This window comes from Bos indicus, chromosome 13 (genome assembly GCF_029378745.1).
Source record: "Bos indicus isolate NIAB-ARS_2022 breed Sahiwal x Tharparkar chromosome 13, NIAB-ARS_B.indTharparkar_mat_pri_1.0, whole genome shotgun sequence".
Classification (NCBI taxonomy): Eukaryota; Metazoa; Chordata; class Mammalia; order Artiodactyla; family Bovidae; genus Bos; species Bos indicus.
In genome coordinates, this window is record NC_091772.1 from 72,763,263 (window position 1) to 72,870,707 (window position 107,445).

A 107,445-nucleotide genomic window follows, 5' to 3' on the forward strand; every position below is an offset into this window, starting at 1 on the left:
CCCAGCACAACCAAAAAAGAGAAAGTGTGGGACCTTCCTGGTGGTACAGTGGTTAAGACTCCATACTCCCAACGCAGGGGGCCCAGGTTCACTCTCTGGTCAGGGAACTAGATCCCACGTGCCGCAACTAAGCAGAAAAGGCAATGGCACCCCACTCCAGCACTCTTGTCTGGGAAATCCCATGGATGGAGGAGCCTGGTAGGTTGCAGTCCATGGGGTCGCTACAAGTCAGACATGACTGAGCGACTTCACTTTCACTTTTCACTTTCACACATTGGAGAAGGACATGGCAACCCACTCCAGTGTTCTTGCCTGGAGAATCCCAGGGACGGGGGAGCCTGGTGGGCTGCCGTCTATGGGGTCGCACAGAGTCGGACACGACTGTAGTGATTCAGCAGCAGCAGCAGCAGCCGCAACTAAGAGTTCATGGGCAGCAATGAAAGACCTGCATGCCGTAACCAAGATCTGGCATGGCCAAATAAATAAATAAATGTAAGCTTTGATTGCCTTCCTCTACAGAATTTTTCTTCTTTATAACCATATTACATTATAATGCCACAGACTCATAAAGTTAAATTCTACTGGGGTAGAATAACAACAAAAAGTGAGTGTTTCCACTGGAAAAGAGACTTTATTTTGACAATGATCTTGGTCAGTTTTAAAAGTAAATTGTCCTGTATCACTGGATTTAATGCAAAAAGCAGGAGGTTTTTATGGATTAGGAGCATCATCAAAGAGTCTTTTTAAAATGTACTTTATAAAAAATGTATTTTATAATTTACTTAATTATTTTCTGTCTTTTCTACTTGCTTATCAGCCCTAGAAGGTAGGGAGCATTGCTTATTTTGTTCACTAATGCATCCCAAGCATTAAAACCATATCTGGCACTTACTAAGCACTCAAAAAATTTATTTTGTTACACAAATTAAAGAATAATTATTAATATGTGGATGTAAAGGAAATTATTTTAAAATTTAAGTTGTTTCCTTATAAACAGAAGAGAAACAGCAGAAAGTAATAATTATGAATTTTTAATTTTTTTTTTTTTTACTAATAAGAGTTCCCAAGTTGATAAATTGCTGTGAGAGAGGTTTCTGGTCCATTAAGGCTTGAAAGATGTAGTGAAAAAATGAGAAGGGGTTAAGTAGAGGATGCTCGGGGGCATGAGGAGAAGACCCTGTAGAGTCAGGGAAGGGTCAGGAAAGAATTCTTAGAAGAGAGGATTTCTGTCCAAGCTGGGGTTGGAAGGACTGGCCAGAGGGTGGCCAGAGGAACAGTGGGAAGCAGTCATTCCAGGAAGAGCAACCAGCAGGTGCTTTTTTGCTGGCTGGTGTGCCGGAAATAATTCATTCCTGGTGTGGCAGGGAGGGCAGTAGACAGCCCAATAATTCTCCCAGCGGGCAGCCCTCTGTCCACAGCTCCTGGCCAGAGGGCAGAAGTATTCCTCCCCAGCAGCCAGCCCTTTCCTTCTCTGCAATGCCTCCCTCATTCTGAACCTCTGGCCACCTCTCTTTCTGGCTGGAGGGGACGGCTAGCTGCTCCCTTGGATGAGGCAGCTGAGCAAAGCCAGCAGCTGCCAGAGGCCAGGCTGCCTGACTGCCAAACCGGGAGGGGTTGGATCCACTGGCTGCGCCCTCAGCCCACACATGCCCAGCCTCTGGGACTGCTTGGGAACAGGGTCAGGAGAGCTGGCACCACAGGGCAGGGATCTGGCTTTGCTCATCTTCCGGCCAAAGCGAGAGAGGCAGGAGGGCCGGCCAGCAGCCCCAGCAGCCTTGAGTATGTGCCTGCTTTCTCTCTGGCCACTGCATCCTGCAGACCCCAGGACCCTCCTCTCTGAAACAGTCACGGGGCTGAGGCTTGGAAAGTGTTAGTCGCTCAGTCATGTCCAACTCTTTGCAACCCCATGGATGGTAGCCCACCAGGCTCCTCTGTCCATGGGATTCTCCAGGCAAGAACACTGGAGTGGTTGCCATTTCCTTCTCCAGGGGATCAACCCAGGGATTGAACCTGAGTCTCCTGCATTGGCAGGAGGATTCGTTCCTATCTGAACCACCAGGGAATCCCAGGTTTTGGAAGGAGGGTTTTTTGATTGGTTTGATTTAGTTTGGTTTTTTATTTGTTTTTGCCTGAAAGAGCATTGGTAAAATAAGGGGAGGGGGGAAAGGCAAGGAAATGACTATGTCAGTGTCAGTATAGCAGTTACCTGTAGGACCGAGGGAGGCCACTGGGATCAGAGGGTTTTGGGGGTGTAGACAGAGTTCTGGTTCCTTACCTTGGGAGAGTCCCAGAGATATTTGCTTTAAAAATATTCATTTAACTATATGTTTATATTTTTATAAATCTTACATATTTGTTATATTTCACACTTTAAGAAATGGTATTAAAAAAAAAAAAAAGGGAACACCACACTGGGAATAAAATGCCTAGGTTCTGAGAAGAATGAGTTTTTTGACATTTTTTTTCCTCCAGTCGTCCCATCCAAAGTACAGCATAGAATTCAGATGTACCTACGTCATATTTTAATGCCTCAATTCTTAAAGTTGAGTTAAACATGAATTAAATTGTCTCCTTTACTAGTTTAAACATTTAGCTAGTTGTTTTATTTTTGTTTTTTATGGAAGTGACATTGATTTATAACATACTGAGCCTTAACCAGGTGCCAGGCACGGTGCTAAGTGCTTTACTGTTCTTAACGCTCTTCCTTCACATGACAGGTAGGTACTGTGATCACTCCAGGCTACAGACGGAAGCACCAAGGCCCAGAGAGGCTAAGTAACTTAGCCAAGGTCACACAGCTAGCAGTGCTGAAGAGCTGGGATTCAAACTAGGGTCAGTGTGCTCAAGGGGCAGAGCTTAACCTCTGGCCCGTACTGCCTCCCAGATCTGACCTTACCTGACTGCTAAAATGACAGCCACATAGTCACTTACAGTTGGTAGAGTTTAGAGGTCATGGTGGTCCAGTGGCTGAGACTCCCTGCTTCCAATACAGGGGACCTGGGTTCGTCCCTGTTCAGAGAACTAGATCCCACCCACCTCAAGGAAGACCAGGTGCAGCCAAATAAAGAAATATTTTTTTTTTAAGAATACAGTCAGACAGACATGGGTTCAAATCTAAACTCACATGAAAAATGAGGACGGTATTCAGCCAACTTTGTTGCCAGGACAAGTAAATGAAAACCTATTTGCCAGGTACGAGGTACACAGTAGGCACACAATAGATGATCACCTCTAAAATTAAGATGCTCACCGCGTAGGAAATAGACAAGGCCAAGTGTCGCTGTCCGCATTTATCAGATGGGAGATCCGGCTCAGTTCCGGTACCACCGAGGGGTGAGGAGTCCCAGAGGGTCCACTGGTCCCTTACCGGCCCCGCCCAGTAGAACTCTCCGGGTCTGGCGTCTGATGTGGCCGCCTGGCCCCCGCCCCGCTCCGCAGGAATGTGGGGCGCGAGTGCTGGTGGCGAGGAGGGGGCGCTGACGCTGAGGCTTTTCCGCTCCAGCTGCGCGGACGGGCGACACAGCAAATTCCGCGGCCACACCTGGCCGTGCAGCTGTCCAGGCTGGGCCGGGAGGAGGATTCCCCAGTCCTCCGGCCGCAGGCCCCCGAGGGCACGGCCTTGACCCCTGGCGATCATGGACGGGAGGGGTTGGGGGGCGGGGGGAACGCCGAACACTCCCGCTGGGTTAAACGCGCTGGACCAGCCCCATTCTCCAGCTACTCCTCTTCACCTGGCCTTTATGGAAGGAGGCTAGTCCTCTCTGACACCGGGGAAGATGAGGGGCTCCCCGGTCGAGCCCCTGAAAACACCCTGCTCAGAATGCTGACTCGGAGGAGGAGGATAGAGGACCCCTCAGGGGCACCCCTCTGGTTTCAGGATTCTGGGTTTCCCTGGGAAGTCAGATCCTAAGAGATCATAGTGGGATGACGTGCTCCCGTTTCCCCGAAACCTAAGCCATCCTCTCCTCTCCCTGTGTCCCCCCAACCCCTGTCCCCAGTGGGGCACCAGGACTGGGCACAGGGCAAAGCCAAGGTGAAACTGAGGTCCTCAGTTCTGCAGCCGGGGTGGCATTCAAGGCCTCCCAACAGCACAAGTAGTCTCTGTTCACCTCTGCCCCCATCTCTGGGCCACCTCGTACCCTTCTGTCCCCTCTGTGTGCATGCCTGCTAAGTCGCTTCAGTCATGTGCAACTCTTTGCGACCCCATGGACTATAGCCCGCCAGGCTCCTCTGTCCATGGAATTCTCCAGGCAAGAATACTGGAGTGGGTTGCTACGCCCTCCAGAGGATTTTCCCAGCCCAGGGACCGAACCTGTGTCTCTTCTGTCTCCTGCATTAGCAGGCAGGTTCTTTACCACTAGTGCCCCCTCTAATCCTCCCTAACCCGCCTTTTCTCAGTTCCTCAAATGCACCAAACGCCCTCCAGCCTCACAGCCTTTGCCCATGCTGTCCTCCTGGGTGTACCCCTATGTCCCAGGCTCACCCTCGCCTCATTTTTCATTTTTCTATTGTCTGCTCAATCACCACATATTACTAAGATTATGACTAAGGGAGTGTCTTTGAGAATTCCTGGGCCACGGCTCTCCTACACGAAGTTCAGAATCCACTTGCCAATTTCCTCCAATAACTTTGTTGGAATTTCCATTAGGATTGTAGCAAATTTAATCTGGTGAGAACTGACAACACCTATGAGTCTACTATAATGACGTGTTGTGAGTCATCAAGGATACAGAGACAAACCATGCAACTCCTTCCCTCAATAAGCTTTTTTTACTCCTGGTCTTCCTTTCTATTTTATTTCATCTCATGAGAGAAGATCTTACTGGGCCCATTTTGCAGATCAGAAAACTGAGGCTCAGAGAAATTGCATGACCTGCCCTAGGTCCTGCGGGGAGGAAGTGGTGGAGCCAAGACCCCCACCCAGTCTGTCTGACTCACAAATCTGCCCAAGCCAATTTGGTCTATGGGTTTGGTTCGTGTGTGTCTCTGTGTGTATAAAAGTAAGGTGTGTTTTCACACACACCCAAAGTTGAAAACCATCTATTTAAAGATGGATGTGCTGTGAGGTTGAGTGGGAGTGCAGGTATGTCTGCTCTGTTGGGCTGTGACTTCTCTTTGTGTGGATGGTGGGGTCTTTGGCTATGTGTATAAAGTGTTGGGGGTTTTGGTGGGTGTACTGGGAAGGATATGTCTGTGTATTGGGTAGGAATTGTGCTTTGGGAAGACAAAATTGGGTTACTTCTGTTGGTATGTGGGTGTGTTTTCTTATATTAGATTTTAATTTGATACTTGTTGAAAGAACTCTTTGAAATTAAACAAAGGTTTTTCAAACCGTCTATAACTCAGTTTTTATTTAAGGTGTAACTTGTGTGTATGCTCAGTTGCTCAGTCCTGTCTGACTCTTCGCAACCCCATGGACTGTAGCCCGCCAGGCTCCTCTGTCCATGGAATTTTCCAGGCAAGAATACTGGAGTGGGTTACCATTTCCTTCTCCAGGGCTTCTTCCCGACCCAGGGATCAAACCTGTGTCTCCTGCATTGGCAGGTGGATTCTTTATGACCGCGCCATCTGGGAAGACTAAGGTATAATTTACGGTATTCAGATCTTAAGTGTACAGCTGGATGAATTTTTATATACATGCCATCAAGCTTCCTGGGGCTGGGGAAAGAGAGTGAGCTGGGGCTGCTCTCTTTCTGCGGTTTCTCTTGCTGCAGAGCAAGACTCTAAAATGTGCAGGCTTCAGCAGCTGCATCTCAGGGTAGAGGACAGGCTGAGTTGCTCTGTGGCAAGTGGGATCTTCCAAGACCAGGGACTGAACCCATGTCCCCCTGCACTGGCAGGCAGATTCTTAACCACTGGACCACCAGGGAAGTCTTCTAGTTTTGCCCATTCTTAAGCATCTTGTCAATGGAGTCACGTGGTGTTTGCTTGGGCAGGTTAATAGCTAACACTGAACAAACTTGCTTTGTGTGTTGACAATTCCTGTATCTCACTGAATTTATCATAATAGCCAAATAATGTAGTGCCTGTTTATTGTTCCCATTATACAGATGAGGAAGCTGAAACTCAGAGACTTGCCTCGGGTCACCCAGACCAAGGTCACTCATCTGTGGTCACAGCTCTGGTCCTTGCAACTCCTAAACCATCCTGCCTCCCTCTGGGTAACTCACCGAAGAGGTGACATGACTTATGAGAGAGCAGAAGACCTGGGAGCCCAGAGGTGCTTCTGGGTGTGCTTTATTTCTTTTCCGAGAAGTCAGTGTTTCTGAATCTGTCGTCAGATCTCCCCAACACCCCCTACTGCTGTGTCGGGTACCACCTGCCACTGGCAGCCCAGCCACAGCAGGGCTGCAGAGACACACCAACCACAAGGGTTGAGTTCTGGCTCCCAGAGTTACTTGCTGTATGACTATGAGGAAGCTACCTCCTTTTTTGAACCTCACATCCTCAACTGCTGAAACAAGGCTAAAATCCTCATGCAGGGTTAGGACAGTAACAGACGGAAGATGTCATTGTATAAATTACCACTGCTGTTATTTTTTTTTAAAGATTTTGTACTGAAAAATAAAACATAAGTACAGAAAGTCACATAAAACCAATGTGGGACCCAATAGAGTGAACCTCTTGTAACCACCAGTCAGATCAAGAAATAAGAGCCTCTTAAATGTCCCACCTCAATTACAGCTTGACTTCTATAATATTTCTTTGTCCGCACTCAAGTTCACATCCCTCAACAGTGGAGTCCATAAAAAATTTGCCCATATAAAATAATGTAGGGACTTCCCTGGTGGTCCGGTTGCTTAGACTCCATGCTCCCAATGCAGGAGGTCCGGGTTTGATCCCTGGTCAGGGAATTAGATCCCATAGGCTGCAACCAAGAGTTCCCATGCCACAAGGAACTTCGAAGATCCCACATGCAGGCAAATAAATCAATAAGAATAAATATTTAAAAAAATGTGTATCTTTTGAGTCTCTATTGATTTCCACCTCCATCTCTTTCATTTTCTCAGTTGTCTTTTAGAAGAACTTGGAACATTTGACCAAAGAGTTTTGAAGAGTGTGGATCACCATTCCTATTTTTCACATGTGTTTTCCTCCCTCCCAGCTCCCTCTTTCCCTTGTTTGGATTTGGAGTGACACAAATCTGGGTTGAAGTTTTGAGTCTGCCAATTGCTGTGTGTCCTTGGACAAGTCACTCACCCACTCTGAACCTATTTCCTCAACTGGCAAATGAAGGGGTGATCTGGAGGATCTCTAAGGACATTCCAACTTTCTTAGTCTCCTCTCTCAAGCACCAGGCTCCTGTTCCACAGTCTCTTCTTCTTTTTCATCTCTCTTTTAAAATTAAAGTACCGTTGATGTACAATATTATATAAATTCATGGACAATATAGTGATTCACAATTTTTAAAGGTTATACTCCATTTATAGTTTTATATTCCTTGTGTTGTACTACACAGGCTTTTTTCCATTGTGCCCCTGCAATGGGAGTGTGGAGTCTTAACCACTGGACCACCGGGGGAGTCCCTACACAGACTCTTCTTAAAAGCAACTTTATTGTCTGAAAAGAACCCTGGGGTAAGAAACAGAGACCTGGCTCTGGAATCCAGTTTCCACTGGGACTAGCTGTGTGACCTTGGACCAGGTACTTAACCTCTCTGAGTTTCCACTTCTTCGTCTGTTGAATGGAGATTCTGAACCCTAATCCATAAAACTGGAGCAAAACTTGAATGATATCGGACTCTTATAGCACTTAGTGCTTGGCACCTGAAAAAAAAGTGAAAGTGTTAGTCACTCAGTTGTGTCCAACTCTTTGTGACTCCACAGACTGTGGGGCTCCTCTGTCCATAGGATTCTCCAGGCAAAAATATTGGAGTGGGTAGCCATTCCTTTCTCCAGGGGATCTTCCCAACCCAGTGATCGAACCCTGGTCTTCTGCATTGCAGGCAGATTCTTTACCGTCTGAGCCACCAGAGAAGCCCATCTAGTATGTGCTAAATAAATGTTGACTGTTATTGTTGTTATTATTATCATCAGTTATAGCTAACATTTCTTGACTGCTTACTCAGGCCTTGTGTCACGTGTCTCAGTTCATTTAATCCTCACAACAATTCCACAAGGCAGCCTTATTTTATAGGTGAGACATCAAGGCACAAAAGGTTAAGTAACTTGCCCATGGACACACGGCTAGTAAGCCATGAACCCAGGCTGTCTGGATCCAGAGTCAGCAGTGTTAGTCACTGAGATGTACTGCCTCAAATACTACTGCTATCTAGAAGAATCTCCCCTTCACTTGCCCAAGAGAATTCCAGTAGGGGTGAAGATGAAGCAATAGCTGAATCCAGTGTGACAAAATCCAGGGGTGAGTAAAGCTCTTATCCTGAAGTGAGATCCCAGCCCAGGACATTCATCTGGGCCATCTCTGATTATTTCCTGCCTTCACCCCTAACATTTTTATCCACTGGCAACCTGTGTATTCATGTACAGATGGGCAAGTTGGATCATAAAGAAGGCTGAGTGCCAAAGAATCGATGCTTTTGCGTTCTGGTGCTACAGAAGACTCGAAGAGTCCCTTGGCAGAAAGGAGATCAAACCAGTCGATCCTACAGGAAATCAACCCTAAATATTCATCAGAAGGACAGTTGCTGAACAGAAGCTCCAATACTTTGGCCACCTGAAGCAAACAGCCGACTTGTCAGAAAAAAACACCCTGATGCTGAGAAGGATTGAAGGCAAAAGGAGAAAAGGGTGGCAGAGGATGAGATGTTTCAGTGGCGTTACTGACTCATTGAACATGAATTTGAGCAAACTCTGGGAGACGGTGAAGGAAAGAGGAGCCTAGCATGCTGCAGTCCATGAGGTCACAAAGAGTTAGACATGACTTGGCAATTAAACAACACCAACCTGTCAAAGTGAACCTCGGGACAGGCTTAGTCAACAAGGACAGCAGGCAAGGTCCTACCTGGTGGACTGGCCGCGGGTGTTTTTGTATGTTTGCTACCAGTGTGATTTTCTGGGTTGTTCTGGATGTGTGAACATGTCGGGTAGGAGACAGTGATTTTTTTTTTTCTTTTTGCCACACTGCAAGGCACGTGGAATCTTAGTTCCCAGACCAGGGATTGAACCTACATCCCCTGCATTGGAAGCACAGTCTTAAGTACTGGACCATCAGGGAAGTCCCAGGAGATGGTGATTTTGTACACATGGTTGGACTTCGAGGCCGTGCCTTCCTCATATGTCTGTCTGTCTGTCTCTCTGGAGAGGCAGTGGGACTAGCCTGGCCCATCCCACCTCTGCCCCCCACCTGCTGTGAGACCCCAGGCCAACGACTCACTTCTGTGTGCCTGTTCCCTCACGTATAGAAAAATGGTTACGATGACAGTAATAATACCAACCTGATAGGGTGGGTCTGAAGACTGGATGGTCTCATCCAGGTCAAGTGCTTGAAATGGCTCTGAGCACTGAGGAAAGAACAAATACCTGCCGCTTCTGTGTGTTCACATGATCAAGTGTGTAAAGGGTGGGCTTCTGTGTATTTATGGAAAAGCACCTGAGGGCATCTGACAGCAAGAATTTAAGGGACTGGGGGAACCAGCTGTCTCATATTTTGTGGGAGGAGGGTATCTGTGTGTGTATACATGCATGTGTGTGTGGTGTGTGCACAGTGGATGCGTGTGCATTCTGTAAAATGGGCAAGAATGTTCACTGCCAGGACCCAGTTAGCAAACAAACAGGCCCTAGGACAAGTCACTGAAGCTCTGTGTCCCCATCTGTCTGTGGGCGGGGTTGCTGCCTCAAAGGCAGCTGCAAGGACCAAGTGAGTCATGGATCTAATGCTCTGGACCGTTGCAAGTGGCCAGGACATGGGAGAGGTTGGTATTTAGCGCTCAGGGAGAGTGGGGCACACACTCCTGGGTCATCAGTGCCAAAGCTGTTTGTGTTTGCCTCCTCTGCCGCCTGGTATGTCATGGTTCTCAGCTCACTGTAGACAGAAAAGCCCTAAGTCCAGTTGCTCCAATGGCCCGGAGAAGGATAGAGACTTGCCCCAGGACACCCAGCCTACTGGAGGCAGAGAATGGAGCTAGATCGGAGCCAGTGCCTCTTGTCTTTCTGGTGTGATGGGAAAGCCATGTAGAGGTCAGAGTCAGCAGCCCCCAGCCCCCACTGCCTCTGTGTGCCCCGCCTCCCCCAGCATCCAGCAGTCAGCCTGGGCTGGGGGAAGCTGCTCCAGGGGAAAAGGTGTGTGCTTTGGCAGCCGGCACTGTCTGGGCCGCCGAGGCTGAGGCTGGGCAGCTGCCTGGGGCGGGAATTCCATGCGTCTGGGGAGGACCGCACTTGGGTAGCCCCGTCCCAATTCCCAGCCCTGCATCGTCACCTGGGCCAGGGCTCAGCTCGGCACCGGAGACTGGGTTCTGCCTGGAACTTCTCAGAAAGGTCTCTGGAAGTGGAGACTGAAGATTACAAGTGCTTCAACTTTGGTTTTTTTAATGGAACACCTTTCTTGTAAATCTGTCCCTTCCCGTTGCAAAGGCATCGCTTTTTATTTGTGAAGAATACAAGGAATCAGAGAAGAGAAAATGAAATTCTTTGTCAACAACAAAGTACAGCAACTCAGAGATCAAAGGAGTTCTGTCAACACACACACACACACACACACACACACACATCCTTGAATATTTATGCATTAACACATGCATATGATACAGAAATCATCAGAAGGACGTGCTTGTATGTGTGTGCTTGCGCATTCATCACATACAAGCACATGCATACTCATGCAAGTACACACGCAGGTACAGACATCTGCTTGATCATGTACGCATCCATACACCTATATGTGACACACAAGCCCTCACATGTGTGTCTGTGTGTGCTTATACACCTATAACAAACACACATACTCTCATAAGCACATGCACACACACCTAAAGAGCTCCACTCAGTGCTCCACCAGTTCAATTAGTTGTGAATTCATTTAATCCTGGCATCAGTGTTGTAAGGAAAGAACCTTTATTTCTCCCATTTTCCAGATAAAGCACAAATGGTTAAGTAATCTGCCCAAGGACACCAGTTAGTGAGCATAAAAAGGCTTTTTTTTTTTAAAGAAAGAACAACCAAAAAAAAAAAAAAAACACCCTCAAACACAAAATAATGGGGATTTGAATCCGGATCCACTGGCTTAATTAATTAGGCTGCATGGTCCTATGTTTGAGGGGCCTCGCAGCAAATATTCTAATATTCTCATCGGGCTTTCCCCCCCATGCATCTATACTTGGTTTGGTTACAGAAATGACATCCTTGTTACATACTAGCAGGGCCCTCCCTGGGGTCAGACTTGGATGTGAATCCTGGCCCCACAGCAGACAGGCTGGCTTGACTTTGGACTGTTTCTTCACCTCTTCGGAGACTGGTTTTTCATCTAAAATGGGGAGGGATCGTATCTGCTTCTGAGAGCTTGGCTGAGCTTGTATACTCGAGCTCAGCATCCAAGTTCAGCCAGGCTCATTAGATGGGAACCATATGAAAGCTGCCAACTCTGGGGCTGGAGGACTTTGTGGAGAAAAGAGAAAAACACTTTCTGGATGCGAGATGGCCGTAATAGGTGGGGTCTGGAAGGCAGAGAAAAGGCTCGGGATCTGAGGTCTCCTGAGGAGAGGTGGTGTTTCGTCCGGGAATCCCTGCCTTGACCGCACCCCTATCCTGACCGGCAGCTCAGCCCCGGCCCCCTTGCACTTCAGGTGGAACGGCAGAGAGAGGGAGGAGAGAGAAGCCCACGGACTGGCAGGCGGAGCTTCGAGCCTGGCCCGGCTGGAAGGGGAGGGGGCTGGGGGGCTGGGACGTCAGATGCCATCAGCTCTTGGCGGAACGTTTAAGTCGCTGTGCGGCAGGCGGGCTGGGCGTCTGCAGAGGTCCCCTGCCTCCTGGGCCGCCTCCCGCCGCCAGCCTGGGCTACCCATCCTGGGTACGCGCCCCTGGGGAGCCTGCCGCCTTGTCTCCCGGACCCCTCTCTGTGGTTCTCTTCTCAGTATTTCTTTCTCTATCTTGTCTGTTCTTTTCCCCCCTCTTTCTCTCTCTCTGTCTCTCCCATGTTCCTTCTCTTTTTGCCCCAACGTCGTCTCTCTTTCTCTCTGTATCTTTCTACCTTTTTTGTCTCATAGCTCTTTTCTGGATCTTTTTATGTCAGTGATCTTTTTGTCTCCCTCATTTTCTTTTTCTCTGTTTCTCGCTTTTCTTTTTGTCTGCCTCTTTCAGTCTCTTCCTTCTTTCTGTGTCTTGCAAGAGTTTGGGCAAGCTCCGGGAGCTGGTGACGGACAGGGAAGCCTGGCATGCTGCAGTCCGTGGGGTCGCAAAAAGTCGGACACGACTGAGCGACTGAACTGAACTGAACTCCACCCTGAAATTGCAGCAACTTGGGGACGAGAGCGCCCTGGCCGATGCCTCAGGGGAGGTGGGCGCTGCCCCTCTGAGGGCACCGACAGAGCCCGTGTGGAGTGAGATTGGTGCAGAGGGTATCCAGTCTGGGGAGGAGTGGGGTCTGCTTCCTGGGCTGGTGGGATGGAACTCCGGCTTTGAAGTGTTGTCTCACTCCAGGGCCTGGTCCGAATTCAGCCACTCTCTGGGCATTTCTTTATTTTTTCTTTCTATCTTTTTAAAAAAATATTTATTTGGCTGCACCAGATCTTAGTTGAGGCACACAGGGTCTTTAGTTGTGACTCGCAAACTCTTAGTTGTGGCATGTGGGATCTAGTTCCCTGACCAGGGATTGAACCTGGGCCCCCTGCATTGGGATCGTGGCGTCTTAGCTGTTGGACCCCCAGGAAAGTCCCTGTCTGGGCAATTCTTCCCACTGCACCATCCACTCAGTCCATGGGGTGGGAAGGATGGAGTGTTGCTCCCCGCCACCAGAGCTGTGTTGGGAGGTCTGTGTCAAGCTCCCAGCAGTTAGCATCCTCTAGGGTGGGAATGCTGGGGAGCACTCAGGGTTTGGTGCCCTCATGACCGCCCCCTCCAGGCAGCCAGCTCTGACTGCACGAGGCCAGACGTGGGACCCCTTCCAGCCAGCTATGCCCCCGCTGCCCGGCACCGTGGGCCTGGCAGGCCTGCTCTTCTGGGCAGGCCAGACAATGAACGCCTTGATGCCCAACACCACCCTGGCACTGACCCAGACCAAGGGCACAGCTGTGAGGCCCCTGAGTGGCCTGGGGGTGCCTCGGTACCAGCGGAAGCGCCACATCTCTGCCCGGGACATGAGTGCCTTATTGGATTATCACAACCACATCCGGGCCAGCGTGCACCCACCTGCTGCCAACATGGAGTATATGGTGAGTCCTCATGCTCTGCCAGTGCCCTCTCTGGCAAATGCCAGTTGACTCGGTGTTCCCTGGAAGGGCTGAACCACTCACGAGTCTAGCCTTTCTAGCCAGTATCTGGGCCCTGTGAAGTCTGCCCATTTTACAGATGAGAAAACTAAGGCTTTATATAGGTCCTTTCTGCAGGCAGGAGCAGAGGACTGCGATTTATGGCGCATCCTCTGTGCCCCAGGCACTTACACAGAACCCTCTTCCTTCAAGGTGGGATTTATCTGCATTTTCCAAATAAAGAAATCGAGAAGCAGAGAATTAATTCGTTGAAGGTCACCCACTTGGGATTACACCCCAGCTCTGCCAGCTGCTAAAGCTGTTGTCTTAACTAACACAATGCCTTTTCCAAGAATTCTGGCTTCCTGCTGGGGATCCGCAGTGGGTGGGTGGCTGGAGATTTCCCTGCCATTGTCTCTTTGCCCCAGGGGTTTGATGACACTCCCAGTCTGTCCACAAGTCTCTGGGGGTAGAATTGGGAGAGATAGGGATTAGTTTCTGGGGTGGGGGTGGAGGGCACAGGCTGGGGGAGAAACAGCAGCTGACCAGCAAAGGACGCTGGGATGTCTTCCTTCAAAGAGGCAGAATGGGGGATCAGGGGAGAAGGGGGTGTCTCACCCCAGCCCCCTACCAGCCTGACTCCGGAGGGGAGGAGGGAACCTTTTTCATTATCGCAGCCCCTCCCCCAGGACCATTGTCCCAAACTAGCCTGTAGAGATAGGCCTCCAGCTCACCTACAGATTTCTTTAGGGAAAAGGATTGTCAGCCGCCCCCTGTAAGACAGATACCTGCTCCCTTAACTGCCTGCAAACACTTGTACTTTTGCCATGCGTTCATTCACTTATGTAGCATCTCCTGCTTGGAGCTAGGCACCACTGCTAAGCCCTGTGGACACTGCCAAGAACAGGATGGACAAGGTCTTGTCCTTCACAGAGCTTCCATTTCAGTGGGCATGATAAAAAACAAAGATCAACCACAACATTTATGTAGAATACGACATCAGGTACAATAAGGTGTTGGGAGGGGTGGGGATGGGAGCCCAAATGGCAGGCAGCTAAAGGTGGGGGAGCCGTTTATTTGTTCATTAACTGACTCATCCATTAATTAACACAATGGCTGGCACGTAGAAGGCCCTCCAGTTTTCAAACAATGACACATTTACTGAGCACCAGCCCTGTGTGCAAAGCCCTCCCCGCAACAGGTGTTTGATTGTTGCATGTATTGTGGAAGAGAGAGAGCTAGACAGTTCCACCAGGAGGGGCCCTGGGGAGGGTCAGTGAGCGTGGGTTAGAGGTTTGCATGCCCCTACCTCAGCTCACCCCTTTGAAGCATGAAGAAAACATTCCTCTGCTTTCTTTAAGAATGGATGAGTCTCACAACCCCGGGGAGATGTCTGGACCCTTCTTTGGGTGTCCCCATTGCTTCACTAGCTGGCTTCAGCCCACAGGACAGGTATCTGGCTAAATATCCCTTGCTCAAGGATCACTTTCTCTCTATGGCTCCAAAAAAGACCAGGTTCCGTTTCACATTCTCACACCAGCCAACTGTAATGATTGCTTAACGTCTCATTTCCTTGCTAGACTGTGAGTCCTTGTTCAATATTTGCTAAATGACAGATGAAATGAAGGAACAAATAATATCTCAGAATCTCAGGAAGTCAGAGTGGAAGGGAACTAGTATTTTTTTTTAAGTAAGTGATCCTTTTTTGAGATATAAAACTTGGGGCATTCATAGATGGGAAAATTAAGAAGCCATTACTGAGGAGGAGGAGGGTATTCTCTATGTGCTGATGTAGAATCATCGCTAAGACAAACCTGTCTGGTTAAATGAAAACAGCAAGGTGCCAAATAGAATGTCTGGCATCCTGCCATCTGTCAAAAAAATTCACATATATATATATATATATATATATATATACACACACATATATATGTATATGTTGTTATTCCCTGGTGGCTCAGTTGATAAAAGAGTCTGTCAGCAATTCAGGAGACCCAGGTTCAATCCCTGGGTTGGGAAGATCCCCTGGAGAAGGAAATCGCAACCCACTCCAGTATTCTTGCCTGGAGAATTCCATGGACAGAGGAGCCTGGCGGGCTGCAGTCCATGGGGTCACAAAGAGTCGGACATGACTGAGTGACTAACACTTTAGTTGCTAAGTCATGTCTGACTTTCTTGCGACCCCATGGACTGTAGACCACCAGGCTCTGCAGTCCATGGGATTTTCTAGGCAAGAATATTGGAGTGGGTTGCTATTTCCTTCTCCGGGAAGGATTATATGTGTATATATATATAATTATTATCTTTACATAATATATATTTTATTTATATATTAACACAATATGATATGTAATTACATATATTACATACATTATATTATATATAATTACATTTTTTACATATAATCATATATACATTTTATATATATATTATATGCTTATGGGTGTGGAATATTTCTGCAACTGGACACAAGAAACTCACGATGATGGTTACCTCCAGAGTCTGGGTGGCTAGTATAAGATGAGGGACTAGTATAAGATGAAGATGAAAGACTCTCCACTTCTCCTTTCAACAGCTTACATAGTAAATGTGTGCATGTTTTCACTATTAAAAACAAACACATTTTGAATTTTAAAAATTTAATGTTAAACACATTTTCAAATTTTAATAAAAAAAATCCATTCTCTTCCTATTATCCTGGGCTCAGTCTCTTCTAGGGATAGCTGGGAACTCCCAGGCCAATCCCTGGGACCCCCTCAGAGCAGGGAACCCCAAGCTTGAAGTCCAGCGAAGGAAAAAGGGTATCGGGCTAAGAGTCAGAAGGCTAGGTGTGGATCTCAGCTCTCGTGTGGACTTGCTATTGACCTTGAAGTCACAGGCCTTCTCTAAGGCTCAGTTTTCTTATTAATTAAGTGGATTTATTGCAGGGTTCCCAGGAGATGGAGGAGTCATGATACCACGTATATTTGCATTTCTAGATGCTACTGAGATGGTGGTGGTTTTCCTCCCACTGGGAACTTCATGACCTTTCTGCTTCCCCAGGTCTGGGACGAGCGGCTGGCCAGGTCGGCTGAGGCCTGGGCCTCCCAGTGCATTTGGGCCCACGGGCCCTCACAGCTGATGAGATACGTGGGCCAGAACCTGTCTGTCCATTCCGGCCGGTGAGTGAGCCCTCCCTTCACCCCGTCACTACACTGCCCTTCTTTCACTCAGCAAGTTCACCGAGCACACGGTCTGAGTTTCTTCCATCGCCTCCACCTTCCCAGGTACCGCTCAGTGGTGGATCTTGTGAAGTCTTGGTCAGAGGAGAAGCGGCATTACTTGTTTCCTGCCCCAAAGGACTGTACCCCGCGCTGCCCCTGGCGCTGCAGTGGCCCTGTCTGCTCCCACTACACCCAGGTACCCTTTGTAGGGATGAAGGGCTGGTGGGAGAAGTAGAATGTGGTGGACAGCAGCTCGAAATAAAACACAGGCCTCTACGGACTTGCTCTTACATAATGAGCCTTTTCCTGTATATACATTGAATTGAACTGAACTGGGTCTTATTTTGAGTGTCTTAGGTCAGTGGGCCATATTGTTTGACCCCAAAATGGAGATGTGTGGTCTGACAAGTTCAAGAGTGCCTTGCTATCAATAGGTCCAAATGTTTCCCAGTATTTTCTAGTTTCCAAGGCTGTGCTGTCTTAAAAAAGAAATGCCAAATATTACCCAAAAATCGTAGTGTATTCAGAGTGCTCATATTGAGATGGTACCACTTATTGTACATAAAAATACAATGCAGTATAGTGTTATAAGAAATAGGACCAATGGTAGGACAAAGGTCTTCTTTTGGAGACCTGCCAATTTCTCTGTGACTCATTTGCAGTAAATGTCAAACACTGAAGAAAATTCTCCTAGGAAATGTGAGGCTTAAGCCAAATGTCCCTCCTGACATCCATGAGATATTATTACCCCCATTTTACCAAAGGAGAAACAAGGCACAAAGCAGTTAAGTGACTGGTCAAAGTCACACAGCTTCTGATATTGAGAAACTGACCCAAGGCTGTTTATCTTCAAAGTTTATGTTCTGGGTTCAGGATGGGAACACGTGTACACCTGTGGCAGATTCATATGGATGTATGGCAAAACCGATACAATATCGTAAAGTAATTAACCTCCAATTAAAATAAATAAATTTATAAAAAAAGAAATAATAAGGTATTTGAATGCTATAGAAACGTGCACTGTAGATAGTAAGCTCTTCTCTCAATTCTATTTCCCAAAGGTAACAGGGTAGTACATTTGCTTCTGGATTTTTTTCCCCATGAATAATATGAAAGGAAAACTGACACTTTCTCCTGGTTTCTTTATGACTAAGCATATCATGGGAGAAGGCAATGGCATCCCACTCCAGTACTCTTGCCTGGAAAATCCTATGGATGGAGGAGCCTGGAAGGCTGCAGTCCATGGGGTCGCTGAGGGTCAGACAGGACTGAGCGACTTCACTTTCACTTTTCACTTTCATGCATTGGAGAAGGAAATGGCAACCCACTCCAGTGTTCTTGCCTGCAGAATCCCAGGGACGGAGGAGCCTGGTGGGCTGCCGTCTATGGGATCACACAGAGTCGGACACGACTGAAGTGACTTAGCAGCAGCAGCAAGCATATCATGTACCACAGTTCATGAGAAATAGCAATTTGTATACTGAGATAAACCAGGAACAACAGGTTAGTCTGTTTAGCCTGCATCCTTCCAATATTGAAACCTTGAGTATTTCCCATAAGGCTTTGCAAAAACAATTTCATCTTCGCCTTTTGTGACATGGATACCTAAACACAGGTCCCTTCCTTTGTGGATATGTAATCTTTTGAGAAAGATACTGTTTCGCTTTGTTTTTTTTTTTTTTTTTAATCAGGAACAGATTAATGGAAAACCTGGTAATCTTAGAAATTTTGTATTCATTTCCTTTAAATACTGTGGTTTGTATTTGGCTGGCTGGTCATTTTGAGGCTGGACTTCCTTGTATTTCTTTTCAAGTAAAATTTTTTTCTTTTCTAAAAAAAAAAAAGTTTGTGTTCTAATCTCCAACACAACAATGATTTTCAAGCATTGTTCATAAGGGGGGAAAGAAAGAAATCTAATTGAACACTATAGAAAACATTAGCATATATCCTTCTATATGATAAGATTAAATATTAGTTCGTAAAACTTTTGTGCAAGAGGAGTAGGTGTGTGTGTGTGTGTGTGTGTGTGTGTGTGTGTGTGTGTGTTGGTGCGCTGGGTAACAGTATAAAACTGTTTTCCCTACTGTTGATTGCAGTAAAAAATAAAGTTTGGGAAACATTATATTAATAGTACCGTATGCCTCCATCCTCTCACTTTTGAGACAGTTGCCTCCCCCAGGAAAACCTCAGCTAATGCATCCACCCTGAACTGAGCAAGTGCAGGAAACGTCCAGGCCCAAGTCCTTCTCACAGCCTCCCTTTCCTTTGTCCTCCCTTCTCAGATGGTGTGGGCATCTTCCAATCGGCTGGGCTGTGCCATCCACACCTGTGGCAGCATCCGCGTCTGGGGCAGCACCTGGCGCCAGGCTGTGTACCTGGTCTGCAACTATGCCATTAAGTGAGTGCAGCTTTGAGATCGAGGGGACTCTGGGGCAGGAGGGTGGCTCACAAGGTGGGCAGGATTCTCATAAAAGGAAGACACACAGGACACCTTGCCCTCCTCTGTTCTAAATACACCATACAGTTTGGTACTTTTAGAATTGATCGAGAATCCTTTTTCTTTACCCAAGCTTCACAGTCAATTGGGTGATAGACAGAGGACCAAGGCAGGTGGATAGTAGATAGGCAGTCTCCCTGATGAAGCCAGTAGTGGAGAATGTGTTTTAGCTCTGCCAGCCAAGTGGGCTTGCAAATAGCTCGCTGTTGAATTAAACCTTCACATCCATTAACAAGCAACACTGGACAACCAGAGGCCTCTTCTAAGTATAGTGCTGGCCCCTTTAAGCTTCCCACGAGAAACAGAGCCACCAAGGACATATGCTGCCTGCAGGGAGGCAGATCCCACAGGAAAGAAAGGAAGGATGCAGTGAGCATGCTCAGCTGCTTCTTCCAGACTCCAGTCAGCTAGGTGGGAGAGAGGTCAAGAGAAGTCTTTGAGAGCAGAAAATAGACCTGATTCATTTTTATATCCTTTTACTACAGTGATTTCAAACTGTTGGTTTTTCTTAAAGCAGAACTTTCCCTCAAGTGGTTAAATTAAACAAAAAAAGGATGACTTTTATTCCATCATCCCCTGGTGTCTCCACCACCCACATTCCCTGCCCCTAAACTTCCGGGAGCACCTTTTGAAAACTGTGGACTCACAGCATCTGACACAAATCCTGATGCCCACTAGAAGTCTTGGTTGAATGAATGAATGAACGAACCCATATGAAACCAGAAATCCACACTTTTCTAAGCACTTTGGCTGACTTTACTTATTGTTATTCAGCCATCACTTTTGGAGGAAAAAGATTACATTTCTGCCTACAAAGAGTGTTTGATGTTTGAGACAATAAGGCACTGGAGCTTGAGAGATCACTAACAGCACCAGCTAGAGGTGAGATTATTAGGCCGCCCCGAGCAAGATCCTGGGGGACTGATTTTAGGCCTTGAGGTGGATGAAGAGGGAGAAAAGAGAACTCTTTGGGTTGGATGGAGAAAAGAGCTGTGGGAAGATCTGGTGTGTAAGCTGGATCTATGTGCCACTAGAGCAGTCTGGAAAGTGAAAGTCGCTCAGTCGTGTCCAACTCTTTGCCACCCCATGGACTATGCAGTCCATGGAATTCTCCATACTGGAGTGGGTAGCCTTTCCCTTCTCCAGGGGATCTTCCCAACCCAGGGATCGAACCCAGGTCCCTTGCACTGCAGGCGGATTTTTTTTTTACCAGCTGAGCTATCAGGGAAGCCAGAGCAGTCTGGAAAGCCTGACCAAAACCGTAGTTGTGATTCATAAGCTAGAGGCCAGCAAACTACAGCCCACAGCCAAAATCCGACCTGCTGCCTATTTCTATAAATAAACTTTTATTGAAACATGACCACGACATTTGTTCACATATCCTCTAGGGCTGCTTTCGTGCAATAAAGACGTTTGGCCCCCAAAGCCTAAAATATTTACTATCTGGCCCTTTACATAAAAAGCTTGCAAACTCCTGCACAGGCAATGGGAAACCACTAAAAGTTCTTGAGCAGGAGAATGATGGGATGAAGGTTTGTTTTGTTTGTTTGGCCACGCCTCGGGGCTTGTGGGATTTTAGTTCCCTGACCAGGAATCAAACACGGCCCCTGGAAATGAAAGCACCAAATCTTAACCACTGGATGGCCAGGGAATCCCTGGTTTGTTCTTTTTTAAAAAACTGCTTAGTTGAGATATAATTCACATACCATACAATTTATCCATTTGAAGTGTACAACTCAATGGGTTTTTGGTGTATCACAGTATTCATTTTTTTCAATCCTGGTAAAAAATATATATATAACATAAATTTGCCATTTTAGCCATTTTTAAGTACTGTGTACTATTTCGTGGCATTAATTGTATTCATAGTGTTGTACAACCATCACCTCTATTTCCAAAATGTTTTCATCATCCCAAAGAGAAAAAACTGTTACCTTTAAGCAATGGCTCCCTATCCGCGCCCCTCCCCAAATCTATTGAGAAGATTAACTTCATAGCAGGTAGGATGGTTTTGGATGACTGTCCATGAAAAATAAATGTACAGCAGAGGCCACAAAGAGGTTTCACGGGCACATCTCCCATGGTTGAATTACACCCAGTATCTAATTATTATAGTTCTTATTTGCATATTACCTTATAAGTTACAGGGGCTTCCCGCATAGCTCAGTTGGTAAAGAATCTGCCTGCAATGTGGGAGACCTGGGTTCAATTCCTGGATCGGGAAGTTCCCCTGGAGAAGGAAATGGCAAACTACTCCAATATTCTTGCCTGGAGAATCCTATGGACAGAGGAGCCTGGCAGGCTACAGTTCATGGGATCCCAAGAGTCGGACACGACTTAGTGCTATCTTTCTTTCTTTGTAAGTTACAAAGTGTTTTTGCATAATTTTTATGGACACCATTTCATTAACTTATTCAGAGGATAAAATCAAGGCTCAAGAAATGAGGTAGTTTAGGGACTAAACTACCCTGGTGGTCCCTGGGTAAGTGGTTAAGTGGTCCAGTGGTTAAGACTTCATCTTCCAATGCAGTGGGTGTGGGTTTGATCCCTGGTCAGGGCCAAAATACCAAAACATAAAACAGAAGCAATACTGTAATAAGTTCAATAAAGACTTTAAAAATGGCCCACATCAAAAAAAAAAAAAAAATCTTTAAAAAAAAAAAGAAAGAAATGAGATGGTTTATTCTGTCACCAGCTGGCAGAACCAGGATCAGAACTCAGATCTGCTTGTTAGAGAGGGGAGGGAGGGATTTCTTTGGGGAGGTGGCTGGGGTGGGGTGGTTGTGTGGAAGGAATCAAAAAAATTGCACTTCCTGGGGAACTGCTTATCTGCCAAGCCAGGTGCTTGGATATGCTCATTTCTGTGTGGGAAGAATGTCTTCTCTTGGTTTTAGAGATGAAGAAACTGAGGCTTGCAGTTGTGACCTGGTTACAGGGCCAGTCAGCGGCCCTGCTGATATTTGAAAACCTGTGTGAAGGTGGCTCATGTATCTGTCCCCCCAACCCGCCTCCCTGGGCCCTCTTCTCTTCCAGGGGTAACTGGATCGGAGAGGCACCATACAAGACGGGGAGGCCGTGTTCCGCCTGCCCCCCCATCTACCAAGGCAGCTGCAGCAGCAACATGTGCTTCTCGAGACGCAAGTCAAACAAGCTCCTGTGGTTCTGAATTTTCCATGGGCTCTGGCAGGTCTCCGGCTGGGCCTGACGCTCCAAGAGTCCCTTCCCCAAGACAGGGTCAAGGAATACTTTTTTAAGGATGTGAGTTGGGCTCACTTCACCTACCTGAATCTTCCCTCCTGTTTCCATTTCCTAAACGTCCAGCATGTACCCGGAGAAAACAGCCTCCTTGCTTTCCTTCTTACCTGTTACATCTTTTTCTCCTCCGGCCTCCAGGAAAGAGGCCTGCATCCTCAACTGACTCAGTTCTCAGAGAGCCAGGGCCGGAAGAAGCAGTGGCAGCAGCTTTTGGACTCTCAGGCCTCCAACCCCCAAGTCTTTGTGTATCCAATAAACTACCTTCATTCATTCAATAACAGCCAACCAGCTCCTGGGCCGTCTTTGTGGACCAATGGTCTCCCTCTCTGATTTGGGACCATTTCAGTTGCAAGCTTTTACAAAATAACTGTAGTTAGCTTGTGGACACCCCACCCCCAGTGTACGTTACTGAAGCCATGCAGGGTCCAGGCATCTTTTTCACAGGTGGGCACACTGAGGCTTGGCAAAAGGGCATGACTTACTGAGAGCTGCATGGCTTGTCTGGGAAGGCACCCAGGTTGAAGCCCAGGCTCTGAAAGCTCCTTCAGGCTGTTCTAGACACCTCTTTGAATGCTCAGAACTGACAGCCTAAAAGCAAAGCTCGGCTGAGGGAATTCTGTCTTTTAAGGCTTTTTTTTTTCCTTTGGCTCTCTCTGTCTCTCTCTCCTTTCTTTATTTCTCCCAGGGAATCTCATTCTCGTTCCCAGAAACCTTTTCCCCTCTCCCCACCCCACCCAGTTATCAAAACACACAAAAGACCTTTTGTCTTTAGAGATAGTAAAATCTCTCCCTCAGACCTTGCACTCCAGCTGGGGCCCACTCCCTGCCTGGCTGGAGAGAGCTTCATTCAAAGACCCAGATGGAAAACAAGCCCCTTTTCACAGAGTCCCTACATGATTCTGGATGGAATGAGTATTCTTCCCTCTTGGACATTCCCATCTACGCTACAACCTGTACCTGTGTCTCCAATATCGCCTTCCTCCACCCTCAATAAAATTCTTTGAGATCTTGTGCACTGGCTCTTTCTGGTCCCCATCTCGGTCCTCAGGAGGGTCAAAGAGGAGAGAAGGAACCGGAGCAGAGGAGATGGGCTGAGGGGAAACCAGCTCAGGAGGAAGGCCGAAAGGGCTTCGTTGATGGTCCAGCGGCTAAGATTCCGAGCTCCCAAGGCAGGGAATCCTGGTTCGATCCCTGGTCAGGGAACTAGATCCTGCATGCTGCAGTGAAGAGCCTGCATACTGCAACCAACACCTGGCACAGCCAAATAAATAAAGAAGACCAGGTGCTAACAGTCCCTCGGCTCCTGCTTTGCACCAAGTACATCAGCGGATCACAGGTGCAGGTGTCTGACTTCTCACTCCACTTTACAACTAAGAAAAATGAGACTTATCAGAAGTGCCCATTTCCAAATGCTAGAGATGCATGAAATAAGAAAAACAAGGACGCGGTTCTGAGTTCATTATTCTCAGATTATATTCTTCCTAATTTTTTTGGAAGGGGGTATATTAAAATGTCCTTTCATGTATCACACAATGGTGATAATGAATGTTAGATTTCCTTAAAAATTATTAATATCCTTATGTGGCAGGTGGGGGAAGGACTTGCCAACCTTTTGTCAAATTCCCAACTGTTCTGGAACTTTTTTTTTAGATTTAAAAAAGTGTATTTATTTATTTAGCTGCACCAGCTCTTAGCTGTGGCATGTGAGCTCTTTTTTTTTTTTTTCTTGTTTTGCATGTGAGCTCTTTAGTTGAGTCATGTGGGATCTAGTTCCCTGACCACGAGTCAAACAGAGGCTCCCGGCATTGGAAGTGTAGAATCTTAGCCATTGCACTACCAGGGAAAACCTTGTTTTGGAAATTTAAGTGGCATGTAACCCTCTGGATTCCATGGCATGTATAAGGTCACAGAGCTAGTAAGGAGCAGATACGGGATTTTAATTCAGCTCCCTCCGATCCCATGGCTATGCTCTTCTGAGGTCCCCGATTTGCCTTCCTATGTCCTGAGTTAACAGGATAACCAGGGTAATCACCATTGGCATTTATGAGATGCTGAGGACACTCTTAATCTCATTGAATTATCCTGCTATGTATTGATCTTACTCGCATTTTATAGACATAAAAACTAAGGCCATAGAAGTTGGGTCTGAATATGCTCTGTATGACTCCAACGTCCAGTGTCACTCCCCTGCCTCTCAGCTAAGAAGGGAGAAACCAGGGACTGGACAAAGGTAGAAATGATGAGGGGTTTCCCTGGTGACTCAGTAGGTAAGGAATCCACCTGCAATGCCAGAGACCCAGGTTCGATCCCTGGATCGGGAAGATCCCTCGGAGAAGGAAATGGCTACCCACTCTAGTATTCTTGCCTGGGAAAGCCCACGGATAGAGGAGCCTGGTGGGCTATAGTCCATGTGGTAGCAAAAAGTCAGATATGACTTAGTGACTGAACAATAACAGAGATAATGAAGCATAAAGTCCATTGGGAATTCCAGAAGACCTCCTGGATCCCCCATTTCTGAAACTGTCTCTGAGAAGACCCCAGGTCAAAGAAGGAATGAACCCAGTGGGCACGCTTGTGTTTATCAAGCCTTGGCCCCTACAGATGTGGCAGTGAGAACTCCAGTAATGCCCTAGCTTGGCTAAGCCGCTGTTCCAACTGAAGTTGGGAACTTTTTTTTATTGAAGGATAATTGTTTTATAGAATTTTGTTGTTTTCTGTCAAACCTCAACATGAATCAGCCAGAGGTATACATATATCCCTTCCCTTTTAAAACCTCTCTCCCATCTCCCACCCCATCCCACCCCTCTAGATTGATACAGAGCCCCTGTTTGAGTTTCCTGAGCCATACAGCAAATTCCCATTGGCTATCTATTTTACATATGGTAATGTAAGTTTCCGGAGAAGGCAATGGCACCCCACTCCAGTACTCTTGCCTGGAAAATCCCATGGGCCGAGGAGCCTGGTAGGCTGCAGTCCGTGGGGTCGCTAAGAGTCAGACACGACCGAACGACTTCACTTTCACTGTTCACTTTCATGCATTGGAGAAGGAAATGGCAACCCACTCCAGTGTCCTTGTCTGGAGAATCCCAGGGACGGAGGAGCCTAGTGGGCTGCCGTCTACGGGGTCGCACAGAGTCTGACACGACTGAAGCGACTTAGCAGCAGCAGCAGCAGCAATGTAAGTTTCCATGTTACTTTTTCCATACATCTCACCCTCTCCTCCCCTCTTGAAGTTGGGAACTTTTGCTGCAAGAAATCTGAAACAGTTCTTAAACCCCCCTAATATTTTATGCTCTTTGAAGATCATTCCCCAGTCTCATCTGATTGCTCATTTGCTCATACATTCACCAGCCAAGAGAGTTAAGAGCCTGGACTCTGAAGCCAGAATGCCTCAGTACAAATTTAACACAAAGTGGCCAAGTGTGCTTGGGTAAGTCAAGATCTTAACGCCTCAGTCTCACCTGTAAATGGGGACATAAATTGTATCTGCCTCATGAGGTCCTTCAAAACATGAAATGAATGAGTACATAGAAAGCATCTGGGAAAGTACCTGGCACTAGTGTAGACAGTTGCTTTAAAAGTTCAATGTCAAGGGACTTCCTTGGTGGTTCAATGCCTAAGATTCCCTGGTCATAATGCAGGGGGCCCCAGTTCGATCCCTGGTCAGGGAACTAGATCCCACATGCCGCAACTAAAGATCAAAGATCCTGCATGCCACAATTAAGACCTGACACAGCCAAATAAATAAATTTATTTAAATAAATAAATTAAATACGTAATTTATGTAATAAATAAATAAAATAAATAAATTAATTTAAAAGTTCAATGTCAAAAGGAAGGAGATGTTGTCACTGAGATGGGAAAGTAAACTACGGAGGGAGGTTGTCTTGTTTTTAATAAAAGACATATCATAGCATATTTACAAATTGATAGGATTCTGCCTCTAGAAATTTGACCTACAGATAAATTCCCACATCTGATGCAGGAGACTTGAAGTTTATGAAGACATTCACTGTAGTGACAAAAGCCTGGAGACAACCTAAGTGTCCAGCAATAGAAGACTAGAAAAATCATTTATGGGACATCCACACAGTACATAGCCACTCAAAGAATGAGGTGGGTATGCTGGTGTGGAGACAGCCCTTAGAGACTGAGGAGGTGACAGGAGGGTGTGTTTCACATGTTCCCATGTATTTATGTGCATCTACATGTGTGTTTATCCAAATCGGCTTGGGTTGCCATAACAAAATACCATGGACTGGGTGACTCAACCAAGAGAAAAAAGTTTCCCCAGTTCTAGAGGCTGGAAGTGTGAATTCAGGATGCCAGTATAGTTGGATTCCGGTGAGATTTCCCTTCTTGACTTGCAGATAACTACCTTCTCACTGTATCTGCATAGGTAGGAGAGGGGTACACTCTCATGTCTCTCCTTTTTTAAAAAAAAAATTTTTTTTTGCCAAGCTGCACAGTGTGTGGGATCTTAGTTCCCCGACCAGGGATCACACCTGCACCCCCTGCTTTGGAAGCACAGAGTCTTGACTACTGGACTGCCAGGGAAGTCCTCTCATATCTCTTCTTATAAGGACATTAACTCTATTGAATCAGGACCCCACTAGTTTAACCTTAATTACATTCATGAATATTCATTGGAAGGACTGATGCTGAAGCTGAAACTCCAATACTTTGGCCACCTGATGTGAAGAACTGACTCATTGGAAAAGACCCTGATGCTGGGAAAGATTGAAGGTGGGAGGAGAAGGGGCCGACAGAGGATGAGATGGTTGGATCTCATCACCTACTCGATGGACATGAGTTTGAGTAAGCTCCGGGAGTTGGTGATGGACAGGGAAGCCTGGCGTACTGCAGTCCATGGGGTCATAAAGAGTCAGACACAACTGAGCGACTGAACTGAACTGAACTGAACATCCATAAAGGCTTCAGATACAATCACATTGGGGGTTAGATCTTCAACATATGAATTTGGGGGAACACTTTTCTGTGCAGATCAGTGTCTATGTGTATAATTTCTGGATATATATACAATAATTTGTTTAAAAGTTCAATAGAGGGACTTCCCTGGTGGTCCAGTGGTTATGATTCCACGCTTCCAATGCCGAGGGCCTGGGGTTCAATCCCTGGTCAGGGAACTAGATCCCACATGCCTCACCTAAGACCTAACCCAAATCCAGTGCAGCCAAATACATAATAAAGTGAAAGTCGATTAGTTGTGTCTGACTCTTAAAAAAAAAAGTTCAATAGAGTGAGATGTGGGAAGTAAGGTTAGAGAAAAGCTTTTATTTTTCATTATATGCTGTTCATAAAATTTTCATTTTTAACACATGAATGTACTAATGGCTTCACTTATAAAACTAGTGTAAAGCAAACAAAAGGCAAAAGAAAGCTCATATCACCTGCTTAAATTAAAAAAGAGTGACAACAGCTGGGACTTCCCTGGTGGTTCAGTGGTTAAGACTCTGAGCTTCCAGTGCAGGAGCATGGGTTCAATCCCTGGTCAGGGAACTAAGATCCCACATACCATTTGGGGTGCGGCCAAAAAAATAAATAAATAAAGATTGACCGCGACAAATGGTAATAAGGATATGGAGTAAAAAGGGAGCTCACTTACCCTGCTGGTGGTAATGAAAAATGGTATGACCACTATAGACAATAGGTTTGGAATTTCTTATAAATTAAACATATATATATATATATATATATATACATATATATAAAACAACCGGCAATTCTTCTCCTAGAAATTTAACCAAGAGGAATGAAAACATATGTGTAAAAGAAGACTTGTCCATGAATGTACATCACTGCTTAATTCACAGTTGTCTCAAACAGGAGGTAACCCCAAAGCCCATTACTAAGTGACAAATTTCAATATGTCTACTCAATGGAATACTACTTAGCAAGAGAAAAGTACCAGGACACAGGTGAAACTCACAAATATACTGAGCAAAAAAGCCAGATACAAGAGTAAATGCCCTTCTGCTGCTGCTGCTAATGTAATGTGACAAAGCAGATCAGCAGTTGCCTGGAGTGGGAGGTGCTGGGGGGATTAATTGCAGAGGAAAAAAAGGGAACTTTAGGGGGTGATGGAAATGTTCTGTGTCTTGATTAAGGTTATAGTTACATAAGAATATACGTTTGTCAAAATCATAAAAGTGTACACCTAAAATTTTATTATATATAGATTATACCTCAATGAAGTTGATTTTTAAAGCCTAAAGAGGGAGAGGTTGAATATAGAAGAGAACTTACATGGTCATGTGGGGCTCCTGGGCAGTGGGAAGCGGGAGGGTGTGGACCCATGTGGATCAGGAGGGAGAGAGGTGAGCAAAGTGCAAATGCAGGTGAATTTTTGCGGGGACTTGAGGCTGGTCTGGGTTGAAGGCTCCTGTTCTCTCTGTGAAGAAGGGAAAGCCTCAGCCTCCTGAGAATGAGATGGACAATTTCCGAGGCGAGAAAAGATCTGAAGTAGAGGTAGAAAATGGAAAAGCCAGGAGAAGAGAAACAGGGTAGAGGTTCCGGGCAGTGTGGAGGGACCCATCGAAGCTTGTGATTATGAATCTCCGGCGGCCCCCAGCTGTCCATCTACGTGATTTTTTATTTTTTCAACAGTGATCAGCGGCTGGTGTGTAAGCATAAAGAAAGCAATATACATGGGCTCATCCAGGGTTGGGTTTTTGTCAGATGGTTAGAAGAAAAGGGCCTGAGACAGAAGTAAGAGAGAAACTAAGATGGACTGTGGGCTACAAACTTGACAGGGGGAAATGAAGACGGAAGGTGCCGCAGGGAGGGAGGAAACGGAAGGAAGGAAGGACTGGATACACACCAGTGTCCATCAAGAGGGGATGGGAGGTCCCACTGAGGTGACTGAGTGAGCATACTGGAAAAAAGAGACTGCGGACAGAGAGAAATAGATCAATTAGCTGTTTTATTTATTTATTCAATATTTTCAAAAATGTCTTTATGTATTTATCTACTTGGCTGGGTCAGGTCTTAGTTGTGGCATGCGTGATCATTTTTTACTTGGAGCATGTGACCTCTTAGTTGCTGCATATGGGATCTAGTTCCCTGTCCAGGGATTGAACCCAGGACCCCTGTAATGGGAGAATGGATTTTAGCCACTGGACCTCAATTAGCTATTTTAGAAGTGAAGCAACACGTGAGGTAGGTGTTACTATGGGAAAATGAAATACTGTACCCAAATCCATACAGCAAGATAATGATGATGGGGTTGGGGTTTTCTGATCCTAAGTCCCACGTTTTCCTGCCTCTCATTTGAGAACCCCCAATATGATGAAGACCTTGAGCTCAGGATCCCAAGTCAAGCTGTGAACCCCAACATTGTAATAAAAGAAATGGGGCTAATCTCCAAAAAGCCAGATGGTAGCCTACTGTGTAGGACAGCTAAGATGTAAGATGGTTCTGCATTCCGAAACCGGAACGCAGATTTGGGCAGGAGATTGCGTTTTGTGAGGCAAAGGAGACCCATGGACCAGTGGAAGGAGCAGGCAGAGTGCCTCTGCCCCACAGGCCTGGAGGCAGACCTATGTTTCCCCGTTCCTCTTAGCATTCACCATCTGTAATAATATCTTTGAATAATATCTTTTAAAAATACATTTATTTAGTTATTATTTATTTGGCTGTGCTGAGTCTTGGTTATGGCATGTGGGCACTGGTTCCCTGATCTGAGATTGAACTCAGACACCTTGCATTGGGAATGTGGCATCTTCACCAATGGACCACCAGGAAAGTCCCTGAATAGTATATCTTTAACGTTATCTAATTGATGCCCATCTCCTCCATTAGTCCACAATTCCATGGGCTCAGGGATGATGTCTCTTTGCTCATTTCTATATCACTGGAGTGTAGCGCAGAGCTCAGTATACAGTAGGCACTCAAAAAATATACATTAGATAATGGAGAGATCGTGGGTTGTCATTCTAACTCCTCTTTGTACCAGCTGGGAGACTCCGGGCAAGTAACTTCTTCCTTCGCCTCAATTTCCTCATCCTAAATTTTAATTTAAATGTGGCAATGCCTGTATGTAACTCTCAGCACCCAGTAGGTGCTCAATAAATACACTCCCCCCAGCTTCCTCCTTTTCTCCTCTACCCCTCCCTCCGGCTTCTTGCCACACCCATTGTTTGGAGCCATAAAACCCAACCCAGGTTGGACTCTCACCTCCTCATCCCGTCCTGGTCAGTCCTTTCCCTTAAGTTGGGGGTGAAGGGGCTGGTATCCCCCATATTCTGGCTCCAAGAGCCTCCCAACCCCAAAGGGCAAGACTGGGGCCCTAGTGGACCTCTGGTCTGGCCAGGTTGTCGTTGCCATGGCAACAATGACAGTCCCCAGCCGCAGGTTCCCTAAGTGACTGGTTACTCTTTAACGTATCCACCCACCTTGGGTGATTAGAAGAATCAATAAGATAACCGGGCGGTGGCAGCTGGCTGCACTCACTGCCTTCCTGGTGGACTGGCTCCCGCGGCTGCTGCTGTGTGCCTGGGGCCCCGGCTCCTCCATGCCCCCGGGTCTCCGGCTGGGTGGGCTCCGCCATGGTCAGCGTGAACGCGCCCCTCGGGGCTCCGGTGGAGAGTCCCTATGGTGAGTGGGGTCTGTAGCCGGGGCTTAGGGAAGCCTGGACGTGGTGGGACCACCGTTAAGTTTGGGAGAGCATGGGATGGCCTCCGTGTGTTTCCTAGGGCCCCCAAGACCCTTAAGGGCTTCTCCAGAATGGCAGGAAGCCCCCGGCAGGCGAGTGACCTCTTGACTAAGCTCCTAAACTGAGGCCTGGCGTATCCAAGTGTGGGAAGCGCTCGGAGGGCTCGTGGAAGCCCGGGGAAGGGGATCAGCTCACTTAGCCCGCCCAGAGAGACCGCCTTCCTAGGGATGCATCCCGGAGTAGTTCTGAAATTCCACTAAACGTGGGGCTGAAGCATCGTTCCCACTCTGAATCCTGCAGAGAGGCTTGCGGGGCCTTGGCCTCCGAGCTGGCTTCAGGTCTAGGTGGGATACGACCCAAGGGAAGAGTTGGCTGGACCCGAGGGCCGTCAGCTCTGGATCATTCTGCAAGGGAAAGCCATAGAAAGCGACGCACAGAGCGGGGCACTGGAAAACGAAAACCATCTTTGCTGTTAAGTGTGTAACTTAGATGCGGGATAAGGGAAGAGTGTGTCCGCTGACGGTGAAGCGCAGGGGCTTTGATGTTCGGCGTGTAACTCCAAAATTGGAGGTAACCCCAAATGTCGGGCAGTAGCGGATGGGTAAATAAAACATGATGCCTCTTTAGGATGGAATATTATCCCGTTGTTGAAAAAAAAAAAAAAAAGATTTGTGTACAGATAGGGAAGGACCTTCAAGTGCATTACGTGAAAAAAAAAAAAAAAAAGTAAGCTGAAGAGCCTATAGCATATGACATTTCTGAGAACAGATACACGCATATGTATGTACCCACACGTGTGTGTTTGTGTAGAAAATTAGCGGAAGGACACAAAGAAACCAAACCGGTAACAGCTTTGTTTCGGAGGAAGGAAGTTCAGGTAAACGTTTGTTTTCACTTTTTTTTCACATTGTGGATTTTCAAAAAGTCGGTGAATTTTATAAGCTGATTCAATCACACTCATGTGCAGAGCTTGGCCTCCGAAAATCCAGTAGATCCTGGCTCTTGTTTCCGTGACTTTACACAAATTGCTCATCATTTCTGGGCCTTGGCTGCCTTCTCTCTGAAGTGGACACAGGGTGTTTTAGGGACAGCCTGCAAGTCTAAAGGAAGGCGAGGGTGTGAACCCTCCCGCTAAGCCCTCAGCTCCTCGCACATCCTAAGGACAGTTAGTGTTACTTGATATCATCAGGAGCGGAGAGAAGATGGCCTCAAGGAATCAGGGACTGTTCTCTTGACTGGTCCAAAGGAATCTTCGCCCTTTGACCCAGCATCCAGGCGCAGTGTAAGATGCAGTGCAAATAGCTGAGGCTGTGGAACCAAAAAAACCGCCTGGAACCCTATCCTATAGGGCTGTGTGACCTTGGGCAAGTGACTTCCCAATTTTCAATCTATTTCCTCACCTGCAAAATGGAGAGAACAGGACCTATCTCACAGGGGGCGGTGGCTAGAGGAGATTGCATAGCTAAAGGGCTGGGTATGCCTGAGGGGCTTCATCCAAGGTTAAAACACAATTGTGAGATCTGGCTGATCCTGTAGCTGGAGGAAGACTCATCGTCTCCCAATTGGTCAGACAGGGATGGAGGGATGGATGGAGGGATGGATGGATGGTTTACTGTTTACTCCTGTTACTGCACTTAATTTTCAAAACACTTGTCTCAGGTAAACAACACTATTATGTCTAAGGATAGAAGAGAAAACTAATGCTTAGGATTGTTTTTAAAAAAATCATCTGACTCCAGACCTGACATCATCCATCTGTACTGACCCCTCTTGGCTCAGCTACAGGTATGGCTGGGCAGAGAAAGGAGGGCTCTCATGTTCATCAACAAGGCAACACTGCTGTCCTGGAAATGACTGGGCATTTGCTGATGTGTGTATTTGTGTGTGTGTGACATTGACGAGAAGACCTTGCTTTTTAGATAAAATAAATCTGGGTTAGATTCTGGATCTGCCTTCCTCCCCCCCTCCCCCCCAAGCTGTGTAACCTACCTTTTTCTGAGTCTCAGACATTTCATTTGTAAAATAAACGAGGGCAGTCTGCTTCGAGGCTCTGGGAAAGATGCACTTACTGATTTTAAAAACAAAAAAGTACTTTGAATAAAATTCTTTCTTTTGAAATTCTCCATTGGGGATAATAGTCTCTAAAGGTTGCAATCACAAAGGTAAGTTGCTGAGTAAGCAACATTGTTCACAGCAGAGACTTGGGAGAGGTGATGGAGGGCAAGGTTAGGATCACATGTATGAATGAATATACAAGTGCTTAGAATTGCGCCTGACCCAGAATAAGCATGAAATCTATCCCAAATGCTGTCTCACATTTTTAAACCTTAGTAGGATAAATATAGTCTTTTTTTTTCTTTCTAATTTTATTTATTTATTTTTGGCTATGCTGGGTCTTCTTTGCTGTGTGTGGGCTTTCTCTAGTTGCAGCAAGCAGGGGCTACTCTTCATTGCAATGTGCAATCTTCTCATTGAGGTGGCTTCTTTTGTTGTGGTACACAGGCTTCAGTCATTGTGGCTTAGTTACTCCGAGGTATGTGGAATCTACCTGGACCAAGGGTTGAACCCATGTCCCCGGCATTGGCAAGCGAATTCTTAACCATTGGACCAGCAGGGAAGTCTCAGTAGGAGAGTCTTTAATGGACTGTCTTCGGCGTGGTGGTCCTAAGCAAACTTGACCCTTCCCTGGTCTTGAAACGCATCCATGGCGCACTGGATTCTGTTCTGTAGTTCTCATCACTGATCAAGTAACTGTGCACTGTGGCGTCTTGTCTCCCCAACTAGACTGTAAACTCCATGAGGCCATGGACCTCAGTCCTTTGTTCAGCCTTGCCTGTCTCCCATGGTGACCTGCACAGAATAAGTGCTCAGTAAGTATTCAGTTGGGCTTCCCTGATGGCTCAGCATTTAAGAATCTGCCTGCAATGCAGGAGCCTCAGGAGACATGGGTTCAATCCCTGGGACAGGAAGATCCCTGGAAAAGGGAATGGCAACCCACTCCAGTATTCTTGCCTGGAGAATCCCATGGACAGAGGAGCCTGGAGGCTACAGTCCATGGGGTCACAAAGAGCTGGACAGGACTGAAGCGACTTAGCACTCATGCAGGCACAAGTAATCATTTGTTGGATGAATGAACTAATGGAGATTCCAAGAAATAGCCCTAGGACAATGATCAACAATGTCAACCAGGTCCATGCTGCTCCCTTCCCTCTTCCCTGCCTTCTTCGCTGTTGGCTTTTGGTTTTTGGTTTGTCCCATTATAGACCTAAGGTGGCTGTCACAGCATCAGAGATCATGTCTGCACTTAAGCTGGAAGGGGTCTGTCTGAAGCTGGAAGGGGTTTTTCTCAAAGCCCGATTTTCCCCCAAAGCAAAAATTTCCCGAAAATCTCCCAACAGACTTCCTTAGTTCACAGAAAGCTGGAAAGTGTCTAGTGGAAAGAAATGAGAAAGCCAACACAGGCTTAGACCAACCATGGTCTCTTCTTGGGGTCTGACACAATGCTGCTGCAAACCAAATTGGAGTTCCCTTGTAATGGGTTTCTCAGCTTTGACCCTACTGATATTTTGGCTTGGGTAATTCTTTGTTGTAAAGAGACTGGCTTGTGCACTGTAGGATGTTTAGCAGCTTTCCTGGCTTCAACCCACTAGATGCTAGTAGCATACTGCCCGTCAGTTGTGCCAACCAAAAATGTCTCCTGCCATTTCCAGATGTATCCTGGGCACGTGTAACACCACTGTTACAAGGAAGCAGGAATAGCTGCTGAGTCGGATCTGCCAGAGATGAATGTACTGTGACTCGTGTGGTAGTATTTGTTTTGGGTATCAGCACCTAGCTCAGTGCCAGATTTGGGGCTGCCCTTAGCAACTGTGAGGATAAGATGCCATGTCTCTGTGCTAACCTCGCTCCTGGCTTCATCATTCTCCTACTCTTGTTTTGCTTTCAGCAAGTTTCCTTAATGATTTATTTTGGCCCTTTGGGACTTTGTCATTCTTGAAAGCATCTCAAATCTCCTCAAAGGCCAGGTCTGTATTTGTCTGATCTTCTTGTTATACCCCAGGTTACCACAGGACTGGGGCCCCATGTAGATTATGATAGACATTTACTTAATGAATAAATGAATGAGAAAGTGGATGAATGAATAAATAAATAAATAAATGGATACCTGGATGGGTAGATAGGTAGATGCTTTGATGAACCAATGTGATGGTCTAGTGCATGGACAGATGGATGGATGGGCATGATATGGAGAGACAGATGAATGAATGGGACAAATGAATACATAACAGGGAATATGGGCAGATGGGCAGGTGGATGGATGGAATAATGAATAGATGTGATGGATGGGTAAATGGGTATGGTGGATAAATGGAAAGAATGGAGAGATATGTGGGTGGATATGGTAAGTAGATGAATAAATAACTAGAAATATGCATGGATGGATGGATGAAGGAGGTGATGGGTGAGTAGGTAGATGAAAAGATAGATGGGTATATAGATGGACGAGGTGGGCTGTATTGGGATAGCGGTATCTGCAAGTAAAGAGATCGATGGTGACTGTCCACTGGTTCCTTCAGGGCAGTAGTTCCTAGTTCCTTTGACTAATGGCATCAGTCTCAGACTAGATTAGAGGCTGTTGTCAGAGGAGACAACATTTGGTTAAGTGGCTCTCCCACTTAAAGCTGCGTGATGCCAGACACTTCGCCCCCATCTCTGATCATCAATTTCTTCATCAACCAAGTGAATTTTGGTTGTTGTGAAGACCATGAGCTCGTGAAGAAGAAAAGGTATCATAAACTATAAAATGCTTTGTCTCCCTGAATGGTTAATGAGCCCAAAGTTGGGTAGAACCCCAGTTGCTGGCTGGCTACAGGACTATATCTGATAACCAGGCATGGCTGTTTCCACCCTTCATTCCCTAAATATAGTCTCCCCGCCCTTCCTGCTTTTTTCCCCATGTTATCTTCCTGTCCCACCTCAATTTGATTTCAGCCCCTCTGATTCAGTGGTTTACAAATCTTCCTGCTTATGGGAAACTTTCTTTTCTTTTTCTTTGCCGTGCATTGCGGCCAGAGGGATCTTAGTTCCCTGACCAGGGATTGAACCCATGCCCCCTGCAGTGGAAGTGTGGAGCCCTAACCACTGGACCACCAGGGAAGCCCCTGGGAAAATTACTTAAGCTGACACCTTGGGGCTCCATTTCAGACCTGGTAAACCAGAATCTCCTGGAAAGAGTTTCAAGAGCCTTTAAATTTTTGTTAAGTCCTTAAGTGATTTTGGGTGTTGGGTCAGCTAGAGTTTGGAAACCATGGCCTTGTTTTGTCCCCTTTTATAAAGAGAAGATATGGATACTCAGAGAGCATTCTGTCTCCATCCAGAAGGCTCTTGCTCACTCGTTCATTCCTTCAACAAACGACTCCTCAGGCTTATGGTATGCAAGGCATTCTGCCCAGCACTGAGGGAATGTAGGAGACTATAAAGTGTGGCTTCAGATCTTGGGGAGTGTCCAGTTTGGGGGTGGTGGTGGTAAACAGATGGACCGGCAGCAATCAAAAACAAAGTGCTGTAACAGGTGTGAATAGGGCACTGTGGGAGCACAAGGGGGCCTAGGAAGAGGGGAAGGGGTCAGAGGCCTCTTGACCCTGGAGGAGGGAACTGAGATCTGAACTGGAACCTGAAGGTTTAGCTGGAGGAGAGAGGCAGGGGGACAGCAGATGTACAGACCCAGAGCCTGGCCATGCACAGCACTGATTTTACCTAACATTTGACTGCAGCTAATTCCACCCTTTCTTCACAGTTATCTTGGGGTTTTTCTGATTGTTTCATGAATTATTATTATTATTATTTTTTTAGTTCTACCAGTTTATTGCTACCAACCCGTCACCCTCCACCCTCATGCACACATGCTCAGTCACGTAACCCCATGGACTGCAGCCAGCCAGGCTCCTCTGTCCATGGATTTTTCCAGGCAAGAATACTGGAGTGGGTTGCCATTTCCTTCTCCATGAATTATTTTTCTTGTTCCTAAAAAGATTCGGGAATGCATGCTCAGTTATATCCGACTCTTAGTGACTCTGTGGACTGTAGCTCGCCAGGCTCCTCTGTCCATGGAACTCTCTAGGCAAGAATCCTGGAGTGGGTAGCCATTCTCTCCTCCAGGGCATCTTCCCCACCCAGGGATCGAACCCAAGTCTCTCATGTCTCCTGCATTGGCAGGCAGATTCTTCACCACTGTGCCACTTGGGAAGCCCCACATATATAATTCCTAGAGTACAATTCAGTAGTCTTTATTAGACATTACAGATGAGCAGAACAAATCTATTCGTAGTTTAGAGAGAAATGTTCGAGGGGAACACGTGTATACCTGTGGCGGATTCATGTTGATATATGGCAAAACCAATACAATATTGAAAAGTTAAAAAATAAAATAAAAAAGAGGAAAAAAAATTAAAAAAAAAAGAAATGTTCAGACGATTTTTGGAATTTGAATATAAAATATGCCCTTTAAAATCATACAAAACCTTTTTGTTCTGTGATATTAAAAATCCTAAAGTATTTATAAGATGAATTTTATGTATCTAATATTTCATGTTTATTAGAATTATTTCAATATTAAACAGAAAAAAATTAAAAATAATTTTTTTTTAATTTTTATAAAAGAAATTACAGACCAGCAGTATCTATGCTGTTAGGGACAGTGAATCATACACCCTAGCTGTGCAGGATACAGTAATTTCAGATCTTTGATGTTCACATAATTAACTGATTTCTTTCATTTTCATTTCTTTTTCTCTGAGTAAACATGTACTATTTAAAAATATGTTTATTGAAGTATATTGTTCACACAGCAAAGAGCATGAATAATAAATCACAAATAGACTAATGAAATTTAACAAGGATGACTACTTTTTTTTAAATGAAGTAAAATAGAACAGAAAACAGCCTACTGCCTCTCATGTATAGGAGATTTTGTGTGTGTGAAACTTCTGTTCTTTTCTACATGCTTATGGATATGTGTGTGTGGTTGTGATAATACCAACCATTCATAGATCACATACTAGGGCTTTCCACATATCAACGCCTTATCTTCACAATAACCCTGTGAGGGAGGGGCTTTTACTGTCCTTCCCCTTTTATAGATGAGTAAATGGAGGCACAGAGAGGCTGAGTCACTTGGCGAAAGTGACAGATGCCTTAAGAGGTGACGTTGATTGAGGTTCCAGCCCAGGCAGGCGGACCCCAGAGTCTGTGTTTTGACTACCACCTTTATTGCCACTGTATATAAAGTATGTGATGTAAAATGTGTTACTCAGAGTCATGGTCAAAAGGGTTTAAAGCCACTGGACAGAATGTTCCCAAATGTTCTTTATAGATCTAAAAATAGCATATTTTTTCCTTAAGTGTCCCCACAGGGAACAGGGGCTGATTTTGGGTAGTACATGGACAAACGCTTTTAAATTTTATTAATTTTACCGCATGTTAGAAAAATGTATAACTAACATATTAAAGCACTACTATAAAATATTATTTAAAAGATTAATGTACATCTTCAAAAGAAAGAAAATTATCAAGTAAATAATTATAGATAAACAAAATAGATGTGATGGGCAGATTATAATAAAAATCATAAAAGGAATGAAAATGTGTGGGGCTTTGGGGTGAAATACCGAACTTGGTATCAGAAGGCCTGGATATGGGTCCTGGTCTATTCATTCTCTAGCTCTGGTTTATTTCTTCTCTCTCTTTTAAAAAATTTTTATCTTATACTGGAGTATAGTTGACTTACAATGTTGTGTTATTTTCAGGTGTAGTACAAAGAAATTCAGTTATATGTGTGTGTATATATATATAAAATAGGATATTATAGAGTATTGAGTAGAATTCCTGTGCTATACAGTAGGGCTTGTTGATTATTTTATCTCACGTATAGTACTTAGGATGGACCAGGCACTGTTTTAAACACTTTATAAAAATTACTTCCTTTAATCCTTACAACCGCCCACTGAGTAGGTACTGTCATCATACCCATTTCTCAGAAGAGGTAACCAAGGCTCAAAGAGGTTAAGTAACCTACCCACCCAGACTATCAGAGGCAGAGCTAGGATTCAAATCTGGGCATTACATTAGTAAAGACAACACCAGCTGGTATAATAAACAAAACCAAAATGTCAGATAGAAGAATTTGTCTCTTTCATGCAGGGACCCAGGGTCCTTCCTTGTTTGGAAGATGGATTTTATTTTACCTATCCTACTGTGATAGGTAGAATTTCCTTTGTCATTCTGGCCTCCAGGTCCTCCTCTGAAAAATAAGATTAGTAATGCTGTTTCTGCTTACCTCTCAGGGCAGCTCTGTAATCAGGGTATGGGTCCAAGGGTCTTCTGCAAACTGCAACCAATTCCAGTGGATTTAAGTGTTAGTAACATTATTAAGTTGGCCAACACCTACCTTTCAGTGTTATTATAAAGGTTAACTGAGATATTGCATATAAAGGCCTTTGTTCATATACGGACTCCATCAGCTGTGGATAGTAGTAATAAGAGGTAGTTGCTCAGTTGCCAAGTCGTGTCCAGCTCTTTGCGACCCTATGGATTGCAGCTTGCCAGGCCTGGCAAATGAAACGATGCGTATTAACTTACCTCCAAACTGGCAAACAGTTTATAGCATCTTTCCTATTAGCAAATTAACCCACAACATCTGGGAGTGAAAAATCAAAAAGTATAGCCACGATATTTAGAAATACAAAGGAAAACACCAGGAGCAGGGAAAACTGAGCTAAAGTTTTTCAGGTTTTTCCATAACATCTTACAGGAAAATCTGAACATTTTGGCCAACCCAATAGTTGCAAGGGGTTGCCCTTGAGCTGTGGGAATCAGGTTCAGGAAAGAGTGGGTGGGTAACTACTGCTATTTATATCAAATACTTTTTTAGAATATTTGATTTTTTTCAATTGTGTACCTATATTGTGTTAATAAATTTTTTGAAATTATTTTAAAATTTAATTTAATTAAAAAAATTTTTTTTTTTGGCTGGACCATGCTGCATGTGAGATCTTTGTTCCCCAACGAGGGTTCAAACTCATGCCACCTGCAGTAGAAGCGTGGAATCTTAACCACTGGACTGCCAGGGAAGTCCCAGAACAATTTTTAAATTAAAGAGGAAAAGGGAATAATTAAACACTATTTCAAACATCCTCAATTGTACTTTAAAACAAGAGTCCTGGGACAGAAAGCCACAGAAGGAAAAGGCAGAGTTAAAGTTAGAAGTTCAAGATCCAATTGCATTTAAAATCTCTGCTGAACACCTTCTAATTGTTTTGTGTCAGGCTGAAAAGAAAAGCTGAGCGCTTTCTCTCACCTAAAGGGCCCCCTAAAAGGCATCTGCCCTGTCGGCCTCTCCTGTCTTCCTCCCTTTTGCTCACTCCACTTCAGCCCCCTTGGGCCCTCCTAGGATCCTTCAATCGTACAAGCACATTCCTGCCCCAGAGCCTTTGTACTTGCTGTTCCTTCTGCCTGGGCTTCCCAGGTGGCTCAGTGGTAAAGAATCCATCTGCCAAACAGGAGTCATGGGTTCGATCCCCAGGTCAGGAAGGTCCCCTGCAGAAGGGAATGGGCAACCCACTCCAGTATTCTTGCCTGAGAAATCCCATGGACAGAGGAGTCTGGTAGGCTCCAGTCCACGGGGTCACAAAGAGTCAGACACGACTTGGTCACTACATGAAAACTGCAACAACTGCCAGGAACACCCTTTCTCCAGATCTTCCCCAAATTGATGTCTTCTCCTTGCATTTCTCCCCCTGCCCCCCACCCCGCTGGGCAAGATCTTTGTTGTGACACTTGGACTTTCTCTAGCTACAGCCCATGGGGGCTTCTCTTGTCCTGGCGCACGGGCTTAGTTGCCCTGAGGCATGAGGAATCTTATTTTCCCAACCAAGGATCGAACCCACGTCCCCTATGTTGGAAGGTGGATTCTTAACCACTGGATGGCCAGGGAACTCCCCAATTTGGTTCGTAACTCAATGTCCCCTACTCAGAGTGGCCTTCCTTGACCACCCCCATCTCAGATGGCCCCTCCTCCAGTCATCATTATCAATCTTGTTATCCTCTACAGCCCTGGAATTGTGGATTCACCGCTCTGTTTATCATCTGTCTCCTCCACTACAATGGAAGTTCCATTAAGACAGGGAATCTGGCTGCCTTGCGAGTCCTCAGCATGTAGAACAGCACTTGGCACACAGTAGGCGCTCCATAAATATTTGTGGAATGAGAAGAGTCAGAAGGGGACAGCTGAGTCAGTGTGCTGAGGGGCTGGATGGGCCAGGAAGCTGCAAGCCCCTGCCTGGGCCCGGCCCTGGGTAAACAGCCCCCTGTCTGCCCAGACAGCCGCCTGTTTGACAACTGTCTGCCATCGGGCTGGCCAAGCCAGGGCCGTCACACAGCCAAGGCCCCAGGATTCCCTGGGACAAGTAACAGAGGCAGCCACGCCTCAGGGAGAGCTTGTGTGAAGGAACAGGTCAAAAAGTTACCCAAACAGGCACGAGAAAAGTCAGAGGAGGTGGTGGGACACAGAGCAGTTGGCCCTTCCCTGGGCAGAGCCAGGAGGAGCAGGAGGGAGGCCCTGGCACACCCTGTGGGCAGTTTCCCGGGCAGGGCCTGGCCACCGGAACCCAGTTCTGGTCGTGGCTCTGGTCCTGACTTGCAGAAGGACCTCAGATACTTGCCACCTCTGGGCCTCGGTTTCCTCTCCTGTAAATAAGAGACTGTGGGCTGGTCGGTGGTTTTCAAGCTTCAGAAAAAAAAAAAAAAGGCAGCGGCATTCTTTCTTTAAGGAAAATCTTACTGGAAGCCAGTTTGCAGGAATCATACACAGGAAGCCTTTGGTTTAAAGTGTGGGGCTGCAGGATGCTGCCTACCTACCCCACGTCCCCTGGCCTTTCAAAGCAGCCCCAGGGTGAAAACCACCAAGTCTCCTTGGTCTCTGAGGTTCACAGCGAGAGTCTTGTCATTAAACCTACCTCCAGGTTCAAGCCTGACATCGGCATCTTAGGTAATCTACTCCACCTTTTTGAGCCTTGGTTTCTTTCTCTAAATCTGGTATCTTAAACAGTACCTCCCTCACAGTATCAATGGTCAGCCCAGAGCCTGGCACCTAGTGAATTCTCAATAGGAAGAGTGAAAAACCAATGTTGATTATTAGCAGAAGTACCAGGAATGACCCAAAGGGCCAGTTCTTTGTCTCTACTGTGTGCTGGGAAAAAATGTAACCCTTCTGAACCTCAGTTTCCTCCTTGTAAAACGTAGCCAAAAGTTAAAAGGAGATAATTTGCATATAATTTGCAATTATAATTATTGTATATATGTAATTACAATTTGTAATTTGTGGTCCACATTCCATTTCTGTTGGACACTGCAGCTCTAGCCCCTCAGTTTCTATTAATATAGCAGCTAACTCATCCTGCCTCTGTTTCCCGCTCTGAATAGACCAGTTCAAGCCAGCTATCCCTGGCTGGGTCTTCGCCCCAGTTCACAGTTTTCCCTGGTGTCCTCAACCTCGTTGCTTGCCTGTCGGGGGTGGGGTGGAAGTGGGGGGACCCAGGCTCTAGAACTCAAAACTTGTCTTCTAGAATTCTACACTTGGGAAATCTCATCTCCCAGCCCCCATGGGTAGCCATTGTGTTCTCTTTATCAGAGTTTCGCATAAAACAATAGTCAATTTGAAATTTAATTATACACCCATTCTTCTCTCTCCAGCCTGTGAATTTACCTCCAAATCCTGCGATTTGGGGGGTAGAATTGGGGAGGGGAGAGGATGATTCTTTTCCCCCTCTCCACAGCAATTCATAGTTTTTCTAGAGATAAGATGGACTGAATACGGGGGAGGGACATGGGGCCTTCTACTGGGAAGGCTCTGCTTTTGTTTTTGGAGGAGATAATATCCTCCCAGGACTCCTCTGAGATGAGAGAATTTGAAAGGACTTAGGGGGCCGGGAGGAAAAGGAATCTCACAGTGATGAAGACTCCCTTCCAATGGGGAGGTCTTATTTGTTAGTGGCTGAGAATTTATGCTGCAGACTTAGGAAGACTTGGGTGAGAGCTCTGTAAGCTGTGTGACATTGGACACGTGACTTTACACTCTGACCCTCAATCTCCCCCTCTATAAAATGAGGATAAGAATAGTTCTATTCTAGCACAATGCTTTGGACAAACATTCCATAAATGCTAGCAATCACATACCTTTTGCAAAAGGGCCTATGTTGGTATGTGTAATAGATTTAATTCCTTTTTATTTCACTTCTATGCATTTTTGTAATTCTTCTACCATGAACTTGCTTCAGTTAAATCATAAAAAAGTTAATTGAGCAAAAAGGAATAAAATTGAGTGGAAATGTCATTCTAAGGCTGGGCTCCAATGTGGGGTTTTAGAGCTGGGAACAGGGAAGAGAATCTTAGAGTCTGAACTTCACACACCCTTTACTATTTTAGTAAACTGAGGCCCCAAGACAAAAGGTGATTTGGCAAGTCAGTGGCAGAACAGTGATGCTGAGGATTGGAAGGAGACTGGGAGGTAACTAGGCAGCCTTTCCCAAGGTGAAACCATTCAGACAGGGAGTATTCTATCCTGAGATGTTTGAAAAAGCTCAGAAGCGTTAGTTGCTCAATCATGTCCAACTCTTTGAAACCCACCATGAAACTGTAGCCCGCCAGCTTCCTCTGCCCATGGGATTTCCCAAGCAAGAATACTGGCTGCTGCTAAGTCGCTTCAGTCGTGTCCAACTCTGTGCGACCCCATAGACGGCAGCCCACCAGGCTCCCCCGTCCCTGGGATTCTCCAGGCAAGAACACTGGAGTGGGTTGCCATTTCCTTCTCCAATGCATGAAAGTGAAAAGTGAAAGTGAAGTCGCTCAGTCGTATCCAACTCTGTGCGACCCCATGGACTGCAGCCTACCAGGCTCCTCTGTCCATGGGATTTTCCAGGCAAGAGTATTGGAGTGGGTTGCCATTGCTTTCTCCGTCTCCTCCCGCTGCTGCTGCTGCTAAGAATACTGGAGTGGGCAACTATTCCCTTCTTCAGGGGATCTCCCCAACCCAGGGATCAAACCTGGGTCTCCTGCATTGCAGGCAGATTCTTTACTGTCTGAAGCACCAGGACTGGCTCAGAAAGCTGTATAAATTTCAGTATCAGAGAACGTCTCAGAGCCCTTAACACAGGACAGTGAATGCCTTGGGTACTCCAAGAGAAGCCTCCAATGTGTGCATGTTAATTCATCATAGAGCCCCCTTGAAAACATCAACACCCAGAAAGCTCTCTCTGCCCCACCACAGAGACATTTTATAGCTTAATACATTCCTAGATTTAAGAAAAAATATATTGATATTTTAAATATTATGATTTTAACCAGTACATTACTGATTTTTGTTGGTATATAGAAAGACAGTTAATTTTTTTTTTTTTTTGGCAGTGCCCCATGGCATGTGGGATCTTAGTTCCCCAACCAGGGATTGAACCCAAGCCCCCTATAATGGGAACACAACATCCTGACCACTTGACTGCCAGGGAATTCCCTTGAAATATCGTTAATTTTTTTCACTACCTTTCTCCTTTAAAAAAAATTGTAATATTTCCTAATATTGCAAAAAGGTAGAATAATACTGTGAACATGGATGTACCCATCACTCAGTTTTGTCAAATCCTACATACATGACCATATTTTCATGAGATTCATTTTTTTTGTTGTTTTAATGATATGAACCCCCCTGTCCCCTGCCACCTGTAAGCCTCCCTGAGCCCTTGCCTGTTGAGAGTTGACCCCTGTCAACTTTTGCTGTGCATCATTGCTAGGCATGATTTTTCTTTTTTCTTTTTCTACTTTTGGCCATACTGCTTGGCACACAGGGGATCTTTAGTTCCCTGGCAAGGGATCAAACCCATGCTCCTGTATTGGAAGCATAGCGTCTTCAACCACTGAACTACCAGGGAAGTACCATAGACAAGTTTGAATACTTTTCCTCTACATGGCTACAATACTATATATATATATATAGCATTATTTTGCCTATCTGGAAAAGTTATTCAAATGTTGTCCATATCCTTCAGCAACTTCCTTTTTTTCCTGGATCTTCCTATCCATCTACAGGCAGCACTGGAGCACTCACTGAAAATGCTGTGAATGAATATCCCAAAGTATATTTATTCCAGTTTTGGATGATGAAGTTTCCAGTTTTTCACTATTTTAAGCAGTGCTACAAAGAGCATCCTTATATGTGTGGGTGAAATTTTCTCTAGGATCATGTGTAGGAGTGAAATTTCTGGATTTCAGGCAATGAGCATCTTTACTTTGATGAGATGTTGATAAACTTGTCAGTCTTGCCCACCAACTACCACTTCGGGTCCGTAGCAGCTAAGAGTTAGTTGCTTTGCATCTTCATCTGCACTTGACTCTGAAAGATGATGGATGGAAAATGAGAATTTGCATTTCCCATATGGCTGGAGAGGGAAAAGTTCCTTTTGCCATTTGAATGTGCCTGTTTCTACCCCTTGCCCATTTTCCTATTGCATTATCTACCTTAACTATTTTAAGGGATTATGAATTCTTGATACAAATGCTTTTTCCAGTTGTATTAGTGGAAACTACCTTTAATCTGTCTGTCGTTCATCTTTTCACACTCTTTAGAGTATCTTTGTTGTACAGAAGTTTACAGTTGTAGTTAATTTTGGCTAAATTATAAATAAAGTCAGTACATTTACTAATCTTTTCCTTTATGCTGTGTGCTTTTTTTTTTTTTTGCACTGCCTTGAGATCATTAAGATTTCTGCTATATGTTTTCTATAATTTTAAAATTCATTTCTTATACATAGATCTTTATTCCTTAGATATTGATTTTGTGAGCTATATGAAATAGAGATGCCATTATATTTTTCTTCATATGGATAACCAGTTGGTTCAGACCATTTATTGACTTGGACACCCTTTCTTGACTGCTCTGCAATGCCACTGCATTTTAAGCATTAATTTTTTTACATTAAAATTTTTTTTATTTTACAGTGGAGTGTAGCTGATTATCAACGTGCCTTACTTTCAGGTGTACAGCAGAGTGAGTTAGTTATATATCATGTATCTTTTTTAAATTTATTTTTTAATTGGAGAATAATTCCTTTACAAAGTTGTGCTGGTTTCTGCCGTACAATGTATATATCTATTTTTCAAATTCTTTTCCCATTTAGGTTATTGCAGAATACTCAGCAGAGTCACCTGTGCTATGCAGTAGGTCCTTGTTGGTTATACAATGCCATTGTTTTTGTCTTTCATTTTTGAACACACGTAGCTCCTGGCAACCCACTCCAGTGTTCTTGCCTGGAGAATCCCAGGGACGGGGGAGCCTGGTGGGCTGCTGTCTATGGGGTCGCACAGAGTCGGACACGACTGAAGCGACTTAGCAGCAGCAGCAGCTCCATTTCTAGGCTCTCTATACTGCTCCACTTATCTCTAGTAGTCACTTTCAAACAATGAGAAAAAAAAGATAAGTGAATCTACAATTTTACTAAAACACTTGATTTTTCTTAAAAGTCAAAAAAAGAAATAGTTAAAATTATTTAATAATATTTTATTCACTCCAGTATAGCTAAAATATTATTTCAATTATCTAATCAATAAAACATAATTAATGAGGTATTTTTCTTCTTTGATGTACTAGGTCTTCCAAATACAACCCATATTTTACACGTACAGCATATCTCAATTTGAACTAACCAGATTTCAAATGCTCAGTGGCCGCATGTGGCTAGTGGTTATTATATTGGACAGTGAAGCTCTGGCTTTACGTAGCAGCAGTTCCCAATCTTTTTGGCACTATCGACCAGTTTCATGGAAGACAATTTTTCCATGGACTTGGGGTGGGGGGATGGTTTCAGGATGATTCAAGCGCGTTACAGTTATCATGAATTTAATTTCTAATCTAATGCCACTGTTGATCTGACAGGAGGTACTGGTCTTTGGCCTGGAGGTTGTGGACCCCTACACAGAGCATGCTCTCCTCATATTATAATTGTTTTTTAAAAAATGATCTTGTCTGTTCTCTTTGCTCATTCATATAAATTTTAAGATGAGACTGAACAGGACAGAACAAAGTTTGGAGACCAATGGCTTATTTGTCTCCACTGGATTTCAATAAAGGCAACTACTATATTTTAAGAGTTTGCAATTTTCCAAGTGCAGGGCTAAAGTTCTTTGTCCTTTTGGCCTTCTAATTGAAATTACATTGAACTTCTTGATTAATTTGGGAAGAATCGACATCTCTGCATAATGAAGCTATTAACCTAAGACAATAAAACTAGTCAGTTATTTTTACCAGCAAAATGGGTTTCTTTGGGAGCAGCAAAGAAGTGCAATTGAGACCTGCAACTATGGCAAACCACGTGGAAGTCTCATAAAACGAAGAAGAAAGTCTTCTATAGAGAAGAAGGGGAAGTTGGGATGGGCTGTTATAAATAGTCCATTAGAGGAAAGTGGAAATTGGAAGTATAGTGGCTTTCCATTGGCTGAGTTGTGACAGTTACTCATTGGCTACATACACTGTTGCGAGGCAAGGAGAAAATCTTTCTTCTCCTGTAGTAAAGTAGTGTCACTTCCTTCCGAAAATGTAAGGTATATCTCTTCCTGTTGGGATCTGTATTATGAGAGTATGTATATGAGAGCTCCCCCTTCTGGCCTTCTGACTTCATTTTAATGAGGTTTCCCTTTACTCATTTTTAAAAATCCTTCTGACCATGATACATTTATACAGGTGTGCTTTTATTTTTTTTAATAAAGTTCAATAATTTTAATGCATAAAGCTCTTTTGTTAGATTGATCCTAGCAATAATTGCTCTTGCTATCATGAATGCTTTTAAAAATTGAAACTTCTCGTTGGTTGATCTTAGTGTATACAAACCAACTGCTTTTGGCACACTGAAAATGTATCCAGCAATCGTATTAAATTCTCTTAGTAGATGTTTTAATTTCCTGCTTATTGCATCTCTTGGACTTCTGGTAAAATATCAAACAGAAATAGAATATTTCAAATAGGGTTTACTTTGTCTATGAGTAGCTGAGCCACAAAATTGCAGTAGTAGAGAATTCCTCGGGTTATGAAAGTCCAGAGGTAGGCAATTTGAGGTTCGTATGGTGGTTCTTCCCCATAGCAGTCCTCAGGAACCCACGTTCCTTTCATCCTTATGAGGTCTTCATCCTCATGGTCCAGAAAGGCTGCCAGAGATCCGACCGCACAGCTATGTTACAGGAAGAAAGATGGAGCAAGAGACAGAGAAGGAAAAGGAGCAAAAGCATGTTTCACGTGTCTCTTTTCCCCATGACTTTACTGGAAGTTCCCACATTACATTTCTGATTATACTTCATCAGCCAGAACATATTCACATAATCTCCCCTAGCTTTAAGGAAAGTTTGAGATAAGTTTTTTTGAGGGGGCACCCCTCTATTCAAATGAAAATTGAAGGTTATGTTACAAAGGAAGACAAGGAGACGGTTTAACACAGGACAGTTAGCTTGCAGCCTCTGCCGCAGCGGACAACCTTGTTTTATTCTTGACATTTACAAGGGATACTTTGCCCCTTTGAAGTATATCTGCTTTAGGGTTTTGGTAGGTAAGTTTTACTGTTTTTTTTTAAAGTTTGTTCTAAGTAAGCTAGACGTTTTGCTCGTTTTTTAATCACAGTGTTGAATTGTCTTAATTGCTTTTTGGCACCTACTAAGATAATCACTTTTTTTTTTCTCTTTTAGTCTGTTGATTTATTAATATTCTAATGTTAAGCCATTCTTGCATTCCTGGAATTAAACCTAAATTTGTCAGGATGAAATACATATATTTTATACATTGATGAAATTTTTTTAAATTGTGGTAAAATATTTACAACATAAAATTTGCTATTTTGGCCATTTTTCAATGTACAATTCTGAGGCATCAAGTACATTCACATTGTTATACAACCTTTACCACCATCCATCTCTTGAATTTTTCAATCTGTCTCCATTAGAAAATAACTCTCCATACCCCCCTCCCAGTGGGCTTCCCGCATAGCTCGGTTGGTAAAGCATCTGCCTGCAATATGGGAGACCTGGGTTCAATTCTTGGGTTGGGAAGTTCCCCTGGAGAAGGAAATGGCAACCCACTCCAGTATTCTCACCTAGAGAATCCTATGGGCAGAGGAGCCTGGCAGATTACAGTTCATGGGACTGCAAGATCCAACCAATCAATCCTAAAGGAAATCAGTCCTGAATATTCATTGGAAGGACTGATGCTGAAGTTGAAGCTCCAGTACTTGGGCCACCTGATATGAAGAACCGACTCACTGGAAAAGACCCTGATGCTGGGAAAGATTAAAGGTGGGAGGAGAAGGGGGACGACAGAGGATGAGATGGTTTGATGGCATCACTGATGTGATGGGCATGAGTTTGAGCAAGCTCCAGGAGTTGGTGATGGACAGGGAAGCCTGGGGTGCTGCAGTCCATGGGGTTGCAAATAGTCGGACACGACTGAATGACTGAACTGAACTGACCTTCCTCCCCTCAACTCCTAGCAACTGCTATTCTACTCTGTGAATTTGACTACTCAAAGTACCCTTATAAATGGAATTATACAGCATTTGTCTTTTTGTGATTGGCTTACTTCACTTTACAAAGAGTTCTCAGGATTCATCCATGTTGTAGCATTTATCAGAATTTCCTTCATTTTTAAGGCTGAAAAATATTCCATCATACATATAAATTCTGGTTTTCATTGACACTTGTGTGCTTCTGCCTTTGTGTGTGTGTGTGTGTTAGTTTCTCATTCGTGTCCAGCTCTTTGAAACAACCCCATGGACTGTACTTCCCAGGCTCCTCTGTCCATGGAATTCTCCAGGCAAGAATACTGGAGTGGGTTGCCATTGCCTTTCCCAGGAGATCTTCCCAACTCAGGTCTTTTGCATTGCAGCCAGATTATCATTTGAGCCACCAGAGAAGCCTATTGTAAATAGTATTGCTGTGAAATGGTATAAAAATATGTCTTCTAGGCTCTGCTTTCAATTATTTTGGGTATATACCCAGAAGTTGTACTGCTGGATTATATGGTAATTCTATTTTTAATTTTTAAAGGAACTGTTATGGTGATTTCTTTAGTGACTGTGTTATTTTATATTCTCACCAGCAGTGAGTAAGGGTTCCAATTTTTCCACATCCTTAACAATGCTTATTATCTTTTTTTCCCTTATATCCATGGTAATAGGTGTGAAGTGGTATCTTATCTTAGTTTTGATTTGCATTTCACTAATAATTAGAATTCCCAGATGACTCAGCAGGTAAAGAATTCTACAGTGCACAAGATGCAGGAGATGAGGGCTCAGTCCCTGGATTGGGAAGATCCCCTGGAGGACATAATGGCCACCCACTCTAGTATTCTTGCCTGGATAATCCCATGGACAGAGAAGCGTGGTGGGCTGCAGTCCATGGGGTCACAAAGAGCTGGACACAACTGAGCAAGCAAGCAATGATTAGTGATGTTGAGCATATTTTCTTGTGCTTCTTGGTCATTCGTATATCTTTTTTGGAATAATATCTATTTAAATCCTTTGCCTATTTTAAAATCAAGTTTTGTTGTTGTTGCGCTATAGGAATTCTTTATATATTCTGAATATTAACCTCTTATCAGATTGATTTACAAATATTTTCTCTCATTTCATGGATTGCCTTTTCACTTTCTTAATAATGTCCTTTGGCGCACAAAATTCTTCACGTCAATGCAGGCCAGTTTATCTGTTTTTTTCTTTTGTTACCTGTGCTTTTGGCGTTATCGCCAAGAAATCACTGCTAAATCCAACATCATGACTATTTCTTCCTGTTTTCTTCCAAAAGCACTTAAGTCTTTAACCCATTTTGTGTTAATTCTTTTATATATGCAAACTAAGAATCCAGCTTCATTTTTTTCACATGTGAATATCCAGTTTTTCCAACACGAATTTGGCTTTGATCATAGTTTAAGGCTTTTGCACCTGGGAAATGCTACTTTGATTCAACCTTTGATCCACTGGAAGAATCCTCTCACCATCCTCCCTGACGGTCATTTAGCTTGGGTTTGTCACTTCTAGTGACAGAGCACTCACTACTTAATGAAGCAACTTTTCCCCGGGTAGTGCCATTGTATCCAGTAGAAAAATGTTCTTCGTTTTAAGCACAAATTTTCCTTCCTGTACGATCCAGCTGTTGGTCCTCACTTGTCCTGTGGAGCTCTAAGAACAGTGAGCATCCTTTTCCAAAGGAAAGTACTTTGTATTCAGTAAATAACACAGTAACGTGGTGGCAACCATGTGCTGGGTTTATGTGGATTATCATATTTATTCCACAAAACCATCTATGAAGAGGTCCTCTTATTGATTCCTTTTTCACAGATGAAACAAATAAGGTTTGAGGAACTTATTTTCACAGCGTACAACAGTTATGTAAACAGAATCATTAATATTTCAAAAGCGGTAGCCTTGACCACTCTGCTATACTGCCCCTCTCCTCTTCCCCAACAGTCAGCCCAGAACTTTTTTGGTTTTGTTTGTTTTCTTTTTGTTTGGGGGAGTGGGGTTTTGACTGCACCACCCAGCATTCACTCAGGGATCTTAGTTCCCGGGCCAGGGATCCAACCCACTTCCCTGCAGTGGAAGTGCAGAGTCTTAACCACTGAACCACAGGGAAGTCCCAATCCAGAGCTCTTCTGGATAGTCAATTATTGGTTTTCTCACCCTGTCCCATCTTGGGAAAATATTGTGTTTCTATTAAAATTGAAGTCAAACACAACTGTTTGTGTATGGTTGGTGTATACAGAGGGCTTTTTAGCTCATTTCACCAGAGCACTATAGATTCACTAAGGGCATGAGACCAGGTTAGAGGTTTGGGCTGCTGCAGCCAAGCAAAACCACTAGAGCTTTGTCATGTTGCTTGTTGCTAAGAGAGCTCCCTCCCTTCCACACTTTCCAGGTGACAGTTGTGGGGACAAGGTTGACTGTGGTGAAGATGAAAAGATGATAAAAATTTGAGATACTATTGGAGGTGGCAAGAACAGGATTTTCTGATGAGTTGGTAGGAATGGGAGGATTTTGACTTGAATAATTGAGATGGTTCCTCTGCCTTTTCTAAAACCAGCTTGAACATCTGGAAGTTCACGGTTCACATATTGCTGAAGCCTGGCTTGGAGAATTTTGAGCATTTCTTTACTACCGCGTGAGATGAGTGGGATTGTGCAGTAGTTTGAACATTCTTTGGCATTGCCTTTCTTTGGGATTGGAATGAAAACTGACCTTTTCCAGTCCTGTGGCCACTGCTGAGTTTTCCAAATTTGCTGGCATATTGAGTGCAGCACTTTCACAGCATCATCTTTCAGGATTTGAAATAGCTCAACTGGAATTCCATCACCTCCACTAGCTTTGTTCGTAGTGATGCTTCCTAAGGCCCACTTGACTTCACATTCCAGGATGTCTGGCTCTAGGTGAGTGATCACACCATCGTGATTATCTTGGTCGTGAAGATCTTTTTTGTACAGTTCTTCTGTGTATTCTTGCCACCTCTTTTTAATATCTTCTGCTTCTGTTAGGTCCCTACCATTTCTGTCCTTTATAGTGCCCATCTTTTCATGAAATGTTCCCTTAGTATCTCTAATTTTCTTGAAGAGATCTCTAGTCTTTCCCACTCTGTTGTTTTCCTCTATTTCTTTGCATTGATTGCCGAGGAAGGCTTTCTTATCTCTCCTTGCTATTCTTTGGAACTCTGCATTCAAATGCTTAAGATCAAATTGCCAACATCCGCTGGATCATGGCAAAACCAAGAGAGTTCCAGAAAAACATCTATTTCTGCTTTATTGACTATGCCAAAGCCTTTGACTGTGTGGATCACAAGAAACTGTGGAAAATTCTGAAAGAGATGGGAATACCAGACCACCTGACCTGCCTCTTGAGAAATCTGTATGCAGGTCAGGAAGCAACAGTCAGAACTGGACATGGAACAACAGACTGGTTCCAAATAGCAAAAGGACTACATCAAGGCTGTATATTGTCACCCTGCTTATTTAACTTATATGCAGAATACATCATGAGAAACGCTGGGCCAGAAGAAGCACAAGCTGGAATCAAGATTGCAGGGAGAAATATCAACAACCTCAGATATGCAGATGACACCACCCTTATGGGAGAAAGTGAAGAGGAACTAAAAAGCCTCTTGATGAAAGTGAAAGAAGAGAGTGAAAAAGTTGGCTTAAAGCTCAACATTCAGAAAACGAAGATCATGGCATCTGGTCCCATCACTTCATGAGAAATAGATGGGGAAACAGTGGAAACAGTGTCAGACGTTATTTTGGGGGGCTCTAAAATCACTGCCGATGGTGATTGCAGCCTTGAAATTAAAAGATGCTTACTCCTTGGAAGGAAAATTACGACCAACCTAGATAGCATATTCAAAAGCAGAGACATTACTTTGCCAACAACGGTCCGTCTAGTCAAGGCTACGGTTTTTCCAGTGGTCATGTATGGATGTGAGAGTTGGACTGTGAAGAAGGCTGAGCGCAGAAGAATTGATGCTTTTGAACTGTGGTGTTGGAGAAGACTCTTGAGAGTCCCTTGGATTGCAAGGAGATCCAACCAGTCCATTCTGAAGGAGATCGGTCCTGGGTGTTCTTTGGAAGGAATGATGCTGAAGCTGAAACTCCAGAACTTTGGCCACCTCATGTGAAGAGTTGACTCATTGGAAAAGACTCTGATGCTGGGAGGAATTGGGGGCAGGAGGAGAAGGGGACGACAGAGGATGAGATGGCTGGATGGCATCACCGACTCGATGGACATGAGTCTGAGTGAACTCCGGGAGTTGGTGATGGACAGAGAGGCCTGGCGTGCTGCAATTCATGGGGTCGCAAAGAGTAGGACACGACTGAGCGACTGAACTGAACTGAACTGAATTGAGTTGGGGAGTGATGGACAATGACAATTAACGAAGGTATTATTATTGTTCTTTTTTAAAGACTGAGGAAGGGGAAGTGAATTGACCTACTTCACAAAGCTAGGAAACATCCAATTCAGGTGTATTTAACTCCAGAGGTCATGCTTTTCCCACTCTCCACATATTAATTTTTATAATGGGGGTAGGATACTTAATGATATATTATCATTAAATATTAAGATAAAGAAATATCCCTGAAAGCAAACATGGGCTTCCACATAGAGCCTGCACAAAGTCTAGGACTTTCATTAAAGGTGCTTGCCTGTTGGGACCGGATGTTGGAAATACAAATTTGGTAGATGGTGTAATGGGAGCGCGAAACCGGCCTTAGGGAACCAGTTTTTAAATACTGCGTTCTGATTGGTGCAGTGACCACGTGCTGGTGTGTGACTGGAGGAAAGTTTGCTTGCCTAGTAAATAGACCCTCAGAGAATTGTGTCCAACTGTCTTTCGCCGAGTTTGGCGAGTCGTAGTCCGTCTGGGCCTGTGATTGGTGGGATTGTAGTACGACCTCGGCTGTGATTGGTGAAGTCCGTGCGTTATTTGAAGTTTCTGTTCGCTAGTTCCTGCGTTGGCCACTAGGAGGAGCCCGGGACACGCAAAGTGCGGCGCTGCGGAGCGTCTGGGCGGCTTCCTCCCGGAGGTCCCCGGCCTCAGCGCCGCGCAGGTTCTGCCGTGCGCCCCAAGGGCCACCCTGGGACGGAGGTGGGAGGATGGCGTCAGGGCTCCCCGCTCCGGCCCAGGTGGCCACGCTTCTCTGTACGGCTCTTTGGCCCCGTCCCCTGTCTCTCAGCCCCGCAGAGAACCTTGACTGGCCGAGGGGGTGGGGCTGCGGGTTCGCGAAGGTTTGTGAGGACCCAGATCCAAATTGCAAAATCGAGTCTTGTCAGGTGAGCCCCGGCTGCGCTTGTTAGCTCGCCTCAGAGCCCTTCTTCAAGTTTAACAGCCTCCACTTCCTTTATGACCCTCAGAGGGCTTTTCCTAGGTAGCCTCTCACTGGAGCTTAGAATTGTCCCTTGAAGGTCAAGGTCACTAGCTTGGCGCTCACCCAGTACACAGATGGCCCCTACCATCCGCAGGCGCTATCCACATTGTGCTGTTTCATTATCTTCACCGCACTTAACTCATGTTTGAAATTCTCTTTTTTATTTACTTCCTCCTGTTTCCACCGCACCTCCCCACCAGGATGTAAGTTCCGTGAAGGAGAAAATAAGGTGGCCAGATCCAGTGTAGAATGCAGTTACGTTTGAAATGGAGGATAAAACAACTGAAGTTTTAAAGTATGAAAAAAAAAAAAATATATATATATATATATATGTCCCCTGTGTTAGTTGGTACATACTTGTACTAAACGAGTTATTCACTGTTCATCTGAAATTCGAATTTAGTTGGGCCTCCTGTGTTTTTATTTGTTAATACAGCAGCCCGGTCGGGGAGGGATCTTAACTGTTCACTGTGTTACCTCTAGCACCCACGATAGTGCACACAGAATGCGCTGAATAAATGTCGAATGATTGGATGGGCAAATTTCTTCATTCACTCATCTATTCATCCAACCCATTATATTAACTGCCAGCTGGGTTCTGGGACTCTAAGGGCAAAATGAGACAGAGTCCAATGGAGGAGGCAGACAAATAAACAGTAACCATCGTGTGATTGAACTGTGATGATATAAAGTAATAGGGGCTGTTGGAGCACCAAGGAGAGCCCCAACTTGTCTGAGCCAGCAGGACTGCCTGGAGGAAGATGACCTAGGTGGGACTTGGAGGATGAGGAGGTGAAGAGAGTGGTGTGACAGCTGCTGTGGGTGGAAGGTGTGGTGCATGCAAAGGCCAGAGATAAGTTAGGGGCTATGGGATTCTGAAAGCTGCAATGGCTGAAGTGAGGGAAGAAGTGCAGTGTGGAGGGAGCAGTCAGAAAGAGATGAGAAGGAGACTCAGTCACTGAGCATCAGTACCTACCAGTCAGGTACGACAGTGATTGTACCCATTATATAGATGAGGAAACTGAGGCTAGGAGAGGGGAAATGCCTGGTCTGGGTTTATAGTCTGAGTGGGAAAGGCCTAGCTTCAAGCTCGGGTCTGGCAGATTCTGAAGCCTGATTCTTCTAGAAAAGGCTCAGGGTTAAGGATTATAATTCCAATTGGAGAATGAAGAAACTGAGGCCCAGAAAGGTGACAGGGCTCTCCCTGTGAAGGTGGCTCCATCCAGTTTAATGGGAGAGCGCTGAGACAGTACAGTGAGGGGTATGGAGCAGGACAAGGGAATTCAGGCCGCTGTGTCTCCTGTTTCTGTTTGGGTTGAGTCTCTAGGAATCCTTTACTGAGCCCTTGGCTAATTCCTTGCATGGGTCCTGGGCTGGTCTGCAGTTTCCATGGAGACTGCCTCCATCCATCCCTGAAATCTCATTGTGACCAGTATTAAGAGATTAACTCTGCTCAGCAGCCCTCACAGGGTCTTGGGTGCCAGAGTGGCTGTGGGAGCTCCCTTAAGGATGAAGAGGTTGCCTGCTGTGTGCGACCCCATAACACCAGGAGGAGGATGTCAGACTGGGGCCAGGGCTTCCCCCGGGACCCCTCAGGTATGATCCTGACTTCACATCTACCTGGAGAGGAGGCTGAGATGGTGGGAGAGAGACACAGGGCCAAGGGGAGGAGTATAGATTTTGGAGCACGGTAGAGATGCTGTCGGAGAAGGCAATGGCACCCCACTCCAGTACTCTTGCCTGGAAAATCCATGGACGGAAGAGTCTGGTAGGCTGCAGTCCATGGGGTCACTAAGAGTCAGACACGACTGAATGACTTCACTTTTTACTTTCATGTGTTGGAGAAGGAAATGGCAACCCACTCCAGTGTTCTTGTCTGGAGAATCCCAGGGTCGGGGGAGCCTGGTGGGCTGCTGTCTATGGGGTCACACAGAGTTGGACAGGACTGAAGCGTCGTAGCAGCAGCAGCCGAGATGCTATCACCTCAGCCCCCAACCCAGGAAGGCCCAGGGCCTTGACAAGCAGACCCTATTCTGATCAAGGCAAGACCCAAACTCCCTTAACAAGGCAAGGGGAGCCTCACAGAGTCTTTTTTTTTTTTTTCATACCTTGCAGTTTACAGTCATTTTTAATTTTATTTATTTTTCATTTTATTTTTTGGCTGCACCTCGAGGTATGTGGAACCTCTTCAACCAGGGATTGAACTCACAGCCCCTGCAGTGGGGGCCCAGAGTCTTAGCCACTGGACCACTAAAGGAAGTCCACCTCACAGAGTCTTTTAGGGATGTTTTAAGGCTATCTGAAGACCAGCTTCCTAATCTGCTTCATTTTGCTTTAGGGAAACTGAGGCACAGAACAGGAAAGTGACTTGTCCAAAGTCAGGCAGTCAGTGAACTGAAGCAGGTCAGGAATCCAGAGGGAGCCCTGAGGTTGCCTAAGCAGAAAACATTTGGTTCAAATGTCATTGCCCCCTCTACCATGAATCCCAGATCCTCCTTCCTGACCTCCAGGCATGATGTCCCCTCAGCCTCCTCTCCCCTGGGCCTGTCCCATCAGCCAGGCTTCCCTTCCCTCCCCACCTCCCCCCGACTCCTGCCCTCCCCTACCACCTGCACAGTCTGAGGCTGCCAGAATGTCCCTGGCAGGCTCCACTCCACTGGAGGGCACGGCCACCAGGCCCTAACTGTCCCATCCAGGGAACATCCCCACACTGGGTCACTATCTGGATGACTTGGACATTTTTTGTTCCACGCTCCAGCCCCTCTGTGACTTCAGGACCTGGACAAGGTGGGGGGCCGTGAGAACCCGTCCCCATCCCAACTCCTCTTGCCAGGCCTGGGTTGGAGAGATTTAGGCCTGGCTCCAAAGCTGTCTGGGCCAGGCTTCCTGGAAGGCCACACTAGGGCAGGAAAGCAAACACTGACTCTGAAGCCAAGGAGCCATAGGTCAAACGCTCTTGACTCAGCATTGTGAGCCTCAGTTTCCTCACCTGTGAAAGCGGGCAACAACCCTTCCGTCCTCAAAGCTCATTCTCACTTGCGATGGGAGAATCTCCAGGTTATACTCGTAAATGAACAAAGCGAGATGCAGAACAGTTTAAGAGGTGGGAGGTGATATCTTATGATCTTATATGTTAGCTACTGGGAAAGAGAGAGGTGGACTGGTGGACAGGAGGCAGGGCTGGACACAAGTTTCCTCAAGTGCACCGTTAAACAAAATTATGAGTTTATTTATTTATCTGGCTGCACCAAATCTTAGTTGCGGCATGTGGGAGTCTAGTTCTCCCGATAAGGATCGAACCTGGGTCCTCCGCTTTGGGAGCGAGGTGTCTTAGCCACTGGACCACCAGAGAAGTCCCTGCACCTTTTATTTTGTTTTGATTTTTGAGTCATGTGAATGTAGTACCAATTAAAAAAGAAATTTACTTTTTTTTTTTGTTAGCAGATTGGGGCAAATATCAAACCGTAAGAACAATCACTCATACTTCAATGACATCTTAGCTAATGTCATATTATTGACAATATGAAGATCCATGATCTAGGACCTGACCCTGAGTCTCTGAATCCGAAAGGCCCTTGAATTTTAAGCCAATTTCATTTTTTCAATAGCAGATTAATAGTCATCAATACCAAGAATCAGGAGCTCCCTACAGGCCCACCACAGTGCCAAAGCACTGTCTGAACAGCATCTCGTTGAATTGGCATTCTGACTTTATGAGGAAGCTATCATGTTCCCATTCGACAGATGGGGAAATGGAGCCTTATTGCAATTGCAACCAGGAGGTTGTAGAACTTGGATACACATCTAGGCTTTTCCAGCTCCAGAATTTTAAGCCCTCCTATGATGGGTGTCAATCTTGGCTGCATATTAGGATCACCTGGAGACTTTAAAAAATACTCAGAGCCAGCACCCACTCACCCCTAGATTCCATCACTGGACATGACAGGACCTGGGCATCAGTATTTTTTAAAGGTTCCAGGTGATTCTAATTCACCATCAGCGTTGAATCTCTGCTTTATGCTAGACAGCTTTTCAAATGGGAAACCAAGGCCCAGGAGGGGAATGACCTTGCCCAAGGTCACATAGTAGCTGCAGACAGAACTTCAACAGGGCTTACAATGGATATTTTGTGAAAATAAGTGAGTGGTGCCCCACTCTGGGCAGACAGATCTCCACGGGCAGTTGGCTTGCTAAGTGGAACAAGGTTGGATTTCCACCTCCACTTGCTCCCTTACCCAGAGAACCTTTGTGCAGTGGGCAACCTGTGCAACTGTACACAGCAACTGTGGCCTAAGTCTCAGGGTCCCAAACATTTCAACTCAGTGGCCTCCAGGCAGATCCCCGGAGCCCTTCAGAACAAGGATTTGGGAGACCAGGGGTGGTTCCTGGGATGTGAGTTCATCCCTCACCTGAATACCAGGACCTGCACCCTTCAGACCCAACAAGAGCTGGGCAGGCCCCATCCAACTCCCAAAGTCACTTCTGCAGATAAAGTCAGGAACATACCCGGGAGGGAGGAACGTACACAGGAGGACAGAAACAGCCGCAGCTCAGAAGTCACAAGCCACCTGGCAGAAGGCAGCCTGTAGGGAGGCCCCTCCCACACAGACCCAAGTCATCCTGCCTTCCTTCCTGACCATTCTCTAGACCACACTCTCTATACTACCTCTTGGGCCTTGCAGACAGCATCTCTCATAATGCCCTGCTTTCCAGCCAGAGTGGCTTCCATGCCCTTTCATCCTCACCCACCATGTTCTCCAATTCTGGATGTTTCCTCTGCCTAGGAGCCACCTCCTCCAGGAAGCCCTCTCTGACCACTCCAGCCCAGAGATAGGTCTTCTTTCTGCCTCCTTCCAGCCCTCACAATCCATACACACAGCCCACATGTGCCTTGGAATGGAGCTTATTTTATCATCACACTGACCACTTTTAATTGAGCATTTATCATCTGCCAGCCCTGGAAGGGCAGGGTGGCTTGGAGATTAGGAGCACAGACTCTGGAGCCAGACTACTTGGGTTGGAATCCCAGCTTCTTAGAAGCTGTGTGAGCTCTGGCACATGATTCAGTCTCTCTGTGCCCTGGGTCTATAAGATGGTGATTAAAGACTTGGCTTTACATCGCAGAGTGGTTATGAGGATTGATGAGTTATTGTGTGCATGTATGTGTGCTACGGAGAAGGCAATGGCACCCCACTCCAGTACTCTTGCCTGGAAAATCCCATGGATGGAGGAGCCTGGTGGGCTGCAGTCCATGGGGTCGCTAGGAGTTGGACACGACTGAGCGACTTCACTTTCTCTTTTCACTTTCATGCATTGGAGAAGGAAATGGCAACCCACTCCAGTGTTCTTGCCTGGAGAATCCCAGGGACGGGGGAGCCTGGTGTGCTGCCATCTCTGGGGTCACACAGAGTCGGACACGACTGAAGAGACTTAGCATAGCATAGTATAGCATGTGTGCTAAGTTGCTTTGGTCATGTCCAGCTCAGTGTGACCCTATGTACTGCAGCCAGCCATGCTCCTCAGTCCATGGGATTCTCCAGACAAGAATACTGGAGTGGGTTGCCATGCCCTCCTTCAGGGGATCTTTCCAACTCAGGGACTGAACCTGTGTCTCTTCGTCTCCTACATTGGCAGGCAGCTTCTTTACCACTAGAGCCACCTGGGAAGCCTGTTAATATGTGAAAAGCCTGCAAAACAACTTTGTAAACATTGGCCATGGTCATCATTGTGTAGATCCCACTCCATTTCATCCTCACGACAACCTTATGAGTTAGGTACCATTATTCCCAATTTACAGGTGAGAAAACTGAGACTCAAAGAGGTCAAGAGAGTCAGGGCAGGGCTCTGCGTCTTTTTCTATGGCCCGATGCCTTCAGAGAGAGGATGCGGCTGGGGTGGGTTATAACTTTGAACCTCTGGTTTGCAGCTCATGACTGCTTCTCAGAGGGCCCACAGGACTCCTTGCCAGGTGACAACCTCATCCCCACCCTTCCTCCCTGACTCAGACCTTCCCAGTGGCTCTCAGGCACCACTGTGCTTACAACCAGCCCTGGGAGGGAGGGTAAACAGCAAAGAAGGGCCTTTCAGTGCCATTTTGTTTGCTAACATCCAGGATACATCCCTGAGTACCAGAGAGAGCGCCTGCCTGCCCCAGCCTATCTGGAGACCCTGGATGACTTTCTATTCCTGCACAAGTCACTTCCCCACTCAGCCTCCATCTCCCCATCTGTAAGATGAGGCTGAACCGGTGGTTTTCTGATTCTCATTATTAGCAGCTGGCTCTATTTTGAAATGAAATATTAAGGACCAGTGTCCGTAAGAGGCAGACACGGGGTGAAGTAGGGCCTGGGCATAGACCCCCTTGGCTCCTAGGACATCAGAACCCATCTGAAAGGCCCCAGGCTGCATCCTCCAAAGGGCTCCCCTGGCTCTGACACTGCAGGATTCTAGAATTGCAGCTCAAAGCCGCCACTTCGCATCCCTGTTTGGAAAGCTCTCCCCACGAGCCTGCACTGCCCCGCACCCGACCCACCCCCTCGGCCTCAGCTGCCTTTATCTCTGTTTGGTAACACAGCAAATTTGCTCAGGACCCAGAGCAGGGGAAACAAGCAGACTGTTGACTCTTGAGCAAAACCTACCCTTTGGAGAGCAAGAGGTGGCTCTGGCTGTGCGTGGGGAGGCTGATGGCCTCTTGCATAACCCAGCGGCCTCCTGCCCACCCAGGCCTTTTGCTTTGCAGGGTTAGGGGTGAGGCAAACCGCAAACTCATGCCCAGTTAATTTTTTAAGGCAAAATCAACAGGCTCAGCAATGATTAGCGAGCAGGTAAGTTGGTCTTAATCATGCTGAGGAGAAGGAGGAAGGAGGCTTCCAGGGGCCCAAGGATGGGGCTTAGTTATCAGTTAACCACATAAATGTTTCCTTCCAAGCCCACTGGCCTTCAGCCCTCAGCTTCCTCCTCTTCCTCTCGGAAATATTGAGTTGACCAAAAAGTTCATTTGGGTTTTTCCATAACATCTGACAGAAAAACCCAAACGAACTTTTCTGCCCACCCGATACTTCCATGGCATCCCAGCAAGTGGACATCAGTCCTTGAGTGATCAGACAGCCCACCCTCTGCAGTCCGTAGGAGGCACTGCCAGGGCCCTTGAGGACTGTAGTGAAGCAAAGGGCTCCTCATGGGGCTTGTGGTCTTCTTGTTAAGACTGCGCTCCCCCCACCCCACTGCCTCTGCATGAACTTGAGCATGAGTTCTCCATCCTTAGGGCTCACTGAGGGGTCTTGGGTCTGTGTCCCAGGTTCGACGGCTGCCACTCCCCTGGGGGCCTCAGTTTCTCCATCTGCCAAATGGGTGGATTGGCTGAGACACCCTGTCCAGTCTTGGAGTTCCGTGACTGGCTTAAACCAACATGGCCTGTACTCAGGACAAGGAGAGTGGGATGAGCTGTGGTTTTAGGAGTGTTAGGGGGAGAAAAGAAGCCCGGAACAGGGAGGGGGCCTACCTGGTATCTGCTGTTGGTACCAGCCAGTGACAGATCCCAGCTCCAGGAAGAGGGCTGTCCTCTCAAGTGGGAGGCATGCGTCCCTGTGGGGTGGGCTGGGGCTGCAGGGATGACCTGACAGACCCCAGCTGGTGCCCCAAGACCTCGAGAGCTGCCAAAGGAAGCCGGAAGGCCACACGGGGCCCTGCTGGCTGCCCAGACTGGAGTTTGGTCAGCGTTTGGGGACCTATATTGTGAGAAAGTTAGGACTTTGTCCACAAACTGGAATTTGAAATTTCAAAGGGGCGAAACTGAAGGGCCCTACCCCAGAGTGGAGATGGCTCTTGGCTTCTTTCCCCCACGACTTTTGTTCTCTGTCTTGATAAGTCCCTGGTTCCCTGCACTGCTCCCTGGGTGATGGGTGGGGGAGGAGAGGCTGGAGACGGTGGGGACGTGAGCACCCAGGGGACGTGAAGATGCCTGGTGGCCCTGGGATAGCCGGTGTCTGGAGGATGCCTCTGAACTTGCCCGTTCACCAGGACAGGCTCCTTGGCTTCTCAGACCCCTGAGTGCTCCAGCAGTGACGTGACGACGGAACCACCAGCGCTCAGAAGTCCGAGGTTCTTTCTGGGAGGCAGCAAAGAGTAGGGGAAGCCCTCAAGCTCTGGAGTCAGACTGGGGTTCCAGTTACAGCCCCTCCTCTTACATCAGGTTGGCCTTAAGCAAGAGGCTTCACCTCTTTGAACCTCAGTTGTGTCCACTGCAACGTGGGACAGATCAGCTCAGAAGAGTGGAAGGGTCTTAGCACTGGGCCTAGCGTGGCATCTTCCTGGAAACATAATTGTCATTGAAAAAAAAAATGCTGTGGTCCAGAATGGCAGCTCCCTTAACTTCTGTCCGCACCATAGGCTTGAGCACTCTGCCCACTGCCCCTCCTCCCCAACCCCTGGCTGCCCAGGGCACTGCTCTCAAAATGCCCCTCTTTCCCCTTCCTGAGGCTCGTGGTTCTCCAACTATGACAAGAAGGAGCGGGACCTCTAAGTGAGCTCTAAGGCCTGTTTTCCCCTGGGATCTGGAACATGTTGAGCTGGGGTCTGACAGCCCCGGGGGGCGGTGCTGAGATAAAGAAGGGCTGCAGGGTTGATGGCAAAGAGGCCAGGGTGAGCTCAGGGCTGGGCCAGCTGTCCCTGGAGTTCTCCTGTGCAGGGGTCCCGATTCCAGCTGACTTTGTAGCCAAGGTCAAGGAGTCAGTCCCAGCAGTCACTGCTATTGCCCTGTATGCCTACACTTGGCCATTTCATGCCCACACCATCCCCCAGGGAAAAGGTACAAGCCGTCTGGTGCCAAAAATAAGGTTGAGAAAGCTGGAACCCGAGGTCACAGAGTTTGGGAAGTTGGCAGTGCCCGAGTGTTTTGTTTTTGTTTGGCTGTGCCCAGTCTTAGTGGTGGCACGTGAGAGCTTCTATCTTCGGCGTGGCACGGCTGCGGCAGTGCCTGACTTTTGACCCAGCTCTTTCTGATTTCAAGGTCCACGGTTTATCCTTTAGGGATGGGGTGGGGGTGAGGGAAGGACTAAGAACTTTATAGTTATCCCATCTCATCTTCACAACAAATTTCAAGTTTGGCCCATTTTACAGGAGGAGAAACTGAGGCTTGGAAATAATGACTTGCCCAAGACCACAGGCTTGGTAGATCTTAGAGGTGGCCACTTGTTTATACGAGGGATGTGTATCTAGAAGATATTGTTTGGGATCAGCTAAGGATGGGGTTCCCTGGTAGCTCAGCTGGTAAAGAATCTACCTGCAATGCAGGAGACTCTGGATTGATTTCTGGGTCGAGGAGATCCACTGGAGAAGGGATAGGCTACCCACTCCAGTATTCTTGGGCTTCCCTGGTGACTCAGCTAGTAAAGAATCTGCCTGCAATGCGGGAGACCTGGGTTCAATCCCTGGCTTGGGAAGATCTCCTGGAGAAGGGAATGGCTACCCACTCCAGTATTCTGGCCTGGAGAATTCCATGGGCTGTATAGTCCACGGGGTCACAAAGACTTGGACACGACTGAGTGACTTTCACTTTCACCTTTTCAAGGATGGGGTGAATCGTGTATGTAACAGATTACGCAAATTCCAGTTCATGGGTGCGTGGATTTACTTATGTGGTAGGCCGTGATTGGTGGGACATGGATGGGTGTGACATCGTTCTCTGGAATGTACCTCAGAGGCAGTGGGTCACCTGTGTTGTGTGTTTGGTAAAGCATCCGTGCCCTGTGTGTGAAGTAACTTACAGTGTGCAGGCTGCCCACCTGGGAGTTCTTGCATGTGGCATGGCCGACTCTATTGATTATAGACTTTATTTAATTTAATCTGAGATGCTGCCTATCAAGATCAAAGATTTGTTATTTTTATTACGGATTAAACTTTGACATTCCAGCGATCCCAGCCTACTTTTGGAAATAGTAAACTGCTCGCCTTAGACTGGATGAGACGCCCTGTGTGAAGTGTTTTGAGAGGAGTAGCTGTGTGTGGTCTGTGTCAGAGGTGTCAGACGGGTGACAAGACCCGGAATCAGCCATAGGTAGTCCCTCCCAGGACTGTCCCACCTTCTCCTCCACGTTTATCCCTTAGTTGGGTCTCCTGCCCAAGGCTCTTGGAACCAGGCTCAGATGTCCTCGGAGGAACATGGGAGGAGTCCAGCAGAAGCTGAAGTCTTTTCCTTCGGCCCTTTTGGAATCTCTGTCCCTCCTTCCCTCCCTCAAGGTCTTGTACTTATCAACAAACAACTGAGCCGGCATCTTCACCCCACTTTACAGATGGGAAAGTTGAGTCCCTTAGAGAGACATGATCTAAGCAAAGTTATCCGAATAGTGGCAGAGCTAGTCCATAAATCACCAGGCTCTGCCATCAGTGGGATTCTCCAGGCAAGAATACTGGAGTGGGTTGCCATTCCCTTCTCCAGAGGATCTTCCCCACACAGGGATCGAACCCAGGTATCCCACATGGCAGGCAGATTCTTTACCGTCTGAGGCACCAGGGAAGCCATAAATCTGGTCTCCTAACGCCAAATCCAGCCTCTCTTCTCCAGAACAATTGCTGCCCCCAACTTCCCACCCTAATTATCTAAGCTCCAGGGGGAAAATGGAGGGAGGAGAACAAGGCTTACACAAGCCCGAAAAAGGGCTTCTAATAGTTGGGAGAATGTGAGGAGGATGCTTCTACACACCCCTCAAACGCAAGCCGCCTCTCCCTCCAATGTACCCATTCATTGATTCACTCACCTTTCCACTCATTCAGTCCTTTGCTCACTCATCCACCATTTCACTCACTGATTCATTTCAGTCTTTCAGTAATTCACCCACTCATCAATTCACTCATTCACGTATTAATACCCTGTCTGTAATTCACCCACTCTTTCTTTTTTTTTATATTTATTGATTTAGCTGCATCGCATCTTAGTTGCATCAGCAGGATCTTTTGTGATGGCGCATGGACTCTCTAGTCGTGGCACTCAGGCTCAGTAGTTCAGGCGCAGGCTTAGTTGCTTCGAAGCATGTGGGATTTTAGTGCCCTAAGCGGGGCTTGAGCCTGAGTCTCCTGCTTTGCAAGGTGGATTTTTAACCACTGGACCACCAGGGAAGTCCCTCACCCACTGGTTAATTCACTCCTTCATTAATTCACCCACCCACTCACTCATTAATGCCCTCTTTCACTAATTCACCCACCCTTGCCCTTATTACCAAATCCCTCTGCCCGGCCCTTCCTGCCAACAAAGGAGGACAAGCTCCCAGGCCTCCAGAATCGTAGGTCCTTCTCCCCAGACCTGCGCTTTCCCCCTCTCCTCGGGACCTTATCTGCCCAGCTAGATCGGGAGCTCTTGCCCCTGTCTGTGTAGCGGGCAGTGAGGGCTGGAGGGGATGAGAAGAAAAACGTTAGCCGTGAATTGAAGGCCACAAGATTAGCAGGGCCCGGTCCCGAACAAAAATGCAGGCCCCTTGTTCAGAATAGCCGAGCACGAAACCAAACACGGGAGCCTGAGAGTGGAGCTCCTTTGCCCGGGTGCCCTGTTCAGGTGGCTTGCCCACGAAGCCCACTCTGGAGGGAGGGGACAGACAAGGAAGATACGAAAGGGAGGCCAAGAGGGTGGGGGTGGAGGGAAATGGACGCTTGCTTGGTGTTTGCCTAACACCAACTCATTTAATACTCGGACCACCCTTTGAAGTTGGTTGTGCATTTTTCTAGAAGAGGAAACTGAGGCTCAGAGAGGAGAATCATTTACCCAGAGTCATGATTAGTAGGTGGTAGGCGCCTGAATGTTAATCCGGTCTAAGGGGCTATAAGCCTCCCTTCTTTCCTGGGGGGTGGGGGAGGCACAGGGTGGAGGTGGGGGAGCTGGAGGAGGTAACAAGGGAAGGGGTGATAGAGTCTGTCTGGGCCTGAGCACCTGGGCGCTGTGGGGGCTGGTGGTGCCCAGAGTGGGGTCCTGGGGAGCAGGGGAGGGGACCTAGACAGGAGTCTGGGCCTCTTCCTGCCCCTAGGGAAGGAAGGAAACCGGAAGGGGCCTCCTAGAACGAGGATCTAGAAGACTGGTGTGTGGGGCCTGGGACCATAGCTTCTGACTCATGAGCCATGAGGCGGCGTTATCTCTGCAAGAGCACTGAGGGTCGAGGTCAATGATTTGGGAAGCTCCCGAGTTAGGGCGTCTTGGAGGTGGGCTGTCAGTGTCTGGGGGTGCATGTGAGCGTGTCAGTATCAGCATGACTTGGGGTGACAGTGACTCGGAGGGTGGCTGAGTCAGGGTCCAGTGAGTGCTGAAGAGGCAGCGTGTGTCTGTCGTCTCACAGGACTGGTGACACGGTATTGGGGCGTTAGGGCCTCCCCCATCTGTTGTAAGAACACCCTGGTGTCAACCAGAAACCAACAGACAGCCAAATCCCTGGGGCCCCGCCCAACCGGTCCACCGAGGGGGGAGCCGATTAACCATTAACCCCCACCCCTCCCCAGCAGAGCCTCCACCCCTGCGCAGAGGCTAGGCCCAGACTCCCGGCAGACCCTCCCAGAGGACGGTTTGAAACGCAGGAAGGCAGAGAGGGCAGCTGGGAGGAGGCGGCAGGAGGGCGGAGGCCGGGGCTCGGCCCAGAGCCTTCGGGGTGGGCATCCTGGGCAGGGCAGGCGGCCGAGGCGGGGAGAGGGAGGATGCGCCTCTCCAAAACCCTCGTCGACATGGACATGGCCGACTACAGTGCCGCGTTGGACCCAGCCTACACCACCCTGGAGTTTGAGAATGTGCAGGTGTTGACGATGGGCAATGGTAGGTGGGGGCAGGTGTGCCCAGGTGTGCTAGGTGGGGGCAGGTGTACCCAGGTACTGGAGCGAGTCTGCCGCACTGGGTTTGGGGCTTGGGGGAGAGTGGTAGGCGAGCACTGTGGTCCCGTAGGTGAGGGCACGGGTGTTGCCAGGTGAAGTTGATGTGCCCAGGTACAGTGACCAGAAGTCTTCGGGGTGGTGGGAGGGGGGAGGTCTGCCAGGGCCAATCTGCAGCAAAAGTAGGGCCTGGGTGTTCCTGCCAGGCCCTTGTGGTCCCTGTGACCAAAGCTGTCACTGTGCAGCGTGTCACCAGGAGCGGGGACTTCATGGTGAGTGTCCTCTCGGCGTCCAGCCCCAGTCATTGGGCCCATCATGACCCCTGCTTGAACCCCTTGGGCTGAGGTTCAGAGAGATGGAAAGGTTATGTCCCGTCCCCGGAGACGGTGGATGGAGACATGACTATGTTTCAGGGTGTCTTTGGGACTTTCCTGGGGGAGAAAACGGAGTTCTCAGGGAGGTTTTGCTAATAAGATGGGGATCAGCAGTGTGCATGCGCACGCTCATTGAGTGTGTGTGTGTGTGTATGTGCACACACACACAAGCACATCGGTGCGCATGCACAAGCACACTGGTGTGTGATTGTAACCTCCTGTTGGCATGGGTGCTCGAATTTCCATGTACACACGTGGGCAAGTGGTGGACTGTTGCAAATGTATGTCTGCAGGAACCCATGTGCATGTTTGTGTTCACTGGTCTGTGTGTGCACGTGTTCTGCGTCTATTTCTAGTCACATTTCTTCTCTGAGTGGGTCCGTGTTTGTTGTTATCTCTAGGGATATCTGTGTTTATCTTGCTGATGTCCGTAAGTGGCAATGAGTGTGTATACAGTAAGCAGTGCTGAGTGTGTGTCCGTGGACGTTTGCACGTGTGAGCTCTGGACGTGGATTGGTTTGTGTGTCCTGTGTCTCCCGGACGTACGTCCAGTTTGGGCATCCTGTCCCATGTCCTTGTGTACGTGTGCACATCCCCGTCCTGGGGGGTCAGCTCTCTCCAGCGCTCATGTGATATCCCATTGCCATTCACACACGCGAGTCACCTCAGCAACACGTCCATTTGTCTCAGACCAGATTGCGTTGCCCGTGTGTCTCCCCAGGTTTGTACATCCGCTCCCGTTATCACTGAGAGCACATCTAAAGGGGTGGGGGGAGTTCTCCACAAGGAGGTAGGGGAAGGGAGGAGGCTTGGAAGCCAGGACGCGGGGACCTGATCAGTCGCAGGCCAGCCTCAGAGGAGGGGGGCAGCCCACCTGCCTTCCTTCCACAGCTCTGCAGCTTTAGCCAAGCTCTGTAGCACTTGAGTCAGCTCAGCTCAGCCAGAGAGAGGTATTTGCCCTGCCCATGGTCAGTGGGCATGATCCGTGGTCAGTCTCACCATTTGCTCGCCTCCCCCTGCCATTCACTCACTGTGTGACCTTGGGCATGTCACCTCCCCTCTCCTGGCTCCTTCTGCAAAATGGGCTTAGTCATTCCAGGCCTGCTGGCTTTCAGGAGTGTCCAGGGATCACGTGAAGGAGCTGAGGGGAAAACATGTAGGAAACGGTAAACAAGAAGCTGCTGCCCTCGGCGGTGTGTGTGTGACCCCAGAGAGACAGTGTGTGAGACACCTGACCACCATCTAGCCCTGGACTGCCCCCATCACTCCTTCACAGTGGGCACCTCCAGCTCCCAGGAAGTGTGTGTTCCCGAGGCAGGAGCTAAGCTCCTTACGGGATGTCCTAAAGACAAGGCAAATCTAGCTCTGGAGCCAGAAAGATCAGGGCTCAAATTCTGGCGTCCATCCTTCCTACCAGTGTAAACTTGTGAAGCCATTTTCCTCTCTGAGCCTCAGTTGTCTCATCTGTAAAATGGGAATAAATCATAGTGCCTGCCTCCCAGGGCTAACCAGAGGATCCCATGCGATAAGGCACCTGAGGGCTTAGCACTGGTAACTGGTCCTGCGCCCTCTATGAGTCAGGTCAGGAACTCTGAGCATCTTTAAGAAGGGTCTACATTCCCCACTGGAGTTTGAAGTGGGCCAGAAAGTTGGGGCAATGTTTTGCATATGTGCTGGGTTGGTAGCTCGAAGGTTCCAAGCTCCCTACCCACCTCCCATCCCTGATTCAGAGGGACCAGGGGGTCCTTGTTTATCAGAGGCTCCAGCAGACACCCCAACAGGACAGCACTGGCCAGATCAGCACCAGCCTGCATGCCTGGACCATAAATCCGACTCCTCTACTTAGCAGCAGTGTGATGACTCTGGTCAGGTCCTGTCCTTTCTGAACCTTGATATTCTCACCTGGAGAATGGGCACCATCACCTGACCCTGGGGAGTAGGATGAGCTACTTGGCAGCACCCAGCCTATCCTGCCCAGGATGTGTGAGCCCTTCCCCCAGTCTCCGCCTGAGTTGTGGGGTCAGCTCTCCCGGTGGTTGGAGGAGGCAAGGCTGGAGGAGAAAGGGCACCAATGCAGCTTAACAATTATCCTCATCTCCAGGAATAATTCACCAAGTGGAGGGGGCCGTACTCCTGGGCACCCTCGGAGGCGACGAGATGTTCAGCCAGGACATGACAGAAAGGAGATGTGGCAGTGTGTCCGCTTGTGCACGGAGGCTGGAAATCATCTGCTCCCAGAGTCGTCTTCTGCAGAAAAGTTTTTATTTTACAAACACTGATAAAGTGCTTCTTACCTGCCAAGCACTTCACATATATTGATTCACTGAACCTTCATAACAGCCCTAGAGATTATTATGTGCCCCATTTCACAGGCGGAGAAGGCAATGGCAACCCACTCCCTGGAGAATCCCAGCTACGGGGGAGCCTTGTGGGCTGCCATCTATGGGGTCGCACAGAGTCGGACACGACTGAAGCGACTTAGCAGCAGCAACAGCAGCATTTCACAAGTGAGGAAACGAAGGCACTGAGAAATACATTAATGTGGCCAAGGTCCCATGGCTAAGAAGTGGGCAGGCTCGGATTTAAACTGGGCAGAAGGGCTAGAGAGATATGCTGTTAACCACAGCACTATAGCCCTGTCCAGTGCTTAGCTATATGTTCCCTAGGAGCCCAAGATCGGATTCAGGGTGAAAACGTGTGTGTGTGTGTGTGTGTGTGTATGATTTTGTGTGGTATGTGTCTGCAAGCATTTTTCTGGGGAGATGGTTCACAGTGTCATCTTCTCTAAGAGGTCTATCCTCGGTGGAAGAGTTGCTTACAAAAACGAGGGTTCAGCTGTGGAAATATAAGATAAAATTGAAAATGACTGAACCAGTCAATCTGCCCTCTTTTGCAATTAGGGAAACTGAAGCCCAGGGGAAACTGAAGCAAGGAAAAGGAACTTGCCCAAGGTCACAGACGACTTAAGAGGCAGCACTAGTCACCGAGACCACAGCCACCTACCTCTTATCCCCCTCCTCACATAGATGCAGCAGTTTTGTTTTGTTTTTTTTTGCCCCACGGTATGTGGGAATCTTACTTCCCTGACCAGGGCTCAAACCCACTCCCCTTGCACTGGAAGTGCATCGTCTTAACCACTGGACCACGAGGGAAGTCCCAATGCAGTAGCTTTTGCTATGGGGTGCCCAGATCCTTGCTGTGATCCTCCCAGGAGGGCAAACGAGCCACTGTCCTTGATGTATGTCTTCCTGTTTCCTTGCAGAATTTGCAAGGCCCCTGAGTACCAAGCTGAGACTCACCCAGCCTTGGCCACTCTGAGAAACAGGACTTGGTTCTGGAGATGATGGGGGAATATCTGCCCCTCTCATAGCTCCCTCTGCCCAGCTAATCAGGGTCCACAACTGTTGGACGCATCCTAGGAAACAGCCAGTTTCTTCATTCCTTCCCAGAGAAAGCTGAGGCTAGCGATCGCCACCACGGGGAGGAGCAGACCCTTGTTAAACAACTCTACGAAGTCAGTGTCACAACTATCCCTAAGTTACGGATGCGAAATGGGAGTTCCAAAACAGCAAGGAACTTGCCCAAGTTCTTTGAGGGGGGTCAGTAGCACCTGGGTTTAGCTGAGGCTGAAGCCCTGGAAAGATCCCTACAAGGCTCACATCCTTTTCTGAATATAAACCACCAAGAGAGCAGGGCCTCTGAGAGGTGACTTCCTGCCCCTCCTGCGTCCTCACTCTTTGCTTTTCTGGCGCAGACACATCCCCATCAGAGGGTGCCAACCTCAACGCACCCAACAGCCTGGGTGTCAGTGCCCTGTGCGCCATCTGCGGGGACCGGGCCACGGGCAAACACTACGGTGCCTCGAGCTGTGACGGCTGCAAGGGCTTTTTCCGGAGAAGTGTGAGGAAGAACCACATGTACTCCTGCAGGTGAGGAACCTTGATTTCTACATCTGGGAAATGGGTGCTCTTCAGCTGATGTTCCCCCGGGTCTGTCTTCTCCCTGGGTAGGTCTCGGAGCCTTCTGCCCTTCAAGGCCTTCAAGCCTCTAATTTCTTCGCCCTTGCAGATCAGATGGGAGTGTCTATTCTAGACATCCCTTTATTGAACACTTACTACGTGCTAGGAACCATACTAAGTTTTTGCCTGTGTTAACCGCTCCCAGAAGCTCATCATGATTTTTCCCATTTAGCAAATGGGCACCTCTGAGGCTTAGGATCAAGTCTCCTCTGAAACCACAGAGGGTGAGGCCCATCCCCCAACCTGGCGCTTTTTCTGGGGTGGATCGGGGGTTGGCCCCAGGCCTTTCCACCTCTCTCAAGGCCTTGGAGAGTCCTCCTTCAGAAGCATCTCCCCTTCTGGGTAACAACAATAATAAAATAATAGCAGCTGTAGTTACAAGCTCTTACTGTGAACAGACACTGCACTGAGCCCCATTTGGGTAATTATCTCATTTTCACCTGTCAACACCCCTCTGCAGAGGTTACTATTATTATCTCATTTTATAGATGAGGAAGCTGTGGCTTGGAGAGGACTGGGAATTTGCCCAAGGTCACCCAGCTTGAATCAACGGCAAGCCCGGGGTTGCCAGGGCACCACCCAGAACCACGGTGGCGCCTGCCTGCCTCTACTCCATATCCCCCTCCAGAAAGCGGCTTATGTGGACCAAGTACTGAAACTGATTCACAGCCAGTAGCCTGCTCTGGGCTTTTAATAAGATACGTGGGAAATAGCAGTGCCTTCTACTCATAGCTGAGTGATCTGAGGCCACGTGTCCGCTCTCTGAGCCTCAGTTTCCTCATGTTTAGGGGGACAGGGTTGGGCTCTCAGAGAGTCCACAGGGCCTTTCCAGCTCCTGGTTGGTTAGCTGGAGGACTCCTGGGATGAAAGGTTTGAGCAAGGAGCCTGGAGGTCAACCAGATGGCCAGGATCCTAGTTGAGCCCTGGGGGGAGGAGGGCTGTCCTTTCTTCCTCCAACCACCCCAAGCCCTCCCCAGGTTTAGCCGGCAGTGCGTGGTGGACAAAGACAAGAGGAACCAGTGCCGCTACTGCAGGCTCAAGAAGTGCTTCCGGGCTGGCATGAAGAAGGAAGGTGAGCCTCGGGCCCCGCCTTCCGCCCCTGCCCCACCCGCGCCCACAAGCTCCTGACGGCCATTTACAACTGTGGCCACAACTTTATGACTCGGTGACAGGCCCCAGGGTGACTGGCTAATGGCTGAGAGGAGGGAGGGCCTGAAGATCTGACCATAGGGAGGGGCTGGGCTTGGTCTTGAGAAAGATTCCGAGAGATAAGCTCCTACTTTCAGCTACTCGGGTTCCCAGTGCCACCACCCCTGCCTGCCTTCACCACCGCAAGGCAGCCAGGTTGGGTGTTTTTTCTTTTTTCTTTTTTTAATGTGATTTTATTTTTTCATTTTTTGGCTGCACTCCTCGGCATGTGGAATCGTAGTTCCCTGACCAGGGATTGAACCCACACCCCTTGCAGTGGAGACACAAAGTCTTAACCACTGGACCACCCCGGAAGTCCTTGGGTATTTTTGCTTAATATACTATTTCAAGCATCAGGAAAAATGTAGAGAATGGCATGACGAACTTCCGTGGCCCCATGACTAGACTCAGCAAATGTGAATGGGTATGGGGCGGGGCTCTATCTCCCATCTTCCTGTTCCAGGGTCAAGTGCCTCAGTTCCTTAGTCTTTGTTCTTGGGTATCAGATGAGGCAGCGTCCTCAGGCTCTAGAGAAAGGGAACAAGGCATCAGACTCGTTCTGGGTGGAGGAGGCTGGGAGTGCTGGGGCACATTTATTAAGTGTCTCCTGCCACCAGAAGCTGGGCTTTTCCACCTGGCTGGGCTTTCCCACAACTGATAGTTCTTTCATTATCATGACAGCCCTGTGGGGCACTATCATCACCCTAGCTTTTTCATAGACAAGGGAACCGAGGCCCAGAATGGGTCAACAATTTGCCCAAGGCCCCCCCAGTTGGTTGAAGCAAGCTCCGAGGTGTGAACCCCGAGCTTTGGTCTTGAGCTCAATGCAGTTTGGGTGATAACCTTGATGCTGCCTGCTATGCCCTCCGGACTCTAGGAACGTTTGAAAGTTTTCTAGCCCACGCTCAGGAAACAAACATCTTTTAACTGCTTCTCTGAGTAACTTGAGCCCATTTTCAAATCTCTCTGTCTCCTTCTCTGCTCAATGCACCTTTCCCAGCCCTGAGACTGGCTCCCAGACCTTCACTTCCAGCCCGCAGCTGTGGCACACTAACCAAAACCCTTGGTCTAGTTCTGCACAAACACACACCTGCCCCACCCCACCCCCAGCAGGATCCTGGGACCCAGCCTTCTCCCGGCCAACTGGGAAGAGGGGGAACTTGGCTTTGGCAGTCTACCCTCCCTGACTCTGCCTTTGAGCCCCTGTTTCTCTGCGCGCCTCCTGGGAAATATCCTCTGGGTCTCATCCCTATAGGGCCCTGAGAGTTTATGACCCCTGCTGTGAAACCTGGGCTATGACCCTCAGGAACACACCATGATGGTCACACCACGCTTCTCATCTGGACCTCAGTGGTTCTCAAGAGCAAGGAGAACCTTTTTCAAAGGACAGATGCCCCCCATCTCTCCCCCACCCAGTTTTCAATGGGATTGCACCACTCTTACCTTGAACTTGAGCACAACTTTGTCGAATGAGAAATGTTATGAATGAGGGACTTTCCTGGCTGTCTAGTGGTTAAGACTCTGTGCTTCCGCTGCAGGAAGCGAGGGTTCAATCCCTCGTCGGGCAACCACTATCCCGCATTCGACAGGCCCTGGCCACCAAAAAAAGAAAAGAAATAAATAAAAGAAATGTCATGAATGGGAATATGAGGCATGTGTGATCAGCTAGGGGCTTTCCTGGTAGCTCAGCGGTAAAGTATCTGCCTGCAATGCAGAAGATGCAGGAGACCCAGGTTCAATCCCTGGGTTGGGAAGATCCCTTGGAGGAGGGCATGGCAACCTATTCCAGTATGCTTGTTTGGAGAATCCCATGGACAGAGGAGCCTGGCGAGCTTATAGTCCCTGGGATCACAAAGTCAGACATGACTGAGCACACACACGTGAATAGCTAGAGGCAAGGAAAAGATTGAGAGCTACAGTCTAAGAGCCAAACGGTTTAGGGTTCTAAGAGCCAGTGATTCTATCAGCTCGACAGCCTGAAGATTTTATATTTGAGAGAATGAATCTCTTGTGTTAAAATTCCAAGCGTTGTGACAGGCGGGAGGGAGAAAGGTTGGCAGCTCACCTGAGCAGACGGCCACCTTCCTAGGTTGTAGGTAGCCTGTTCCTGCATCTCACTGGTCTTTAGAGATGTCTCTTATTAAACATTCAGAGTCACTTTCATGTGTGTGGCAGATCACACACTTCAGTGAAGTTTCTGCCCCATCTGGGCTTCAGTGTTCACATCTATAAAATCACAGAGGTGGATAATGAACCCTCCTTCCAGCTCTGTGAGTCTTGCTATACGCCCACTGATCTACCTGTGCAAGTACACACTGCCCACCAGGACATGTGTGTTTGTTCCCTGGTCCTCCCACTGGACTGCCACAGAGTCGGCAGGCCCAGGGGAGGGAGAGTCCGCAGCCATTCTACCTTGGCTTAGCCTTGAAAATAGCCAGTAGCTTCTTATCTTGGAGAAGGTGGCATTATGCCAAGAGGAGAGGAGGATCGGCTAATGGCAAGTGTGTGGGGGCTATAGTAAAGGCTGGTAGTTGTTTGCACGCTTGGGTTAACCAGGAGATCCTGACACATGCAGTGGGCTCAGCTGCTTTGAGAACAGGCCAGGGTAGCAAAGTGTCCCACTGCCACTGTGGTCAAGTTCTGGGAAGTAAGGGCATGACTAGCTCTTGCTGTTATTGTTCATTTGTTAAGTCATGTCCAACTCCCTGCTACCCCATGGACTGCAACACGCTAGGCTTCCCTGTCCTTCACTATCTCCTGAAGTTTGCTCAAACTCATGTCCATTGAGTTGGTGACGCCGTTCAACCATCTCATCCTCTGTCGTCCCCTTCACCTCCTGCCCTCAGTCTTTCCCAGCATCAGGGTCTCTTCCAATGAATCAGCTCTTCACATCAGGTGGCCAAAGTATTGGAACTTCAGTATCAGTCCTTCCAATGAATATTCAGAGTTGATTTGCTTTAGGATTGACTGGTTTGACTAGCTCTACCTAAGTCTTACAGTCCCAATATCCCTCCTTGGCTTGGCGGGAGGTTCTCAGAGCCAAGAGAGATTCTCGATGGAAGCCCCAGAACTGGGAGAGTTAGGACGAGTTTTTATTTCCCTTCCTCGATGGCCTTAGGAGAATCTAGAAATTAGAACTCCAAAGTTGTCCATGAGGACAAGAAAGCATGGATTGTAAATGTAGCATTCATAGACCAGTCGGGTGTATAGGAGGTCATCAAATCTTTCCACTTTACAGATAGGGAAGTTGAGACCAGAGAGGTGATATGATCGGGTCAAGGGCAGAGGAAGTCAGGACTACACCTCGGGCTCCCCAGAGCTGAGCAGACACCAAATTCCCTGGATGAGAACTAGGACTGATGGCCTTGGGAGGCAACTGGATTTGGTCAAGTCTCTGAAACTTCCTCTCAACCACAGAGAAGGGCTCTGAATCTCAAAGTCTTGTGAGTTTGGCCAGAGGATATTCCATGGTGATCAAGTAGGTTAAAGAACAGAGACTCGGAAGAAATCTGGGGGCCAGTGGGCCCAATGGCAGGTCCCAAATTCTTTCCTATAAACCTACACCTACCTGAGCCTGAGCTGTCAGACCCAGGACAAATGTCTGATGCCCGGCTTTGGAAATTCAGCCTAGGAATCAGGGCCAGGGATGCAGGAAGTACAAGTTGGCAGTAGGCCAGGGGCCCACGGATGGGCCCTACCTGGGATCCCCGGCCCAGCCCCCCTCCCCACACCCCCAATCAGGGGTTCTCTCGGAAGACAGGCTCGTCCTCTCCGCCTCTGCCCGGGCCGGTTAATATTCAATAGAAGTTACATTAGGTCCCCGACCCTGCTAATACTGAGCAAACATTTGGAAAACATCATTCCGTGACTGAGCTCGCGCCGGGCACTGATAACGCCGGCCTAACCTTGAGGAGCCCAATCCCCAGCTGCTGACAGCAGCCCTTTTCTTAGGCCCGCCGCCACTTGGCGCCCTGGTGGGTGCGGGCTGGCAGCCGTGGGAGGGGTGTCACAGGCGGGGTGGGACCCAGGCAGGGGAGCGCTGCTGGGAGCTGGCCCCCCGTCCAGGGTGGTGGGTCTGAGAAGAGGAGTTTTCTTACCCTGGGACCTCTGTTACATCCCACTAACTCTGGGTTCCCTTTACACTATCTGTGTTTTTATTTTTTTGGCCATACCACGTGGCTTGTGGGATCTTTAGTTCCCTGACCAGGGATCGAACTTACGCCCCCTACATTGGAACCGCAGTCTTAGCCACTGGACTTCCAGGAAAGTCCTACACTGGCTGACTTCCCTTCTCTGATTTCAACGATGTTTGAAATCAAGAGAGTTGAAGAGCGGAATGTCAACGTTCCACTGAGAAATGGGGTGTAGATTGCACCCGAGAAGCAAAGCTTGTCTCCTTCTGCACCTTCTTTCGGCCACTCAACGGATATTTATTGAGCACCCACTGCGTGCTAGGCTCTGTTCTAGTTGCTGGGACTATAGCAGTGGATGAAAGGGAAGATATTCTGGCTTTCTGGAGCTTTCTTTCTCTTAGACAGACAGAGAGTGAAGAAAGGATAGAGAACAAGTACCAAGAAGAAAAATAAAACAGGAGAAAGTGGCAGAACCTGCAGGAGGGGTATCCGCGTCAGACAGGGTGGTCAGAGAGGGTGTTTCTGAGAGGTGATATTTGTAAGGAGACGCGAGTAAAGGGAGAGGGAGACGCTTAGTTGTGGGGGATGGGGTGTGAGTGGGAGGAGAATTCCAGGCAGTGGGAACAGCAGTGGCGAAAACTTTGATGGAGAGTGGCTGAGTGAGTCCCAGGAATGGCTGGGAGGCAGGTTTGATAGAGAGAGTAAAAGTGAGATGGGGGAGATAGGACCACTGTGAGAAAGGGTGACCTGACTCCAGGCATGATGCGGAGGTCCTGGGTTTCCGCAGTGGAGGGATGTGACCTGAGTCGGGTTTCAGGGGATCCCTTTGTCTTCCGAGAGGTGCACAGGCTGCAGGGGTAAGGCTGGAAACAAAGCGGCCAGAGAGGAGGGTCTGAACTCCCCCAGGACCCAGCCCAGAGTGGGAGCTGCAGGTGGGTTTGCACAGATTACTGACAGCATTTGGAGTGTGTGTGTGTGGTGGTGGTGGTGGTGGGGTGGTGAGAGAAAGAGACATATAGCGAGGCCCCCCAGGCTGGGAGGAAGAATAAAGCTGCCTGTTCCTGACATGGGAAAGACCAAGAGGAGCAGGTCTGGGAAAGAAAAGGCTATAGATGGGGAAAGGCTGTAGATGAGGCCCAGAGAGAGGGTGTGGCCCCCACCAGCGCACGGAGACTGAGCGGTGAATCCCACCAGGAACCCAGGTCTCCTGCAGCCTCATCCTCCCTTCTTACAGCTTCAACAAAGGCCTCGCAGGTTCTGAGGGCCTGTCAGGGAGGCAGAAGGACCATCCCACATCTTAGGCCAAGGCTGACCCGAGTAGAGATGCAAGGAGGTGTGGGGCCCGGGTGGACAGAGGCCCCGGATCTCTGAGTTCCTGGGAGGGGAGCCCCGTGGTGGGGCAGGAGGCAGCCAGAGCTTTTGCGAGCTGTCTCTGGGAAGGTTAGCCTAGAGCACATGTGCTTCCTACTGATGACAGACCCCAGGGCAGATGGGGCCTCCAGACCCCCTTGTCCAGGCTTCTGCCTCTGCACTCAGGCATCCCTGGGCCATCTCCATCACTCAGAGCAATTCATTTTGCTTGTCTTATCCACTTGCACCTGGAAAGGAAGGGACCCTTTTCTAAAACACAGTCGTCCCAGCCTTGCATGCCTCCCATGACGGGTAGATCACTCCTCAAGCCACCCTGTTGTGTGAGGAGCAGTGCTGGTGCTGGGAAAGTTCTCCCACAAGCTGGGTGAGGAGCCATTGGCCGCCATCCCCACACACTGATCTGGGCTCTGTGGCCTGGGCACTCTCCCTCCTGCCCCCAGCTCCCACCTCCAAGTGCGTTCCCTTTGTTCCTGGACAGCCCTGCAGGACAGCCCTCCGAGTTCACCTCTCTCCCCTTGTCCTTCAGCTACCCCTCCTGGCATGGGACCCCTCTCCTCCCGCTCACCTCCCTCTGCCTCCTCACAGCTGTACAGAATGAACGGGACCGGATCAGCACTCGCCGGTCCAGCTACGAGGACAGCAGCCTGCCCTCCATCAACGCGCTCCTGCAGGCTGAGGTCCTGTCCCAGCAGGTACCAGGGGAGCCTCCCCCACCCACCTGGGGCCCCCTCCTCCCAAAGAGGAATCTCAGCTCCACCCCTTTCCTTCCCACCCGGGCCTTTAGAGCAGCAGACTGGAGTGCCCTTGGACATCACGAAGGGAAACTGAGTCCAGGGTCACACAGCCCATTTAGTAGCAAAGACTCAGACCCTGGTGGCTCAGACGGTAAAGAATCTGCCTACAGTTGCCTGGGTTCCATCCCTGGGTTGGGAAGATGCCCTGGAGGAGGGGATGGCAACCCACTCCAGTACTCTTGCCTGGGGAATTCCCATGGAGAGAGGAGCCTGGTGGGCTACAGTCCATGGGGTTGCAGACAGTCGAGCACGACTGAGTGACTAAGCGCAGCACAAACCCACTGCTGGCACTTAGCAGCTCCGTGGGGCTCGCATTGTGCAGGCCAAGCAGTCTCTGAGATTGGCTTAGCCCCGAGAGAAAAGAGGAGTGGACATTGTGGCGCACTGGGGCTCAGCCAGCCCCCCTTGCTGTGTGACCTTAGGCGAGTTGACTACCTCTCTGGGCAGTGGTATCTGCACCTTCCGATGAGGATGGGCACTTTTGCCCTGCTTCTCCTCTAGGGCCAATGGGTTTTTTAGGCTTCAGAGGAGCTGGTGGAGGAGGAGGTAGGGGGCAAGCAGCAGATGAAGGCCCAGAGAGAGCCGTCTTCCCCCATAACTGCCTCCGTGGCATCCTCCCTTTCCGGTTTGCCCACAGCTTCCTTCAGAGCTGAGAAGGCACCCACAGTCCAGCTCCTCTTTCCCGGGCAGGGAAGCTCTCTGAGTGGGTGGGGGCTCTGTGCAGGGGACAGAGTATATGGAGGGGGGCCCCAGCCACCCCAGCGTTTTCCTTCGTCCCCGCTAGATCACCTCCCCTGTCTCCGGAATCAACGGCGACATTCGGGCGAAGAAGATCGCCAGCATCGCGGATGTGTGTGAGTCCATGAAAGAGCAGCTGCTGGTGCTCGTCGAGTGGGCCAAGTACATCCCAGCCTTCTGTGAGCTCCCCCTGGACGACCAGGTGAGGGAGGACGCGGTCTGCGGGCAGTGCGGGCCCTGGGTAGGTGGGTCCTGCTGCACCCCCCCCGCCACCTCGGATATGGCCTTGGGCTGATTCGATTTATTTCACAAACACGCGTAGAGCTCATGTGTGCATGGAGCTGTTTAAATCACTTTACAAATATTAGCTCATTTAATCCTTCCGACAACCCTAAGTAAGGTAAGTGCTATTATGACCATATCATATAGGTGAGGAAACTGGGGACACAGAGAGGTTAAATAACTTGCTCAAGGTCACACAGCTAGTATCCAACACAGGCAGAACTAGAACAAGCAGGCAGGCTTCAAAGTCCAGGCCCGTAGCCGCTGCACTGCTGTATCCGACAGCTCTCCCAGGTAGGATGTGGGTAGGGGCTCAGGGGCAGGGCCTAAGCCCTGGCTCTAAGAAAGGTTCTCTCTGTGATCTTGGACAAATTACTTCCTCTCCCTAAGCCTCTGTTTGCTCATCTGTAAAGTATGAATTGTAATATCCCCTTCAGAAAGCTGTTGGGAGGATGGAGAACATTACCATTTGAAAAGTGTCAGTGGTGTAATGGGACACCCACACAGTCCTGGCCTCCCTAAATGACAGTTGCTTCCTTGTATCCCACCAAGATGGATTTTCATTCAGCAATTTTATTTCCCAAACTACCTTCTTTGGAATACCAAAAATGTCTTAGTGGGGCTGAGGGATGGGGTGCTGAGGACAGTCGAGTTCCTGAGTACCTGCTCAGGAGGCCCTGAGGCCTCTGCAGACACTTTTTTGTTTGGGAAAGAGGGGCTGAACTGGGTCATCGACTCAGCTCGGATGGAAGCGGGGCGGCACCAACGGACAGTGTTCCAGATACCGGCTCCTGGTACATTTGCTTCTCTGTTTTGCAATTCTGCACGAAGATTGGCAACATGTCTCGGTCTCTTAAAGTTTCTCAGAAGTCCTCAGGCAAGGCAGCTGTTGAACCTTGGGAAGCCCAGGGCTTCTCAAAGTTCTCTGGGGCCCAGGCGCTCCTGGAATGCGTTTGCATCCTGTGGTGAAACAGGCTGTGAAAACCCTGGCTTGGCTGGTCCTCACCCTCACACAGAGGCCAGATCGGATGCCCTCTCACACGGATTCCTTGCTGCTTCGGGAGGGATGACAAGGCAGGGATCTTGGCCAGGCTGCCCTGGCCTTCTTCCCTGTTCCTCGTGTTCTGGCCTCGGTCCCCTCTGCTGGAGAGGCTCCATTAATGTTTAATCCCTCCTGTTCCTTCCCAGGGGCTCAGCAGGACAACAAGATTCCCCCCCAAGCTAAGCAATTGTTAACCTCCATTTCCCACCCAAAACCTCCCTGGCTGGGGCTCAGAGCATTCTCAGAGAGCAGTGATGGGTGGCCAGTAACATAGCATAATCATTAACATCGCCACCCACCACCTGCCCACCCCCAGAACAGCCATGTTAGGGGGCTGGACCCAGGGCTAGGAGGGTTCCCAGCTCCCCATTCATAGTGTATAAGGAGCTTATCCTGCCTGTGATGGGTGGGGCACAGCGGGGAGAACTGGGGGATGTTGTCTGTCAACATTGCCCCAGGAACCAAGCGTGTTTGCTTCTTAGTTTGTTTGGGGCATTGACCCACTGAAACCTAGAAGGCTGGATAGCATTGGATAAGGGGATGGAGGCTTGGAGGGAAAGAGCAATTTGCCCAAGGTCACAGAGCAAGACAGCCACAGGATTCAACTCTAGGTCTTCTGTCTCTCGATCGCAAAGACACTGGAGTAAGTGACGAAAGTCCTGCATGGTGCCTGGCGTGTAGGAAGTGCTTGATAATCAGCAGGCTTTGGACTCCTTTGTCCTGGTCATGGAAAGGGAGTTCTTGCCCTCCTCCAAGGCTGCTTGCCATTCCCCCTCTTTTCCTGTCATCCTCACCAGGCTTCACCTTGGGGGTTCACAGACGTGGTAAGGATATGGCTGCAACAGAGGCTCAATCTGGAAGGATGTTAAGTAGAGTGGCTCATCCATTCACCTGTCCCTTCATCTTTCATCCAAACAAATATTTATTGAATGCCTACTATGTGCCAGGTGTCCTCCATACCTTAGAACTACCTCACGTCCTTAGCAAGGCCTTTTATGATTTACCCCGTTGCTCTTCATCACATGAGCCTCCTCTTCCTTTCTTCTTCCCTCCTTCCGTCCATTGGTCTATTTCTTCTTTCTTTCTCCCTCCCTTCCTCTTTCCTTCCTTCCTTCCTTCTCCTCCTCCTCCTCCCTCCCCTCTTTTCCCAAACAAGCATCTGGCACTTGTGGTTTTCATTCAGTCTCTCAGTCGTGTCCCAGTCTGGTGTGAGACCCCATGGACTTCAGCACACCAGGCTTCCCTGTCCTTTGCTGACTCCTGGAGTTTGCTCAAACTCATGTCCATTGAGTCAGTGATGCCATCCAACCATCTGATCCTCTGTCACCCGCTTCTTTTCCTGCCCTCAATCTTCCCCAGCATCCCCAGCATCAGGGTCTTTTCCAATGAGTTGGTTCTTCTCATCAGGTGGCCAAAGTACTGAAGCTTCAGCTTCAGTGTTAGTCCTGCCAATGAATATTCAGGACTGATCTCCTTTAGGATGGACTGGTTTGATCTCCTTGCTGTCCAAGGGACTCTCAAGAGTCTTCTCCAACACCACAGTTTGAAAGCATCAGTTCTTCAGTGCTCAACCTCCTTTATGGTCCAACTCTCACATCCGTACATAACTACTGGAAAAACCATAGCTTTGACCGTACAGATTTTTATTGGCAAGGTGAGGTCTGGCACTTAGTAGGCACTAACATCTGATGACTTCAAGAATGAGAAGTCCAATGAATTAATGAATAAAAGCATTTTTGCTTCCTAGTTTAGTCTGCTAAAGGATTTCCAAGCTCCCTAACCCTGCCTTGCAGATAGGATCCTTGAGGCTACTAGCCTACGACCATTTGACCAGCCCCATCCTTGATCCTCATGCAAGCACTGAAGCAGGTGGTTCTGAAAAGGCAGGCAATGCCCTCCTGTGGGCTGGCAGGGCTCCCACCTGCCAGACTTCAGACTCAGACTTCAGTCTTCCAAGGCCTCTCTGTCCTCTCTGCAGGGAAGGGGCCGGTCAAGCGGATCCCTGGCCAAGGACCATTGCTCACACGCTTTGCCTCAGAAACCAGCATCCATGTCCAGATTCTTACAACAGAATCTAGAATCTTCCAGCTTCAAGTGGGTGGATGCTCTAGAGATCTTTTGGAGCAGTGATTTCCCAAAGACAACCATGCATCAAAATCAACTGAGGAGCTTGTTAATCTCAGATCCCTTGGGCCCACCCCAGACAAAGAGAATCAGTGCCTCGGGTAGTAAGGCCCAAGAATCTGTGTTTTACAAAACACCCTTCATCGTGTTACATAGCTGATCCATGAGTAGGAATTCAGAACCCCCAAAAAAGCTCTAAAAGTTTTATAACTTTTTGGGTTTGTAGACCCTCTTGAGAGTCTGATGAAAGCCTTTAAGTCTCTGCTAACACACACACAGAGTGGTGTTACAGTTTTACCAGGCACACAGACACACAGACGAGGCCCAGAGGGGAGCAGCAGCTTACCCCGAACGCAGCAGTTCAAGGGCAGAGTTGGCATTTGGTGTCCCGGCTCGAGCACAGGTTGTCTCCCCTTTCAGCGGTCAGCTGAAGCTTTTCCCAGTTTCTAGTTTTATCAGTTATGAGAGGAAGGCAGCCGTTTTCTGATGCCCATTTTATCATTCAGGCAGGTAAAGGCAAGCAGAACACTAATGCTGACTTGCTCAGGGTCATTGAGTTGGCGGGGAGCAGCCTCCCCACGGGTGTAGATGCCTTCCCAGGCATGTGGACACCGGACGCCGTCCCCTCTCTCTTCCAGGTGGCCCTACTCAGAGCCCACGCCGGCGAGCACCTGCTTCTCGGAGCCACCAAGCGCTCCATGGTGTTCAAGGATGTTCTGCTTCTAGGTGAGGATGCTGTCTGCCCAGCCAGGGCTCTGCAGGAGGCATGCCGAGCGTGGAGCGCACCTGGGCATGGGAGATTTCCCTGGTGGTGTGCAGAGTGAGGGAGGCAGATCAGAATGGTCCTGTCCTCAGTATTCTCAACTGGATACCGGATTAGATGCAGGGAAATGTGGACTCGAGGAATTAAATTCCCCAGCATTCATGTTACAGCACAGTCAGGCTTAGCCCTGGGGTAACCTGTGCATTCAGATGTACTTTCTGGAGAGGGAGCAAAAGGCAGTCAGGAATGGCACAAACCCCCAGTCTGTGTCACCTATGCCGTCATAACATGTTTGTTTATTACTCTAACTTCTTACATAGGGCACACCGTGGGCCCTAGTCTGAGTACTTTACAAATACTAACCCCTCTAGTACAACAACCCAATGAGATAAGCACTATAATTTTATTCCCATTTTACTGATGGAAAACTGAGGCACAGAAAGTAATTTATCCAGATAGATCTGGCTAATCAATGGAAAAAGCAAGATTCAGTCCAGGTGGTCTAATTCCAGAACCTGAGCCCTTATGCTTGGTGCTTTTATGCCTCCCAAGCAGCCCTTGATTGTCATCAGTCTTGTGGTCTGTTGTCGCCACTGAAGAATGGAGCTTGGGTGATATGAAAGGGTTCCTAAGAAGTCAGGCTCTGGGCCCACTCCAATGCCTGCAAGTCACTCATTCCTTTAATCTGGGCCTTGGCTTCCTCATCTGTAAGATGGGTGTGACAGTCCCCACCAGCCCCTCCTTCCGTGAGCAGCTGCTGCATTATAACTGCAAACAGCAAAAGCTAGAGGAGAGAGGTACACCCCGGTGGCTTCCCATCCCCTCTCCTTCCTAACCCGTCCAGGCAATGACTACATCGTCCCTCGGCACTGCCCGGAGCTGGCAGAGATGAGTCGAGTGTCCGTGCGCATCCTTGATGAGTTGGTGCTGCCCTTTCAAGAGCTGCAGATTGACGACAACGAGTACGCCTGCCTCAAAGCCATCATCTTCTTTGACCCAGGTACAGCCCACGCCTCCCACACTCCCCTGATGCTCCAGACCCTCTGTCGGACTACTCCCACTGGGCTATGAACCCCACGCTTACCACCCCACCTCTCTAGTACAACAATCAGGAGAGGACATCTTTATCAGCTCCATTTAACAGATGAGGAAAATCAAGGCTCAAATGACTGATGTGACGGTGGGGCACACTGACTCCAGAGGCTTGGTTTTTTTCTTTCCCGTCTTACCTTTCTTGGGCTTCCCGGGTGGCTCAGAGATTAAAGCCTCTGCCTGCAATGCAGGAGATCCGGGTTCGATCCCTGGGTCGGGAAGATCCCCTGGAGAAGGAAATGGCAACCCACTCCAGTATACTTGCCTGGGAAATCCCATGGACGGAGGAGCCTGGTGGCCTACAGTCCATGGGGTCGCAAAGAGTCGGACACAACTGAGTGACTTCACTTTTACCTTTCTTTCCCTTCCTCTCTGCTTTCTGTTCCTTACCTCCTCCCATCCTCCTTTTCTTTCCCTCAAAATTTTTTTTATCAAAATAATATCTGCACATACTTAAAATAGAAATAGTCCTCCCCACTCTACTTTTCCTGTCCAAAGCCTACTCTCCAGGAGGAACCATTTCTGATTCTTTGTACTGTTTCTTTTTATTGCCACCTCTCCAGCTCTAAATAAAATGCTAACCCTTCTACTTCTTGATTTATCCATTTTAGAACATATTTTTTCCTCCTATGATAGTTGAGAATTGTATTTTTCCCCATCACTCCATTTTTTCTCTCCCATTGTCCTAATACATTTTTCTTACTATTTCAGTGTCTCTACTGATTGCCTCTATAATGTTCTGCGCCTATGCTTATATTTTTTTGTTCCATCACTTGTTGGCAGTATCTCTTAACCTTTCATTAGCAGAATAAAGAGAATGTATTTGCATTCTCCCTCTTCCATCTACTAAGCCTCCAATTCCATTTTCACACAACGTCTTTTTTTTTTGAAGGTTTTTTTCAATGTGGACCATTTATAAAGTCTTTATTGAATTCGTTACAATATTGCTTCTGTTCTCTGTTTTGGTATTTTGGCTGGGAGGCATGTGGGATCTTACTCCCAGACCAGAGATCAAACCCACACCCCCTGCCTTGAAAGAGGAAGTCCCCACCACTAGGCCACCAAGGAAGTCCTGTACAACATTTTTGTAGTTGTGATTTTGTGCAAAACCTGTTTTCCTCTCCTGATGTCAAGATGGGCACCTGGGCTCCAAAGCTTCCTTGCTTCCTTCTGTCCTTCCATGTTGGCGAGGTCCTACCTCGTGCCAGGCACTGTCCTTAGTGCCAAGCCCTCTCTGAGTGAAGATTGAGTCTAGTAAGCATAGCGAGGAAGCAGAAATGAACACTGTGTATGGAGCACTCACTAAGGCTCTTATTGATCTCACTTGTTACTTGCCACATGGTATCTGTGAGATAGGAATTGCTATTATCTCCATTTTACAGATAAGAAAATTGAGTCACAGGAAAATTGATAGACTTGCCCAGGTCACATAACTAGGAAATGGCAGAGCTTGGATTTGAACTTCAGACTCTTTAGCTCTCAAGCCCATGTTCCTACCTATCACATACTATTCCTGGTTTCTTGAGGGGATAAGATTTCTAGTTCCAGTTTCCTCCAGAGCCTGGCCTAGGCTGTGTACCTGTGGTGCTTAGCATGGGCCCGGATGATAGTAACTGCTCAGTAAAATGTGCAGGATTACTGATTCAGAGTCAGGGTCAGCAGCCTGGCCTGGAGGGGCTGGTGACCTAGGTCAGGGCCGGGCATGTGGGTGGTGCTCAATAAATGTTTATTGACTGAATGATAGAATGCACAAATGTGGCCCAGGAGAGAGACAGCCCTGCATTGGAAATGTGGGTGAAATTCTCTTCCAGCTGCTTACTTTATCCATAAAAGATACAATAGATGTCTTCCATGAAGGTGGAGATTAACTATTGAATAACCACTTCGATCACTTTCCTGGTTAAGAATCTAAAATGTATCCATTGCTTTTTGTTTTTTTCATTCATTCACCCTTCCATCCATGTACCCATCCCTTCATCTAGTTATCTGTTCAACAAATATTGACAATGCATGGTGCTGGGTGGTGGGTTTAAAAGATGTGTGTACGCCTGTACAGAGATCACAGGCTAGTGGAAGAGACATTCCATCCTGTGTGCCCAGTAGTGACAAAAGAGCCACAGAAGTTTGGGGACACCATGAACACTCAGAGTGCAGAGCTGGGAGGATGGAATGGAGAAGGCTTCCCAGAGGAAGTGTGATCTAAGCTGAGACCCCAAGACCACACAGGCCAGGGAGCAGGCAAGTGGGGAGACTGATGAGGCACCAGAATAAGCAAGTGCTGAGGCCTGGATTGTGGGGATTTTTTTTTTTCTTTTTGGCTGAATTGTGAGACATGTGGAATCTTAATTCCCTGACCAGGGATTGAACCAGCATCCCCTGCATTGGAAGGTGGAGTCTTGACCACTGGACTGCCAGTGGGGCCTTAACCGGGAGTCAGGAGCCCTAATTCCACATCATGGATCTGCCAACAAGTGGTTCTGTGGCCTGGGCCAAGTCCTTTCCTTTTTGTGTGCCTTGGTTTCCCCATCTGTAAGATGAGAAGGTTACAAGGTACCCTCTTGGGAGTGTTCCTGAAGTCTTGCCGCAGCACTGCTAGGATTCCCTAGGTGCCCTCGGGCCACTAGGTCTCCCATCGGAGCCCCTGAAGTAAGGGGACATTGGGTCCCACCTCCCCAGACGCTCCGGGTTGGCCCTCTGCCTCCCTGGCACAATCCCTCCCATTGCAGATGCCAAGGGGCTGAGTGACCCGGGCAAGATCAAGAGGCTGCGTTCCCAGGTGCAGGTGAGCCTGGAAGACTACATCAACGACCGCCAGTACGACTCGCGTGGCCGCTTCGGCGAGCTGCTGCTGCTGCTGCCCACCCTGCAGAGCATCACCTGGCAGATGATCGAGCAGATCCAGTTCATCAAGCTCTTCGGCATGGCCAAGATCGACAACCTGCTGCAGGAGATGCTGCTGGGAGGTTAGTGTCCAGCCTGGGAGGGGCTGAGAGGTGGGCAGGGCTGGAGGCCGCTCCGAGACCAGCCTCACTTATGCAGAGCTGCCTTCACCTCTCAGCTCCATCACTTCCTCACTCTGTGAAAAAGTGAAAGTGTTAGTTGCTCGATTGTGTCAGACTCTTTGTGACCCCATGTACTGTAGCCCACTAGGCTCCTCTGTCCATGGGATTCTCTAGACAAGAATACTGGAGTGGGTTGCCATGCCCTCCTCCAGGTGATCTTCCCAACCCAAGGATTGAACCCAGGTCTCCTATACTGCAGGTGGATTCTTTACCATCTGAGCCAGTGGGCGGGGCTGGGAGAGGTAGCCTCTCTAAGAGACAAGCCTCATGTAGACCTGAGCTCACCGCTCAGCTCCATGACTTCCTTGCTCTGCAGCTTTGGGCAAATCCTTTTATCTACCAGAGTCTCAGTTTACTCATCAGGAAAATGGGGACAATGGCCTGTTAATTCAGGTGCTGAGAAGTTACCATGTTCCAGTCGCCGTTCTAAGTGCTGGAGGTTCAGCAGAGAACAAGAGTCAGTTCTCCCAGAGGTTGTGTATGAGTGTATATATGAGTGTGTGTGTGTGTGCGCGTGCTGGTGTATATTAACACTCGGGGGAACAGATGATAACTGAGTATATAATAAAGAGGGCAACTATAAATTTTGAAATAACCAAGTAATACAATACAGTATAACTGAAAGGGGGCCTCTTTAGATAGGCTGGTCAAGGAAGACCTCTCTAAAGTGGTGGCTCTTATGCCACAGATCTGATGGAAGGAAAGATAACATTTAAAAGCCAAACAAGAAACACTCCAAGCACAAGTAACCTAGTGCAAAAGGCCCCGAAGCAGCAGAGGTTTGTGTGTTGGAGAAAGATAAGATTGTGAGGCGAGAGGAACTGTATGAAACGAAGATAGAGATTGGGAAGAAACCAAATCATAAATATAGTCTTAGAGGCTGTGGTTAGAGGTTTGCATTGTATTCTCGTCGCAACTCTTAAAAGAAAAGTGGAAAATCAGACTAATGTTTTCAACAAACTATCCCAATTGTGGATAGAAACTGAACATCAGAGGGAAAATGGAAACTGAAAACCCCTGAGAAATATCACTGTCGTCAATCAGGAGAAGGACAGGGAGGCTTGGACCAAGACATGACTGGAAATTGATCAACACAGATGCACTTGAACATCTATTTGGAGGAAGAACTCACAGAATTTGCTGATTGATCAGACAGGGGCAATAAGGGGAAGGGTAAGAGTCAAGGATGAAACCTGCATGTTTGCTTTGAGGAACAGGAATGGTGGTGGAGTAATTTATTGAGACGGGGAGGACTGGGGGGAAAAAAAAAACAATTTGAGACTGAGGGTGGGGGTGGGGGGTGAAGATCCATTGTAGAATTTAGTGAAGCATGAAATGATTATTAAATAGTCATGTTGAGTTATCCAGGAGGCAGATGGATATTTGAGTCCGTTCCCCAAACAAGCCCAAAGTTGGGGATAAGAGGCAGCTTAGTGGTGTCCCAGAAACCAGATGCCAGAGAAGGAGATGGAGGAAGGTCTAGCCAAGAGGATAAGAGAAGAGCCAAGGGAAGTCCCAGAAGCCAAGAGCAGAGTGTGTTTTAGTGGGGACAGAGCATTGGATGGTGTTAAATTCCACAGGAGGGGGAAGGAGGCTCTTGGCGATTGTGTTGAAAGCAGTGTCAATGGGAAAGGAAACCAGGGGAGGATGTTGCAGACTGAGTGAGCTGGAAGGTGGAGAAGTAGAGACAGCAAGAGTCAACTGCCTTGGGAGAATGTTTTGCTCAGAAGGGAGCTGGGAGAGAGCCAAGGCTGATCGCAGGGGAGTGATTGTGATGATGTGCCGTGGAATCCTGGCTGGACTAAGAGGGATGAAGACAGGTGACAGGCAGTGAAAAGTGGGGGCCAGTGAAATGACAGCCTCAATGGGGCTGAAGAATTTTTGCAGGGATGGTGCTAGAGGAAGCGAGCTGGAATGATAGGAGGCAGGGTCTAAATAAAGATGCTTGAACGTGAGACTTTGGAGGTGACGTGATCACTGGTGCTGACCAAGGGCAAGGTTTCTCAACCTCAGTGGATTCTTGGGTCTGAATCATTCTTTGCTGAGGGGGCTCTTCTGTATCTTCTTTGGGCACATGACTGGCCTCTACCCGTGGTACGCCAGTAACACTCCTTCAGTGGTGACAGATACTCAGATATTGTCAAAGGTCCCCCGAGGGGCCAAAATCACCCCTAGCTGAGAACCACTGTCACATGGTAACTCACTTTTTTCTCATTTTGACCCTGTGAATGCAGGGTCACCGTGAATCAGGTGTCACTGAGGCTAGGATCAGCAAGGAGCCTGTGTGCTATTGCCAGATAAACTTTGAGTAAAATAATTAAGCTCTTTGGGCCTTGTCATCTCATCTGTAGAATGAGGTTAATAATGATACCCGGCCTTTAGGGCTGTTGTGAAGGTTAAATTATGTCAAACCTGGAAAACGCTGTGAAACGGTACCTGGCACATAGTATGTCGATAGCTATCACTGAAACATGTACTTTTAAACTTTTTTCTCTATTTATCTATTTGGCTGCATCAGGTCTTAGTTGCAGTATGCAGGATTTCTGTTGAATCTTGTGGGATCTTTTGTTTTGGCACTTGGGCTCTCTCGTTGTGGTGTATGGACTTATTTGCACTTCCCAGGTGGCTCAGTGGTAAAGAATCCACCTGCCAGTGCAGGAGCCTCAGGAGATGCAGGTTTGATCCCTGAGTTGGGAAGATCCCCAGAGAAGGAAATGGCAACCCACTCAAGTATTCTTGCCTGGAGAATCCCCCAGACAGAGGAGCCTGGCGGGCTACAGTCCATGGCATGGCACAGAGTCGGACATGAATGAGCACAACAGCAACACAAAGTGGGATCTTAGTTCCCTGACCGGGGATTGAACCCATGTCCCCTGCATTGCAAGGCAGATTCTTAACCACTAGACCACCAGGGAAGCCCCTGCAACAGTGTATTTTAAAGACCCCTTTCAAGCCCTAAAATTCCATCGTTGTTGTATTAGTGCCGTAGCCTATTACTAGACCATATGCTATATATATGGTACTGTCATTCTCTTGACACATTTTCTTGAGGCAGTTGCTGTGTTCCAAACACTTTGCTAGGATCTCAAAGAGAGAAGAAAGTTACACCTGTAATTGTAATGTTCATAGACAGAAGTGATTGTTCCCCAAAGATTGGTTACAGATAAGTGACTATGTGAATTCCAAGGAAAGAGAAGTTACTTTCTACTGAAGTAGGGAGAATCAGGAGAGGCTTTCAAAAGGAGGGAACGTATGAGTTGGAATTTGGACTTGGGGATATTGGTGGGGGTGGAGGAAGTGGGGTAGAAGGCATCTTTAGCGACACAGGAGCAAAACACAGAGCTAGGTCAGTCCAAAGGATGTGGAGATGCTATAAATAGGCAAGTTGGGCTTCAGATGTGGGGGATGAGGCTGAAAGGTGAGTTGGGACCAAAAGGTTAAGGACTCGCATACCAAGGAGTTTTGAGAGACATTGATTGGATCCATTATATTAACATGCAATCAATACACCGCTCGTTGCAATATCTAACTGATCTCACAGCTTCCTCATATACCCTTTGTTCCTTTCAGATTACTTTTGTCCTCTTGGTTTGTGAGTCCTCTTAATACCTTCATGAAGCCTGTGAATAGGAATGGAAACCTCAGTTTGTGTGGGGGCATGTTCCGTCATGTCTGACTCTTAGTAACCCCATAGACTGTAGCCCACCAGGCTCCTCTGTCCATGGGATTTCCCAGGCAAGAATACTGGAGTGGGTTTCCTGTCCTACTCCAGGGGATCTTTCCAACCTAGGGATCAAACCTGCATCTCTTGTGTCTCCTGCATTGACAGGCAGATTCTTTACCACTTCGCCACCCAGGAAAGCCCCAGTTTCCTAACCCACAAATAGGAGCCCAATAGGTGTCGTGAAGATTGGATGAGCAGGTTGACGGCCACCCTTGAGGACGGTGGTGCCTCAAGACCCATGGCCTTTATCCCAGACTCTGCATCCTCACTGAGCACCTTCTGCCTGCAGGGTCCTCCAGTGAAGCACCTCATGCCCACCACCCCCTGCACCCTCACCTGATGCCAGAGCACATGGGCACCAACGTCATTGTTGCCAACACAATGCCTGCTCACCTCAGCAACGGACAGATGTGTGAGTGGCCCCGGCCCAGGGGGCAGGCAGGTGGGCAACTTGGGCTCTCCCCTGGAAGGGGTGAGGTTGGGGCCTGAGAGGGAATGTGGAGAAGGTTGGGTCTAGAAGATGGGAAATCGGGTAAAAGAGCTCTCTGTGCTCCAGGGTAGGGAATGAGGGGTGAGACTGTCCATTTGTTGAGGCTGCTTATTCAGTGAGGTGATTGACAGCTTCCACTGAATGAAGCCGTCCTTAGATGAGGCGATCCACTGGGTAGATGTCCACTGCGGTGAGGATTTCATTAGGTGATGTCGTCCACTAGGTAAAATTGTTCACTGAAGTTAGACTTCCCAGTTGGGTAAGACTGTCCATTAGACGACTAGGTGAGACTCTTCACTGGGTGAAGGCTTCCACTGGGCTAGACTGTCCTCTGAGGTGAAGTCTCACAAGAGTGAGTTTGTCATCGGGCAGGGTCCTTCAAAGAGGAAGATTATCATTGGGATGAGAGGGTCCGCTAAAATGAGATCGCATTTCATTGAGATTGTTCTTTGGGAAAGTTGGCCTTTGAATAAAGTTGGCCAGAGGGTCATAGTCAAAATTACGTTCTGAACCTGTCATGGGGGTGGGGCCATCAGTTTCTGCTACTCATCTACCTAACTATCAAAGGGAGAGTATTTTTTGAGCCAGTTAGCCAGCCCCTTGGGTCTCATCTACTGCTCTTCCTTTTCTCCAAGAAAGCTTGATCCTGTCACATGTCCCACGGTCCTTAGGGAGACCTGGACCCCAGTTTGGGAGAAGCATCCAACTCTGTATCAAAGGGTGGAGGAGATGGGGGTTGTAGGGACGTGGGCAAAAGGTTCTAACTGCAAAACCTCACCCAGCTATAGCCTTCCAGACCTGATGGAACTTAGACTTAGTGATATGGGGCTCAGAAGGTTTGGGCTGTAGCAGTCCTTAGAGATAATCTAGTCTAATTCTCTCATTTTGTAGAAGAGGAAATTAAGTGTCAGAGAGTGGGGAGGACTTCCCTAGTGCTCTTCATTGACCCCCACCCACAAAGGGCTGGAATTCTGAGCAACCCCTGTCTGTCTCTTTGCCCCTCCAGCCACCCCTGAGACTCCACAGCCTTCACCGCCTGGTGGTTCAGGGTCCGAGCCCTACAAGCTTCTGCCCGGAGCTATTGCCACCATCGTCAAGCCCCCCTCTGCCATCCCGCAGCCGACCATCACCAAGCAGGAAGTCATCTAGCAAGTCAATGCGGGGCGGGGGCTCTGCTGATCCCCCAGCCCCCTCCGAGAGCCCCTGATGGTCACTTGGTCACAGTGAAGCAAGCTGTGACCACCGGCCAGTCCCAGAGCAGTGATGGGAAGGGCGAGGACCCTTGAACTCGGGCTGTGGGTTGCATCCCACTGCCCCCCTTCACCATTTGCTCTGGATAATGGGGCTGTGACTTGGGGAGACCCCAGCTGGAAAATCCTCTGCTGCTTGGACAGCTTTTCTCCTGCTGAAACCACTGCCTTCCCCTCACCCTTCGCCTCACTTCTTCACCCCCAAATGGCTGCCACCTGGAGACGACACGAGACCTTGCTGAAGCACGGCTCCCTCCCCACTCAGATTGGTGTAATGTTGGACACAGAGCCCTTCTGGGCTGGGTCACATGGTGGCTCGTCCCACATCCCTGTTCTGCTGCCGCAGCCACCACTGTCCCCCTTCCTTAGTCATCCTCGTTTCTCCAAAGCCACCTCTCCAGAGGCTGAGGACGACGTGCAAACAACACCCCCAGTCATCCCGGGAGCGTTTGAAAAGCACTGACTGGAGCTCGGTGCAGCATGGGAGACTCTCGAGCAGGTGGATGCCGTTTTTCCTCTAACCCCTGGCTCTTCCCTTCTTCTGGGACTTGGGAGGGTCCTTTAGGTCAGAGTGATGGTCCCTGTAGGCTGCTGAACATGAAAGAACAATCCAGGGTGGACACTGCAGCCAGGACCGAGGGGGAGGCGGGAGGGGTCAGAGAAGGCAGGAAGGGGCAGACCATCCATTAGGCCTTTAAGGAAGGGCTGGATTCTGGCTGGTGGAACAGGTGAGCCAGAACATTCTAAGAGCAGACAGCCTGGACCAGGCAGGGAGGTCAGAAGGAGGCCATGGAAGGAGGTGATGAAAGATGGGGCTCTCTGGAGGAGAGGGGGTGCACCGGACAGCCTGGGGATCTTGAATGCCAGACGGAGGCATGGCGACTTGGGTCCCCAGGCTGTGAGTAGCTGGAGAGGGATGTGCAGGGAGCCGAGCTTTCAGAAACTGGAAGGTCACAGTCCTCCAGAGGTCAGAAGTTTGGGAGAGAGCAGGAAGGTCAGATGGGGCCTGACCTTGTCATTCAGGTGAGGGAGATGAAGCTGGGGATGGAAAAGACAGATGGGTGAACCTCAGGTGAGAGTGGCAGGGAGGAGGAGTTATCCCACCAGGCCTGTCTCGAGCGCTTCCTCCCGGTGCTGTCTTAAGGCACTTGACCTGCCCCATCTCCTTTAATCCTCTTTATTACCCAGAAATCGTTACTGAAGAAGGAATTGAGATCTCAGTGGTTAAATCATTTTTCTGGAACTCACACAGCTAGTAAGTGACCCAGACTTGATCCCAGATCTGCCAGGCTCAGGCACACTTAGCCTCAGTGGTTGAACATCTCTGAAAAGGCCCCTTCTGTCCTTACTGGGATTGAGCTGAGGACCTTCCTGCCTGCTTCAGCAGCCTTGGAAGCCTCATTCTCCCCAGAAGACCTGCCCGCTCCCAGGACTAAGATTGGCCTGAGGCTGCATTAAAGTCCACTTTGGGTCCAGAATCCTGTTTGCTGATAAACATGGAGAAGTCATGGTTCCTGGACTCCTTTTCTGTCTCTTCAGTCCCTAAGTGTGGGGAAGGGGCATTCAGCAGTCCATTGTGAGATGGACCACTGTGACCTGGCATTCCGGAAATGGGATGGTGTGAGTGGGGGTGGGGGAGAGGTAAGAAGAACTGGGTTTGAGACCCACTCTGTGGAGCATCACTCAGGGTACCTTCTGAAACCATTAAACCCCAGAATCGAACAGCCAGTACTCATCCATGCAGAATTTTAGAGGCTTTGTGAAAATTCTGGAAAGTGCCACTGCCTAGTGGGAATTAAAGGGATGTGTCCTAGAACTGGAGCTTAGGGAGGAGAGTGAACAGTCAGACTGACTACCTACCCCCCACGCAGGTTTCTGAGTGGATGCAGGCAGCACCCCAGTGCCCCCCAAATTCTATCATTAGGGACTGCTTTTTGTGAGAGAGGCAGGAAGGGTATTGGGATGGGATGTCCAAGAACAATCACCACATCTGCAGTGCTGTCAGAGCTGGGGTTTCCCCTTCCACCAAGCCAAGTCCTCAGTCCCAGGAAAGGTTGTTCCTTGCTCAGGGCAGCCCAGCCTCCCTCAGCCACCCCTCATTCCTGGGGCGTTCCCCCAAAAACCCCAGCCAGAGTGCTCAGATGGGTCTGGGGCAAGGTGGGGAAGCTGGGATCATTTCTGATCATTGTCATCCCCTCTTTGCCACCCCAACCCCCTCACCCTGCCTCACTATTGCCCAGACTTCTGCCATGGGAACAAAGCTGAGATAAGAAGTTCCCGTAGGGTGGGGTGGGGTAGCTGTGATTTTTAACGGTAGCCAATCTTCTGGGCCAGGGGCCAATTATTGGCCCCAAATCAACCTCCCTGGAGGAGAAATCCATGCCACTTTAATAATTTTATTGCCACACAGGAAACACAAAGAGAATTTACTTTTCTAAAAGACTTTAAACTGAAGCCACCACGTTGGAAAAATCTTTATTTTCACTACCTGAGTCGTGATCCTAAAACATACGATCTCATGGACTCGAAGAGGGTTGGAGGGCAAGCACGGGCCCTGTAATTCCTCCACTGAGACAACCTCTTCTCTGGGTGGCTCTCAGTAGCTTCCGGAACCCACACGGCTCTCCTGAGGGTGGACAAACGGGAGCAGAGCCTTGGAAGTGGATGCTCCTCGATTTCTTGTGATGACCAAGCCAATTACCTTTGCCAAATTGCTCCGTGATTTGCCTTGATTGTGATGAAGTTAGAAATTCACATTGAGCAGTTCTGAAAGTGGGCTGGCGTCCCGCCAGACTCATCAACATCTTCCCATGGCGGATGTCATCGGGTCCTGTGCTGTCCCCAGAGCCCCTGTCACTGCCACCCAACGGGGCAAAGAAGCCAAAAAGATTTCTTACTCTTGTGCGTTTTAACAAAAGTTTATAAAAAGAAATAAATGGCACCTATGTTTTCTAAGTCCTTGGATGAGTGTCTTTTCTTCCTTTCAGGTGTTAGAAATAAGAATGAGAATATTCAGATAGTTCTTTTCTATATGAAGAATGCTTTCATATCTGTTACGGTTTTTTCATCTTCTCAAGGTAAGCAAGGTAGACATGATTACCTCTTGCTTTATCAATGAGGTAAATGAGGCTCAGGGAAAGCAATTTTCCTTGAGAGGTGGGAGTTGAAATCTAGTGTCTTGATTCCAACTGCTCAGTATGTAGAGAGTAGGGGAGGGATAAGAGAGGAGGTGATGGCAAGAAGAATGGCAAGAAGTTTCCAGGGTCTGTCACTGACCATCAGGGTCTGAGATGGAGCCCTGTTCTGGGTCACTGCCAGGGACCTGGGTCAACCTGCCAGCAACGAGGAACAAGCAGGCATAGGAAATCTCATAAAAGTAAGCATTGTTTTCAAAAAAGAATAAATGTATTTAAAAGAGATAATCAAGAAGGTCCTACCATATAGCACAGGGAATGCAACTCGATATTCTGTAATAGCTTAAACGGGAAATTCAGTTCAGTTCAGTCGCTCAGTTATGTCCAACTCTGCAACCCCATGGACTGCAGCACACCAGGCCTCCCTGTCCAACTCCCAGCGTTTACTCAAACTCATTTCCATTGAGTTGGTGATGCCATCCAACCATCTCATCCTATGTCGTCCCCTTCTCCTGCCCCCAATCCCTCCCAGCATCAGAGTCTTTTCCAATGAGTCAACTCTTCGCATCAGGTGGCCAAAGTACTGGAGTTGCAGCTTTAGCATCATTCCTTCCAAAGAACACCCAGGGCTGATCTTTAGAATGGACTGGTTGGATCTCCTTGCAGTCCAAGGGACTCTTAAGAGTCTTCTCCAACACCATAGTTCAAAAGCATCAATTCTTCGGCACTCAGCCTTCTTCACAGTCCAACTCTCACATCCATACATGACTACTGGAAAAACCATAGCCTTGACTAGACGGACCTTTGTTGGCAAAGTAATGTCTCTGCTTTTTAACATGCTATCTAGGTTGGTCATAACTTTTCTTCCAAGGAGTAAGGGTCTTTTAATTTCATGGCTGCAGTCACCATCTGCAGTGATTTTGGAGCCCCCCAAAATAAAGTCTGACACTGTTTCCACTGTTTCCCTATCTATTTGCCATGAAGTGATGGGACTGGATGCCATTGTCTTAGGTTTCTGAATGTTGAACTTTAGCCAACTTTTTCACTCTCTTCTTTCACTTTCATCAAGAGGCTCTTTAGTTCTTCTTCCCTTTCTGCCATAAGGGCTGTGTGATCTGCGTATCTGAGGTTATTGATATTTCTCCGGGCAATCTTGATTCCAGCTTGTGCTTCTTCCAGCCCAGCATTTCTCATGATGTACTCTGCATATAAGTTAGATAAGCAGGGTGACAATATACAGCCTTGACATACTCCTTTTCCTATTTGGAACCAGTCTGTTGTTCCATGTCCAGTTCTAACTGTTGCTTCCTGACCTGCATACAGATTTCTCAAGAGGCAGGTCAGGTGGTCTGGTATTCTCATCTCTTTCAGAGTTTTCCACAGTTTATTGTGATCCTCACAGTCACAGGCTTTGGCATAGTCAATAAAGCAGAAATAGATGTTTTTCTGGAACTCTCTTGTTTTTTCCATGATCCAGTGGGTGTTGGCAATTTGATCTCTGGTTCCTCTGCCTTTTCTAAACCCAGCTTGAACATCTGGTATTCACATACTGTTGAAGCCTGGCTTGGAGAATTTTGAGCATTATTTTACTAGCGTGTGAGATGAGTGCAATTGTACGGTAGTTTGAGCATTCTTTAGCATTGCCTTTCTTTGGGACCTAAATGGGAAAAGAACTTCAAAAAGAATAGGTATGTGTTTAACTCAATCCCTTTGCTGTACACCTGAGACTAAGACAACATTGTCAATCAACTGTACTCCAATATAAAATTTTGAATTCCCAGCCAGGTCTGCACCCACCTTGTTCCCCGGATAACCCAGGAGGCTGGGCTTGTACCTCGGCCACCACAACCTTGCTTTTGCTCAGGGGTGTGCTGGAGCTGGCCTGAGAGATTTGATTTTTTAGTTGCTCTTTCCAATTCTGTGATAGGCGATGCTACACGGATAGCAATGGTGGAAGCATTTACACCACAAAAAATGGCAAACACTGCAATTCAAGGTGTTTCCTGGCTGGCCAATTGTTCACCATTCACCAGCACAACACAGCATTTGGTGATGGTGGGATGGAGGCTTGCTTATGGCTGGGCAGTGGATGCCGAGGTGTGGTCAAGGGTGACGGTAGAGCAGGGTGACCCTTTCTGTTTTACAAAGGGAGGGGACCAAAGCTCTGAGCTGGGAGTCACATATCTCAGTGATTGACTTTCAGGTCACTCCTCTCTGAGCCTCATCTCTAAAACGGAAATGATCCCTCCCTCCAGGGGTGTTGTCAGGATTGAACTGAATGAGATCACAACAGCTATGACAGCTGCCATGTATCTAAGGTGTACAGAGTGCCCGCTCAGGAGGGGCTTTGTGAGTGTAGACTCTTCACTCAGCTCCTGTCTAGTGAGAAGCTAACCACTGAGTTCTCCAGCCTCAAAAGCACACCTTCGCTGCAGCCTGATCCCCAGGGCCACTCCTACCGTCCCCTGGGCCTTTCCTCCACTCACGAGCACCAGGAAGTAATCTCTCTAATGTTGCATCAGAAACCTCGTCCATGCTGCTGCCAGCATGGACGCGGGGGTGGGGGACAGAGCAGGCTATTGCAGTCCTAGAGCGTGCTTAATAAATCCATATCAAAACCATAAACCCTGGGCTGCCATAAATTCCTCTGGCCTTGGCTCCTCCAACCTCATCAGCCCTTTGCCCTCGTTAATCTCAAATCTCCACCTGGGCAGCCAGAGTCGCAAGCTTGGTTTCCATTTTCGTTGCAAAACAACATCAGCTTGGGTGGCAAACACCACATCCCATGATCACCATTTTAGACATGATGAAACCGAGGTTCAGAGAGGTGAAGGAACTTGTCCCAGGCACAAAGCCAGGGAGCAGTTGAGCCAGGACTCAAACCCAGCCTTCTTCAACCAACCCACGTGGGCCCCCAAGAATTGGGAATTCACCTACCCACTACAGAGGCTCCTTCACCAGCCATGACACTGGGTGCTTTGATCTCTTTATCCCAGATGGAACCCCTCAATAAACGGGAAGAAGTGGGAGGGACTCTGGGTGATGGGTTGTGTGACCATCCAAAGGAATGTCCATGCAATCACCCCAAACTGGTGGGACCACCCTACTTCCTCTTCTGTGGAACCCAGATCACCTTTGTCCTACGTTTCTTGGATCAGTGCGTCATCTGTAAATTCCAAGGCAAGACCCAAGAGACCTGTCTTACAGGATTCTCTGCCACCATCTAATGATGGAGAAGCTACAACCACATCCTGTTTCAAGACCCACATTTATTGACCACTTCCTCTCTGCCAAACATTGTTGGGCGTATGTTCATCCCCATGACAACACCTTGAGTCAGGTGTTCCTATTGTTCTATTTTACAAATGAGGATGGCATTTGTCCACGGTTCAGAGCTGGCCCAACAGCCGAGATTCAAATGTCCATTGTCTGACCCCAGGGGCCACCATGATGGGACCTGGGAGGAAGCCGATGAGTCAGTCACTGTATGCTGACCACAGAAGCAGTGCGAACGGATAAAAGTTCATTATTTGACAAATACTGAGGGGCGGAGCCTTGTGCCAAAGCATCCTGGGGTTTATGGAGGTGTAGAACCATGAGGTACCTCCCCCTTAGTTTACAATTTTTTGTTATAGAAGGGAAAATTACAAGCAGGGACTTCCCGAGTGGTCCAGTGGTTAAGAATCCACCTGCCAACACAGGGGACACGGGTTCCATCCCTGATGTGGGAAGACCCCGCATGCAACAGAGCACACTTACCATACACCGCAGCTACCGAGCCCATGCGCCTAAAGCCTGAGCACCGCAACGAAGAGTAGCGCCCTCTCACTGCACTAGAGAAAGCGCGTGCACAGCAAAGAAGACCCAGTGCAGCAAAAGTCAATCGACAATTAAAAAAAAAAAACTACAAGCAGTTGAATATTAAGAGCCCAAAGAGAGTGACAGCAGTGGGGGTGGTCCTTTGAATGGGAGGATGACGGCAGTCTGGGAAAGTCTCATTTGCTGGAAGATTTAGAGTCAGGGGTGAGGCAGAGAAAAGATGGGTGTGTGTTTAGGGAGAAAGAGGGAGATGGAGCAGCGAGTCATGGCAGGCAGCCGGTGCATGGGAGGAAGGATGGAGACCAGTGTTTCCCAACCTGCAGTCACTTTACTCGTCACATCCCCTCCACACCCGAGTACCACTGCGCCTTACTTACTTAACCATTTTTCTTTATTTTTTAAAATAAGGTAGTCTGATTTTACTTAATTAATGGTTTTTTTGGCCACACCACGAAGCCTGGAGGATCCTACTTCCCTGACTAGGGATTGAACCCCAGCCCTTGGCAGTGAAAGCTCAGAGTCCTAACCACTGGACTGTCAGGGAATTCCCACTATGTTTCTTTCAGTCAACTCATAAGCATTCTCTTTACATTGATCACTGATGTAAATGGAAAACCAGTATCACTTTGCCATGTAGATAGACGATGATTGCAAAATTACAGCAAAAAATAAGTGATTTATTTTTAAGGTGGAGCCAGAGAGGATCACCCAGGGGAAGTTCTGTACTCTCCTCTTCAAGTGGGAAATTGACAAATATCTAAAGAGATGTGCTATCCAAACTTTCTCTGTAAAGTTTTTGAAAGGGAGGAAGACTTGTAAAGAGACAGGCTTTGGTGGCAATGGCATTGAATGCCATCTCTGTGTAACCCTGAAGTCACTAAGCATGCCCACTGAAGTCTTCAATCCACACCTGGAAGCATGCCATGTTGGATGGTCTGGGCCAGGGGGTGGGGACCTCAAACACTGGGCACCTGGAATTTCTTTAGGGGAAATAGAAAAATCACTGGAGATAAGGGACTGGGGGAAGGTTGTGGCCGGATCTGTGTTTTTTAAGGGGTCACTCTGGCAGCTTTGTCAAGGATGGATTGGATGGGGTGCAGCTGTGAGCAGGAAGACCAGTGAAGATGCTCGTGTGCTGGACCAGGTAAGAGACGGTGAAGCTGGTACCATATGGAGGCAATAGAGATGTAGAGGAAGGGACCAATCCAAAAGAAATGGTCATTCATTCACTCACTCAACAAATACGTAGTGAGTGCCATTATGTGCTGGGTCACTGTCTAGGCACCAGGTACACAGGTGGGCAAGACAGATAAAGTCCCTGACTTCATGAGGTTTAGCTCCTAGAGGGAACAGACAGACAATACTTGAGTGAATACATTTAAAAAGGTAATTTGAGGGACTTCCCTCATGGTCCTGTGGCTAAGACTCTGTGCTTCCAATGCAGGGGGCCCAGGTTCAATCCCTGGTCAGGGAACTATATCCCACATACTGCAACTTAGAGTTCATATGCTGCAACTAAGACCCAGAACAGCCAAATACATAAATAATTTTTTTAAATAGAAAAATGCAATAGCATTTTTTAAATTAAACAAAAATGCAGTACTCTTTTAAAAAGATAATTTGAAATAGTCAAGAGCTGTCAGATGGTCCAACAGTCAAGTTCTTTGAAAGTAAAACAAGGTATTGTGAATGAGTGAACAGGAAATAAAAGGGGTTCAATTGAAAGTGCTTAGGATGTGATGACATCACTTTAGGGGATCAGGGAGAACCTCCCCAAAGAGGCGAATCTGGGCTGAGATCTGGAGGCTAAGGAGGGGCTGGGGGAAAGGAACACCAGGTAGCCTCAAGTGTAAAAGCCCTGCAGCAGGAGCCAGCTGAGCATCTTAGGGGCTGAGCACCATGGTCCATGTGTCTGGAGCAGAGTGGGAGGCAATGGAGTCTGAGAGGTGGGCAGGACCAGGTGGGGCCATGAGAATGAAAACTCTCAGACGTTTTCCGACAGGGAATTGATGTGATCTGATTCACGTTTTTAAAAGATCACTCTTCACTGTGTAGCGCACAGACTCCAAGGAACAAGAATGGAAGCAGAAAAGCCCAGTGGTGCTTCTGTGCCGTGGTTCAGGGGAGACACAATGACAGCTTGGATAGGCTGGTGTGGTAGGCGAAATTCTAAGGTGATTCCCACCCCCTGGTCTCTGTGCACTTCTCTATACTTCTCAATCAGACACAAATCTAGGAGCTGCCGGGAAGGGACTCTGCAGACGTAATGAAGGTCCCAAGCCAGTGACTTTATGATGTATAGATTATCCTTGTTGGGCCTTCCCTAATCAGGCAAACACTTGGGGTTAGGAGGTCCTGGGGAGCTCTTTCTGGCAAATAAAATTAGAAGCAGGAGAGGGATTTGATGTGAGGGCAAAAGCTCTTGGGACAGACACTGTGGTTGCCAGGGGCGAGGGCTGGGTTGGGGGGTTTAAATACAAAGGAGTATAGGGGAGGGGTCTTGGGGTGATAGAAATGCTCTGTATCTTGACTGTGGTGTATATATCACTATATACAGTTGCCAAAACTTGCAGAGCCATGCATGAAAAGAAGTCAGATTTAGAATATGGAAATTAGTACCTTAGTTTTTTTTTTTAATGAAAGAAAAAAAGCCAGAGTCGCTTGAACTTATTTAAAAGAGGATGTATACGCGGTAGAGCACTGTAGCGGTGACTGTAGTCTGGGTCCCTCCACCATCCTGGTCAGAAAGAGGAAAAGGAGGACATCCCCAGTGGTCCAGTGGGTAAGATTTAGCCTTCCAATGCAGGGAATATGGGTTCGATCCCTAGTCAGGGAGCTCAGATTCTACCTGCCTTGCAGCCCCAAAACCAAAACATAAAGCAAAAGTAGTATTGTAACAAATTCTTTTTAAAAAATACTTTTTTAAAAGAAAGAAAGAAAGAAGGAGGAAAAGGGACCAAGGACAGGTGAGACAGATGTTGATGGAGAGGGAAAGCAATTCAGGCAATGTTGGTTGCGGGCCTACTGCGTGCTGAGGGTGCTGCCTTACTCCCTGTCTCACGTGGCTGGCTTAACAGGCAGGTTCAGTGAACCGTACTTGATGTACAGATGAGAGTAAGTGACTTGCCCTGGGTCCACACAGACCGTCACAGCGGTGTGCCTTGCACTCTCTCCTCTGTTTGTCGAATGAATGAATGAACACGTGAATGAACGAATGAATGAATGTCACTGTGCTCCAGGTGCTGAGGTGTCACCAGCAAGTTCAAACTGAGGATATGAGAACACAGTGTTTTTAGAGAAGTCGGGGCCATAAAACCTGTTCCGTTTCCCCGACTTGTGCAACACTGGCCCCTCCCCCTGTGGCTCTGAAATTGCTCCCCGGCCTTGAGAAGGGCTCCCTGAGCTTATCTCAGGGGAGAGTGAAACTGTAAAAGGCCTTTATGGCTTTGAGATCACGTCTGGCGGCAGCAGCGATTGTCGCCATAAACCTGAGCAGCCGTGCTAGGGCGATGCCCCAGGCAGGAGAGTCAGGGGACAGTTGAGAGCTGCCCAGGGATGGCTTCTGCAGAGCTGGTCCCATGCTTTCCACCCTTCATCCTTGCAGAAACCCAACAGGCAGCAGTGGCTGTGATTTTTTTTTTTTAATTCTTCAATGCATCTTTTTTTTCCCCATGACGTCTCTGAGGTTAGGATATGTCTTTAAATCAATCACATCTGACTTCACCGCTGGTCAAATCAGGTGGCAGTCATACCTGGTTGGTTCTGGTCATCATTTCTGGTGGCCTGACTGACCCACTGCCCCCTCTGTGTATTCCTCACAAACCACTGATTTAAGGACCGTTTGAGTCCTGGTTGCTTCCTGAAAACCTTCCATTGACATCTTCCAATAAGAGCAAGAAAGCCCCAGGGTCAAACCTGCAGAATTGGACTAAACAGGTTGGAAGAAGGTCCTGAAGACCGTCGTGGAGCCTTCTTTCAAGGACTGGTGGGTGATCAAATCTTTCAACAGTAATACAGGAAAAAATATGGACAAGGAAGATGTTGTGCTGAAAAGTTATCTAGGTGAGCTGGATGCTGACTGGAAAGAAGTTTTAGGAGTTCTTAACTAATTTATTTCACTTAGATTCTCCTTTATATCTATGTGCAAGGGTGTTGTATGCTTTTAAAGATAACATCTAAATAAGTCTCAGAGCTCTTTAATAAAAATAAAATAAAAATTCTAAGTGATGAGAAAGCATTATGTCATAACTTACTTGTCAGTGTGTTTTCTTTCATGCTGCTGCTAAGTCACTTCAGTCGTGTTCGACTCTGTGTGACCCCATAGACGGCAGCCCACCAGGCTCCCCCGTCCCTGGGATTCTCCAGGCATGAACACTGGAGTGGGTTGCCATTTCCTCCTCCAATGCATGAAAGTGAAAATTGAAAGTGAAGTCGCTCAGTCGTGTCCGATCCCTAGCGACCCCATGGACTGCAGCCTTCCAGGCTCCTCCATCCATGGGATTTTCCAGGCAAGAGTACCGGAGTGGGGTGCCATTGCCTTCTCCGGTTCATAATAGTACACAAAATGCTAGGGCCTCTTACAACCGTAAAACATCTTAGGTTGGATTCTACCCATTTCACAGGTGAGAAAGCTGGGGATAAAAGAGGGCATGGGTTAAATAAGGGGGGGGGGGTGCTCTCTGATAAACAGATCCTGTGCTCTGTCTAATATCCAAAGCTGACTTGTACATGGACACTGATTTCCCATCTCTATCCACAGTCTCGCCACCAGGCAAAGTCTGCCATCCCTAAGGGGATCTGGGAGGCAGCAAGCTTCCCTGTTGTTCAAAATTTAATCAGGAAAGGGCTTGCCAGAAGCCTTTTGCCCAATGGACCAATGGCCTTTTTTACCCATCACCCAAGTCAGCAACCTCAGCCTGACCAAGCCCACCCCATTCTGGGCCAATACATGTCCTTTGGGCTCGGCCTAGAACTATGGTGCATGTGTCCAGCACAACCCCACCCTTAATCACCTGTCTTGCCCCAAGCAGACCGGACTCTCACTTATTTTACAGAAGAGAAAACTGAGGTCCGGAGGGTTTTCCTGATTCTCTCATGGTCACAGGTAAGTCAGTGTCAGGAAAAGTCTGGAATCCAGGACTCAAAACTGAATGGCCTTTCCAATTTCACAGATGTCCTAGATCCAGAAGAGGCAAGCTGGGATGAGAGATCAGAGACTCCAAGCAGGTCAAGGGAGAGGACTTTCTGGCCAGAGTGATTCCTGAGCCCTGAGCATGTAGTTAGTAAAATACACTGAAGGTCTTTACCTGGATCTTCTAAGACCCACAAGTTCTGGGACAGCTGCGCTTACAGGAGCAGTAGAGGCACTGTCTTATTCAGAGGATGGGGCCAAATTATACTTGTCATCTTTCCCATTCACATCAGATCCAAGCTCTCCCTCTTAAAAGCCTCCAATGGCTTCCCATTATTCCTAGAACAAAATCCAACCTCCTCACTAGGGCCCCAACATTCTACATAAAGTGGCTCCTGACTGTTTATCTGAGATCCTCGCTTATCACCCTGCCCCTTGTTCACTCTGTTCCAACCCCTTGGCCTCCCCTTTGTTCCTCAAAACACCAAAACTGTTCTCATCTCACAGCTTCACAGCCTTTACCCTGATGTTCCATTTTTCTGGAACATTCTTTCAGCTCTCCTCCTGGCCAGTTCCTTTTAACCATTCAGGTCTCTGCTCAAATGTTGCCTTTGGAGTGGCCTTCTCTGACCAAGTTAGCTAAGTAGATGAAGCATTGCAGGCTAGATGGTCTCAGTTGCAACTGCTTAAATCTGCTGTTACAGAATGAAGGCAGCCATAAACAGTATGAAGGTGAATGGGCATGGCTGAGTTCCAATAAAACTTTATTGACAAAAGTCGGCAGCAGGTCAGATTGGGCCAGTGATCATAGTTTGCTGACCCTTGCTCTAACTTATCATCTTGTTTGATTTTTGTCATTGTGCTTACCACTATCTGAAATTATTCCTTCGTATAACAATTTGTCTTCCTCTATTCTTTCTGCCCAAACTGTCAACTCTAGTCTGCTGTCAGTCTTGTTCAACACTGCTGTGGAAGCCAGTCTCCAAGATGGCCCCCAATGAGCCCCGCTTCCTGGTACGCACACTGCTGTGTTGTTCTCTCCCAGACCGAATAGGACTGTCCTGTGTAATCACTAGGATATTGTGGAAATTTAAAAGTGTGACTTTGAA

The 107,445-nt window shown here is 47.8% G+C and overlaps 2 protein-coding genes and 1 long non-coding RNA gene across 5 annotated transcripts; 2 read left to right on the plus strand and 1 right to left on the minus strand.

Annotated features, from left to right (window-relative positions):
- Nucleotides 1-11,914: 11,914 nt before the first annotated feature.
- On the plus strand, nt 11,915-23,323 carry R3HDML (R3H domain containing like). Its single transcript, XM_019972786.2, has 5 exons — nt 11,915-13,321; nt 16,400-16,518; nt 16,624-16,756; nt 18,843-18,958; nt 22,091-23,323. Exons 1-5 carry the CDS (start codon nt 12,995-12,997, stop codon nt 22,221-22,223), a joined length of 828 nt encoding a protein of 275 aa, XP_019828345.2. The 5' UTR covers nt 11,915-12,994; the 3' UTR covers nt 22,224-23,323.
- Nucleotides 23,324-29,236: 5,913 nt separating this feature from the next.
- Nucleotides 29,237-63,075, minus strand: LOC109567466 (uncharacterized). Its single transcript, XR_002182053.2, has 3 exons — nt 62,471-63,075; nt 39,322-39,372; nt 29,237-33,836 (listed from the first exon to the last, which is right to left on the minus strand). It is a non-coding gene; the product is annotated as an uncharacterized lncRNA (long non-coding RNA).
- Nucleotides 30,805-97,207, plus strand: HNF4A (hepatocyte nuclear factor 4 alpha). Of its 3 annotated transcripts, none has more exons than XM_070801731.1 (10): nt 30,805-30,928; nt 71,935-72,109; nt 73,177-73,271; nt 79,477-79,583; nt 80,470-80,625; nt 84,510-84,597; nt 85,479-85,634; nt 88,453-88,689; nt 92,802-92,954; nt 94,009-97,207. In XM_070801731.1, the coding sequence occupies exons 1-10, from the start codon at nt 30,880-30,882 to the stop codon at nt 94,149-94,151; spliced, it is 1,359 nt and encodes a 452-aa protein (XP_070657832.1). In that variant the 5' UTR covers nt 30,805-30,879; the 3' UTR covers nt 94,152-97,207. The 3 variants fall into 3 exon arrangements, with proteins under 3 accessions (XP_070657832.1, XP_019827998.1, XP_019827999.1); XM_019972439.2 differs by lacking the exon at nt 30,805-30,928 and adding an exon at nt 67,484-67,753; XM_019972440.2 differs by lacking the exon at nt 30,805-30,928 and adding an exon at nt 67,484-67,753 and having other exon boundaries at nt 92,802-92,924.
- The last annotated feature ends 10,238 nt before the right edge of the window (nt 97,208-107,445 follow it).

Bases quoted from the DNA above. Each gene is read 5' to 3' on its own strand.
- R3HDML (XM_019972786.2), top strand. From the start codon at position 12,995: ATGACCGCCCCCTCCAGGCAGCCAGCTCTGACTGCACGAGGCCAGACG. The intron at 13,322-16,399 runs GTGAGTCCTCAT...CTGCTTCCCCAG, and splicing joins CTGCCAACATGGAGTATATG to GTCTGGGACGAGCGGCTGGC. The intron at 16,757-18,842 runs GTACCCTTTGTA...CTCCCTTCTCAG, and splicing joins TCTGCTCCCACTACACCCAG to ATGGTGTGGGCATCTTCCAA.
- HNF4A (XM_019972439.2), top strand. From the start codon at position 67,639: ATGCGCCTCTCCAAAACCCTCGTCGACATGGACATGGCCGACTACAGT. The intron at 79,584-80,469 runs GTACCAGGGGAG...CGTCCCCGCTAG, and splicing joins CTGAGGTCCTGTCCCAGCAG to ATCACCTCCCCTGTCTCCGG. The intron at 80,626-84,509 runs GTGAGGGAGGAC...TCTCTCTTCCAG, and splicing joins AGCTCCCCCTGGACGACCAG to GTGGCCCTACTCAGAGCCCA.